This window comes from Podarcis liolepis (genome assembly GCF_965112155.1).
Source record: "Podarcis liolepis genome assembly, chromosome: 10".
NCBI classification, from domain to species: Eukaryota; Metazoa; Chordata; class Lepidosauria; order Squamata; family Lacertidae; genus Podarcis; species Podarcis liolepis.
In genome coordinates this window covers 33,743-162,729 of record NC_139562.1, presented here as the reverse complement: position 1 = coordinate 162,729, position 128,987 = coordinate 33,743, and the positions used below count along the sequence as shown (strand labels likewise).

The window sequence follows — 128,987 nt, the reverse complement described above, 5'->3', positions numbered from 1 at the left end:
TTTCAGACATGACTTTGGTCAAAGGAAGAGAGAGAAGAACAGGAAGCACTTTATGTTCCTTTTAAACAGAGGCTGGATGACCTTCTGCCATGGAGACTTGAGGCAAACAGGAGAACATAAAGAATGTACAGGACTTGTTGGTGTGCGAGAGGCGCTGCAGGAGATAGTGGTGGAGGAGAGGAAAACCGAGACAGACAAAGAAAGCTGTTTTGTTGATGAAAGAAATAAGTGCCTTATGGGTGGAGAAGATGGGGCACGATCATAAATGGTGGGCTTCAAAGGGAGAGAGATGAATGCATAGCAAGAAGCTTCAGGGTCACTAATAACTGATGTGAGGAAGAATTGGGAAAAGTGCAGAAATAAGGGCTATAATATTAAGATCTGATAGAATCCTGGGAAAGAATTGAACTTGATGAGAAATGGACAGTTCTGGACTTCTAAGGAGAATAAAAAATTAAGAACTACTTTTGGACTTTTTGACAGAAAAAGATGAATCTGTGGTGTCTGAGAAGAATTGTGTTTGGCAGACTGCTTAGCAACTCTTTAATGTGATATAGCTAGGTGTTTTCCTGTAGTGTATGCTTCAAATAATTTGAATCATTATAATATATATAATTGGCAGATGGAGAATTAGAAGCCCCTCTTTCTTCTTGGGGGGCCCAAGTGGGAGGGAGGGATAGAAAGGATCTTGGGGGGCAGGATAAGAAACAGAAGCTTCCAGGTGAAAGCAGGGAGGGTCCACCATTCTGTGTATGGATAAAGACAGGATGTAATTGTGACAGATGGCTTTTGTATTCCCTTTCTTGCCTTTCTATCTCTTGATTTTTTCCTCTTATCATTTTAGTTCTTTTCATTTCTTTTCTTCAGATTAGTTTGACTTTTATTGTATTGTTCCAAAAGTCCAGTGCCTGCCCCTCTCCCTGCCAAGTGGTGGCAAGAACCTATGGGCGTCTCAGGCGCCCACACAGGATCTGTGCCCCTTTGGAGAATAGAAGATACAGTGGAGACTGTCGTGCTTGAAGAAATATGGTTTATTCACCTATTTACACCTTCAGTCTGCATGGAGGGAGTCCAGAACTTACAGCATGGCCCACAGCATGGCAGCAGGCAACCTTTCATCTCCCCTGCCAAGATGGATCTCAGCCCCTCTTCCTCCTCCTCCTCCTCCTCCTTCCAAGGAATCCCTGCTTCAAAGCTCACTTTTCCTGTCCCCTCAAACACACCGTTACCCCTTTGTGACATCAGACTCCCCAGGCCAAAGGATCCTTTTTTGACAGCTCATTCACACCTTTTTGGCATGCTAACTGGTTTGCCCACTAAACAGCAACAACAAACAGGTTTGCTCTTCCCACAGCCAGCCAGGCTGGTTTGCATATCCAGCCCAGGAATTCCTTCGCAGCCTGCATTCTCCCTTCATACCACAAATAATCAAAATCCTACCATTTATTAATATCTTGGGTTTGTTGTTGTTTAGTCGTTTAGTCATGTCCGACTCTTTGTGACCCCCTGGACCAGAGCACGCCAGGCACTCCTGCCTTCCACTGCCTCCGCAGTTTGGTCAAACTCATGCTGGTAGCTTCAAGAACACTATCCAACCATCTTGTCCTCTGTCGTCCCCTTCTCCTTGCGCCCTCCATCTTTCCCAACATCAGGGTCTTTTCCAGGGAGTCTTCTCTTCTCATGAGGTGGCCAAAGTCTTGGAGCCTCAGCTTCAGGATCTGTCCTTCCAGTGAGCACTCAGGGCTGATTTCCTTCAGAATGGAGAGGTCTGATCTTCTTGCAGTCCATGGGACTCTCCAGAGTCTCATTCCAGCACCAGAATTCAAAAGCATCAGTTCTTCGGCGATCAGCCTTCTTGATGGTCCAGCTCTCACTTCCATACATCACTACTGGGAAAACCAGAGCTTGAACTATACGGACCTTTGTTGGCAAGGTGATGTCTCTATGTATGTCTGCGGTCCCGGGTGCATTTTTTGAGGGACCCCACGACAGGCTGCGGGACGGCCCGACGCCGAGGCCCCTCTCTCTTGCCCCCCGGCCAGGCGCGACCCAGGGCGCAGCGGGCCCCCCCCCGTGCCCCTCTCCCTTGGGGCAGCCTGTCGGTCTCGCCTGCTCCAGCCCCAGAGCCCGACTTGGCCTGCGGGGAAGAGATAGACAGACAAGTCCCCGAGGAACGCAAACCCTGCTTTAGCCAAGCAGCCCAAGTGGCTCCCCGGATCGGGGTCGCCTGCGGGAGTGCAGGGGGCGCCTCCCCAGAGACTCCATCCAGCCCTTCTTCCCAGGCGGCTGCCCGCTTCTGGCAGAGCCTTTTCCTCTTTCTGGCCAAGGGAGGGAACAGCGCGGAACCCAGTTATTGGTTCTTGTTTTAAATAGTGCTTTATTGAAATTAACACAAAAATCATACAGAAGAATTGTCCAAAAAGGCAAAAAAGAGAGAGAAAATATGTTCTTCTTAAATTTCTATTGACTTCCCGTCACCCCACCATGAATCCACCACTTGATCTATCTAGAGCACTGTATATTTCTGTTTCATTAAATTTCATCAAAATTATGAAATCTTCTAATTATCCATCATACCGTGAAAGCCATTCAAAGGCTGCCACAGACATCCCATTATGACAATAATCCTTTAAATATTTTTTAATACATATCCCATTTCCTAATGAACGTTTGTGAGCCCTCCTTTTTTGTGTGGTTCTTGTTAAGTCTGCTGTGTTTTGCATTTCTTTCATTTTTCAATTCACCTTTACTGGTTTTTACAAATAGAAATAACTTTCTTAACATAAAATCAAAGTTTCCGTTTCTTGCTGCTGCGCCTGTGTTTCCAGATCATAAGAAAGGAAAGCCAAGACAGCTTCTTGCTCCTTCCAATTCCCTCCGCCTTCCCTCCTCGTCGGCCGCCCGGCTTGGCAAGGGTTACAGTGAACGGGGCGGGATTCCTAGAGAGGACGGGAAAGGCAGGCAGGCGGTGCCGGAAGCCCCGCCCTCCGCGTCTCTTCCGGCCTGGCCGGCGACCCTCCGGTGAGTCTCTCTCTCTCTCTCTTCGCCCCGGGAAGGAGGAGGCGGCGGGGGGGCCGGGGGGGGGCGGGGGGAGCCTGGCCGCAGGGAGGCGCCTGCCGAGGGAAGGAGCCGGAAGAGCTTCCCTCAGGTGTCTTCTGAAAGCCAGAGAGTTGCTTCTTTCCTTGGCCTCTGGCGGGAGGCGGGTGGTCAGCAAAAGCTGCCCTTCTTCCCTTCTGGGGGACCCAAGAGCCCACCTAGAGCCCTTAGGTGGGCTCCCTCTTGGTGGGAGAAAAGAGCAGAGGCCAAGCAGAGAACATTGAGGCGCAAAGCGGCTAGTGAGCCGGATCTTGACTGATCTGCTGCAAGAGGGTCCCCCACTCCCCCCACGCAGGAAAGGGAAGGAGAAGGAACCCAGAACAGTGGCGCGCAAGCCCCCCTGTGGATCAAGACCACCCCCAGAAACATCACAGAAAAGGCGGTCTAAAACAGAAAGGTGAATGTTGTTTTTCCTGTTTGCCAGGTTATCTGATTGCCTTTCCTGATTTGTCTTTCCTGATAGTCTGTCACCCATTAAAATGCTGAAATAAAAAAATTCCTTCCAGTAGCACCTTAAAGACCAACTAAGTTAGTTCTTGGTATGAGCTTTCGTGTGCATGTATCTGAAGAAGTGTGCATGCACACGAAAGCTCATACCAAGAACTAATTTAGTTGGTCTTTAAGGTGCTACTGGAAGGAATTTTTTTATTTTGACTATGGCAGACCAACACGGCTACCTATTTGTAATTAAAATGCTGATTACTCAATTCCTGAGACAATGGGAAGGCTCCCTGACCCCCCACTCCCTCCTTGCAGGGAAAACATGTGGTCAGTTTGGGAATCAAAATGGTTCTAGGTTGGTCTTCCTGCGCTGATCTATGTAGGTGCTTGGTTGGTACACTTATGAACATTACCATATAGCTAAGACCTCAAAATTCCTACCACAGGCGTTCCACAGGGCGGGCGCCACCGCCGAGAAGTCCAGCCACTGCCTTAGCAGCCCTGTTTCCTCCGGAGCCTTTTCTTCTGACAAGATCCTGCAAGGCAGTGGAGGTGTAGAAGGAGAGTTCTCCTCCTGGACGGGCTCCCTTTCCTCCACAGCACTTGCAGAAGCCACCTTCTGGGCCTGCTGGTCTTGTCTGCTGAATCTGCTGCAGCCTCTCTTCGTCCACTCGGGAAGTCCCAAACTCACGGAGGGTTCAAGACCCACTGGTTTCCCTCACCTGCCTTAGCTGGCCAGGTGGAGCCATTCCCTGGATTGTGGCCCCTGTCGCATGCTGGCAGCTCCTAGAAGGCATGGGCGCAGGGTAGGGACCAAAGGTGGACCCCAGAAGGAGCATGACGGGTCCCCTGCCAGAGGTTCTGCCCCTCCCCTAATACCCCCTAGAACAAGGATCTTAGGAATAACCGAGGATACAAAGAAGTCTTTGAGTCTCCTGAGTCTTCATGTTATTTGTATATAACAAAAATAGCACAATAAATGTGCAAGAATGTCTTCAGCATGTGGTTTATTACTAGTGGTCAATATATGAGTTCTTGGTTCGTGAATTGGTTTAAACAGAAACAAAAGGGCATGTTGTGGAGGCTTTAGGTGAGATTCCTCCATTGCACGGGGTTGGACTAAATGACCACCAGGGTCCCTTGCAACTCTGATTCTATCAAATGGGAGATAGGATAGAACAGAGTTAACAGATAATGTTCTAGGGCTGGGTGATGTCTAGTTTTCAGCATTGTAATATATCATACGGATATATCACAGTGTCTGAAATAAGCCTGGAACTGTGGAGAAGCAAATGAAAACTAGCAACTGCTACTACTTAGGGGTCTAAAACGGATACATTTTTAATTACCTTTAGCATATTGTTGCAGCAGTTATTTAATAGGACATATAATTATAAAATTAGCACATTTTCTCTAAAGCTGTAGAAGTAATAAGTAGCATAGATATCAAAGGTAAGGTAAGAGAATGTTCCCCCCAAAATTAATGACATTGCTAAACAAGAAAAAAAGAAATTATCTGTCACACTTTTAGATGTTAAAATATTATTCACTATTGAGTCTTAATTGAATTTGTATATACATCCCACAACACCAGTTATTTGATTTTTTGCTAATTTTATTTTATAAACCAGTTCAAACTAGAAAGAATGGACAAAATTTCACCAAACAAAAATGTATTAAATAAGATGCATATATTTTGCCAGGAAAATGTGCATTTTGGTGTTCTCTGGCAACTGAGAGAGACACAGAAGGGGAGAGGGGAGGAAGAGGCTTGAACAACAGGACAAAGTTTATTTTATTTTATTTTATTAACATAAGTAATAGCCTGAGAGGAGGGATGTGGGTGGTGCTGTGGGTTAAACCACAGAGCCTAGGAGTTGCCTATCAGAAGGTTGGCGGTTCGAATCCCCACGACGGGGTGAGTTCCTGTTGCTCGGTCCCTGCTCCTGCCAACCTAGCAGTTCGAAAGCACGTCAAAGTGCAAGTAGATAAATAGGTACCACTCCAGCAGGAAGGTAAACGGTGTTTCTGTGCACTGCTCTGGTTCGCCAGAAGCGGCTTAGTCATGCTGGCCGCATGACCTGGAAGCTGTATGCCGGCTCCCTCAGCCAGTAAAGCGAGATGAGCACCGCAACCCCAGAGTCGGTCACAACTGGACCTAATGGTCAGGGGTCCCTTTACCTTTAATAGCCTGAGAAGCAATAACCGCAGTTTCTTTTTCCATTGGACTAGCTGCTGCTTCCAAGAGAGCTCCGACTGAGGGCAGCAGCCGTTCAAAGGACAGGGCTGGGCAGCAACCAGGAAAGGGCTTGGGGGAGGCAAGGAGGAAAGGGCTTCTGCTCTGGCGAAAGTTGGGGATCAGGAGAGGCCTGCAGGCAGAGAGCCTAGAGAAGGAGCAAGGAAGGGAGCAAGAGGCTCCCAGCAAGAAGCCCAGAGCCGCCTCAGACCAGCATCTCCCTCCGCCACTTACCAGCCTGGCACATGCATTGAAAACAAGAAGCTCATGGGGTGTCTATTCCTGAGGAAAGTTCCTGGATGGCTGCTTTCTTCAGCACCTGCTCTTCTGGTTTGCTTCCCCTTGCAGGAGGCAGGGAAGCGCTGAGGTGGCAGAGCAACAGGGGCGGCAGGAATCACGAAAAGCAATGACCAGCTTCACAGTCTTCCCCACATTGTTACTTTTTACATAGGGCCAGCTCGCATTGTGATTCATGATATATTGCCACGTTGAATGTTATGAAACTGTTACCATGATGTGGACTTCAGGCTGGTTTTGGATGATGTGCCGATATATCACCCAGCCCTAGTCTGGAGCCCTTGTGGTTGTGCTTAGATTAAGTAAGAGGAATGGTGGAACGGATTCCCTCCAGAGGTGCTGGGCCCCTTCCTGGGAAGCTTTGAAGCAGAGGTTGGAGTGCCATGGATGCTTTAATTGAGATTCCTGCATTGCAGAGGGTGGGACACTAATCCTCAGGGTCTCTTCCAAGTCTGTGATTGTATGTCACTAGTACAGTGGTGCCCCGCAAGACGAATGCCTCGCAAGACGGAAAACCCGCAAGACGAAAGGGTTTTCCGTTTGCGAGTTGCTTTGCAAGACGAATTTCCCTATGGGCTTGCTTCGCAAGAAGAAAGCCCATAGGGAAATCTCCGGGGACCTCTTTTAAATGCTGGCGGTGGGGAGCAAAGCCTTTTCCCCCCTCCGGCCTTCAGAAGAGGTCCAGGAAGGCCGGCGGGGGCCGAAAGGCTTTGCTCCCCACCGCCAGCATTTTAAAAGCAGTCCGGGATAGCAGGGAAGCGCTTCCCGCTATCCCGGACGGCTTTTGAAGGCAGGCAGGGGGGAGAGCAAAGACTTTCGCCCCCCGCCCGCCTTCAGAAGAGGTCCAGGACCTCTTCTGAAGGCTGGCGGGGGGCGAAAGTCTTTGTGTCCCCTGCCTGCCTTCCCAGAGGCTTTTAAATCGCCCCGGACAGCGGAGAAGTCCTCCGCTGTCCCGGGGCGATTTTAAAATGCCGCCCGCCAGCATTTTAAGATCACCCCGGACAGCGGAGAAGTCCTCCGCTGTCCTGGGGTTTTTTAAAATTCTGGGGGTGGGAAGAAAAGCCCTTGTCCCCCCCCCCAGCCTTCAGAAGAGTTTGGGGGACAGACTGTCCCCGGACCTGGTCTGAAGGCGGTTTCCATAGGAACGCATTGATTGATTTTCAATGCATTCCTATGGGAAACCGTGCTTCGCAAGACAAAAAACTCGCAAGAAGAAAAAACTTGCGGAACGAATTAATTTCGTCTTGTGAGGCACCACTGTATTATTTATCAGTTGTTGTAGTTTTATTTCAGTATTGATTGTTGAATGCTAAATTGGCTTCTAAGCAGCTGACAAACAATAGTAAACATTGGCCAGGGCGCACCTGATCAGCTCCATCATTTGCACAATGAGGGTCCCCCCCTAAAATAGCGCACAGGGAGAAAAGAACACAACGTGGAGCTCTAGCCAGTTACACAAAGATTTCAATCATTAAAATACACAATAAAATTATTCCATTAAAATGTTAAATAAGCATTTTAAATAATTAAAATGTGCAGCAAAACAATCCCATTAAAACAACGGAGCAAAGAACAGGCAGAAAACAACAGAGCAAAGTATAGTAGATAATCCTTATGCTATCTAAGACGAAGACCTTTTTATTTTATGGTCCAGCGTGTTTTGAAGATGTAGCTACTTGTTTCACGGACGAGGAGTGAGCGTTGCTGGATCCTGACCAGAGAGCTCTGCCTAAGGAAGTCATGGAGGAGACTCGTGGGATCTTGGACTCTCTCGGTAAGGCTCCGTTGGATCATAATATCTGTTTTTAAATTCAAGATGTATATCTATGTGATGAACTTCCCACCTACAGAATCTGGGATTCTAACACCCCACCAGCTTACTGTGAATGGAAGGCTACCTACCACTTTTCTGTGAATATTCTTCCTCTGGTTATGCCTTTTTAATCATGATCAGGCTGAACTTCCTAGGCCTTTTAAAATATAGAGTGCAGAGTTGATGGGGAAGTGGAAGTAGCTTTTGTCAGGTTTTTTCTTTTTGCTTCCATCAGTTTTTGGTTGACCAAAGAGACAATTGACATTGGAGATGGAGTGGATTTCATGAGCCAAACAAAATCCATCCCAGGAACGAGCCAGACTTTTCAAATCTCAGGTTCCTATAAATAGGTCAGTGAATGCCAGTCAAAAAAGGCAGTGAACCCTGGAGTACAGAGCTTTCCAAACTTTTCATGTTGGTGACACATTTTTTAGACATGCATCATTTTGCAACACAGTACATTGGTACATCAGGTTAAGTACTTAATTCGTTCCGGAGGTCCGTTCTTAACCTGAAACTGTGCTTAACCTGAAGCACCACTTTAGCTAATGGGGCCTCCTGCTGCTGCTGCGCCGCCAGAGCACGATTTCTGTTCTCATCCTGAAGCAAAGTTCTTAACCTGAAGCATTATTTCTGGGTTAGCAGAGTCTATAACCTGAAGCGTATGTAACCTGAAGCGTATGTAACCTGAGGTACCACTGTAATTCAGTTTTGCATCATTTCATGACACAGTAATTCAGTTTTACAAGCAACTAACCCCTTTCCAGCCCCAGGAGGAGCGTGGGGTGAGTACACACTGTAGTTGACACGCTAATGTGTCGCAAAACACAGTTTGGAAAGCTCTGTAGTAAGACCTCACGACTAATGCCCTCAGTTCTTCCTCTATCACAAGTGTTCATTAGCATTGTTCAATAATTTGGGGCTCCATTTCTTCCTGAAGCTCTAATCGGTTTCTCTCCTCGTTGCAGAAGGTGATGAATTGGAAATAAAGAAGGGAGGCCACCACAAAATCTGCACAGTGGAGAGGCTGTGTGGAGCGAACTTCAGCCAGAGCTCCCATATCACTTCCCATCGAATAAATCCTACTGGGCAGAAGCCCTATCAGTGCTTGGAATGTGGAAAGAGCTTAAGTAGTAAAGCAAGGCTCTTTTCCCATCAAAGAATTCATACAGGGGAGAAGCCCTATCAGTGCTTGGAGTGTGGAAAGAGCTTTCGTGTGAAGACCCATCTCATGACCCATCAAAGAATTCATACAGGGGAGGAACCATACCAGTGCTTGGAATGTGGAAAGAGCTTTAAAATAAGTGCAAATCTCCATCGACACCAGAAAGTTCACATTGGGGGAAAACCTCACCAGTGCTTGGAATGTGGAAACAGCTTCCGTGAGAGGGCCCATCTCACTTCCCATCAAAGAATTCATACAGGGGAGAAGCCCTATCAGTGCTTGGAGTGTGGAAAGAGCTTGAGTAGTAAAGCAAGGCTCTTTTCCCATCAAAGAATTCATACAGGGGAGAAGCCCTATCAGTGCTTGGAGTGTGGAAAGAGCTTTCGTGAGATTACCAATCTCACTTCCCATCAAAGAATTCATACAGGGGAGGAACCATACCAGTGCTTGGAATGTGGAAAGAGCTTTAAAATTAGCGCAAACCTCCGTGAACACCAGAAAGTTCACACTGGGGAAAAACCATATCAGTGCTTGGAATGTGGAAAGAGCTTCAGTAACAGCAGCTACTTCACTTCCCACCAAAGAATTCATACTGGGGAGAAACCATATCAGTGCTCAGAATGTGGAAAGAGCTTCCGACAGCGGTCCAATCTTACAGCCCACCAGATAATTCACACAGAGGGGAAACCATATCATTGCTTGGAATGTGGGAAGGGCTTCCGTGTGAGGTCCTCTCTCACAGCACATCAAGTAATTCATACAGGGGAGAAACCATATCAGTGCTCAGAATGTGGGAAGAGCTTTAGCAGTAGCGCAAACTTATATCGGCATCAGAAAATTCACCGTGGGGAGAAACCACATCAGTGCTTGGAATGTGGGAAGGGCTTCTGTGAGAGGTCCACTCTCAAGGCCCATCAAACAGTTCATACAGGGGAGAAACCATATCAGTGCTTGGAATGTGGGAAGAGCTTCAGTGTGAAGTCCAATCTCTCAGCCCATCAAAGAATTCATACTGGAGATAAACCATTTCAGTGCTTTGAATGCGGAAAGAGCTTTAATACAAGCACAAACCTCCATAGTCATCAAAGTATTCACCGTGGGGAGAAACCATTTCAGTGCCAAGAGTGTGGAAAGAGCTTTCTGCGGAAGCGTGGTTTCACTTCTCATCAAACGATTCATACAGGGGAGAGACCATTTCAGTGTTTGGAATGTGGAAAGAGCTTTAAGACAAACGCAAACCTCCATAGTCATCAAAGTATTCACCGTGGGGAGAAACCATTTCAGTGCCAAGAGTGTGGAAAGAGCTTTCTGTGGAAGCAGAATTTCACTTCTCATCAAAGAATTCATACAGGGGAGAAACCATTTCAGTGCTTTGAATGCAGAAAGAGCTTTAATACAAGCACAAACCTCCATAGTCATCAAAGTATTCACCGTGGGGAGAAACCATTTCAGTGCCAAGAGTGTGGAAAGAGCTTTCTGCGGAAGCAGAATTTCACTTCTCATCAAAGAATTCATACAGGGGAGAAACCATTTCAGTGCTTGGAATGTGGAAAGAGTTTCAGTCAGAAGGGCAATCTCTTGACCCATCAAAGAATTCATATAGGGGGGGAACTATAGGTTAAGGGTTGTTGTTTTCCATCTTTATTGGTTTTTCTGTTGATTTACAAGCACCCTTTTCATACACGTCAACATTCACTATAAATAATTGAAATCTCTCAACATTCCACCATTGAACATGTATGCATAAACAAAAATAAAATAAATATGTTACTTATCTACTGAACGTTGTTACTTTGTTTGCATTGGACTTCCTTCCACGTCTTACTGGGGTCCATAGAATTCTTTGTTGTATGCCTTTCCAGTTGGATCTAATCTTCTATTTACCGTTTCTACTGGTTATCTTTACAAGAGTCAATCTAGCCCAGTCAAAAAATTTAAATCGCCGCAGTAATCTTTCAGATATTTTAAAAAATTACTCCAATTGCTGTTAACTTTTTGGTACTCTTGGTCTCTTAACTGCCCTGTCAGCTTATCCATCTCCACATATTCCATCAGTTTTGCTTGCCAGTCCCTCTTCGTTGGTATTCTTATTCTTATTCTTATTCTTATTCTTATTCTTATTCTTATTCTTTGGTCTTCTTTCCAGTTTTGTGCTGTCAATACTCTTGCTGCCGTGATGGCGTACATAAATAACTTCTTCAATCTTTGGGGATCTCATCCACAATGATTCCTAGAAGGAAAGCTTCTGGCTTTTTTGGAAATGATAATTTAAACATCTTTTTTAAACTCATTGTAGATTGTATCTCAGAATTCTCCTATTTTTTTACATCACCATACATGATCCATTGCTTCTACTGCTTCGTTACATTTCCAACATAACTACTTCATAATGTGATTATGGAACATTCAGAAAGTATAAAACCCCTAAGGTCAATAGATTCATCAACTTAAAAGGCAAGTATAGAATTCTTCATACTATCAGAAAGATGCTTCCTGAAGATTAGTTGACATATCAGCTTTTCTTCTGTGAATTGCGTCATCAGACAAGCATTTCCATCATTAGCCAACATTTTTTTCACAAACCGCAGGAAGGCTTAATAATCCCCCCCCCACCTATTGTATGTGGTCTTGTCTGTTAAGCAATGAGTTCAGTCACTTTGTAAGATATAATCTGCATCTTATCTGAGACTTTTACTTGTTTATTGAAATATGATTGTTGGTATTCCTGCTTTTCCAAAAGCCTTTCAAAATACACACTGTATTTGTTTGCCAGATTTTCATGTTTTGACAGCAGATGTCTTTATATTGCTCGGGGTTGTCATGAAGGTGTAGTATGAATGTTAGGCCCAAAAGAAAATGGAGAATTCGCAAAGCATGATATGCTGGCAAGTGTAGCGAGAAATTAGTTTGATCAAAGAGGAATGTATGACTGTGGTGTTGTTTACTGAAAGCAAAAAGCCCCAGACAAAAACAGGGAGGAACTGGCAATGGGCCACGGACATGAGATAAAGGCCTCGGACACGCTGTATGTTCTGAGGTGCAGCTGCAGAGGCAACTTGGTGGTGGTCCAGGAGGAGAGCAGAAGAAGAGCGGTGGAGGTTCAATCCCTCTCCAAGCCAGCCCACAGATGGCAATGGGTGAAGAAGGCTATAAAAAGGACTCTCTGCATGCCCTCAGTGTGCCGGGACTACGCCACAGCTCTTGCGTCAGGCATGATCAACCCACGTGAAGGGCCTTGTGAGTATGGGTGAATGAACTGTGAATGTTTGAACCTCTTGGTACCAATGTATTCAAGTATACCTGACTATGTGAAATAAATGTTGCATGAAAGGTGTATAAACCCAAATCTGGTCTCCGACATGTCTTATTGAAAGTCCTATAGCATACGGGATATCACTTGTCTCTCCGGATTTCAAGAAAACCAAGTTACCACGGTTTGGTGACAGGGCCATATTGGAACTGGCAGCATTTCAGAGAAAGCAACCTTGGAGGTCCTGGCTTCCAGTATCTCACACTGAGCATCTCACACTGATCCTGGCCTGACTGCCCTGGCTGTCATTTAGTTTCCAGGCCCAATTCATAGAATCATAGAATCATAGAATCATAGAATCATAGAATCATAGAGTTGGAAGAGACCACAAGGGCCATCGAGTCCAACCCCCTGCCAAGCAGGAAACACCATCAGAGCACTCCTGACATATGGTTGTCAAGCCTCTGCTTAAAGACCTCCAAAGTAGGAGACTCCACCACACTCCTTGGCAGCAAATTCCACTGTCGAACAGCTCTTACTGTCAGGAAGTTCTTCCTAATGTTTAGGTGGAATCTTCTTTCTTGTAGTTTGGATCCATTGCTCCGTGTCCGCTTCTCTGGAGCAGCAGAAAACAACCTTTCTCCCTCCTCTATGTGACATCCTTTTATATATTTGAACATGGCTATCATATCACCCCTTAACCTCCTCTTCTCCAGGCTAAACATGCCCAGCTCCCTTAGCCGTTCCTCATAAGGCATCGTTTCCAGGCCTTTGACCATTTTGGTTGCCCTCCTCTGGACACGTTCCAGTTTGTCAGTGTCCTTCTTGAATTGTGGTGCCCAGAACTGGACACAGTACTCCAGGTGAGGTCTGACCAGAGCAGAATACAGTGGCACTATTACTTCCCTTGATCTAGATGCTATACTCCTATTGATGCAGCCCAGAATTGCATTGGCTTTTTTAGCTGCCGCGTCACACTGTTGGCTCATGTCAAGTTTGTGGTCAACCAAGACTCCTAGATCCTTTTCACATGTACTGCTCTCAAGCCAGGTGTCACCCATCTTGTATTTGTGCCTCTCATTTTTTTTGCCCAAGTGCAATACTTTACATTTCTCCCTGTTAAAATTCATCTTGTTTATTTTTGCCCAGTTCTCTAATCTGTCAAGGTCGTTTTGAAGTGTGATCCTGTCCTCTGGGGTGTTAGCCACCCCTCCCAGTTTGGTGTCGTCTGCAAATTTGATCAGGATGCCCTTGAGTCCATCATCCAAGTCGTTGATAAAGATGTTGAATAAGACCGGGCCCAAGACAGAACCCTGTGGCACCCCACTAGTCACTCTTCTCCAGGATGAAGAGGAACCATTGATGAGCACCCTTTGGGTTCGGTCAGTCAGCCAGTTACAAATCCACTGAGTGGTAGCATAGTCAAGACCACATTTTACCAGCTTCTTTACAAGAATATCATGGGGCACCTTGTCAAATGCCTTGCTGAAATCAAGGTAGGCTACATCCACTGCGTTCCCTTCATCTACCAGGCTTGTAATTCTGTCAAAAAACGAGATCAGGTTAGTCTGACATGACTTATTTTTCAGAAATCCATGCTGACTATTGGTGATCACAGCATTCCTTTCTAGGTGCTCACAGACTGTTTGCTTAATGATCTGCTCCAGTATCTTCCCTGCTATTGATGTCAGACTGACTGGGCGGTAATTATTTGGGTCCTCTCTTTTCCCCTTTTTGAAAATAGGGACAACATTTGCCCTCCTCCAGTCTGCCGGGACTTCGCCTGTTCTCCAGGAATTCTCAAAGATGACTGCCAGTGGTTCTGAGATCACATCTGCCAGTTCTTTTAATACTCTCGGATGCAGTTCATCTGGCCCTGGAGACTTGAATACATCTAAACTAGCCAAATATTCTTGTACTATCTCCTTAGTTATTCTGGGCTGTGTTTCCTTTGCTGAATCATTTGCTCCAAATTCTTCAGGTCGGGCATTGTTTTCTTTATCGGAGAAGACTGAGGCAAAGAAGGCATTGAGTAGTTCAGCCCTTTCTGTGTCCCCTGTTTGCATTTCACCATCTTCTCCTCTGAGTGACCCCATTGTTTCTTTGTTCTTCCTTTTGCTACGAACATACCCATAAAAGCCTTTTTTGTTGCTTTTAACCTCTCTAGCAAGCCTGAGTTCATTCTGTGCTTTAGCTTTTCTGACTTTGTGTCTACACGTGCTGGCTATTTGTTTGAATTCCTCTTTGGTGGTTTCCCCCCTTTTCCATTTTTTGTACACATCCTTTTTTAATCTTAATTCAGTTAAAAGTTCTTTAGATAGCCACCCTGGCTTCTTTAGGCACCTTCCATGTTTCCGTCTCATTGGTATTGCCTGATGTTGTGCTTTTAGTATCTCCCTCTTAACAAACTCCCAGCCATCATGAACTCCCTTTCCTTTTAGTGTTGTTGTCCATGGGATCTCACCCAGCACTTCCCTAAGTTTTATGAAGTTGTCTTTCTTAAAGTCAAGAAATTGAGTCCTAGTATGCTTGGCTGCTCCTTTCCGCTGTATAGTAAACTTCAGAAGAGCATGATCACTCGCGCCTAATGATCCTTCCACTTCTACCCCACTAACCAGGTCATCAACATTGGTTAGGACCAGATCTAAAATGGCTGTTCCTCTTGTTGCTTCTCCCACTTTCTGGACAATGAAGTTGTCTGCAAGGCCAGTGAGGAATCTGTTTGACCTTATGCTCTTGGCTGAGTTTGACGTCCAACAAATATCCGGGTAATTGAAGTCCCCCATTACTACTATCTCCCTTCCTTTTGCATGCTTGGCCATCTGTTCCAGGAAGGCATCATCTATGTCCTCCGTTTGGCTTGGGGATCTATAGTAAACTCCCACAATGAGGTCTCTGTTATTCTTCTCTCCCTTAATTTTGACCCAAATGCTCTCACTTTGGCTTTGAGGATCTAAATCTTGGATCTCTTCACAGGTATACACATCCCTGACATATAACGCCACTCCTCCTCCTTTCTTGTCTGGTCTGTTTCTCTGAAATAGATTGTATCCCCCCATTATTACATTCCAATCGTGGGACTTATCCCACCAGGTTTCAGTGATGCCTATTATGTCATATTTAGTTTGCTGATTCAAAGTGCTGATTTTAACCTATCAAGCCTTAAATGGCTGAGGACCACAATACCTCAAGGACTGCCTCTCTCAATATGAACCGACCTGGATGCTGCCATCATCATCTGAGGCCCTTCTTCATGTGCTTCCTCTGGCAACACAAGAAGAGGCCTTCTCTGCGGTGGCCCTTGGGAAGCTCACCTGACACTATCATTTATATCCTTAGGCATCAGGCAAAACTGTCCTCTATAACCAGGCATTTGGCCTTTAGCCTTGAACTATCTGGGGCCTTTTAGAAGTAAGTGAGATTTTCTCTCTCTTTCCCCTCTTGTTTTAATGTATCTAAGTGTGGGGTTTTGGGTGGTTGTATTTTTTTTGTAACTTTGGGTTGCCTTGGAAAAGATAAAGTGACCAACATGATGATGATGATGTTAGGTTCCAAATGCAGTGGTTTGTTTCATTTTCATCAGTGGAGAACTTAGCATGTGGCCATTGACATCAAGCTGAAGAGCCAAAGGATATGCAGAAAACTGCATAAAAAATTTCTTCCAGTAGCACCTTAAAGACCAACTAAGTTAGTTCTTGGTATGAGCAAGAAGTGTGCATGCACACGAAAGCTCATACCAAGAACTAACTTAGTTGGTCTTTAAGGTGCTACTGGAAGAAATTTTTTTATTTTGACTATGGCAGACCAACACGGCTACCTATCTGTAACAGAAAACTGCAGTTAGTGAATGCCAAATGTACAGCTAAGGGGCAACACCGTGTTGTTGTTTTTTAAGTGTTTTGCTGGAATTTTACTTAAGCTCTGGTGAAAAAAAGAGAGAAGAAATGTTCTGTATATTTCCTGGCCACCAGCAATGGGGAACTGATGTTGTTGTTTAGTCGTTTAGTTGTGTCCGACTCTTCATGACCCCCCTGGACCAGAGCACGCCAGGCACTCCTGCCTTCCACTGCCTCCCGCAGTTTGGTCAAACTCATGCTGGTAGCTTCGAAAACACTATCCAACCATCTCGTCCTCTGTCGTCCCCTTCTCCTTGTGCCCTCCATCTTTCCCAACATCAGGGTCTTTTCCAGGGAGTCTTCTCATGAGGCGGCCAAAGTATTGGAGCCTCAGCTTCAGGATCTGTCCTTCCAGTGAGCACTCAGGGCTGATTTCCTTAGGAATTGAGAGGTTTGATCTTCTTGTAGTCCATGGGACTCTCAAGAGTCTCCTCCAGCACCATAATTCAAAAGCATCAATTTTTGAACTGATAGGGATTGCTTAAACAAAGAGATGTGCACCACCCCAACCGAATAAATCCATACCACCAGAACAAGGTTTGATTAAGTTGAACAGTTTGGAAATAAGGAATATTTCCAATGACGGTTTGCGAAGCTGGAATTTCCCCATTTTTAAAGCTCAAGCACAAAGACATGGGATCAGAAGGGCCCTGGGCTCCTACTTACGTCCTGTTTTAGGTTTCACGTCTGATGTGTCATTCTCTGTCCAAGCACAGTAATTCTGTTCCTAGCCGACTATTATTTCGCTGTAGTACGTGGGCATTTATGACTGCAGTGGGAAATTTATGGCCTCATCCATCATGCCCCTGATCCCCATTGCCCAACCCTGCTTAAACCCAGCAGTTCCCCTGGACTTAAGAGGAGAGATGTGTGTTGCTTGATATGGCTATCTTGACGTTTGAGTTTCTCCCTCAGCTGACAGCTTCAGGAAGGCAGTTCCACCTGATGTAGGGAGAAAGGGTTAGGCACAGCCTCTTCCTCAGCACTGCAGACCCAGTCCATATAAAGGCAGGCCTGGCCATTTGAAGGGATAATAGACTGCCTGGAAAACTTCATAATAGGATGTACCAGAAGTAATAAGCAGGAGAAAGTCAGTCAGGAAATAATGGGAATATTATAGGATGTGTTCCAATTTTAAATTGACTCCAAACTTGGGGCCCATTTTCCAATCTGACATTTGTAAGTCACCCCAGAAATCTGTCACTAGTTATCTGTATAAAGTCATGAGTTTAGACAGAGCTGGGAGCTGAGTGGTGAGAAAGATGGCGAGGAAGCATGAAGGTAGACTGCATGAGACTATGGAGTTGATGATGTGTATGTTTGTGGCAGTGCATTGCTGCTGTCACAGCAAGATCACATGGGGGAGAAGTGATCTTTTCTGGTGTGTGTGCCCATACAGCTCCTTGCCAGGGGTGCACATAGGTCTGCCTCTGCGCCTCCCTTCAAATTATGATGAGACGATGATGCTTGACCTAATTCTGTTCTTTCTATTCACTCATCAAGGAAGAAAAGAGTTTTGTTTATGTTCAATTTATTGAAGATTTTCAAGCAGAGAAGCTTGCAATCCAGAGCAAGATGACTGACCACCCCAGACACATTAAAAAATAATAATCACTTTCCCTCATTCATATAGAAAGGGGGCCATTTCCCTCCACCGTGGGGTGGGGCACAACATACAAATGCCAGCCCAGAAAGAAGCAACTGGATTTTGATTATATGGCAGTAGGTAGATGTTTCATCAAAGGGGATCTCAAGAGAAATGCTGGAATTCATTCAGGACCATGGAACTCAGAGTCTGCAACCTTTTGTCCACTTTGAGAGATTTTTTCCTTTGCAAAATTTCTGCCAAGCATACCTAAAAGTCAGGATGAGAGTAAAAAATGAAGTGAGGGAAGTCACATGACTGTTGCTTCCAAGTAACTACAAGTGAGATGGATCTTCTTTAAAAGCTCCACAACATTTCCAAGTGAGGCATGTGTGTCAGCTACAGAGTATTTCTTCCCGTTCATTGTCCCTGCTGATGATCAGTTTTGGTGGTGAACGGGAAGTCCATCTGTTAACAGCCCATGATGCCCTTCTAGCAAAATTTTGCTTCCCATCCTCCGTGGAACTTTACTGCTCAGTCATGGACAGAGCTGCTGAGCTGCTCACTGCCTCATTCCTTGAGTCAGAATGGCTGAATCTGTCTGTATCTACCACCCACATGCTAGTTCCTGACTAGGGGCTTCTAGATTTCACGGTCTTGCCCACATAAACATTTGCCAACCACTATGGGACTTTTTGGGGTTTGGGTTTGGGATTTTTTTAGAAGATGCCTGTGTGTGAATTTGTTGTATGTGTGTAGATCAGTGCACGCTGATCAACACCCAGTCTTCGCAATAAGGCTCTATTCCGATGGCATGAGTATAACAACGACCGGCAAATTCTTATCTGCTGCAGCCTTCACCCGCCTTCACAGCCACTGTAACATGCCACTTGTTATCTTCCTCCTGTTCTGCTGTTGAGGACTTCTTGGGTCATTCTTTGTCTAGCTCCTTCCCTTTGACCTTACCGCCTTGGGTGACCCTGCTGGGAGTACGCGACTCCCAACAGCTTCGCTCACAAGGGTCATAGGAACATACAAGCCCACTCACCATGACAAGGTCATGATCCAGTGAGTGAGAAGCACATTCAGAGGCACATTGTGCCTAAGAATGGAGGTGGAACAGAGTCATTGTGGCTGCTAAGCATTGATAGCCTTCTGTGAAAGACCTCCAAGCAAGCTTGGGAAGTGAACCATCTGCCCCAGGACTTTGCTCCAGCCCATGACAGAACTCAGGCTGTCTCCTCCTTTCCTGCATTCCAATTTATTTATTACTACATTTATACCCCACCTTTTCTCCAAGGAGCTCAAGGTGGCATACGTGGTTCTTCCCCTTAGAAAAACACTGTAGGCTGGGTTGTGAGACAGTGACTGACTCAGTGTCAACCTGTGAACTTCCTGGCTGAGTCAGGATTTGATCTCTGGGCTCCCAGGTCCTCTCTTACCACTACTCCACATTGGCTCAGTTGCCAAATCATGTCCTTAAATCCCCACCAAGACAGCTCCCAAGTGTTTGCTGCACACAGTGGTGGCTGGCTTTGTGATGCGGGTGGGGCTGCGGTCTTTTCCTGGCTTCCCAGCACTGTCTGATGCTGCCAGTTACTCAGGGGAAGTGGAGAAGGGCAGCAGGGTCCCAGAGCAGTGGGGGCACTACTGGCTGTACATTTAAGGAAGCATCTTTAGCCCCTGTCAGTGCCTATTGGGGAAGGATCTTTAGCTGCCAGCTGTACAACAGTCAAGTGAAACCACCTTCCTCTACATAGTTATGTGAACTGAAAACTTGGCTGGTATTGAATGTTCCAGTCACTGAGATATTAGCACTTACCAGGCGTTCATCCCTTGAGGGTCACGGACAATCCTCTTGGCACAGTTAATATCATTTGTGATGTCATCATTTAAGAATGCTGGCAAAGATTTGTCAGAAAGCAAAGGAGGTTACTGGGGATTCCTAAAATGCAAACCCCAGAATACAAACACCCCCAAGGCTGCAGGGGCTGCCTCTGAACTGTGGAAAACCTTTTCCTAGAGGTCCATCCAACTTTTGGGGAACACTTAAAGCATTTCCCCCTTGAGCTGGCATTCAATCGTTATAGCACCAAGCGGGGGATCCCTTCTAGCCAGCTGCATTCTAGCCAGAGAAAGAAATCAGTTCTTTAGAAATGGCCATCTCATCCTCCATCCAGACAAGCAAGGTCACAGTTCCAGGACACATTGCAACCCGGTAAAAGCAGGAGGATAGTGAGGCAGTGGGACAGCGCATGGCCTAGTGAGAGGTCATGGCCTAGGGCAGGGGTCAGCAACCTTTTTCAGCCGTGGGCCAGTCCACCGTCCCTCAGACCATATATTAAAAAAAAGAACAAATTCCTATGCCCCACAAATAACCCAGAGATGCATTTTAAATAAAAGTACACATTCTACTCATGTAAAAACACGCTGATTCCTGGACCATCCGCGGGCCGGATTGAGAAGGAGATTGGGCCACATCTGGCCCACGGGCCTTAGGTTGCCTACCCCTGGCGTAGGGCAATGTTTCCCAGCCTGTGGGTCTCAACCTGCAAATGGGCAGCCAAACCTGTAGAAGTGGGTCGATTGCTTCAGTGCTTTCTCCCCCTATTGGAAAACTTTGGCAAGGAGTGCTAGGACTTTTGTTCACACAGCTGCCTGCCTTCAGATGTTTACTTGAAATGAAACGTTGGGAAAGGAAGGAAAGAGCTGTGGGGTTCTCCCTGCATGCTCAGGGTGCTGCTGCCTGCCAGCAAGCAGTGAGCGCCTTGTTTGTCCCATGGTAAGTAAGGCTAAATGGAATGGGGTTGGGGTTGGGGAGGAGCAGCAGGGACGTCCCGGCACATTCAGGATTCTGCTATCCACCAACCACCAGCAGGTGCCTCTTTTGCCTTGTGCTGGAGATGTTTTCTTTAAAAAGGGTTGGAAAAGTAAAGGAGAGGCCTAGGTCTCCTCGCAGCCCGCTAGGTGGTGCTGTTGACGGATGGTTCTTTAGCCTTATGAAGATGCTTTTTAGAATTGGGATGCTAGCGCTCAAGTAATGTGTGTGTTACTGCAAGAGAGATGTGCAAGCTGTGTGAGGAAGGTGGGAGAGATGTTATGTGTGATGTGTGTGTGTGTGTGATGGATAGAAGGGAGGGACAGATTTACATGTTGCTTCGTGTAAGTGAGAAAAGGGGTTACATTCTTCTTTGGCGATCACTTGTAGCCAAGTAAGATTGCCTTCCATTGTGCCACCCCCTGGCGCCCGCCCCAAATGCCCTGTCCACCAGGGGAGGGGGGCAGCAACCCACACTACTCTGCTGGTGCAGGCGGAGGGATGCATGCCTGCACATGTGGTGTGTGTGTGTGTGAGAGAGAGAGAGAGAGAGAGGAAGACAAGCACCTGAGCAGAGAGAGAGAGGCATATCTGAGTGATTGTATATCTGTGCAGTATAAGGTAGAGTGAGAGACACAAAACTTCATGTATGTCTGTGATGTTTATGTGCGAGGGCATGTGTGTGCTCTGTGTGTACACAATAGTGTCGTCTGGCTACCTTGTATAGATTTTCCTGGTACAGGGAGTGCTCCCTGGTGTTATTGGACAACAGTGGTACCAGTGTGTACGTTTGCATGTAAAAACAATATTAAGTGAGACAGTCAGGACAAACAGGGCACAGCTGTCTTCCCATGGTAAACATGAAATTTGGGGAGAGGGAAGCAGCAATCACTGTACTGTACTCTCTACAATTTTCCCTATGCTCACCCCAATGGCTTTAACTCAAACAAATAAATGGAACCTATACTATGTGAAACATTTTGAATTTCATTATGTAGTTTTAATTTTTATTATTAACCCTGTCATTAAAAGTTCACCACAAATTCAACAAAGAAGGGGGTACAGGAGGTATAGGAGACACATTTTAAAATTTATTAAGATATTAGTACCAGCATTTCTGGAAGTCCTAAGGTCCAAAATTCATTTGACAATAAATCTGTAGTCACTAGGTCTTTTAAGTTTGGATTTGTGGGTCACCATACCGAAAACATTGGGGACACTGACTAAGGACAGTCCTAAGAGCTGGACAGATACACCTGGGGGTGGAGGTTGTGGATTTCTTTTCTTTTTTAAAAAATCCAGCAGTTATTTTGTGTGAAATTCTCCTGAATGACAGCTTTGTATGCAATTTTCTGTAATCTAATGCACTTACGCCAGCTCCCTCGGCCAATAAAGCGAGATGAGCGCCACAACCCCAGAGTCGGCCACGACTGGACCTAATGGTCAGGGGTCCCTTTACCTTTTTAATGCACTTTTGTATGCAATTTTTTGTAAATATATCTATATTTGTAGGCATACTGTGCCCAATGCAGTTGGCTTGAGAAGTGCATTGCAAGATTAGAAGTGTGAGTTTTGAAGAATGTGCAGTGTGTTTGTCTGTGTATTATTTCAGAAAGTGCAAATTAGGTAGATTTGAACTGAATTAAAGAAGTGGAAGCTAGCATTCCCTGTAGTATCAAGTTGCTTACCGTAGCAGGAGATCCCACAGGCATTGGCTGTTGAGCCATGTCCATTGTCGCACCACCAGCGGCTGCTTATCTGAAAGATTCCATACTCACGATTGCCGCTGGAGGTTTGTGGCCCCACGAGTCTAGTGTTAAATGAGCTTTGATGATAAGCAGTACAGATCCCTGGAACAAAGTGAACAAGAAAAGGCTTACAATTTGGGTACACGCTGGGTGTGCAATCTTTTTTGTCAAAGTTGCAGCATTTTGAAACAGAATAATTTAAAAACATTCTAACAATGTTCACTGTAAAAGCTGTCTAACCCCCCCCCCCCATGGTCTTAAATAGACATTTTCACTTAAGTTTCTTGCATTCCAGCTGACTAGTACTTTTCATAATCTCACAGTAGTAAGGAGGATAAATTTGGTTTGGCCCTATGGATGTGTAGCTTCTTGATCTTTCAAAGATTAATGAAAGTTGGGCCATTCTGATGGGCAGCAGGGTTTGTGTGAACCCTTTCCTGAAAAGAAGTCCCCATTTCAGCTTTGCCCCCAAACACCAGAAATAGCAAAGCTGAAGGGAAAGGAAGAGCAAACTCACAGTTGGCCAGGCTGACGCCACGATAGCCATCCATCCCAGCCCGTTTCAGTCGCGCAGCCAGTTCACATCTCTTATACACTTTGGCTTCATTCCCTGCAAGGAGGAGGCAGAAGAGGGTGAGGGCCAGAGCCTTCATCTCTGCCATTCCCTGGAGAGTGATGCTTAGTTCCCTGGGGTCCCCAGTGGCTTTTGTAGACCAACGTTTTGGGCAGAGTCCAGATGGTAAGCAGAACACTGATGGGGGGAGAAATAAATATTGACAGCAACCCCACCCCCTGCAAAAAAACAGACACATGGTGCAATTCTGGTTTGATATAGGATAACAGTGTGCAATTTAGGAAATATCTCAATATTTACTTATCATTTTCAATGGAAGAGATTAAAGCAGGCAGCATGTATGCTCTTAAATATATAGCATCTGTGTAATAGTAAATAATTACCTAATAGGAAAATAGCAGACTCCTGGGACAGAGGGACATTGTCCTGCCGTGAGTGCTGAAGAGCCCAGACTCAATGGAACAAACTCGGGTTGGGGCAAATGTCAAAAATGCTTTTAAATGCTTTTAAATGCTTTTAAATAGTTTTTAATCTTTGGTGGTTTATTTTTTTCTTTTTCTCTGCTCTGTTGCGGGTGGGATAAACATTTAGTTGGGGCTGGGGATTAGTTTAATTTTAGTATAGCTGTAAATTGTTGTTTTTTTAATTAGTTTCTACTGTTTTATTGGTTTATTGTATAGTTTGTATTCTGTTCTGAAGGGGAGAGGCTCAGGGCTGCTTGGGAGTGGGTCCCAGCCAACAGAATGGCTGGGGCAGGTTCCACCCGGGGGTGGGGGATGCACTGGGACACCTGATTTCAGTGATCATGGGCAGGAGGAGGAGTTACGCTAAGACCAGCCCATGTCATTTTGCAAGGAGGCAGGTTTAGTTGTTGTTAGAAGACTATTCCTGCCTCTGGGTCTGGTCCTGACTGGAAGGACACTGGAATCAACAAGGGAGAGCTACATGACCTGAAGGTGCTGCTGTGCAATGCCAGGTCAATGATTCACAAGACCACTGCCATCCATTATTTTATTGTGGATGGAGGACTTGACCTGGCATGTGTAACAGAGACTTGGTTGGATGAAGCAGATGGGCCTGTTCTTGCTGCTGCTTATCCACCAGATTTCTCTTATGCACAGCAACCCAGGTCATATTTGCAGTGATTTTTAGGAAGTCATTAGCTTGTACCAGGCACCCTGTTGGGAAGACCCAGTTTTCTGAGTGCATGTTCTGAAAGCTGGGCAATAGGGGCAGTTCAGGATTCCTTTTGGTGTACCAACCTCCCATCTGCACCAAGGATTCCCTGCCCGAGCTGCTTCAGGTCTTGGCAGATGTTCTCCTGGAGATATCTGGTTTGGTTGTCCTAGGGGATTTTAACATCCACGCCGACACGACCTTACAAGAGGCCGCTCGGGACTTCGTGGAAAGCATGGCCTCCATGGGGCTGTCCCTGAATAAGTTGGGCCCAACTCATAGTCATGGACATGCCTTAGACCTGGTGTTCACCTCTAGTGACGTGGGTGATCTGACACTAAGTAAAAGTGAAACCAAAGAAGTGCCATGGTCAGATCACTTCCTGGTGCAACTGGACTTCTCTGTGACCCTTCCCCTCTGCAGGGAGGTGGGACCAATTCAGATAGTCTGCCCCCACCACTTAATGGATCCAATTGGCTTCCAGAGAGTGGTAGGGAATGCATTATCCCATGTTGATGGCCTTTCAGCTGATTCCCTGGTGGCCCGCTGGAATGTGGGGTTAACCAGGGCTATTGACTCTGGCTCCGAAGTGCCCTTTCTGATTGCATGGAGCTCGGGCAATCCTGCAGTTTTCCCCAGAGCTGAGGGCAATGAAACAATCGCTGAAACGGCTATAGCAATGGTGGCAGAAAACTCATTCTGAATCAGACCGGATACGGGTTAGAGCTCAACACTGAGCCCACCAAGTGGTGAAAGAGACGGCGAAGAGGACTTTCTTAACTGCCTCTATTGCAGATGCAGAAAATTGCAGCAGGAGACTCTTTCAGGTGGATCATAATTTAATAGAACCACCTTCGCCATCGGGGCCTGGTAAGGACTCCAAGATCTCCTGCTGTGATTTTGCAAAGTTTTTTGCAGATAAAGTTGCTCAAATTTGGAAAGAGGGAGATGCCACTGTGGGAGCAGGGCCAGGGTGGGAGAGTGCTAGAGTCCTGTCTAGTCAAGTTGCATGGGATCAGTTCCAATCTGTTACCTCCAAGGATGTGGACAGGCTGCTTGGATGAGTGAACCACCTGTCTCCTTGATCCTTGCCCATCCTGGCTCATAAAAGAGAGCCGTGAAGGGCTGGCCGATGGGCTCTGCGGGGTGGTGAATGCTTCCCTCTGTGAGGGAGTCTTCCAAGACCCACTGAAAGAGGCAGTCATTAAACTGCTTCTTTAAAAAAAAAAAATTAGACCCGGCCAATATGGCCAAGCACACCCAGGGCAAAGGGTATCTCTGATGTTCCCATATATATTCATGGAAATATCATGCCAAAATGAATTTCACCAAGGGAAATTGCCCTGCCAAAATCTGCAGATCAGGCAAAATTACATACAAACATGTTATCAGGAGAAATCCACGCAGAAATGCTGTTCTCTTGTTTTGTTGTTTAAGGAAACTGAAATGGAACTGTGGAAGACTCAGCTGCAGCTTGGAAGAGGAGACACTGTGAGAAACCAAAATTAACCAAACTGGCCAATGCTATCGTTTTTGCTTCTGTTTTCAGTTTGTTCTTTATTTTAGTGGTTGGATCGATGTTGCTTATAGCCTTTGAACAAATGTCTTGTGGACAGAAAAAAGCAGGGCATTCATTTTAAAAATAGTAATGCATATATTCCCAGTGGCAGGTGGGGGGGGGGATGGTCCCCAGGTGTTTTGGTTAAAAGCAAGCTTATTTAGGGGCACTTCTGAGCATGCTCATCCCAACACCTTAAATTGAACCCTGTAGTTCACTGGCAGCCAGTGCAATACTTTCAGGACCAGTGTCACAAAGTCCCAGTGGCTTGTCCAAGATGTAGTGATGTTGACAAAATTGGATGATTTTAAGAGAGGATTAGACCAATTCCTGGAGGGGAGGGTGAGCCCAGCCCCAAAGCCTTCCCCGATGGTCTCCACCAGTTCCCACCCAAGAAGAGGAAGCAGGGAAATGTCAACTATGGTAGAAATTGAGAACGGCTTTTTTTGAAGTCACTCTCCTGGGAGCCACTGGCAACCTTGGAGAGAGAAGCCCCCTTGCCCAGGAAACTGGCCCACTCTCTTCCCCACCACAAAGCTGAATTTACTGAAATGTGTTATTAAAGATTTTTAAGCAACAGCTTCTTTGGATCAGATTCCATACTTTAGGATTGGGATGGCAATCAGATCCTAAGAGCCTGGCTGCTGGATCAGGCCAAAGGGGACTCATCTAGTCCATCAACCTGGTCTCACAGTGGCCAACCAGATGCCCTATTTGGGACGCTCTCAAGGGGGACCGGGACCGAGGGGCAAGAGAATTCCCTACCCATCCCTTTGGAATTCCCAGCAACTTGTATTCAGAGGCAGGTTTAAAATGAATAAAGCTGAGAGCTGTGGAGCTCAGAGAAGAAGCATCTGAGAAGAAGGCCATACCTGGAGCCACCAGCATCAGGAGGAGGAAGGCGACAGAGAGGAGGCAGAAGATCTTCATGGCTGGAGGTTGGTGGGAATCCTGGAGATGCCCGAAGCCAAGTGGAAGAGCCGTTGTCTGGGGGAGGAGAGGTTCCTCTACTTATGGGTGGATGGAGGACTGTTGAAACCTTGTGGGAAGCCAAATGTCTTTTACAGGATAGATGTCACAAACCCTGCGGGGCAGAAGAACATGAGAAGAGCCGTCTGGATTTGAGTAATTCTCTTGTGCAAAACCACATATGGAAGAATGACCACAAACCAGGCTAGTGTCACTGACTGACAAAGAGAAGCAGAGAGAGTTGTTTCTGAAACTATGGCATTGGAGAATTAATTTCCCAGCAATGCATTGACTTTACCATGAAGTTAATAGAGGAAAAGCACACTCTTGGAGGAGAGGGCTATCAGGGCTCCTGGCCCCCAGGGCTCTGTCTCCCCTCCACTGCTGGAGTCCGTAGGTCTCTGAACTTCAGTTGCTCAGAATCACAAGAGAGGGTGTGGCTGTTTCTCACATGTGTGTTTCTGGTAGACTTCTGGTTACCATTCCCAAAAATGGTTGACTCTTGTAGGCTGCTGGTCTGATCCAGCAGGGATCTCCGTATGCCCTTTGAAGGTTTCTTCAGATAATGCATTTAAAAAAGATCCTTCACAGCACATAGTTAAATAATGGAGTTTGCTCCTACAAGAGATAGTGCCACAAAATTAGATGGTTTTGAAAGGCTCTTTCTTGTGGGTTATCAGTGGCACTGGTACCCCACTGTGTGTGTTTGGGTACCTGTTATGTGACCTGAGAACTGCCTTGGAAAATTCAAAGAAGAGTGAATTTGGAAGGATGATTCTGTTCTGGTTCACATAATATTGTGGAAAGTGCAAATTAGCTGGGCAGACCTTTAAATGTCAGCTGAATTTAATGTCTCCTATTTCCCTGGCAAAAACACAAAGAGGACCCCACTGGCAAGCAATCCATTGAAGAATGACAGTGTGATTTCTTAGCATCCTTTCCTTTTCCATATTTGGAGGACAAATAGCAGGGAAAAGGAAAGACGTGTCTTATTTGACACCTCAAAAAAGGTTATTTATGTATGCCACTATGGCAGCCCTAAAATGGAAAACGAGCGAGGTCCCAACCAAAGAAGAATGGTAACTTAAACTGATGGAATATGTAGCAGCTTGAGGATCTAACTTATAGTATAAAAGAACAAGAAGAATATTTGTTTAAAGATTGGAAAACATTTTTTTTAATATATGGGGGGAAATTGTGTGCACTTGAAAATGTTGGCAGCATTAAGATAAAATCAACTGTGTAAATAAATTTTGATGGAAATAATAATGGAATAGTGAATGGTTTAGTTTAGATAAAATATGCAGGGATTTATGCTATGCAAAATGAACCATAGAAAGAGAAGACGGGAAGTCATTGATATTTTAAGATTGTCTAAATGAATATTCTAAATTGCAAAAGAGAAAATTTTATATTATATTAAATTAATGAAAGGCATATCTTCTCAGAGATTCTTACACTTTGCTTCAACTTTGCATTTCAAAGTTTGATGAGGGCCAAAAAACCAATGGGCTTACAGTATTTGTAAATAAATTCATATCCATATGTCATTCTTCTACTTCCCATTTTTGGTTTATTTTGGATGCTGAAGGTTCTTTGCTATTGCCCCCACAGCAGTGTCAAAGCAATGATTCTTCAACATCAACTTTGTTGGACTGGTCATGTGGTTTAGATGCCCGATTAGCGTCTTCCAAAGCAACTACTCCATTCCCAACTTCAGAATGGAAAGCGTAATGCTGGTGGACAACAAAAGAAATGTCCACTGTGAAAGAGAGTGAGAATGCAAGTCTTGAAGTCCTTGTTGGGATGGAGACCAAAGGGGGATGATGGGAGAGCTGGACACAGGTCACATCACAGCCTTCACCAGCCTGGTGCCCGCCAGATGTTTGGGACTACTACTCCCATCGCCCCATGCAGGACCATGTGAGGCTGAGGCTGATGGGAGTTTTTATATTTCTATGCCGCTTGCTTGTGAAAACAGCCTCTTATTGGTTTACAAAAGAGAGTGTGAGCTTGTGGGAGAGAGCAAGGAATGCTGGACTAGATAGGCTTTTGGGCTGGTCCGTTTCAGGGCTTTTCTCATGCTAGGTCCTTCAGATCCACACCTCACAACATCATTTCTGCCTGGGCTTTCTCTCCACCATCTGCAACTCAATGGCTTGTCTCCAAATTCACAAATTGACCCCTGATTCCTCTCCTCTCTTTGGACAATGGTGGATGTTGCTCTTCAAATTTCAGTGGTGCCTAGTGCAAGGACAAAACTCAGCACCCCTACCCCACACCTCATGTGGGAAAACACTGCCTTAAACCCATCTCTGCCCCAGGAACCGCCACATCTGTTCTGGAGAGTCATTCCAATCTTTAGAGCAGATTTTGAGGTTGCCTGGGAGAGTCTTCAGTGGAGAGGAGGGAAATGTCTTATACCAAGCAGAAATCTCTTGCCTGAACAGGACAGCAGCCTTGGAAACAACCCAGTCATTCCAGCACCAAACTCTTCCATGCCATCCAAAGGAAGGGCAGGTATAATCCTCTCTTTCCCCCGAATGCTCTTTGATCACCAAGCTGCTGCTTTCTGAACTGGTCTGAATGTGTGTGTTGTGCTGTTTGTATTTTACTTGTAGTGCTGAATCAACACTTTGTTTTGATATTGTTGGCAATGGCAGGCATTGGCATAAAATTGTGTGCATTGTTGTGTGTCTGTGGGAGAGAGAGGGGGGCTCAGAAGAGGGGCACTCCAAAGTGAGGATCACACTCTCATATTATTCTGGGGGAGGATTATTAGTGCCGGTTGTGAGCTGTTGGTCTGTGCTGTGTCCTGTCCTGTGAAATTTACAGGGCATTTGCTCATGTTTTGCAACCCACACAGACATGGGATGTCTTCAGCATCCTTTCCTAAGAGACTGAAGTGCACAATGCAGCAGGCAAGGTGGGAAGCCTGTGGTCACACCGCTAAGTTCTGTTTCCTCACCACGTCTGGCTCCAAGTCAGACAAATATTGCTCCATGAGCATCGAATGTCCACAGGCAGCAAAGGTGTGTGAAGTAACAGGCAGCTGCTTCCAAGCAACAGAGTGGAATTGGATATTGGCCCAGATCAGAAGGAGGTGGGGGGGCAGTTGGTGAGAGTGGGGGATAGCAATGCCAGGTCAAAATGGAGCATTTATCATAGAATCCTAGAATTGTAGAGTTGGAAGGGACCCTGAGGGTCTTCTAGTCCAAGCTAAAGAATCCCTGACAGGTGGCCATCCAATCTCTGGTTAAAAACCTCCACTGAAGGTGGAGGGTCCATTCCCCCAAGGGGGTCCATTCCACTGTCAAACAACGCTTACCCTCAGAACGATCTTCCTAGTGTTCAGTCAAAATCTCCATTCATGGAATTAGAATTCATTGGTTTGGGCCCTACCTTCCAGAGCAGGACAAAGCAGGCCTGCTCTATCTTTCATGAGACAGCTCTTGAGATATTTGAAGAGGGCTCTCATATCTCCTCCTTTCCGAGCTAAGCCTGACCTACTACTTTCCTCCATTCCACCATTCCTCATCATTCCTCAGTAAAGCTCTGCTGGATGAAATACAATTGCCTCTGGTCTATTTTTTGGGAATCCTGCAGTGTGTTTCAGTTTTTACTCTGCTAGCTCTACATTGGAATCTACTCTGGATCAATATCGATCAGACAGAATTAAGCCACAGCTTTATTGATTACAGGAAACAGTAGGTTTGGCTATGGCAGCCCACCTGCTACCTGATAAGAACCTTTCAGAAGATAAGCTTTATTTTACTAGTCCAAGGCCATGACAGAACCATACAGACACCATCAAAGAAAGAAATATCTCTATCTATCTATCTATCTATCTATCTATCTATCATCTATCTATCTATCTATCTATCTATCTATCTATCATCTATCTATCTATCTATCTATCTATCTATCTATCTATATCTATCTATCTATCTATCTATCATCTATCTATCTATCTCTATCTATCTATCATCTATCTATCTATCTATCTATCTATCTATCTATCTATCTATCATCTATCTATCATCTATCTATCATCATCTATCATCTATCTATCATCTATCTATCTATCTATCTATCTATCTATCTATCTATCTATCATCTATCTATCATCTATCTATCATCATCTATCATCTATCTATATCTATCTATCTATCTATCTATCTATCTATCTATCTATCTATCATCTAACTCTCTCATTCTCTCTCTCTCTCTCTCTCTCTCTCTCTCTCTCTCTCTCTCAACCTCTGCCATTAGAATCATAAAATGCAAGACTTCCAGTCAGATGGTGACAGCGCCAGCAGCCCCAACTGAGTTTCCGATTTTATAGTTAAGTTTTATTGTTTTATGGACTGGTTTTAGTGTTTTATTGTTTTCTTGCTTAATTTTACTGTTTTACCGCTCTGCCACTGCGTTTGCCTGTTGTTTTGCAGATGTTATTGCCTTCACTGCAACTCAATAGTTTATGACTTAAGGTCTCACTGCCAAGTTATTTGATGACACCTGCAAAACTATTGCAAGACTATTGTGCCTCTACTGCTTATTGACTGCTTGCCTAATTTAACAACAGCAAAGACACCAATTTTAGCTTAGCAGCTAGACAGGACTCCACCGAATCTGGAATTTTGCTGCCCTATATAAGAACAGCGTTTGTTCCCTAATATGATCAAAAGGAGGAAAAGGATTGCTTCATCACAGAGCTTCAGTAATCTGCCCAATTCCAAAAAAAGCAGATTAGATGACTTCATTGTGGGACACCTTCCCTCTGATCTGGGTTACCTATATCCAATAGGTTTATACTAAGTGCTCAAGGGACCATGGGTGGCGCTGTGGGTTAAACCACAGAGCCTAGGACTTGCTGATTGGAAGGTTGGCAGTTCGAATCCCTGCGACGGGGTGAGCTCCCGTTGCTCGGTCCCTGCTCCTGCCAACCTAGCAGTTCGAAAGCACGTCAAAGTGCAAGTAGATAAATAGGTGCCGCTCCATCAGGAAGGTAAACAGCGTTTCTGTGCGCTGCTCTGGTTCGCCATAACCCGGAAGCTGTACGCTGGCTCCCTCGGCCAGTAAAGTGAGATGAGCATGCAACCCCAGAGTCGGTCACGACTGGACCTAATGGTCAGGGGTCCCTTTACCTAAGTGCTCAAGAGATCCAGCACTTAGCCAACACTCATGATGTAGAGAGTTTCTTTAAAGCCACAAAGACCATCTACGGGCCAATAAATCATGGCATATGCCCCCTACACTCAGCAGATGGTACCACACTTCTAAAAGATAAAGAAGCTATTGCACTGCTCTGGAAAGAACACTACCAACATCTCCTTAACTGCATCTCCCCCGTAGCTGCTGAGGTCCTCTCACAAATTCCACAAAAACAAATTAGAGACGAGCTTGCAGTATCTCCAAATCTAGGAGAGTTGTTGTCAGAGCTGCCCAAGGTCCCAGCTCACAAAGGACCAACGCCAGTTCGTTGTTATATACAAAAGTCTTGATTGAAGTTCAGTTTGTCTTTCACATCAGCAGCGCGCAGCTCTACGTCTGAAACTCTAGACCGCCGAAGCTCCGTCTGAGTCTCCTCCTCCCAGACACCAGTTTAAGACTCTAGCCTTGCTCCACCTCTTCCTCCGCTCTTTCCTCCTCTGGGTCCGCCTGTCAGCTGGGGTCTCGCCCTTCCTAGACTCTTCTGACGCTGAGTCCCCTGAGTCTTCCCCCTGCCTCCGGCGGGCTTTAGGACCTGGTTCCCAATCCGGGTTTTCTGCTGTACATTTGAACTTGGCGCGCACGCCCAGCCGTCAACCTTCCTCCTGACCGTTACACTGCTCCTGTCACTGCTTCCCCCTTCGGGGAGGCTAGCTGGACTTGACCTCCCCTCCGTTCCCCCACTCTCCGATAGAGGCGTGGTCAGTCTCGACTCATCTTCTCTCCCTGCTGGAGGAGACGCTGGCCCTGACACATGGGACTCTTCCCCCCCACTACGCTCTGGTGGGGAAGCTGGTCCTGATCTCCCACTGCTGCTTTGTGAGTCCCCGCTGGCCCCTTGTTTCTGGTGTGTCCCCCCTGGGGCCCCCCTTGCCCTGACCATCGGCGCCTCCTTCTGGGAATCTTCTGATCCGCTGGAGAAGCTCATGGAATCTCTTGGGTCACTGCTATACCCCCCTACGCTGCCCTCCGATTCTTCCCCTTCGCTCTCCATTTCCTCTCTCCCCTGTGCCTCTGTTCCTGAGGCCCTGACAGTTGTGTACAGCTATTAACCAAATGAAAAACAACAAAGCCAGCGGACCTGATGGGATACCTGCTGAAATCTTCAAAGTGGGTGGAGTTGAGCTTGCACAACAACTTTACATGCTCATCGAAAAAATCTGGGAAAGAGAAGCGATCCCAGCAGACTTTAGTGATGCCAAAATTATCAATCTTGGGAAACACTGGCCTGCGAGCGCTCCAATTGGAGAACAGCCTTCACCAAAGGTGTCATGGGCTTTGAAGATGCTCGAACTCAGGACGCAAGGGAGAACTGTGCCAAGAGGAAGGCACGCTTGGCAAATCCACACTATGATCAACTCCCGCCCGGAAACCAAGGTCCCCACTGTGGAAGGATGTGTGGATCCAGAACTGGCCTCCACAATCACTTATGGACTCATTGTTAAAACCATGTTTATGGAAGACAATCTTACTCGGCTACGAGGGATCGCCAAAGAAGAAGACTCTTGGCAGAGTAGTGGGCAACTCAAGAGGTGAGGGCAACTCAACAAGAGAGCATTGAAGCCATTATGTTATCACGAAGCCTTGTTGATTCACCTCCCGTGGACAAGCCAATACAGTGGTACCTCGGGTTAAGTACTTAATTCTTTCCGGAGGTCCGTACTTAACCTGAAACTCTTCTTAACCTGAAGACCACTTTAGCTAATGGGGCCTCGTGCTGCTGCCGCGCCTCAGGAGCACGATTTCTGTTCTCATCCTGAAGCAAAGTTCTTAACCTGAAGCACTATTTCTGGGTTAGCGGAGTCTGTAACCTGAAGCGTATGTAACCTGAAGCGTATGTAACCTGAGGTACCACTGTACCTTTTGAACATGAAGCAGATCTACTGTCTGAGTTGTGCCTATTAAGTGTGCCAACGCTACAGTCTATCAGCACTAGACAGGAGACGGTACTGAACTTATCATCCAAACTAGTGTCATGGCCTCAAGGAGAGACATGGATTCCTGACAGGAACCTGGTGGGGTTGAACTTATGCTGGGGAGCCACCCCCCAACATGGACTGGCTGCCCCAACCCTGCAGAGGCTGCCATTGGGAGGGGTGTTTTGCTTCATTGGCCCCCCAGTGGACTCTCGGACAGAGTCACCCCTCCTGGACCCCTCTCACAGGACCCCTGTGATTAAGTATCCAGACCAATGCCTTATTTGCCAAAGTTGTGAAAGCTGATGTGAGGTAGGCAAAAACCTGCAATCTGGCCAGTTTACTTGCAGGAGAAAATTCCCTTGGCCCTGGATATGGTGACTGAATAAACCATAGCAAGGCCCAGAGGCAACGTGCCCACTCCCCCCCCCCCCGCCACATGGGCGGGCCCTTAAAGACTAGGTGGGTGGGTGGAAAAATCCCATCCTCACACCTGGCCGCCCTCTTAAGTAGGGTAGGGGCAGGCTGCTTGCAACCCCCAAGCCCCTGCCTCCGATTGGCTAAGTGGGCACTGCCCACTGTTCCCTGGGGGCCTGATGTGGCCGGAGGTGGACAGCGCCAGCCAGTTAGCTTTGTAACACACATGGGAAACAGAAAGCGTAGATTAAAGGAGGCCCCAGCTGGATATCTGAGAATCTGGAGATTTGGAAGATCTAAGTCAAGTCAATCATTTCAAATCAATTAGAGAAATAAAAATAATCTATCAAACTGGGAAAGTTTAAATTTCTCAGGGGCAGGAAGAAGCTCTTTTATAAAACATAAAGATATTCTGTTTCTAATACTATTATATTAAACAGGAGTGTCAGGTGGTGATGTGGTTGCTCACGAGTAACCAAGCAGGACTCCAAACTGTCTTTTGCAGGTTTTTATTTGTGCAGCTATTTACAGTGCAGAACCCCAAAGTTCATGATTGTCTTAGTCTATTGCAGATTCCGGGAGTGGCCCCTTCTGGTTTCTCCCCCAGCATAAATACTTAGACACCCCAAATCTCTGCCTCCCCTCCTTACACTTCACCCCTCTGCTCAAAGTGGGCGACGGAAAGGGAGTGTCTGTTTCCTGGCTGGCCAGGCTAGGTGAGGCGCTTGGGCTCTCAGTTGGCTTCTCCCTTCCCCCTCTGCTGCACTGGAGGTGTGGCTCCCCCCCCCCCCCCGTTGGACAAGGAGCTGCTTCTGCTCCTCAGAAGCGTTGGAGGCTCTCTGTATCCCCCTGCCTCCCTCCCCTGTCCCAATGGCACTCCCCTGACAATGAGTGACAAATGAATAAAAAATAGGAGTATCTAAGTTTTTTTATGGGCATGCAGGAAACTCAGAATTACATCAAAAACATTCTGTCAAGAAATATCAGGTGGTTTGATATTTCCTAACATATAATGCTATTACAACACAGCCAGGCTCAGAATATAAAAAAAGGTTTGCAAAATTTGCTGTCAACAAAAATAAAACAAAATGGTTCACCTGCTGAAATAAAAAAATCCCTATGCCATAAAAATAGGAGAGAACATACAGTTTTTTAATGAAACTCTGTCACTCCAAACATTTATATGATTTGGAAAAGGTTTCAAATTAAGTCAAGTCCAGAGCTGTCACCGCTTGCTGCAGTTTCCTTCAATTCTGGATGTAGATGGGGGGGGGGACACTTCTAGGGGACATGGATCTCTGGGAGGGAAACTGGTGAACAGAACTGAGAGCTATAATGGAACAGGGCTGGTTAAATGTCATTAACAAAAAAATATGGGTGAAGGACATCATTTTCCCTCGAGTATCTTCAGATCAGACCTATGCTAATAAAAGTAATTGAAAGCTATGGCCTTATCATCATGTTTTGATACTTATTCTTATATTTTCCTTCCAGCCAGTTTCCAAAAGGCACCCTTCACGTCCTTGTTTCTCAGGCTGTAGATCAAAGGGTTGAGCATAGGTGTCAAAGCTCCATAAGCTACAGCTATGAGCTTGTCCTTTTCAGAAACCGATTTCTCTTGTGGCATCAAGTACATGATCATGATTGTGCTATAGAAGACACTGACGACAACAAGGTGAGAGCTGCAGGTGGAAAAGGCTTTCTTGCGACCCTGTGCTGAACGGATGCGCACTACAGCCAGGCCTATGCGCCCATATGTCACAACTATGAAACCAAAGGGTGGTATTAGGAGAAAAAGGCTGGAAATTTGTATAAATAACTCAATGATACGTGTATCTGAGCAAGCCAATTTGAGGAATGACTGTAACTCACATGCAAAGTGGTTGATGATGTGTCGGCCACAGAAGTCAGTAGGCTGCAACAGGGCTGTGACTACGGTGTAGAAGAAGCAAATTGTTACAGAGACAGCCACCAGGGCTATGCAAACTCTCCAGCTCATGATCTGCATGTAGTATAAGGGCTGGCATATAGCCACAAAGCGGTCATATGCCATGATGGCCAGGATGATGCATTCTGTTGCGACAGCTAACAAACCAATGTACATCTGCAGCAGGCATCCGGAGAAGGAAATTGTGGGCATGTAAATGAAGCAGTTGACCAAGATATTTGGAAGTACATTGTTAGTAACGATAAGGTCAAGTGATGAGAGGACACAAAGAAAGAAATACATGGGAGTATGAAGGTCAGGATCCTTTATACTCAGCAGAATAATAAGTCCATTGCCAAGCACACTAATGAGGTAGGCAAGCAAGAGGAACCAGAAGAATGCAGCCTGAGCTCTGGGGTGTTCGGATAATCCAATCAAGATGAACTCAGTCGGCACAGTCTCATTTTCAGCAGCCATAACATTTTCCTGCAGGGTGAAAAGAATGAAGTATTTAGAAATATGTCACAGCGGGAGGTATGCAGTTTTGGTCATCCCTAAAAAACTCCTCTATCCAAGACAGAAGACCTAGCCAAGACAAATGTATGGACCATGGGTGCCTATTTTGCTTTGCTTTGCTGTGTGTTGTTCAAAACCCACATTAATGCACACCTAAGAAATGAAAAAGGTTATCTGGAACACCCAGATAGCCATTCCTTCTTCAGTAGATACCCTGTCAAAAAAAAGAAAGAAAAGAATTCTTGTGGAAGTCATAAACTCATCGACTTTTTTATGTATGCCACAACAGCAGCAAGAATACTCATCGGAAAGTACTGGAAGACACAAGAATTACCCACTTTGGAAGAATGGCAGACGAAAGTGATGGACTATATGGAAGTGGCTGAGATGACCGGCAGAATCCGGGACCAAGGAGAAGAGTCGGTGGAAGAGGATTGGAAAAAATTTAAAGTATATCTTCAAAAATATTGTAAAATTAAGGACTGTTAGAAAGGTGTTGGAAAAAGAAAATTAGGTAGTTTTGGTAGATACGAGATAAAGGATTAAGTAAAAATGAGTTGATGAATGTGATGAAAGAGTTGATGTTAAATTATATTATTTTAAATTAAATTATTTAAATGAAAATAAGGTTGGAAGGATTTGCTGAAAAAACGATTTGAATTAGAATACAAAATTGGGAGGTGTGAGGAGGTCAAGGAAATAAGTAAAGGAAGAAAGCTATGTAAAGGTTTAATCTGTTCTTTTTTCCTTTTTATAAAATCTTTTTTTTATTGAATGTATTTTTATATATTTTTCTTTTTCTCTTTTTCTGTTATTGTTGTATTCTTTTTTATATTATGTATTTTTTTTTCTTTTTGAAACCTTAAACTTTGAATAAATATTATTAAAAAAAGGAAAAAAAAATGGAACACCCAGATAGCCATTCCTTCTTCAGTAGATAGCCTGTCCAAAAAAAAAGGAATTCTTGTGGAAGTCATAAACTCATCGACAAATATCTGAGCATGTGTTTAAAGGACAAAAAACCCAAACAAATCACCCACTGTGGAAATGCTTTGCCTCCACTGTCAGTCAGAAGTTGTAAACTTACAGTCTTACGTATAAGTGGCTCATTTCCCAAAATAAAATTTTAACACAAATTTCTCCCAACCTTTCAGTTCTCTTTAGCCAGGTAATCAAGAAAATAAAGAAAGAAGAATTGAGATAGGATTGCCATCTTAATTGTAGGTAGTCACACAAACCAGCTTGGATAGCTATGTCTCTGATTCTTCATCAGGCCAAGTGTTGGAAACAGTATGAATACTACGGAGAAGTCAAAGCATGCTCATCCCCTTTTCGCTAAAATGCTTACCTGCTGGTACTTCTCCTAATGTTGATCTGAGAGGTTTATAACAATATGCTCTCCGCAATACATCACAGACCCAGAACACAAAGAAGTTGTAGCGGGAAAGTTGGTGTTAAGAGAGTGATGTTTGTTTTTAAGGTCAGTGAAATGAATTGAAATCTAGTTCACTTCCATGTAAACGGAAGAGTCCTGCTTAGTCCTTGAGATAAAGAAGGTAAGTATTTTGCTCTCATTTTCTTTCCCTTTTTCGTAAGCTGCATTTGTATTCTAGGTCCTTGTGGAGTAAGTAAGGTAAGCCCAGAGGTGAATCCCACAAGTAAACGTATGTAATTGAACCCAGGGGGAACATACTGCACATGAACATTTTGGACTTTATTATTTCATAATCTAAATAAGACTATATTGTGAACAGTGTAGGAAGGAGGGAAATTATATGGTAAGCACCACCAACATATTAGCAACATAAATTTACTTTTCTTCTGTCTCACTATTCTTTCTTCCAATCTTTCATTTGATGGAATGTATTCCCCTCACAATGGGATGCGGGTGGCGCTGTAGTCTAAACTACAGAGCCTAGGGCTTGCCAATCAGAAGGTCAGCGGTTCAAATCCCCGCGACGGGATGAGCTCCCGTTGTTCGGTCCCAGCTCCTGCCCACCTAGCAGTTCGAAAGCATGTCCAAGTTCAAGTAGATAAATAGGTACCGCTCCAGTGGGAAGTTAAACGATGTTTCTGTGCACTGCTCTGGTTCACCAGAAGCGGCTTAGTCATGCTGGGCACATGACCCGGAAGCTGTCTGAGGAGAAACGCTGGCTCCCTCGGCCTATAAAGCAAGATGAGCACGCAACCCCAGAGTCGCCCGCGACTGGACCTAATGGTCAGGGGTACCTTTACCTTTACCTATGCCCCTCACAAGCATACAATTCCTTTAAGAATCATTGACAAAATACAGTTTTTTAATGTATGTATAGTTTTATTTTTATTTTCTATCATAAGGTAGATAGAATCATAGAATCATAGAATCCTAGAGTTGGAAGAGACCACAAGGGCCATCGAGTCCAACCCCCTGCCAAGCAGGAAACACCATCAGAGCACTCCTGACATATGGTTGTCAAGCCTCTGCTTAAAGACCTCCAAAGAAGGAGACTCCACCACACTCCTGGGCAGCAAATTCCACGGTCAAACAGCTCTTACTGTCAGGAAGTTCTTCCTAATCTTTAGGTGGAATCTTCTTTCTTGTAGTTTGGATCCATTGCTCCGTGTCCGCTTCTCTGGAGCAGCAGAAAACAACCTTTCTCCCTCCTCCATGTGACATCCTTTTATATATTTGAACATGGCTATCATATCACCCCTTAACCTCCTCTTCTCCAGGCTAAACATGCCCAGCTCCCTTAGCCGTTCCTCATAAGGCATGGTTTCCAGGCCTTGGACCATTTTGGTTGCCCTCCTCTGGACACGTTCCAGTTTGTCAGTGTCCTTCTTGAACTGTGGTGCCCAGAACTGGACACAGTACTCCAGGTGTGGTCTGACCAGAGCAGAATACAGTGGCACTATTACTTCCCTTGATCTAGATGCTATGCTCCTATTGATGCAGCCCAGAATTGCATTGGCTTTTTTAGCTGCCGCGTCACACTGTTGGCTCATGTCAAGTTTCTGGTCAACCAAGACTCCTAGATCCTTTTCACATGTACTGCTCTCAAGCCAGGTGTCACCCATCTTGTATTTGTGCCTCTCATTTTTTTTTTGCCCAAGTGCAATACTTTACATTTCTCCCTGTTAAAATTCATCTTGTTTGTTTTTGCCCAGTTCTCTAATCTGTCAAGGTCATTTTGAAGTGTGATCCTGTCCTCTGGAGTGTTAGCCACCCCTCCCAGTTTGGTGTTATCTGCAAATTTGATCAGGATGCCCTTGAGTCCATCATCCAAGTCGTTGATAAAGATGTTGAATAAGACCGGGCCCAAGACAGAACCCTGTGGCACCCCACTAGTCACTCTTCTCCAGGATGAAGAGGAACCATTGATGAGCACTCTTTGGGTTCGGTCAGTCAGCCAGTTACAAATCCACTGAGTGGTAGCATAGTCAAGACCGCATTTTACCAGCTTCTTTACAAGAATGTCATGGGGCACCTTGTCAAATGCCTTGCTGAAATCAAGGTAGGCTACATCCACTGCGTTCCCTTCATCTACCAGGCTTGTAATTCTGTCAAAAAACGAGATCAGGTTAGTCTGACATGACTTATTTTTCAGAAATCCATGCTGACTATTGGTGATCACAGCATTCCTTTCTAGGTGCTCACAGACTGTTTTCTTAATGATCTGCTCCAGAATCTTCCCTGCTATTGATGTCAGACTGACTGGGCGGTAATTATTTGGGCCCTCTCTTTTCCCCTTTTTGAAAATAGGGACAACATTTGCCCTCCTCCAGTCTGCCGGGACTTCGCCTGTTCTCCAGGAATTCTCAAAGATGACTGCCAGTGGTTCTGAGATCACATCTGCCAGTTCTTTTAATACTCTTGGATGCAGTTCATCTGGCCCTGGAGACTTGAATACATCTAAACTAGCCAAGTATTTTTGTACTATCTCCTTAGTTATCCTGGGCTGTGTTTCCTTTGCTGAATCATTTGCTCCAAATTCTTCAGGTCGGGCATTGTTTTCTTTATCGGAGAAGACTGAGGCAAAGAAGGCATTGAGGAGTTCAGCCCTTTCTGTGTCCCCTGTTTGCATTTCACCATCTTCTCCTCTGAGTGACCCCACTGTTTCTTTGTTCTTCCTTTTGCTACGAACATACCCACAAAAGCCTTTTTTGTTGCTTTTAACCTCTCTAGCATGCCTGAGTTCATTCTGTGCTTTAGCTTTTCTGACTTTGTGTCTACACGTGCTGGCTATTTGTTTGAATTCCTCTTTGGTGGTTTCCCCCCTTTTCCATTTTTTGTACACATCCTTTTTTAATCTTAACTCAGTTAAAAGTTCTTTATATAGCCACCCTGGCTTCTTTAAGCACCTTCCATGTTTCCGTCTCATTGGTATTGCCTGACGTTGTGCTTTTACTATCTCCCTCTTAACAAACTCCCAGCCATCATGAACTCCCTTTCCTTTTAGTATTACTGTCCATGGGATCTCACCCAGCACTTCCCTAAGTTTTGTGAAGTCGGCTTTCTTAAAGTCAAGAAATTGAGTCCTAGTATGCTTGGCTGCTCCTTTCCGCTGTATAGTAAACTTCAGAAGAGCATGATCACTCGCGCCTAATGATCCTTCCACTTCTACCCCACTAACCAGGTCATCAACATTGGTTAGGACCAGATCTAAAATGGCTGTTCCTCTTGTTGCTTCTCCCACTTTCTGGACAATGAAGTTGTCTGCAAGGCCAGTGAGGAATCTGTTTGACCTTATGCTCTTGGCTGAGTTTGACATCCAACAAATATCCGGGTAATTGAAGTCCCCCATTACTACTATCTCCCTTCCTTTTGCATGCTTGGCCATCTGTTCCAGGAAGGCATCATCTATGTCCTCCGTTTGGCTTGGGGATCTATAGTAAACTCCCACAATGAGGTCACTGTTATTCTTCTCTCCCTTAATTTTGACCCAAATGCTCTCACTTTGGCTTTGAGGTTCTAAATCTTGGATCTCTTCACAGGTATACACATCCCTGACATATAACGCCACTCCTCCTCCTTTCTTGTCTGGTCTGTTTCTCTGAAATAGATTGTATCCCCCCATTATTACATTCCAATCATGGGACTTATCCCACCAGGTTTCAGTGATGACTATTATGTCATATTTAGTTTGCTGTACCAAGAGCTCAAGCTCATCTTGTTTATTTCCCATGCTTTGCGCATTAGTGTACAGACATTGAAGTCCATTAATCATTCCCCCGTGTCTCTTATTTAAGGATTTTTTCCTCCCACCACTAGGTCTGCGTACTGTTCGCTCCATTTGGTCTATGACATTTGGATGATCATCTTCATCAATTGATAGACTCCTACCTTCAGGAGCACTGTCTCCCTCCCCCACATTAGTCAGTTTAAAGCTCTCCTGATGAGGTTTCTGAGATTTTTGGCAAAAAGATAATCATAAACAAAAGTAATTATGGCTTCATTAAAAGATTATACAACCAACAAAGGAAATAAGTAAAAGAGAGAAATATACATTATCACATAAGATCTAAGCCTGACCTCTAGGCCCTGTGTCTTTTCACTGGATTATTATGAAGCAGTAGATTGTTCTGAGATTATTACATTCTTAACAAAGTGTTGCAAAATAGCAGCGTTTGGACTGAAAGAAAACTCCATGCAGTGAATGAAGAATAACAAAAGGTTCATTGCTTGGCTAGCCAGCAAGCTGACTCAGAGGAATCAGTTCCAAAGTCTGAGCCCTGAGCAAAGGGAGGGGCTTCTTCATATATACATTTCTGTTATCTCTTAAGGCACTACATATGCATAAAGGTAAAGGTAAAGGGGACCCCTGACCATTAGGTCCAGTCGTGACCGACTCTGGGGTTGCGCGCTCATCTCGCTTTATTGGCCAAGGGAGCCGGCGTACAGCTTCCGGGTCATGTGGCCAGCATGACTAAGCTACTTCTGGCGAACCAGAGCAGCACACGGAAACGCCGTTTACCTTCCCGCCGGAGCAGTACCTATTTATCTACTTGCACTTTGACGTGCTTTCAAACTGCTAGGTTGGCAGGAGCAGGGACCGAGCAACGGGAGCTCACCCCATCGCGGGGATTCGAACCGCCGACCTTCTGATCAGTAAGTCCTAGGCTGTGTGGTTTAACCCACAGTGGCAAAATCCCTCCTATCCTAGGCTACATCGCCCTATTAGCATACCATTTATGGTCTTTCCTTAATTGCATATACATTAAGCAAGCTCACAAAGAACTCTCTCTAAGCAGCACCTCGCTGCATGTAATCCCTTTGCATTTCTTTCCTTATACGGGTTTACCTTGAGGGAGTTTAGGACATGAAGCAAGGCATGTCTCCCTTTCTTATGCAGACACTCCGGAAAGTGAAGGTCTTTATATGTATCAAAAGTAGAGACATTTTAAAAATTCAGTTTTTCTGAAGCCTAATGAACTGATACTCCACACACACACACACACACACACGTGTGTGGGTCTGGGGGTTATCCAGTGGTTGCCTTCTGAAAGCAGGCACTGGGAAGGAAGGTTGGGGCAGCTATCTCTGGCCACCTCTGTGGGCTGAGTAAACATGTTCTGCTCCTAGACATGGAAATAGAGCTGTGGGAGGAGTAAAGGTGCTGGGGAATTCCAATAAGAACAAAAATGAGACTGAAAACTGGTTTGCTTCTGTATATCAAAGCTAAGCATTCCTCAGGACAGACAACATTGGTCACATTGGAATATTTTGTTCAACAAAAGGACAACTTCACACTGTTCCTCCTCAACTGGCTTTCTCTTATACCGAATAAGCATATCTGTCAGGGGTTCAGGAGCAGAGGCAAGGGCAAGGGAGGAAACAGAGAGCGAGGGGGAGGAGTCCGAAGAAAAGATGAGTGATGACGACGACCCGAGATCTCCGAGTCTTTCCAGTGAATCAGAAGATTCACAGAAAGGAGCACCAGTGGCCAGAGCAAGGGGGGAGCCTAGGGGGACACCCCAGGAAGAAGGGGATTCAGAGGGCAGCAGTTGGAATCCCCAGAGGGGACTCAGGGGGGAGCAGCTGGAAATCGGGGCCAGCATCCCCAACAGAGAGCAGTGGAGAGGAAGGGCGCCAGGTATCGAGCGCCGGCGGCTCGCCGCAGGGGGGAGGGCATGAGTCAGGAGTGGCCACACCTCCATCGGGGAGCGAAGAAACGGTCAAGCGGAAAGTGGAAGGTTGGGCGCGCGCGCCAAGTTCAAATGCACAGGAAGGTGGCGCAGTAAGCAGCCCGGAAAGGGAGCCAGGTCCTAAAGCCCGACGCAAGGAGACAGAAGGGTCCGGGGGGTCAGTGTCAGAAGAGTCCAGGAAGGAAGAGACCACGGGGGGCAGAGGGACCCAGAGAAGAACAGTCAGGCGGAAAAGGTGGAGTAAGGCTAGGGTATTAAGTTGGTGTACAGGAGGCGGGGACTCAGACGGAGCTTCGCCGGTCTAGCTTATAAGATGTAGAGCTGCACGCGGCAGCTTGGAAATGGAAACTGTAACTCAATAAAGACTTTTATAAAGTGAACGCTGGCTAGCGTGATCCTCTGTGAGCTAGGATCTGGGAGCAGCTCTGACAATATCTCTTTTTTCATGTGTTCCCAAATTTTGAAGGCATAGTTAAGCTGGGAGGCTTTCCATAGAGCAGCAAAGGTGTCTGCCTGGTTGTCAGACTTGGGAACCTTCACAGTTTTTATCACAGAAATTAGTTAGGCTGAACAGTAAAGGTTAATTTGCTTCAACTCTACAGTGAGGGTGTAATTTGTCCCACTGAGAGAGCCAGTGTGGTGTAGTGGTTAAGAGCGATGGACTGGTAATCTGGCGAGCCGCGTTCGCTTCCCCGCTACTCCACATGCTGCTGCTGGGTGACCTTGGGCCAGTCACACTTCTCTGAGGTCTCTCAGCCTCACTCACCTCACAGAGGGTTTGTTGTGGGGGAGGAACGCAAAGGAGATGGTTAGCCACTTTGAGACTCCTTAAAGGAGTGATGGACTCAAGGGCATCCTGATCAAATTTGCAGATGACACCAAACTGAGAGGGGTGGCTAACACCCCAGAGGACAGGATCACACTTCAAAATGACCTTGACAGATTAGAAAACTGGGCCAAAACAAACAAGATGAATTTTAAGAGGGAGAAATGTAAAGTATTGCACTTGGGCAAAAAAAAAATGAGAGGCACAAATACAAGATGGGGGACACCTGGCTTGAGAGCAGTACATGTGAAAAGGATCTAGGAGTCTTGGTTGACCACAAACTTAACATGAGTCAACAGTGTGACGCGGCAGCTAAAAAAAGCCAATGCAATTCTGGGCTGCATCAATAGGAGTATAGCATCGAGATCAAGGGAAGTAATAGTGCCACTGTATTCTGCTCTGGTCAGACCTCACCTGGAGTACTGTGTCCAGTTCTGGGCACCACAATTCAATAAGGACACTGACAAACTGGAACGTGTCCAGAGGAGGGCAACCAAAATGGTCAAAGGCCTGGAAACGATGCCTTATGAGGAACGGCTAAGGGAGCTGGGCATGTTTAGCCTGGAGAAGAGGAGGTTAAGGGGTGATATGATAGCCATGTTCAAATATATAAAAGGATGTCACATAGGGGAGGGAGAAAGGTTGTTTTCTGCTGCTCCAGAGAAGCGGACACGGAGCAATGGATCCAAACTACAAGAAAGAAGATTCCACCTAAAGATTAGGAAGAACTTCCTGACAGTAAGAGCTGTTCGACAGTGGAATTTGCTGCCAAGGAGTGTGGTGGAGTCTCCTTCTTTGGAGGTCTTTAAGCAGAGGCTTGCCAACCATATGTCAGGAGTGCTCTGATGGTGTTTCCTGCTTGGCAGGGGGTTGGACTCGATGGCCCTTGTGGTCTCTTCCAATTCTATGATTCTATGATTCTAGGTTTATCCCTTAAGGGCGTTGACCTGGGGAACTGCTTGGTTGGCAGCCAGGAGTTCAGTCCAGGAATTTCGCAGGATGAAAAGATGGAAAAGAGGAGAGAGTGGCAGCATGCCTTGGCCTTTGACCAGGTCTGGAAAGGTCACTCCCACCCACTAGTCACATGCAAAAGCAAGGATGCTCCAGGCCAGGAGGAACAGGAAGTTTCGACTGGCTGGGCCAACATCCCCTTGCATGTCCACTCTAGCAGAACAAGTAATGTTGTACTTGACTGCTCCCAGTGGATTACATCCCACAGAAATGTCAAGGAAATAAACAACTATCTGACTTTTAGAAGACATTTGAAAACAGCTTTGTTTAGGGAAGATTTTAATGTTTGATGTTTTATCGTGTTTTTAATATTCTGTTGGGAGCCGCACAAAGTGGGTGGGGTATAAATAAGTTGTTGTTGTTGTTGTTGTTGTTGTTGTTGTTGTTGTTGTTGTTGTTGTTGTTGTTATTGTCATCTCTGTTCCAGGACAGTTCACTCTGTTCTATCGAGAAATTCCTCATCTTTCCCATTAGCCCAAAGTGTGGATAGGTGGGCCTCAAGTTGCTGTACCTTCTCTTCCAGCAAGACAACCAGCTTGCACTTGCTGGAGGAGGAGTTTTGCACGTTCACAGGAAGGAGGACAAACATGGAATGAGCATAGCCAAGGGGTGGGTGGGTGGTGTAATCTATCCTAAAAAGCTCAACAAGAATCCTGGCTATACCCATGAAACATGGCACAGATATTGCAGGTCACTGCATCAGCTCCCTTTTTGTTCCTGTCTCTTGGTCCTATGCACACTGTGAAATAGCACTCCGGGTCTCCCTCTCAAACTCCTGGATTCAAGCTCCCAGAGACTGCAATCAGTTAAAGAGAACTGTGCTGAATTGAAACAAACAGCAATGGGATTTTCTGTGTAATGCTATTTGTTCTGATTTAGAGCTAAAGAGCAGGTTTCCCAGGGGAAAGCAGCAGGGCCAAGGCAAAACCTGTGTCTAGAAAGCACAGGACAAGCAGAAAACTTCCGGACCTGTGATTTCCAGGCATGGGTCAGGCGGAAGTGCTCTGTATCTACACAGTTTATACCTCCCAGAGACTAGCATGGTTATGGAAGTAATCAGCAATTCATCAGCTTGTCCATGCTGGTTATTGGATACTATTGTACAGGTATTGTGGTGCAGCCCAAATTACCTCTCAATTTGCTGCCAACCTAGCAGTTCAAAAACATGTCAGAGCAAGTAAATAAATAGGTACTGCTGAAGTGGGAAGGTAAATGGTGTTTCCATGCGCTCTAGCTTCAGCCACGGTGTTCCGTTGCTCCAGAAGTGGGTTAGTCCTGCTGGCCCCATGACCCGGAAAGCTGTCTGTGGACAAACTCCGGCTCCCTCGGCCTGAAAGCAAGATGAGCACTGCAATCCCATATTCGCCTTTGACTGGACTTTACCGTCCAGGGGTACTTTATCTTTTTTTTTTTTACCTTGCCTCCCAATTATGAAATAATAATAATAATAATAATAATAATAATAATAATAATAATAATAATAATAGTTTCCCCTTAATAATCAATAAGTACTCAGTGGAATCAGGGAACAGAGCAATGTTTGATTGCTTCTTGCTTCTTATCCCTCCCATTCACCCATCAAACAGGAAAAGAGTTCTAACTGGACTCAGTTTATTGAAGTTCTTAAAGCAGAGAAACCCACCATGGCAAGCAAGATCGCTGCCCACTCCATTCTCTCCTTCCTGTAGAAAGGAAGCTATTCTACTGCACCCTGGGAGTTACAGTATGTAAATGCTTGTATAGAAAGAAGCAGCTGGATTTTGCTTGCAGAGATCACTGTCACTAAAGGGAAAATCCAGAGAAATGCTGGATCTCATACAGGACTACGGAGCTCAAAGGCTGCAGCCAGCTGTCCACTCGGAGAGATCCTTTCCTTTGCAATGGTTCTTCCAAGCAACCCTGAGAGAAAGAAAAATGAAAGCAAAAAATGAGGATGGTGGGGAGTAATGTGATGGTTCTTTGGACTGCAATGGGTGAAATGGATTGCTTTTCAGAACCTCAGAAAGCTTCCCAGTGAGGCCTCAGCACCAGCTGCTCAATCCTTCTTCCTGTTCACTGTGTGAACCACAGTGAACCACAGAATCACATAATGTTTTGCCCCCTGGTCCCCCGCCTGCTCCCTTGCAATCTATTTAAAACCCATCCCTGATTTTTTTCTTTTCTTTTCTTTTAACAACAAAGGGACTGGTGCAATTTACAAGGCACATCATGGCTTCTTCAAGAAATAAATCATTCCCAAGTTCATGTTACATACATTAAAGTTGCCAAATGCCTATAACTGCCCTTGTGGTGTATTTTTGTAAGTCTTACAAGATGTATGTGTAACAAGGTTCTTCCAGTGGTGTAAAATGATTATTTTCCTCTTTTCCTTGCATAATCTGCATTTTAAGGGCAATTTTCTTTCTATTGCTAAAATCCAAACTGGTCTGTACTATACTGTTAAGTTTAAGCTACCCAGATTTTCCCCCTGTCAGGTGATGATTTATCTGGCTGCAATTAGAAAATGCAAAATTAAGTTCTTAAACTTGATAAGCTCATTATACCCTGTAAACATAGAAAGCCAAAAACATTCTGGAGTAAATTCAATATTATCACTTGTAATGCTAATCAGTTCCCTTTGGACATTAGACCAGAACCTTCATATTGAGGTGCAATTCCATCAGAAGAATGATCAGTGCTGGTGGTCAATGTAGAGTCTACCTATCCACACCCCAGAATTACTGGATGAAACCTTATTTGTCATGGAACTTTAAGCATGCTAAAAACCAGCTTTCTCATTCCTGGTGCCTTCTGTATATTTTGGACCATAACTCCCATCATCCCTGACCATTGGCCACACTGGCTGAAGGTGATGGAAACTATTGGGAGGCGCCAGACTGGGGAAAGCTGCTCAAGATCCTTGGTTTTGTGTCCCTTCTCCTAGTTTTCCCACAAAGCACATTTTACCCCCAGGGCCAAGAGCAAATGGGAAAGCTGCAGTACATGAGCCTAATAAGAGCCCAGCTGGGTCAGGTGGAAGGACCATCTCTGGCAGCATCCTGAGCCGCTTGCTGTGCTGTGCAATGCCAGGCCTTGTAGTGGCCTTGAATGTAAGAACATGTTCCCCAGCAATTTGCCAGGCATTTCTTAGGACTTTGCTTTGGAAGAAATCAGACTCTCCCACTGGCTCAAGACTGCAATACCTCAAGGACCACCTCAAGTGCTGCCTCAATACTGCTGTGCTCTTCTGTTGCAGGGCTCTCTTGGAAATGGTTTATCCGTGTGAACCAGGAAGTGACCTCTCCAGACAACGGAACAACTCTTCTAATCTCTGCAGCTGCGACCTCCAGCGTGACACCAACACTGTTAGGCAGTGCGCATGTGTACTTCATCTGTTTCCCTCCCTCCCACTGACCCCTCGGCACAGCCAGGGTGCTGGCAACCCATGCTACACCACTGTAAGCTGGGATTTGAACTCAGGCCTCCCAGGTCCATCACTTTTGACCATTGCTTTACAGTGGCTCAGTTGTTAGACTGTTCCCTCAAACTCACACCTGGGTACTTACAGCTCCCAACAGGCAAGAGCCACCAAAAGTCATTGCTGTACGTTTAAGGAAGCATCTTTGAGGCACCACCAGTGCCTAGTGAGGAAGCATCTTTAGCTGCTAGCTGCAACAAAGCCTAGTGAAAGACATGTCTCCATGCAGTCACAACAATTGAAATCTCAGCTGCTTTTGAGTCTTGCCAGCAGTGAGAAGTTAGCAAGACTCACCAGGCATCCATCCCTTGGGGGTCACGAACAACTGTCTTAGCGCACTCAATGTCATCTGTGATGTCGTCATTTGTGAAAGCTGTTGACAGAATTAGCAGAAAGAAAAGGAGGGTGTTTGGTTTTCTAAAGAGCTTTTTTCCAAGCCCATAAAGCACACCCTGCCTTTGCACTCAGGAAGGATACATTGGGTTGCCTCAGAATTGTGGAAGTGCTTTTCCCTTCAGACTCAAAGCCAGGATACTTTGGGGGAGCATTTAGAGCATTTCCCCTTTGAACTGGCCTTCAGATATTGGGGCAGGGCTGGAGAGTATGTTTCAGCCTGAGGGCCACAATTCCTCTTGGGAAGTCTTATGGGGGCCACATGCTAGTGCAGAGGCAAAAGTGGGTGGGTCAAAGGATAGGACTCTTTGTGCAGCCAGCTACAGTAGCCACAGAGCAGTCAGAGTTTTCAACCCCCATCTTGTCTCGTTATCCTCCAGGCAGGCAAGCAAGGGGGTCTCATCACAGTTCAAGGGCACATTCAGGTGAAGCACTTGGGCTGCAGACAGAACAGGGCCTGAGAGAGGGCATGGTCAAGGGAAAGCCATGCGAGGTGGACAGATAGGTCTGGAAGGCCACATTTGCCCTGAAGTTCTCCCTCCCTGTGTGGGGGTTAATTATACTGACTGCAAGTTCAAGAGAAAGGTTTCCCCTCTCCCCTCATCTTATGTGCCCCATGCCCTTGCCAAATCTGCTTCAGAGGGTCAGGGGGACCCTTAGAACAGATTGAGGGGTCGTGCTGGGAGAGGAGAGGGGCATAATGTTCCAATGTGGAAACAGAAATCCTTGGCTTATGGAACATTTATTTAGGGCTGTGTTAGATTCCACCCTGTGCTAGCTACTCAGTAACAGCTGTAGGAATCCTAACAGCGCTACTTATTCACACAATTAATTCACCTTACTCAAAGCATTCTGGCTGTCATTATGGATGGGTGAAAGCCTGAAAATGTATTTTCTTACATTAGAATCATGGGGGGCTAAAGAGTGTGCCTGGGAATAGGTAGTGGGTTTTTTAATTGGGGGGGGGGGCATTCAAGATGCACTGCCTCCCCTTCCATTCTTGGCTGACGCTTGGAGAAAGGGGAGCAGAAGGAGCCACTGTGTTGACGATGCTTTCCCATCTAAGTTCAAGAACTGGATTTGGGGGCAAAGAGGAGCAATTCTTCAGAACTATTCATCAGAGAGGGATAGGTAATGGCTTTTATTTGCTTCTCCAGCAAGACACAGCTGTTGGCAAGGAACAGGGGGTGAACTTATTTGCACTTCCTGAAATAATATGCAATATGCGCAACATCTGGGGGTTAGGGTTAGGGGGCGCAAATTACTTGCCTTGCCCCAGGTGCTGACAACCCACGCTACGCCACTGGGTGGGTGGCAATAGAAATGTAGTGATAAGGTGGGGCATGAGGTTTCTAAGTGAGCGTGTGGATTGCAGAGGGAGAATGGTAACTGAAGGGAGACAAACTGGGTGCTTCCTTCAAAAACACAACCCAGCCTCTCTAGAAAATTGCAGAGGCCTTTTGCTGGCCATCTGCATGGCACCACGTTGCTTACCACTGCAGGAGATTCTGCATCCATTGGCTGTTTCGCCCTGTTGATTGTCACACCAATAGCGACTGTTTATTTGAAAAACCCCGTAGTCCTGGCTGCCATCTGTGTTTGGTGGCCCCACAGCGCTACTTTCGTATTTGCTTTCATGATAAGCTGTGCAGATCCCTGGAACAAAGTGAGAAGGAAAAGGGCCATCGTGTGAGGGGGCAGAGGAGAGAAGGAGATTATTCCCCCCCCTTCAAAGTTGCAATAACTTGAAACAAGGTAACTTTAAAACATTCTGTCAGTTAACTGTAGCAAATGTGTGTGACTTAAAAAAAACCAGCACTGAAAAGAAACGTTTAGGGTTGTGCATCGGATTCAGGCACTGCCTGAACTGAACCCGACTGATCCGGGCTTTTGCCAAGATGAGTGGAGGCAGCCCTGGACTGCTGCATATATGGGGCTATTGGGTGGGGCATCAAGCAGGGAGAGGCAGAGGCAGGTAACCCTAGCACAGGGGTCAGCAACCTTTTTCAACCGTGGGCCGGTCCACTGTCCCTCAGATCTTGTGGGGGGCCGGACTATATTTTGGAGAAAAAATAATGAACGAATTCCTATGCCCCACAAATAACCCAGAGGTGCATTTTAAATAAAAGGACAGATTCTACTCATGTAAAAACACACTGATTCCTGGACCGCCTGTGGGCCGGACTGAGAAGGCGATTGGGCCGCATCCTGTCCCCGTGTCTTAGGTTGCCTACCCATGGCCAAGCACTTGTAAACCAGTACCCAGGAGGAACGAATCCTCCGTTTACCAGCTGATGAGCAAAAGATTTGACCCTACTGTGCTCTGGAGTGATGTGCTTTGCAAAGCAGCCCCCCCCCTTGAATCCTCAGTGAAGGTGGAAGCGGGGAGGAGACACAGCTCTTAGAATCACAGAATGATAGAACTGTGGAGTTGGAAGAGTCATCTAGTCCAACCTCCTGCAGTGCTAAAGTATCCCTGGCCATCCAACCTCTGCTTAAAATCTCCCTGCAAAGGAGAGTCCTCTACCTTCTGAGGGAGACTGTTCCACTGTCAAACAGCTCTTCCCATCAGGAAGCACTTCCTGATGTTTAGTTGGAATCTCCTTCCTTATAACTTGAATCCATTGGTTTGGGTTCTCCTCTCTGGAGCAGGAGAAAACAAGCTTGCTCCCTCTTCCCTGTGACAGCCCTTGAGATATTTGAAGATAGCTATCATATCTCCTCTCAGTCTCCTCTTATCCAGGCCAAACATACCCAACTCCCTCAACCATTCCTCATAAAGCTTGGTTTCCATATCCTTGGTAATCTTGCTCATGAATATCCAGCTTGTGAATATCCTTCTTAACTTGTGCTGCCTAGAGCTGGACACAATGGGGTATACTAGTTGGGTAAGAGAGTGGGGGGGGGGGGAATCGCATCTGGCAAGCAGTGCTTCCCTTTGCTTTCAGATAGTACATGGGTAGATGAATCTAAAAAGCCCAGGACACAATTTTTACGGCCTCAAGCAGCTATGGTGGCCTATTTACCAGAAATAATTTATTTAGCATTAACTCTGGAAATGTATACTCGATTCTGACAAAACTCAGCCTTCTAGAGCAAAATATACACCAGGAGCCTTAGTTAGGTTGGAATCGAGTGTACACTTCCAGAGTTAATGCTAAATACTTCTGCTAATTACTTCTGCTAAGTGAGCCTCCATAGCTGCAAGAGGGCCATGGAAACTTATGTCCCAGGCTTTTTAGGCTCATCTACCCATGTGCTATCTGAAAGCAAAGGGGTGCATTTGTTGCCAGGAGTGAAATATATTGGCTACGTGGGTGGCGCTGTGGTCTAAACCACTGAGCCTCTTGAGCTTGCCGACCAGAAGGTCGATGGTTCGAATCCCTTCAACGAGGTGAGCTCCCGTTGCTCTGTCCCAGCTCCTGCCAACCTAGCAGTTCAAAAGCACACCAGTGAAAGTAGATAAATAGGTACCGCTGTGGCAGGAAAGTAAACAGCATTTCCATCACGGTGTCCTGTTGCGCCAGAAGTGGTTTTGTCATGCTGGCCACATGACTTGGAAAGCTGACTGTGGAGAAACGCTGGCTCCCTCAGCCTGAAGAGAGATGAGCACCACAACCCCAGAGTTGCCTTAGACTGAACTTGACCATCCAGGGGTTCTTTACTTCTTCTTTTTTATATTGGCATTATTTCCCACTCTCCCACCCCACTAGTATGTTTAATCAGGGTTTCAAAAACTCTAGTTAGACATTAGCCTCATACTGAAAATGATTCTGGGCTGGATCCTGGTTGGGCAGGATTTGTCCCCAACACCTAAAAATGCAAAGATGGAGGGAAAGGAAGAGCAAACTCACAGTCGGCCAGGCTAATGCCATGGTATCCATCCAGCCCATGCTGTTTCAGAAGTGCAGCCAGTTCACATTTCTCAAATACTTTGGCTTCATTCACCGTAATGAGGAGGCAGAAGAGAGTGAGGGCCACAACCTTCATCTCTGCAAGTCCCTGGAGAGGGATGTTTGGGTTCCCTTGGATTCCCAGTGGCTTTTATAGTCCAGAGTTCCTGGAGTGTCCAAACGGTAAACAGGATGGTGATTGCGATATGTGCATGTGTGGCAATAGCAAAAAATGTTGCAGTTCTGAGTTGACCTGCACACAAAACAAAATCTCAACATTTACCGGTACTCATCATGGAATAAAATTAAAATAGGCAGAAAAACTAAACACAGAATCACAAGTTTTAAAAGTGCCTTAATCAACAAAACATTTAATCATCCATTGCCACATATTACATGAGAACTGATACAATCTCATATTTATATTCCCAGAGGCTGGAATCCCAGAATACTCCAGCTATAATTTTCCCTCCCAGCAACTACAGTTTAAGGGTTGAACTGTTGTGGCCCCAGAGGTGATATATACAACCAACCAGCTTGGAGGCTTCACACAAGGTTAGATGACTTATCTTAGAACATATGAATAATTATTTTAAAAATAGATACATTACCAGACCCTCCAAGTGTCCCTATTTTCCAGGGATGTCCCTGATTTAGAGAAGCCATCCCGGTTTTTGATTTGACCCCGGAATGTCCCACTTTTCCTTAGGATGTCCCTATTTTCATTGGAGAAATGTTGGAGGGTATGGAGTTATCTGACCCCCCAAGCCGTCTGAAGGCAATCCTGTACAGGGAAGTTTCTTACATTTAATGTTTTATTGTGTTTTTATATATGTTGGAAGCTGCCCAGAGTGACTGGGGCAACCCAGTAAGATTTGTGGGGTATAAATAGCAAAATTATCGTTATGGAATGGGACGTTCCTATTTTCATCAGATAAATGTTGGAGGGTATACTTTGTAGCTGGGCAATTTCTCATTTTCTGCACAGATCTTATGTACTATCTCCCAGGATACTTGGAGGTAAGGACCAACAACATGTATATATTCATCTGTCACGCTCCTCGGCCGCCCAAACATCCTGAGATGCACATTTAGGGGATTTGAGGCTCAGGGGCTGGCAGAAGGGAGTCTGGGGATGGAAATTATTGTGAGGTGACCAATAGACAGAGAAAAAATAGAAGCTTTTGGAGACGAAAAAGGGACCAGTACAGAACTTTAATATCACAGCCATGAACAATGTGTGTATCTGAAGAAGTGTGCATGCACACAAAAGCTTATGCCCAGAACAAACTTAGTTGGTCTCTAAGATGCTACTGGACAAAAAAAAAAAAAAAAAATATATATATATTTCAGCCATGAACAATGTCATTCTTGGCCAGCTGCCTTCTGCTTTTAGGGCTCTGCTCTGTTATTCTGGTGCAGAGGCTCTCAAAGGGTGTGGTGGCAGAGGATGGCATCTGGGGTGGGACAATTCAAGGACAATATTCTATTTGGGGAAGGATTCATGTTCTTATGCAGCTGCATTGTTTTCTACTTTCTGGATGTCCCATCATCATATTGGAGATCCACTGTTCTAGTGACTGAAGGAGACTAGGAGTAGAAGGATTTGTCCATTTTGGTTTCCTCAGTTTCACATTTTTGCAACCTCAAATTCAGTTCATGACACTTCTTCAGCAATTTGCAAAAATAATAATAATAAAAAATTCCTAATGAAAATTCATTAGTATTTTAGTGTGAATTTCTCATAAAAACACATTTTTGTATGCACTTTGAAATTATGTACACATTTTTGAAAGCAATTTCCTCTAATAGCAGGCATTTTTGTATGTTATTTTCACTAATACATTAATCTTTATGCACACTTTCTTTAATATATGCATTTTTGCAAACATTGGTTGGAGACGTGCACCACAACATTCAGGTAAGTGCAGATTTCAAAGGGTACCTGTTTTTCCATTTGTGTACTGTGTCATAAAGTGTGAATAGATTTGTCTTTAAAATGCTAATGGAATTGACAACCTTCCACCATTCCTACTGGAGACCACTAACATCAAACCCTCCAAGTGTCCCTATTTTCCAGGGATGTCCCAGATTTACAGAAGCTGCCCCAGTTTCTGATTTGATCCTAGACTGTCCCGTTTTCCCTTACGATGTCCCTATTTTATCAGAGAAATGTTGAAGGGTATGGAGTTATTCAACTGCTGAGCCATCTGAATAGTATAGGGAATTTTAAAAAAATGTTTAATGTTTTATTATGTTTTTATATGTGTTGGAAGCTGCCCAAAGTGGCAACCCAGTCAGTTGGGTGGGGTATAAATAGTAAAATTATTATTATCATTATTATTATTGAATGGGACATCTCTATTTTCATCAGAGAAATGCTGAAGGGTGTGTAACATTTCCCCGAAGAAAGCTGAAGGCATTTCAAAAGAGGGATCATTTCTTGTAATATGCAACCCCCCCCACACCCAGTTTCACCAGCTTGTGCAGGTTGGTTTGTTCTTTGCATTGTTGCAAAACCTGCAAAACCTGAATGAACAGTCTGTTTCCCGTGTGCCACTTTTGCATGTCTTCATTCATAAACCCTTTCTGCCCTGTTGCGTCATTTGCCTTAAAAAATTCCACAAGCATTCATATTTAAATATATTCTAAACATATTTTGCCCCAAAGGCAAAATGACCTATTTATTGATTATACATCCCAGTGGTTTTGTCTTGTTGTTTTTTTACACAAAATTTGTGAGCAAATTAGATAACATTAACTAGTCACTGAACGTTCATTCTGAATAATTTTGGGGGAGCTTATTCGAGGTTGCATCACACAGTTGCTGCCCTCCCTTTCCCAGTGCACTTCTCTACCACGTTCTGTATTGCAAAACGTCTGGGGTTTTGGTGGTGGGGGGGTGGGGGGCGGGAAGAGGAAATTATTTTTTTGCACAATAATGCCCAATCAACTTTTGCCAAATCAAAAATTGCAAAACCTGAATATGTTGCTATATGTTTGAATTCCACCTGAAAAGAGTGAAAATATGAAAGTATTCCTAACCCAGGTCTGAATCCAACGACTGTTGTGCTTCCCACCTGTTCCTTCACCAGTCCTTTTCTAGACTACTTTTATAGCAAATCTATGCATTTTATTCTGTAGTGCGCAATTGAAAATGCCTTCCTGAGTGGAGACCTGCATTGCAACATTTGGAGAAGGGTGAAATTGGAAGGATTTGCCCATTAGCCCAGGAGCTGCAGGTGGGTCAGAGCCGGTCAGGTCAGTTCATATGGGAAATTGCAAAAGGACAACTTCTCCACCTGTCCTGAACTGAGGAAACAGTGGGGGGGTGTTTCTCGGACGAAGGGTCACATTCCCTTCTGAGGGCCAAACGCCAGTGGTGGGTGAGGCCAGAAGCAAAAGCAAGAGAACAGCGACTATACATTTTACATTTGTACAGATTAGTTTCTACACACACTCACCCCCCTCTATGCCCCATTCAAGGAAGCAAGAGTCATTTTCAGACTTTGAGGACACATTCCAGCCAGGACAAAGCACCCAAGGAGGGTGCAAAGCATGGGCAGTGAGGGGCCTGGCAGAGAGTCCTGGTGTGAAATGAAGCCAGAATACCTCTGAATAAGAGCTAGAGGCACAGGAACAGAGTCCAGTAAAAAGTCCTAGCTGAGCCCCTGGCAACCTTGTGGTGCACAGGTTCTATATCTCTCTAGCACACCATCATTTCCCCCATGCTCTAACGCTGCTTGCAAAGTTCATACTAATATGAGCTCCAGTTTGGTGAATGCACATCCACCCAGAGCTGGGCTTAAATCTGCTCAGAAAAGCATTTCCATTTTTCTGAGAGTTTTCTTTTGGAGGTTCTTGTTGAACTGATGGAAAATTTCAGCCACATGACACCATCATCCTGAGAATGTTTAGCAAAATGGCCCACACCAATTTCCCCTCAAAAGTGGAGAATAGGGATCCTGCGTAAATATTGCTTACTCTTGTTTTTGACAGGAAGAATGGGTTTGGCTCCTATCCCTCCTATTCCTTAGCCCATTGCTTCATTCATCTAACAGCATGAATTCACAAAATAGTAAATAGTACCCCTCCTTATTAACTGTGCTGAAATTTCTTAGAAGATAATTTTCTTTTTTTGCCTCCTCCCCAACCCTTTCAAAATTCCACTGGTCAACAGAGAACATGCACACATACACAGTTTGCTGCTCACAAGCAGGATGGATAATTTTGGAGGCTATTTTTGCTCATGTGCAGAAAAAAATCTTCCACAAGGTGATTGCTCATAGGGGTTATATGAACAGTTACCAAGTGGTGAACACTGGACTGAATCTGGTAAATGAGAGTTTTCCATAGCTGCAAAGTGTTTGTCTGCTGTGTGAAACCTTGCTTCGCCTCTGCTTCACTACTAACACGGGTCATAGCTTGTTTTATATGATAAAGCACAGCAGAGTTATATACTACAGTTATAACTACTGTGGTGCATGAGAGAATATTGCCAAACACAAATTAGTTGGCTTATTTTTTGGGCAGGTTTGGCCTTATTTTTTGATTGTATTCTAATTGGCTGATGTTATAGCTGGCTGTTTTGACTGGGTTTGTGTGTGAGAGAATGTCCTTGGTTTTTCTTCCATAACATGGGTAATTTGTGGTTCTCATGATAGTTTCACAGAATTCTAATGTGCACCTAGGCCCCTCAAAATTGGTGACTCCTGGACTAGAGGGTCAAACCCACAATGACAGTTCAGGTTTACCAATCCTCTTGCATATTTCTGCTAATGGCATTCATAACTGATGTAGGCATATGTCCCTCTGTGTTACTTCCACTACAGCTCAGGGATGGTTCATGATCCTTCTATCAACTGTACCATGGTGACCGAGTTTGTCCTGTTGGGGTTCACTAGTCGCCCAGGCTTGGCCCGACTGCTGTTTGGACTCTTCCTCCTGATGTATGCAGTGACCTTGGCAGGCAATGGGCTGATTATGACTGTGGTGTGGACTGATCCTCTCCTCCATACACCCATGTACCTCTTCCTGGGCAGCCTTTCATGCTCTGAGACAGCCTACACTTTGGTGGTCATACCACAAATGCTTTGTGACCTGCTGGCTCCCCATAAGCCCTTTCCCTTGGCATCGTGTGCTGCTCAGATGTTCTTCTTTGTGGCCTTAGGTGTGGCTGACTGTCTGCTGTTGACAGCCATGGCATGGGACCGCTATGTGGCCATTTGCCTCCCACTACACTATGGGACCTTCATGAGCCAACGGATTTGTTGGGGCCTAGTGATGGGGTCTGTCTGTGGTGGTTTCATTCTTTCTTCCTTCCTCACTGGAGTGATTTTCTCTCTGCCATTTTGTGCGCCCAACCATATCCCCCATTTCTTCTGTGACATCCCTCCTGTGCTGAGCAGGATATGTCCTGGCTATGGAACTATTGAAGTTACTGTTACAGCCTTGGTTGCCATGATCCTCATCATCCCTTTCTCCTTCATCATGCTGTCTTACGGGTGCATCTTGATGGCTTCCCTGAACATGAGCTCGTCTCAGTACTGTCGCAAGGCCTTCTCCACCTGTGGAGCCCACTTGACAGTGGTCTTTCTTCACTATGGCTGTGCCATCTTCTCATATGCCAGACCTAAAGGCAGCTATATTGAAGGCCAGGACCATATCCTTGCGGTGTCTTACACTGTTCTCATTCCCATGCTCAACCCTCTGATCTACACTCTAAGGAACAATGAAGTGAAGGGAGCACTTAGGAAGATGATGTGTCGGGGTTGCCTTCTTCCTAAGGGATAGATGAAACGTTCTACTGAAAATGGACTCCAGGTGGACAGTTCTGCATTTCCCTACCCTGTCTTTTTGTGTTTCAGTTCAGTTCCATTTCTATAATGTACATTGTGAAGTAGTTTCCAAGTGCATTGCTTCGCAGAAATATGTATAATAATTCAGTGTTTCACAGATGGTATTTATAAGAACTAAAGAAAGCCTGGCTGAGACACAGAGCCTGCTCTCCTGTCACAGCCCAACTGGAGAAGAGAAAGATACAACTTGGTTCCAGTGTGAAGATGCTTCTCTGACGATCCTTGGGGATCCAACCACTATTTTATCTTACTCATTCATCTGAAAAATGCATTAACCACTTCATGTTCTTGAAACATATAAAAACAGTATAAAATGCTGTTCTGCTCTTTCACAAAAGGAATAGACAAGGCTAGGATCACCCCTCTGGCTGCTCACCTCAGATGCTTTTACAGAAAGGTGAGCAGGAGTGTGTGGTGCCTAATGTGTGTGGTGAGCATGATGCAGGGATTATATTTCAAGAAAGTTTTGTGTTTTTAATGCATAAACTGAATTTGGATAACTTTAACAAAGTCTGGAGGGAAATGGTTTATTTATTTATCATGATGGCTTGAAAACTTGCTTGAAAGAAATAAGCTGTTACTGTACTGGTGTGGGGTTAAAAGTGTGATTGTGTTTTACTATCTGTTTTTGATAGTTTCTAATGCCTTTGTGAACTGGTCTGATATTTTTCCACAGGAAGCTGCTATCCTGTTGTTTGATAGAGTGTTGGGCTATTACCTGGGAGACCAGGGTTCAAACCAGTGGCGTAGCGTGGGTTGTCAGCACCCGGGGCAAGGCAAGTAATTTGCACCCCCTAACCCATGGATTTTAGGTAGGGGCAGAGAGCTGTGAGTGCGAGCGCCCCCCCAGATGTTGCGCCCGGTGCAGCCGCCCCCCTGCACCCCCCACGCTACACCACTGGTTCGAACCCCCTTCAGCCACGAAGCTCACTGGGCGACCTCAGGCCTTTCACCATCTCGTAGTCCAACCATGTACACCACCTTGAGCTCATGGGGTGTGGGGAGGTGGCATATAAATAAAACAAATAAAAAATACAAATAAAAAGCTTGTCTTAGTGGTGTTCTTGACAACTATCATCATTCATTGCCTGGGTTGGTGCTTGGTTATGTGCTTCCAGGGTGCAAAGCCCTGTGGCCCAGCAAGAAGACGGCAGGAAGATGAGGGCTGAGGAGAGGACTTTTGGAAGAAATACTTGCCAAACACTTCCTGTTAAGTTGTGGGCGAACATATCAGACGACACAGCGATTCTTCCAAAGCAGCTCTTTATTTGTAAGCTGGAACAGAACTGACTGAGGAGCACAGTCAGCCTGCTTATATAGAGCTCCAGAACAATGTAACTGTTGCCATTTTCTAAAACTATCCAACCACTGAACGTCACTTTCGATCCTTCATTTGCATAACTATCTACAGTATCCCCCTGCTGGCCCACAGTGAGAACTTCAGTACACAACACCCCTCCCCACCGAGATAAGGCGTTAGTTACAATCGTAATGGTTTCCTTATATACAGCACTACACGTAATGGTTCAATTAGGCACAAAAGCATATCGGTTACATTTTACATACTTAGACCAACAGTGATACATGTCCAACAACATAGTCCTTTAAATAAGTTGGGCACTTGGAAACTCTCTCAGACTGCCGGGGACTGGTAGCCAAGTCTGGGGGTGACCCAATTCTTGCTGAGGCTGTGGTGCGACCCTAGGTGGCATTGAAACCAAGTCCCCTGGATCCGCTGCTGTGGGTGGAGCCTCCGCAAGTGGAGTGGTCTGAGCCTGTGGTAAGTCTGGCAGACCCTCTGAAGTGGCTTGGTTCGGCTCCACTCTGGCAGTTTGCGAGGGAGGTGTAGGTGGAGCCTCACCATCTGTAAGTGTCTCTTCCGGAGCCACGAGCGCAGTTGGGGGCACCACGGTAGTGTCCAAGTCCCCAACCCTACGCCTAAGCTGGTCTATGTGCCGGCGCCACAAGCGTCCATCTTCGAGTGCCACCTGGTACGAGCGAGGTCCAGTGACTCCCACTACTGTGACTGGCACCCAAGGAATGTCCCCCACATAGTTCCGGGCAAAGACCTGGTTTCCTGGAACAAAGACCGTGGCGCATTGGCACAGCCTGGGGGTTCGGCCACGGCAAAGTCCAGGTGCAGCCGGTCGAGCGGGGACCTGAGGCGGCGGCCCATAAGCAGTTCAGCAGGACTCCACCCTGTGGCCGCATGAGGGGTGATGTGTTGCACAAACAAGTATTCGGTGACCCGCTCGTGTCAGTCTCCCCGGTCCAGGCGCGCCAGTGCCTCTTTTGCCGAGCGCACCATTCTCTCCGCTTGCCCGTTGCTGGATGGATGAAATGGTGCCGTTAGGGCATGGCGGATGCCCAGTCCCAAAAGATACCGCTCAAAAGTGCCTGACCTGAACTGTGGTCCGTTGTCGGAGACAAGGACATCAGGATACCCATGCGTCGCAAAGAGGCCTCGCAGCACCCGGATGATGGCCTCGGTAGTGGTGGAGGGCATCAGGGCCACCTCCAGCCATTTGGAATAGGCGTCCACCACAACCATAAAGGTCTGGCCATGAAAGGGGCCGGCCAGATCGATGTTCACCCTCGACCAGGGTGTCTTTGGCATCTCCCAGGTGTGCCCCTTAGCTGCCGGTGGTGCAGGCCTCAATTCTTGGCACCCTTGACAGGTGGACACCCAGGCAGTGATGGCATCGTCCATGTTAGGCCACCAGACATAACACCGAGCCAACACCTTCATTTTGACGATTCCCGGGTGGCCAACGTGCAGAGCCTTCAGGACACGTTGACGGAGTCTTTGGGGAATCACGACGTGGTCTCCCCACAGCAGACAGCCGCGATGAGCCGTGAGTTCATGTTGTCTGGTTGTGAATGGTTGGAACTCCAATGCAAAAGGCCCTTGTGGCCACCCCCTCCACACCCAGTTGAGCACACGGCTGATGGTGCGATCCTGGGCAGATGCGGAGGCCACCGTGGCAGCCGATACAGGCGCTGCCGGAAGATCCTCAATCAGGAGGAGCGATGAAGCAGGAGCCGGGTCTTCCACAAACACTGGAAGAGGGCAATGGCTGGGGGCGTCAGCATGGCCCATCGATTTCCCCGGGCGATGTACGAGCCGGTAGTGGTAAGCAGCCAGGAAAATAGTCCATTGCAGCATGCGCGGTGAGAGGACTGGTGGAGTTGGACGATCACTGGCGAGGAGGCCCAGGAGCGGCTTGTGGTCAGTGATGAGGTCAAAAGTCCTGCCGTAGAGGTATTCATGGAACCTCTTCACTCCAGCCACAAGTGCCAGTGCCTCCTTGTCAAGCTGACTGTAACTCTGTTCAGTCAGAGATAGCGTCCTGGAAAAGTAGGCGAGCGGTGCTTCTCTTCTGTCTGGAAAACGGTGACTAAGGACAGCGCCGATGCCAAAAGGTGAGGCGTCACAGGCAAGGACCAGCGGCCTGGCTTCACTGTACTGTACCAGCACACTGTCCGATGAAAGGAGAGCCTTGACCGCATTGAAGGCTGCCGTCTCCCGATGACCCCAGGACCAAGGCGTCTTTGTGCTGAGGAGTCGGTGAAGAGGCTCAGCCACCGTGGCTTTGTGGGGCAGGAACATGTTATAAAAGTTCAGCAGCCCCAGGAACGCCTGCAACTCCGTCTTGTTCTTTGGGATGGGGGCCTGCTGGATAGCGCGGATCTTGGATGTGGTCGGGTGAAGGCCAGAGGCGTCGATAAGATAGCCCAGGAACTCCACCTGTGGAATGGCAATCTGGCACTTCTCCCTCTTTACCTTGAGCCCGGCCTCCTGGAACCTGGTCAGCACGGTACGGAGGCGCTCAAACAGCTGCTGGTGTGAGTCTGCGGACACCAAGACGTCATCAAAATATGGTACCACGCCCGGAAGCCCTTGCAGGAGACGCTCCATAAGGCTTTGGAAGATGCCAGGAGCCACACTCACCCTAAACTGCAACCGGTGGCAACGGAATGCCCCTCGGTGGGTAACGATCGTCTGGGCTTCAGCAGTGGCATCATTGATGGGCAGTTGTTGATAGGCTTGGGCAAGGTCCAGCTTAGCGAAGACCTTACCCTCACCCAGGGAATGCAGCAGGTGTTGGACAACAGGAACTGGGTAAGCGTGCTGCTGAAGTGCCTTGTTGATTGTGCACTTGTAGTCAGCGCAGATTCTCACCGACCCATCTGGCTTGACAGGCGTGATGATGGGGGTTTCCCACTTGGCGTGGTCAACCGGCTCCAAAACTCCTTGGGCAATCAGCTTGTCCAGTTGTTCGTCCACCTTAGCCTTGAGAGCAAACGGAACCCGGTGTGGTTTTAGGTTGATGGGGGCGACTTGTGGATCAAGTCTAAAGGAGATGGGCGTACCTGTATATTGCCCCAAAGTGCTGTCAAAAACCTCGGCAAAGTCTTTGACCAGACCCTCAGTCTCTGCGTTAGAGATGCAGTTGATGCCGGTGACTTCCAGGCCGAGGGCATCAAGCTAGTCTAGCCCTAGGAGGCTTGGCCGCTGATCTTCGACCACCACCAGTCGGAGCAGGCCCGAAAAATCCTTGAAGGCGATCCGGAACCGGCCAACGCCTACCACAGGAATGTCATTTCCCTGGTAGTCTCTCAGGTGTACGCGGTGAGAGTCGAGTTCCCTTTTGGACACTCTGGGTACCAGTCTTTTGATGGTGCTCCAAGACATGATGGACAGGGCAGACCCGGTGTCGATCTCCATGTCACATGGAGCTCCTTCGATGTGACGTTCAGCTTGCGTCGCGTAGGCAAGTCGGTTTGGCCAATCGTGGTTCCAGACAGGCAGCGGCAGTTGGTGAGAGCGAAACAGCTTTCCTTGGCAGACTGGAGTGAAGACTTGGACTTGCGAGTCGGTGAAGGGGGGGTGTCAGACGGGGCCGATCGGCAGATCTTAGCGATGTGGCCCCTTCTGGAACACGTCCGACAGATGGCGTCTCTGAATCGACACTTGGCACGGGAATCGTTGCCTCTGCAGCTGGCACATTCCGGTTGGCCCTTGGACTTCTGTTGGAACTTCCTGCGCTCCCGCTTTGTCTGGTGCACGTCATCGTCTTCACTGGAGGATGCCTCATCACTGCTGGCCTCTTCGTGATGCACTGGAACTGGCTTCCTAGCAAGACACGGGCTGCTGGCCTTGCGGATCTCCTGGGCGGAGCGTTCAGCAGCTTCCGAGGCCACAGCCTCCTCAATGGCTTTCTGCAGCATGAGGTCTGGCTTGGCGAGGAGACGCCGTTGCAGATGGATGTCACGGACACCGCAGATGATTCGATCCATCAGGGCATCGTCTAAGTCTCGGAACTCACAGTGCATTGCAGCCTGTCGCAGGGCGGTGGTGTAGTTGTTGATTGACTCCCCCTCTGCCTGGTTCCAGTGGTAAAACGCATGGCGGGCAGCAATCTTGGACGGCTTCGGCACGTAGTGGTTGCGGAGCTTCTATTGGATCGTGTCCCATGGTGTTGCCTGGACTGTTTCAGGCGCAACCAATGCTCAGGCCGTCTCAAACACCTCAGGCCCACAGAGGCTAAGGAATAGGCCCCGCTTCTGTTCCTTTGATACTGCTGTCAGCTCGTTGGCTTGGAGGTAGCAGTCGAACCGAGCTAGGTAGGAGTCCCATGATTCAGAGGCTGGCGCAAACGGCGGTAGAGGCACAAGTGAAGCCATGATTCCGATGCCGGCGTGAAGGGCGATGGATGGAACAGAGTGCTCTAGCCAGAACAGTCAGCTCTGAATTGGTTCTGTTCAGTGATTTCGTTCAGTGATTCAGCTCAGTGATTCAGCTCAGTTCAGAGGATGGTCGCATCTGGCTGTGCTCTGATGTCCATCGATCCCACCTTCGTCGCCAGTGTTAAGTTGTGGGCGAACATATCAGACAACACAGCGATTCTTCCAAAGCAGCTCTTTATTTGTAAGCTGGAACAGAACTGACTGAGGAGCTCAGTCATCCTGCTTATATAGAGCTCCAGAACAATGTAACTGTTGCCATTTTCTAAAACCATCCAACCACTGAACGTCACTTTCGATCCTTCATTTGCATAACTATCTACAGTATCCCCCTGCTGGCCCATGGTGAGAACTTCAGTACATAACACTTCCCACTACCTCCTCTGCCTAGTTTTGTGAGGTGTAAGTGGTTGATACCATCTGCTCCATGAAATCCACAAGGCTCAAGGTAGAGTGAGACACTAGAGGGAACCATAATTAAGATTAAAATGTTTTAAAATGGCCTTCCTCAGCCTGCTGCTCTCCGGCTATTTTGGACTACAACTCCCATCAGCCCCAGCCAGTATGGGTAAGAGTGAGAGCTGGAGGGAGATGTAGTCCAGCCCCAACTGGGAGTGGACATCATGTAGGTGAAAACTCTTTTGGAATGTTTCCAAAGTCCCTCTGTTCTACCATATAAGCCACTTGGAACACTTTTTGTTGAAAAGTAGTTATATGAATATTCTAAACAAATAAATAGGTTACAGTTCTAATGTTTAATCATATACAAATACATGACAGTGCAGGGAAAAAAGTAAAATAGCCATAGAACATGCAAGGTAATTTTTTTAGATGGCATGTTGGACTTAGTCTTAAACTACACTGTAAGTGGAGCAGCATGATTGGGCTTTTAAAATTTTAATTGCTACATGTTGCTTACAGACTTTTAAATGTCAGGTCTCTGCTCAGAGGGGCTCATAATGTATACTTGAATACAATGGGGACAACAGAAGAAGGTGAGAAGGGCAAGTGGGAAGAATATGGGTGGTATTCAACTGTTACTCAGAGTAGACCCACTGAAATTAATGGACCTAACTTAGTGATGTTAAGTCACTTCTCTTTGCTGTTTGCTTTTGTGATTTAAGACTTCTGGGAAATTCTTTTTAATATTAACCAAATACCAACAAAGATGAATTGAAGATGTAACTGTTGGCATGTACAGATGAGCAGAGGAACTCTCACAAAGGATGTGCAGATCAAGGTGAGATCTTAGAGTACAAAAGCAACTTTGCTGGAAGGTGTATTTTATGGGTAAATGGACATAGGTCAGTGACTCTAAAATAATAATTATTGTGATTTATATCCCCCCCCCTTTTCTCTGACAGGGACTCAAGATGGCTTTACAGATAAAATAGAAACAACTAAAAGCATAGTGGGGAAGCAATCATTAAAAGCAATTAAACATTAATAGAATTAAAACTATTGAGATATGTGATCTATAGAGAGCCAGTGTGGTGTAGTGGTTAAGAGCGGTAGTCACGTAATCTGGGAAACCGGGTTCGTGTCTCCGCTCCTCCACCTGCAGCTGCTGGGTGACCTTGGGCCAGTCACCCTTCTCTGAAGTCTCTCAGCCCCACTCACCTCATAGAGTGCTTGTTGTGGGGGAGGAAGGGAAAGGAGAATGTTGTGGGGGAGGAAGGGAAAGGAGAATGTTAGCCGCTTTGAGACTCCTGAAGGGGAGTGAAAGGCGGGATATCAAATCCAAACTACTACTACTACTACTCTTCTTCTTCTTCTTCTTCTTCTTCTTCTTCTTCTTCTTCTTCTTCTTCTTCTTCTTCTAAGTTACAAGTAATTCTAATAAAAAACTTTGACTTTAGGGTTATAACTAGAGTTAGGGAAATCAGATTGTGTTTATGGCTGTTTGTAAGGTAACATGGTTGCCTGAGAGCCCCTTTTGGAGGGCAAGGCCAGAGGATTCCTCCCCAGAGGTGGCAAGGGCCAAAGGAGATCCCTCTCTGGATCTCCATCTAGATGCTCTTAAATGCCTGACAAGCATCCACTGCCATCCAGTGTGTTAGTGTCAGACTCTGCTTAAAGAATAGCCCAGAATTTGACAGGTGGTACTAAGCTGTACTCTCTTCCACAGAATGAATTGCTTAGTTGACTCATGCCTAGGAATTGTCTGGGCATGTGAGGGGCAATCGCTGGGCTTGACTCAAATCTCCCCAAGATAACAATGGTCTTTCATGATTTTCCAGTACAGTGGTACCTCAGGTTACATACGCTTCAGGTTACATATGCCTCAGGTTACAGACTCCGCTAACCCAGAAATAGTGCTTCAGGTTAAGAACTTTGCTTCAGGATGAGGACAGAAATCGTGCTCCAGCGGCGTGGCGGCAGCAGGAGGCCCCATTAGCTAATGTGGTGCTTTAGGTTAAGAACAGTTTCAGGTTAAGAACGGACCTCTGGAACGAATTAAGTACCTGAGGTACCACTGTACAGTATTTTGGTCTCAAGTTACTCAAGGGCTTTAAATGTCATCAACAAAATGACACTTTGCTTTTATTTTTATATGAATTCATATTGACTTTTTCTTTCCTGGTTATGTCTTATGTAAACTGCTTAAAGATTTCTTTTTACATATATGAACTGTTATAATTTTTATAAATATGCCCAATTTCAATGTTATGAGGTGCCATTTTTTGTGTTCTGCTCTATTACTGCTTTGTTGTATGCTGCTTTCAATGCCATATGGACAAAAATATGTCTTTAAAAATCCATTCAAATAAATGAATAACCCATGCTAAGTTTGCTCTTAATTGCCTGTCTAGGATATATTCTCAGAGGTATGAAGTCTGTACAGATAACTTTTGAAATCTCTCAGGGATATAAAGACTCATGATAATGAGTTTTCAAGTTTTAATTATAAAAATTGTTATTTTCTAGTCACACACAGAGATTGGATTTTATTCTGTTCAGATGGCGGCCGAGACTTGATGCTTCCTCAGGCCATGAAGACAAGAATTAACCACTTGTGATCAGAAACTTGGTTGAGAAGATTGATTCAGCTTTCCATTGTTGCCATTTGAATCAGCAGAGATATTCTGGTCCCCCCCCCCCAAATTGTTAACACAGCCTAATTAAGTCAGATGATATAAGAAGCATTTTTTGTTTTTCATGGTTTTATCAAACATTTGCTGTTTCTTAGACTGGTGTCATAACCAGAAAGGTGTTTTATTTATTCTTTAATTTAATCAAAACATTTGAAATCCCCTCGCAATGTTAGTGGATTAGATCTTCTTATGTTCTTTTAGAAGTGTTCTTTTAGAAGTGCTGCAATTATAGGCCCATTTACTTGGGAGGAAGCCGCATGGAGGTTAATGGAACTTAATTTTAAGGAAATGTGTATGAGATTAGGCGGCACAAGGCTATTTGATTCAGATCCATCAGGCAACCTATTTTCCCTTTCAACAAATGTTATCCAACAGGACACCCCATAAGGTAAATATTTCAAGTTTCTTTTGTATGTATTTTACATTTTTTTATCAAAAATTTAAACTGTAATATAGCAAGCTGACTTTAGTAATTGATTCTTTTAGGAGAACACCCATAATTTTTTTCCCATTAGAGATGTTCACCACCCTATTAATACCACACAATATCATACTATAGTCACACCCACAGCATACATTTAAAGTACCTGGCTATACCCCCCAAATTTGCACTTTCTGAATCAATATGAGAACTGAAACACAGCCATCTTCCAGAACTTGCACTTATCCAAATTTTATGGTGCATTTCTCTAAGCAAGCAATGTTCACAAAAATGCATATATTAGGAGAAAAAGTATGTAAAAAGAATATGGAACTGATAATAACATACAAAAATGCATTATATATAGGGAAGGTGCTTGCACAAATGTGAACGTCAGTCAAAACTGCATATAAAATTTATTTTTTAGGAGAAATTCAAACTAAAATGCTGAAGAATTTTCATGAGGATTGTTAAAATAATAATAATGCAAATTGCAGCAGACATGTGGAGAACTGACTTTAAGATGGGGAAAATGAGAACCTGAGAGAACCAAACATGACAATTTCTTCCATCTGTATTTGGATGTGACCCCTATGACTGTAAGAATTTTTGTGGCAGCAAATAAAACTTAGAGAATGGTATGTCCACTGCTACATGTGGAGTACAACATAAAACAGGACAATTAACAAGAACACGTTAGTCAAATATCATGCTTGTTACATCTGATGGTACCAACATGTTTGGAGAGAAAGCAATGAATGCTGCTCTAGGAGAAGGGTAATATAAAACAGCAAAGGAGTGGGAATCCTCCTTCAGATGTTACGTTCTTAGCACTTAACTCCTTTCTGGGTCACTTCAATTTGCAAGGAGCACTGGAAGTATGTTGGCACAGTTTACTTACAGTGGTGGCACAAATGCATGGCCCTCCTGCATATGGTTGGACACCAGCCCTAGCCAGGATGGTCGGGGATGATGGGAGTTGTAGTCCAGCAACATCTGGAGAGTCACAGATTTCCCTAGAACATTTAAATACACTGTATATATGATATTTGCATAGGAGGTGGATTTGTACCACCATTGTATGTAGCAAGATTGGGGTTTCATAGCTCTGCTCCAAGGATACATTTTCCACACAGAGTGTAATTTTCTTCACATAGAAAATGTGTATATTAGGAAAAATTAGAGCCAAGATGCTAATGAAATTTCACAAGGGCTTTTACATCAATCATCAATCAATCAATCAATCAATCAATCAATCAATCACAAACTAATGTTGATATATGGAGAACTGAATTTAAAACTGAAAAGGTTTAGAAACAGTGAGAAATTGAATCTGAAATATTCATCCACCCCTTGTTCAAAGAAACATGAATTATTTGATGACATTATAAAATAAGCATTTCACCGTTATAAAATTATCATTCCACCAACAATAATAGTAATGGGATTGAGTCACACTCCAATTAATATAGTTTGGGGGCATCTTTACTATCCCGGCAGATAATTCCACATCTTCGGAAGGATTTACAACGCCATGGTTCCTGAAGATGATAATGAAACGACACCAGAGATCTTCCTCCTGACTGGGCTCTCCAGCCAGCCACTCATGCGCAGGGTGCTCTTTGTCGCGTTTCTCTTCCTCTATCTAATGACTCTTCTTGGGAATGGCCTTATTGTCCTCTTGATCATAGCAGATCCTCACCTCCACACCCCCATGTATTTCTTTCTAGGCAACCTCTCCCTTCTTGACATCTGTTATACTACCAGCACAGTCCCACAGATGCTGGCCCACAGCTTCACGGAGAGGCCCACTATCTCCAATGCCAGATGTTTTGCCCAGATGTGTATCTCGCTCTTCCTTGGGACGACGGAATGCATTCTGTTGGCTGTCATGGCTTATGACCGCTTTGTGGCGATATGCATGCCACTCCACTATACGCTGATCATGAACAGAAGGCTGTGTGGCTGTCTGGCTGTCTCCTCGTGGGTCTTGGCCTCCCTGTTGACCCTTGTACCATCCTTCACCATGAAGATCAAACTATGTGGGCACAATGTCATCAACCATTTTGCATGTGAAGTTCAGGCTGTTGTGAAACTAGCATGTTCTGATATCTCAGCCAATGCAGGTTTCTCACTAGGCAGCAGTGTTTTCACTCTCTTAGTACCCTTTGCCTTCATTTTGCTGACTTACGTTCGCATTAGTCTGGCAGTGCTGAGGATTCGCTCAGCTCAGCGTTGGAGCAAGGCTCTTTCTACCTGTGGCTCCCATCTTACAGTGGTCGGGATCTTTTATGGCACAGCTATGGCCATGTACCTAAGGTCACCAGGCAGATCTTCAAACCAGGACAAATTTGTTGCTGTCTTCTATGCTGTGGTCACTCCAATGCTGAACCCTCTGATCTATAGTTTGAGGAACAAGGATGTGAAAGGAGCCTTGTGGAGGGTAATGGGCAGGAAAATGGATCCCTAGCCCCCTTTAAATATATCTGAATACACTTCTTGAGTGCCTGAATGCTCTTTTGAATTCCTTTAATGTAATACTTCGTATTTTATAAATAAAATTTGTAGAAATGGTTCGGTTTTTGGAATGCTTATTTCTTTTTTTGTATTTCATCTTTTAAAAATCTTGTCACAGACACTGCTTTTGTAGCCTTAGGCTGTGATGTGGTTTATAAATTTGTAAAATAAGCATAAACAAATCAGCTCCCATCATCTCTCACTAGGGGCCATGCAGAGTGGGGTGGAGGAGGAGCTGCCATTTAAGGACCTAAGAGGGTCAGTAGGGAAGGAGGTGGTCTTTCAGATATTTGGGGCCTAAATCAGTTAGGGCTTTAAAGAATAATGTGAGCACCTTGAATGGGGCCCAGAAACAAACTGGCAGCCAGTACAATGGTTTTAAAACAGTCAATGGAGTATTACCAATCCCCTCTAAGGCAAAGACCAGGTTGAGGGTAAGCCCAGCTACATGTTTTGGACCATCGATGCCCTGAGTCAGCGCCATGGTTGTCATGGAGGCCATGAAGTCCTGAACCAACCCATTTGAGGCATCCTTGACATGGATATTGAAGTCCCCAACAGCACTGTGTGAGACTTATCCAGTATTTCCCGCACAGGTGCATAATGGTCACAGCAGATGAAGGGAGGGCCACAAGAATGCCACAAGGAGACTGTCATTGGGCTGAATTTGTCACTTTGCATTTCTTAGTGCAGAAAGTATTGATCTGATGTGTAGAGATGGTTCTGGAAGCTACTGGAAGCTTCTCTGTGTGAAAGAAGCAAGCAGAAGGTTCATGATGTTTGGGTTATTCCTTCAAAGAAGCTGAGTACAGCTGGGTTAAATTAGTTCTGTTATCTTTCTGTCAAGGTCATGTTGACTATAATAATAAGGCCAGAGAGAGCCCGGGTTTCACTTTCTACCTCTCTTTCCTTCTGGCGTAGTGTTCTGTATATAGCATGCTTAGTGTTAAGGCTTTAGTCTTATTATAAGTTAAGTTGTAAATTTAAGTTAAGTCTGCTGCAACTGGATTTATTATGAACAGGGCCAACTCTGATTGTATTGGATTTGTGACCATGATGCTCATTTGCCTTCAGTAGCAGTAAAGCTCTGCTGGATGAAATACAATTGCCTCTGGTCTATTTTTTGGGAATCCTGCAATGTGTTTAAGTTTTTACTCTGCTAGCTATACATTGGAATCTACTCTGGATCAATATTGATCAGACAGAATTAAGCCACAGCTTTATTGATTACAGGAAACAGTAGGTTTGGCTATGGCAGCCCACCTGCTACCTGATAAGAACCTTTCAGAAGATAAGCTTTATTTTACTAGCCCAAGGCCATGACAGAACCATACAGACACCATCAAAGAAAGAAATATCTCTATCTATCTATCTATATCTATCTATCTATCTATCTATCTATCTATATCTATCATCTATCTATCTATCTATCTATCTATCTATCTATCTATCTATCTAATCTATCTATATCTATCTATATCTATCTATCTATCTATCTATCTATCTATCTATCTATCTATCTATCTATCATCTATCTATCATCTATATCTATCTATCTATCTATCTATCTATCTATCTATCTATCTATCTATCTATCATCTATCTATCATCTATCTATCTATCTATCATCTATCTATCTATCATCTATCTATCATCTATCTCTATCTATCTATCTATCTATCTATCTATCTATCATCTATCTATCTATCTATCTATCTATCTATCTATCTATCTATCATCATCTATCTATCATCATCTATCATCTATCTATCTATCATCATCTATCATCTATCTATCTATCATCTAACTCTCTCATTCTCTCTCTCTCTCTCTCTCTCTCTCTCTCTCTCTCTCTCTCTCTCTCTCAACCTCTGCCATTAGAATCATAAAATGCAAGACTTCCAGTCAGATGGTGACAGCGCCAGCAGCCCCAACTGAGTTTCCGATTTTATAGTTAAGTTTTATTGTTTTATGGACTGGTTTTAGTGTTTTATTGTTTTCTTGCTTAATTTTACTGTTTCACCGCTCTGCCACTGCGTTTGCCTGTTGTTTTGCAGATGTTATTGCCTTCACTGCAACTCAATAGTTTATGACTTAAGGTCTCACTGCCAAGTTATTTGCTGACACCTGCAAAACTATTGCAAGACTATTGTGCCTCTACTGCTTATTGACTGCTTGCCTAATTTAACAACAGCAAAGACACCAATTTTAGCTTAGCAGCTAGACAGGACCCCACAGAATCTGGAATTTTGCTGCCCTATATAAGAACAGCGTTTGTTCCCTAATATGATCAAAAGGAGGAAAAGGATTGCTTCATCACAGAGCTTCAGTAATCTGCCCAATTCCCAAAAAAGCAGATTAGATGACTTCATTGTGGGACACCTTCCCTCTGATCTGGGTTACCTATATCCAATAGGTTTATACTAAGTGCTCAAGGGACCGTGGGTGGCGCTGTGGGTTAAACCACAGAGCCTAGGACTTGCTGATTGGAAGGTTGGCAGTTCAAATCCCTGCGACGGGGTGAGCTCCCGTTGCTCGGTCCCTGCTCCTGCCAACCTAGCAGTTCGAAAGCACATCAAAGTGCAAGTAGATAAATAGGTACCACTCCAGCGGAAAGTAAACGGCGTTTCTGTGCGCTGCTCTGGTTCGCCATGACCCGGAAGCTGTATGCCAGCTCCCTCGGCCAGTAAAGTGAGATGAGCGTGCAACCCCAGAGTCGGCCACGACTGGACCTAATGATCAGGGGTCCCTTTACCTTTACCTAAGTGCTCAAGAGATCCAGCACTTAGCCAACACTCATGATGTACAGAGTTTCTTTAAAGCCACTGTCAGGGGCTGCCTCAGGTCTCAGCTCACAAAAGACCAACGCCAAGCTCTTCTTATATACAAGGATGTTTATTGCAGTTCATTATTGGTTCCACAACCGAGGCGCGCAGCCCCGCGTCTCTAACGTCAGACATTTGAAATCCCCTCTGAGTCGGTCCCGCCTCTACACCAACTTAAGAGGCTTGTGCTAGACCACCTCTTCCTGTCTTTCCTTTTCCGCAGGGTCTTTCTGCCCCCCTGGGTTCCTTCCCTCCTGCTCTCTCCTGAAGCGGATTCCTCAGATGCCTGTTCCCCCCTCCTTCGTGCTTTGGGGCTAGGCTCCTCCTCCGGGCTTTCTCCATTTCCGCGCGCCTCCACATTTGAACTTGGCACGCGTTCGCTACCCCTGACCTTCCTTTTGACACTTACACTACTCCCTGTACTACTCTCCGCCTCTTCCGGCAGGACGTCCTGCCCCGATCTCCTTCCCCTGTCTCTTACCTGCTCCGCTCCGTGTGTCACACTGGGAACTCCCCTCTCTTCCCTTCGTTCCTGCTGGGAAGCCGGCCCCGATCTCCCACTCCCGCTCAGGGTTTCCCTGCTGCTTCCCTGCTCCTGGCAGGTCCCCCCTGTGACCCCCCTTGTCCTGACTAGGGGCGCCCCCTCCTGAGAATCCTCCGATTCACTTGAGAGACTCATGGAAGATCTCAAGTCATTGTCATCCTCTTCCTCACTGTCCTGGGATTCTTCCTCGTCGCTCTCCGTCTCCTCCCTCACCTGTGCCTCTGTCTCTGAACCCCTGACATCCATCCCCCCCTCGAAGCCCCCCCTTCCCCCCTCCCGCTGCTCGGGCGCAGGTTCCGGGGGCTCCGTCGTTGCGGAGGTCGCTGCCGGACACAGGTCGTCGACGTCGATCTCCTCTGCTTCCAGTTCATTGTTTGTGTACTCGAACCCATTGTCCTCTCCCAACATGTTCACGTCCTCCCCTCCCCCTGTTGCCTGGGTGGGGTCTGCTTGCCAAGGACCCACTCACCACCTCATGCGCCAGTCCTCTTCTGGTTGGTCGTCCCACCAGTAAGAAGGGTCGGTGTCCACCCCCGAACACGATCCCCTTGGAGGGCTCGACTCTGGCGTCGTCTCCTCTGCGGAGGAGAACCCTCGGAAGGTGCTGGCGGAAAGTGTGGGCGTAAAAAGCCAATCGTCGAAAAACTGTGCTGGCATGGGCCTGTGTGGGAAAAGGGCATGGAACTCGTCCTTGAGGAGGGGTTCGTCCAAAGCATAGTCCGGCACCCAACTGTTGGTGCTGGCTGGGGCGCCCTCCCTGGCGAGAAAATATTCTACTCCCTCTTCCCCCCATCTCGAGTCCAGAATCTCTGTGACCTCGTTGACTGGTTCGTCCTTAGGTGACCTCCCCCTCTTGGGCTGCATCAATAGGAGCATAGCATCTAGATCAAGGGAAGTAATAGTGCCACTGTATTCTGCTCTGGTCAGACCTCACCTGGAGTACTGTGTCCAGTTCTGGGCACCACAATTCAAGAAGGACACTGACAAACTGGAACGTGTCCAGAGGAGGGCAACCAAAATGGTCAAAGGCCTGGAAACGATGCCTTATGAGGAACGGCTAAGGGAGCTGGGCATGTTTAGCCTGGAGAAGAGGAGGTTAAGGGGTGATATGATAGCCATGTTAAAATATATAAAAGGATGTCACATAGAGGAGGGAGAAAGGTTGTTTTCTGCTGCTCCAGACAAGCGTACACGGAGCAATGGATCCAAACTACAAGAAAGAAGATTCCACCTAAACATTAGGAAGAACTTCCTGACAGTAAGAGCTGTTTGACAGTGGAATTTTCTGCCAAGGAGTGTGGTGGAGTCTCCTACTTTGGAGGTCTTTAAGCAGAGGCTTGACAACCTGTCAGGGGTTTAGGAGCAGAGGCACGGGCAAGGGAGGAAACAGAGAGCGAAGGGGAGGAGGCAGAAGAAAAGATGAGTGATGACGACGACCCGAGATCTCCTAGTCTTTCCAGTGAATCAGAGGATTCACAGAAAGGAGCACCAGTGGCCAGGGCAAGGGGGGAGTCTAGGGGGGCACCCCAGGAAGATAGAGCCAGAGGGGACTCAGGGGAGAGCAGCTGGAAATCGGGACCAGCGTCACCGCCAGGAAGCAGGGAAGAGGAAGGGAGCCAGGGGGGAAGCGCTGGCAGCTCACCACAGGAGGGAGGGCATGAGTCAGGAGTGGCCACACCTCCATCGGGGAGCGAAGAAACGGTTAAGAGGAAAGTGGAAGGTTGGGCGCGCGCGCCAAGTTCAAATGCAGAGGAAGGCGGCGCAGTAAGCAGCCCCGAAAGAGAGCCAGGTCCTAAAGCCCGGCGCAAGGAGACAGGAGGGTCCGGGTCAGCGTCAGAAGAATCCCGGAAGGAAGAAACCCCGGGGGGTAGAGGGACCCAGAGGAGGACAGTCAGGCGGAAAAGGTGGAGCAAGGCTAGGATATTAAGTTGGTGCACACGGGGCGGAGACTCAGACGGAGCTTCGCCGATCTAGCTACTAGACGTAGAGTTGCGCGCAGCAGCGTGAGAATGGAAACTGTAATTCAATAAAGACTTTTACTTAATGATCGCTGGCTAGCGTGATCCTGTGTGAGCTAGGATCTTCAAGCAGCTCTGACAGTAAGCTCCGTCTCCCTCTTGTGGGCATCTACAGCCTCGAGGAGGGGAGAGAAACAGGTGCCTACTAGCGAGCTCACGAACGGCAGACGACATGACGGCTGAGCAGCAGATAGAGGAACTCAGAAACGCAGTGGCACAACTGAACGCCGAGGCTCTCGCATCCAGGAAGAGAGAGGAGGAAGCAGCTGCCGCCTGCAGGGATCTCCAGGTCAGGTTAGACGTGCTGACAAAGCAGACACCCCGGCAGGAGGGAATTGGGTTGGCGAGACGGACAGGCGGGCTGGTCTCTCACTTCGATGGGAACCTGCAACAGTATCCCAACTTTAGAGCCGACGTACTGTGCGCACTGCAACTGCTGCATAAAGACTTCAGAGATGAACAAGAGAGAGTGGGGTTCATCATGTCCCATTTGCATGGGGATGCGAAAGCATGGCTACGCAATTTATGGAGAGATAAGGATCCGGCGCTCCAGAATGCAGATGCCTTTATTAAAGCGATGGATGGGTGTTTTTTATCAAGTATTGACGTGGATCTTGCACGGAAGGAGGTGCATGGGCTGAGACAAGGGAGGGCCAGCGTCAGGCAGTATCATGCCCGCTTTTTCGCCTTGGTCAGTGCCCTGGAATGGGACAGAGATTCGGCTCCTGTAAGACACCTCTTTTGGGAGGGGCTGCACAACTCGATTAAAGATGAGATCGCGAGGGGGGAGAGACCCCGAACCACCCAGGAGGTCGTTCAGAGGGCACTGGCAGTGGGGGTGAGGCTGGAAGGACGAAGGGCGTGAAGGGCGCGAACCAGCCAGGGGCCCCTCCTTCCTTCCCAGAGAAGCAGCGCGGGCGCAATCCACGCCTCCGCCAGGAGGAGGAGCCGAACCTATGGAGGTTGGAGGTGCAAGGGCTCAGTCAGCAACCAGAGCCCTAGCACCGGCAGCAGTGAAAGCGAAGCCTCCTAGAGGGAACAGGAAGTGTTACGTCTGTGAAGAGCCAGGGCATATGGCAAAAGAGTGTCCCCAGAGGCTCCACAAGCTTACTGCAGCCTCGGCAATGGTGACTGCAGCACCGCAGCAAGGGGGACCACAGCAGGGAAACGACGCAGTCTGGCTGGAGGAAGAGGCCCTGGGGCCCAGCCAGACGTGTTAGTGACGCAGTCCCCAGAGGTTTTACAGCCCGTGAACCCCCTCCCGCCCAAACCAGTGGTGAGGCTCACCGCATCTCTCCAGCTGCCCAATGGAATCACCACTGACGTGCCAATCACCATTGACTCAGGCAGCAATGCGGACTTTATAGGGCAGGACTTTGTCGACACACACGCTATACAGTTGCTGCCGGCCACACTGCCCCTGCAGGTTGTCACGGTGGATGGCAGGGAGTTGCTAGGGGGGCAAGTGGTGAAGCAGACGCCGCCCATGGCGATGCGACTTGGAAATCACAAAGAAATCATCAGCTTCAATGTCACTCAACTATCGGATACGCCCATTGTATTGGGAATGAGTTGGCTGGACAAGCACAGCCCAACGCTGGCTTGGTACCAGAGGCAGCTGATCTTCGGCTCTTCCTTTTGTGCTGAACACTGCATCGTGCCCCGGCAGGAAGGAGAGGAAGAGGAGTCACAGCTGCTGCTAGGCACGCTGCAAGCGATTCCCCACAAGTACGCAGAATTTTTGGAAGTTTTCTGCGAGAAGGAGGCGGACAGGCTGCCCCCTCACAGACCATATGACTGCAAGATTGACCTGCTGCCGGGGGTGGCGCTGCCTAAGGGGAAACTGTATTCCATGTCAGAGGACGAGCTGCAGGAACTCAAACAGTTCATAGATCATAATTTGGAGCGCGGTTTCATCCGAGAGTCCAAGGCAGCGGGGGGCAGCCCAGTATTCTTTGTTAAGAAGCGAGACACACCCCAAAAAAGACTGGTCGTGGACTATCGCATTTTAAACAATGGGACCAAGCCGTCGGACTTCCCCATGCCCCGAATCGACGACCTCCTGGCGAAGGTGCGGAAGGGAAAAGTGTTCACCAAGTTAGACCTGCGAGGGGCGTACAACCTCATTCGTATGCGGGAGGGGGATGAGTGGAAGACGGCCATGTTCACGCCACTGGGTACCTACGAATACAGGGTTATGCCCTTTGGATTGCAAAATGGCTCCCACGTTTTTCAAGCTTTCATGCATCACGTGTTGGCGGGACTTCTCTACAAGACGTGCGTCTGTTTCTTAGATGACATCCTGATCTTTTCGGAATCGCAGCAGGAGCATGACAGACACGTCAAGGAAGTGCTGACCAGACTAAAGCAACATAGGCTCTACGCCAAGCTGGAGAAGTGCCAATTTGACGTGACGGAGGTGGATTTTCTGGGCTACAAGTTGTCTGACAAGGGGCTCGCCATGGACAGCGCCAAGGTTCGCGCGGTATTGGATTGGAAGAGTCCACGCAACCGGAAGGAGGTCCAACGGTTTGTCGGCTTTGCGAACTTCTATCGCAAGTTTATCAAGGGCTTCGCGATGCAGACAGCGGCCATCACAGACACGCTTAGCTCCAAGAAAAAGAAGTTCGTTTGGACAGAGGAGGCGGAGCAGTCCTTTCAGGCACTCAAGCGTCTCTTCGCGTCGGAAGAGCAGCTGCTTCACGTCAACCCCAGCAGGCCGATGAGGGTGGAGACAGACGCCTCGGACAGAGCCGTGGGGGCGGTCCTGCTGCAAAAGGACCAGCAGGGGGTGTGGCGACCGGCAGCGTTTTACTCCAGGAAGCTCAGCAAGTCCGAGCAGAACTACACCATCTGGGACAGGGAATTGCTGGCCATTCATGCAGCGTTCAAAGCGTGGAGGCACTTCCTGATCGGCGCCAAGCACACAGTGCAGGTTTGCACGGACCACAAGAATCTGGAGCACTGGCGCACGGCACAGTTCCTAAACCAGAGGCAGATACGTTGGGCGGAGTTTTTTGCGAACTTCGACTTCCGCATAGAGTATGTCCCGGGGGACACTAACATCATGGCGGACGCCCTCTCCCGTAAGCCACAGTATCTGGAGGACGCAACGCCAGCGGCCGCCATGCACATCTTCGCACCAACAGTATGGGCGTGCGCCGCGGCCACTGTGGACCTGGAGGCGGTGCGACGAGCGTTGCAGGATGACTCCTTCGCGCAAGCAAAGATGGCAGAGGTGCAAAGGGGCACGGCTGCGGCCGACGGTTTCCAGCTACGAGATGGTTTGCTCATCCGTAAGGGGGCCATCTACGTGCCGGGAGACGACCTTCGCGCCAAGGTGCTGCAGCAGCTGCACGACGCGCCCACGGCCGGGCACTTTGGCAAGGAGAAGACGGTGGAATTAGTAGCCAGGGATTTCTGGTGGCCGGGAATGAGAGGGGAGGTCGCAGACTACGTGGCGAGGTGTGATACCTGCCAGAGGGCCAAACCAGTGCACAAACCGCCGGCCGGACTGTTGGAACCGCTGCAAACTCCGGTCGAACCTTGGGAGAGGGTGGCCCTGGACTTTGTCACGGATCTGCCCAGCTCGAGGGGCAAGACGGCAGTGCTGGTGGTGGTGGACCTGTTTTCCAAGATGGCGCATTTCATTCCGTGTGCTAAGGTGGCCACGGCGGAGCAAACCGCCAAACTGTTCATAGACCACGTGTTCAAGGTTCACGGTCTGCCACGGTCTATTCTGTCCGACCGGGGGCGGCAGTTCATCTCGAATTTCTGGCAGAAGCTGATGGGCTTCCTGAACGTCAAGATCAACCTGGCGTCGGCGAGACACCCGCAGACCAACGGGCAAGCAGAGCGGGTCAATGCCATCATGCAGCAGTACCTGAGATGTTATGCAAATCAACAGCCTGCGACGTGGGTGGATTACCTGCCGCTTGCCGAGTTCGCCTACAACAACACGAAGCACGTGTCCACGGGGGTCACGCCGTTCTTCGCCAACAACGGGAGGCACCCCAGAACCTTCCCGGGACTGGAAAGAAGGGGGGAGGGGGAGCCGCAGACAGCAGATGCGTTCGCGTCGGAGCTGCAGGAAGTCCACGATCAGCTGAGGCGCCACCTGGAGCTGGCCAAACACGCATACAAGGTACAAGCGGACAAGCACAGAAGGGTTGGCGAAGAACTCCACGTGGGAGACTGGGTTTGGTTAGCAGCCCACGCAGTGCCGGCCAGGTCGTTGGCCCAGAAGAAACTAGGGCATAAACAACTGGGGCCCTACCAAGTCGAAGAGCAGGTCAACCCGGTAGCTTTCAGACTGGCACTTCCGGAGGGTTCCAGAATGCATCCGGTATTCCACAGATCGGTGCTCACTCCCTACAAGGCACCGCACAGGTTCCAGGAACCCGGAACAGCGCCGAGTCCGGTCAGAGACAGAACAGGGCACGCGGGAGTGGCACAGAAGGATCGCATCAACGAAGTCACGGAGATTTTGGACTCCAGATGGGGGGAAGAGGGGGTAGAATACTTTCTCGCCAAGGAGGGCGCCCCGGCCAGTGCGAACAGCTGGGTGCCGGGCTACGCCTTGGACAAACCTCTCCTCAAAGACGAGTTTCATGCCCTCTTTCCCCATAGACCTATGCCAGCAGACTTTTTCGACGACTGGCTTTTCACGCCCACGCTTTCGGCCAGCACTTTCCGGGGGTTCGACTCGGACGAGGACCCGACACAAGACGTCCGTTCCCCGGAGGGGTCACCCTCGGGATCTGCATCAGAACCCTCGTATTGGTGGGACGATAGACCAGAGGAGCAGTTCCGCAGACGGTGGCTGGAAGGCCCAGGACGAGCAACACCGCCAGGAGGAAGTGAGGGAGAGACGGACATGGACGTTTTCGGGGACGACCCTGGTTTCGAGCACGGCGGCACAGAGATGGAAGCGGAGGTGACCGTTGTCGACGAGAGCAGGGAGGAAGACCCGCGAGACTTCAGATGGAGGCCCGCCACGGGAAGCGACCGATATCCGACGTTCGTCCCTTTGCAACAGCAGCCCCCAGCTCCAGCACCGGAAGGAGGGGAGGGGGGAATGGGGGGCTTCGAGGGGGGGATGGATGTCAGGGGTTTAGGAGCAGAGGCACGGGCAAGGGAGGAAACAGAGAGCGAAGGGGAGGAGGCAGAAGAAAAGATGAGTGATGACGACGACCCGAGATCTCCTAGTCTTTCCAGTGAATCAGAGGATTCACAGAAAGGAGCACCAGTGGCCAGGGCAAGGGGGGAGTCTAGGGGGCACCCCAGGAAGATAGAGCCAGAGGGGACTCAGGGGAGAGCAGCTGGAAATCGGGACCAGCGTCACCGCCAGGAAGCAGGGAAGAGGAAGGGAGCCAGGGGGGAAGCGCTGGCAGCTCACCACAGGAGGGAGGGCATGAGTCAGGAGTGGCCACACCTCCATCGGGGAGCGAAGAAACGGTTAAGAGGAAAGTGGAAGGTTGGGCGCGCGCGCCAAGTTCAAATGCAGAGGAAGGCGGCGCAGTAAGCAGCCCCGAAAGAGAGCCAGGTCCTAAAGCCCGGCGCAAGGAGACAGGAGGGTCCGGGTCAGCGTCAGAAGAATCCCGGAAGGAAGAAACCCCGGGGGGTAGAGGGACCCAGAGGAGGACAGTCAGGCGGAAAAGGTGGAGCAAGGCTAGGATATTAAGTTGGTGCACACGGGGCGGAGACTCAGACGGAGCTTCGCCGATCTAGCTACTAGACGTAGAGTTGCGCGCAGCAGCGTGAGAATGGAAACTGTAATTCAATAAAGACTTTTACTTAATGATCGCTGGCTAGCGTGATCCTGTGTGAGCTAGGATCTTCAAGCAGCTCTGACACAACCATATGTCAGGAGTGCTCTGATGGTGTTTCCTGCTTGGCAGGGGGTTGGACTCGATGGCCCTTGTGGTCTCTTCCAACTCTATGATTCTATGATTCTATGATTCTATGATTCTATGATTCTATGATTCTATGATTCTACGATTCTATGACTCCCTGCTTGGTTCTGGTGCCGTCCCTGACTCCTGAAATCTGTGTGGGGCCTTGTAGGGGGTGAGCACCGACCTATGAAAGACCGGGTGCATTCTGGAACCCTCGGGGAGGGCCAATCGAAACGCTACGGGATTGATCCTGGCCTCAACTTGGTACGGCCCTAGTTGCCTGTGTCCTAGCTTCTTTTTAGCTAACGACTTGGCCGGCACCGCTTGGGCCGCTAACCATACCCAGTCTCCCACCTGGATGTCTTCCCCCTCCCTCCTGTGTTTGTCCGCCTGCACCTTATAGGCTTGTTTAGCTAGCTCTAAGTGTCTCCGTAGCTCGTCGTGCACCTCTTGCAATTCTGCTGCGAAATGGTCGGCTTCTTGTGGCGCCCCCTCCCCCGTCGTTACGAGCCCCGGGAAGGTTCTGGGATGCCTTCCATTGTTAGCGAAGAACGGCGTCACCCCCGTCGACGCGTGCTTCGTGTTGTTGTAGGCAAACTCAGCCATCGGCAGGTAATCCACCCAAGCCGCGGGTCGCTGATTGGCGTAACATCTCAGGTACTGCTGCATGATCGCGTTGACCCTCTCTGCTTGGCCGTTGGTCTGCGGATGTCTCGCCGACGACAGGTTGATTTTGACGTGCAGGATCCCTAGGAGCTTCTGCCAGAAGCTGGACACAAACTGGCGCCCCCTGTCGGACAGAATGGACCGTGGCAACCCATGCACCTTGAACACGTGGTCGATGAACAGTTTGGCTGTCTGCTCCGCTGTCGCCACCTTCGCGCAAGGAATGAAATGCGCCATCTTGGTGAACAGGTCTACAACCACAAGCACCGCCATCTTGCCTCGCGAACTGGGCAGATCAGTGACAAAGTCCAGCGCCACCCTCTCCCACGGTTGTAGTGGTGTCTCCAACGGTTCCAGCAGTCCCGCTGGCTTCTGGTGCACTGGCTTGGACCTTTGGCACGTGTCACACCTGGCGACGTACTCCGCGACCTCCCCTCGCATCTGGGGCCACCAAAAGTCTCTGGCCACTAATTCCGTCGTCTTTTCCTTGCCGAAGTGGCCAGCGCTGGGTGCGTCGTGCAACTGCTGCAGAACCTTCGCGCGGAGATCGTCTCCCGGAACGTAGAGAGCACCTTTACGGGTCAGCAGGCCGTCGCGTATCTGGAACTCGTCGTCCTTCGCTGTGCCCCTCCGCACCTCTTCCATCTTGGACTGTGCGAACGGATCCACCTGCAACGCGCGACGCACTGCCTCCAGGTCCACGGTGGCTGAAGCGCACGCCCACGCCTGCGGTGCAAAAATGTGCTTGGCTGCCACCGGTGCCGCTGCCTCGAGATACTGCGGTTTCCTGGAGAGCGCATCTGCTATGACATTGTTGTCGCCTGGGATGTACTCTATCCTGAAATCGAAATCCGCAAAGAACTCCGCCCAGCGTATGTGCCTCTGGCTCTGTAGCTTCGCCGTGCGCCAGTACTCTAGGTTCTTGTGGTCCGTGCGGACCTGCACGGTGTGCTTGGCTCTGATGAGAAAGTGCCTCCACGCCTTGAAAGCTGCGTGGATGGCCAGCAACTCCCTGTCCCAAATGGTGTAGTTCTGCTCTGACTTGCTGAGCTTCCGGGAGTAGAAAGCACAGGGCCTCCAGTTTCCCTGCGGGTCTTCCTGTAAGAGGACGGCCCCCACCGCTCTGTCAGATACGCATCTGACAGATACGCATGAGTCTCAACCCTCATGGGCCTGCCAGGATTCACGTGTAGCAGCTGTTCTTCGGACGCGAAGAGACTCTTAAGTCTCCTGAAGGACTGCTCCGCTTGGTCCGTCCAGGTGAACTTCTTCTTCTTGGAGCTGAGAGTGTCCGTGATAGCTGCCGTCTCCTTGGCGAAACCCCTGATGAACTTGCGGTAAAAGTTGGCGAAGCCGACTGTCAGGGCTGCCACCCAGTCCCAGCTCACATAGGACCAAGTTAGCCAGCGTTCAGTTTCAAAGAGTCTTTATTGGATTACAGGTTCCATTTCCAAACTGCAATGTGCAGCCCTACTTCTTCTAGGTCAGAACGACGAAGACCCGTCTGAGTCTCCGCCTCTAGCGCACCAGCTTAATACCCTAGCCTTGCTCCACCTCCTGCGCCTTTCCTTCCGTCTCTGGGTCCTTCTGCCCCCCTGGGTCTCTCCCTTCCTACTCTCTTCTGACGCGGACCCCCCTGACCCTTCCGCCTCCTTGCGGCGGGCTTTGGGACCCGGCTCACTCTCTGGGCTGCTAACTGCGCCAGCTTCCGCTACATTTGAACTTGGCGCGCGCGCCCAACTCTCCACTTTCCTCTTGATAGTTTCATCGCTCCCCGAGGTGGGCGTGACTACTCCTGACTCATGCCCTCCCTCCTTCTGAAAGTCTCCGGAACCCGATATCTGGTCCCCTTTCTCCCCGCTGCTCCTGGCTGGGCACGTGGGTCCCGATCTCCAACTGCTGCTCTCTGATCCCTCTCTGGACCCTTCTTCCTGGGGTGTCCCCCTGCTCTCCCCCCTTGCTCTGGCTGCTGGCGCTCCCTTCTGGGAATCCTCGGACTCGCTAGACAGGCTCGGTGATCTCGGGTCGTCATCCCCACTCATCCTTCCTTCATATTCCTCCCCCTCGCTCTCTGTCTCCTCCCTTCTCTGCGTCTCTGCTCCTGAACCCCTGACACCGACTGTCAGGGGTTCAGGAGCAGAGGCAAGGGCAAGGGAGGAAACAGAGAGCGAGGGGGAGGAGGCAGAAGAAAAGATGAGTGATGACGATGACCCGAGATCTCCGAGTCTTTCCAGTGAATCAGAAGATTCACAGAAAGGAGCACCAGTGGCCAGGGCAAGGGGGGAGCCTAGGGGGACACCCCAGGAAGATAGAGCCAGAGGGGACTCGGAGGGGAGCAGTTGGAAATCGGGACCAGCGTCACCGCCAGAGAGCAGGGAAAAGGAAGGGCGCCAGGGATGAAGCGCTGGCAGCTCACAACAGGAGGGAGGGCACGAGTCAGGAGTGGCCACACCTCCATCGGGGAGCGAAGAAACGGTCAGACGGAAGGTGGAAGGTTGGGCGCGCGCGCCAAGTTCAAATGCACAGGAAAGTGACGCAGTAGGCAGCCCGGAGAGGGAGCCAGGTCCTAAAGCCCGGCGCAAGGAGACAGGAGGGTCCGGGGGGTCGGCGTCAGAGGAATCCCGGAGGGAAGAGACCCCGGGAGGCAGAGGGACCCAGAGGAGAACAGTCAGGCGGAAAAGGTGGAGCAGGGCTAGGATATTAAGTTGGTGCACAAGGGGCGGAGACTCAGACGGAGCTTCGCCGATCTAACCATAAGACGTAGAGTTGCACGCAGCAGCTTGAGAATGGAAACTGTAACTCAATAAAGACTTTTACTTAATGATCGCTGGCTAGCGTGATCCTCTGTGAGCTAGGATCTGGGAGCAACTCTGACACCGACGAACCTCTGGACCTCTTTCCGATTTCGCGGGCTCTTCCAGTCCAACACCGCGCGGACCTTGGCGCTGTCCATGGCTAGTCCCCTGTCGGACAGCCTATAGCCCAGAAAATCTACCTCCGTCACGTCGAATTGGCACTTCTCCAGCTTGGCATAGAGCCTGTGCTCCCGTAGCCTCTGCAGGACCTCCTTCACGTCGCTCTCGTGAGCCTCCGGCGATTCTGAGAAGATCAGAATATCGTCGAGGAAACATACGCACTTCTTGTAGAGGAGTCCCGCTAGCACGTGATGCATAAAAGCTTGGAAAAAGTGGGAGCCATTTTGGAGACCAAACGGCATAACTCTGTATTCGTAGGTGCCCAACGGCGTGAACATGGCCGTCTTCCACTCATCACCCTCTCGCACGCGTATGAGATTGTAAGCTCCGCGGAGATCCAACTTGGTGAAGATCTTCCCTTTCCACACCGTCGCGAGCAGGTCGTCAATCTTGGGCATGGGAAAGGCCGCGGGCTTTGTCTTAGAGTTTATGAATCTGAAGTCTACGATCAGCCTCTTTTGGGGCATGTCCTTTTTCTTCACAAAAAATACAGGACTGCCCCCTACAGCCTTCGATTCTCGGATGAATCCCCGCTGCAGGTTGTGATCTATGAACTCCCTGAGCTCCTGCAGCTCCTCCTCGGACATGGAATACAGCTTCACAGGCGGCAGCGTCGTCCCTGGCAAGAGGTCAATAGCGCAATCGTAGGGCCGGTGAGGTGGCAACTGGTCAGCCTCCTTTTCGCAGAAAACCTCCAAAAACCCCTTGTACTTGAGGGGTACTGCTTGCGCCATGCTGATACGTAGCTGCTGCCCCTCCTCTTGGCCCTCCTCCTCCTGACCGGTCTGGATGCAATGCTGCGCGCAATAGGACGAGCCGAAGGTGAGCTGCCGCTGGTACCACGCCATGGTCGGGCTGTGCCTATCCAGCCAACTCATGCCTAACACTATAGGCGTGTCTGACAGGCGGGTGACGTTGAAACTGATGACTTCTCGGTGATTGCCAGTCTGCATCACCATGGGCGGCGTCTGTTGTACCACTTGCCCCCCCAGCAGCTTCCTGCCATCCACTGTGACGACGTTCAATGGCAGCGTGGCTGGCAGAAGCTCTATGCGATGCTGCTTGACGAACTGCACCCCCACGAAGTCTGCGTTGCTCCCACTGTCAATTGTGATGGGGACCTCGAGGGTGCGTCCATTAGGTAGCTGGAGGGTTGCAGTGAGCTGCACTACAGGTTTGGGTGGCAGGGGGTCTGTAGGCTGCAAAAGCACTGGGGACTGCTATACTGACTCGCCTGGCTGTGCCCCAACATTGCTGATTCCAGCCAGGCATTGTCGTTTCCCTGAAACTGCTCTTCATGCTGTGCTGCTGCAGTTACTGTTGCCAAGGCTGCAGTGTGCTGCCGGAGCCTCTGGGGACACTCTTTCGCCATGTGCGTTGCACTGTCACAGATGTAACACTTCCTGTTCCCTCTAGGAGGCTTCTTCTCGACTGTTCCGGACGCTGGGGCTCCGGCCACTGACTGAGCCTTTGCACTCCCCAGTTCCATAGGCTCCTCCCCTGGCTGCAGCTGAGGGGAGAGACGCTGACGTCCTGGATCTCTGGGAAACAAAGGAGGCACTCTAGACGGTGCGTGAAGCTGGCTACCCCCCTCATTGCGCCAAGGGCGTTCTTCCTGGCGCACTCCAATGGCAAGCGCTCGCTGCACCACGTCTGCCAGGGTTTTAGGTCTGTCCCCCCTAGCCAGCTCGTCCTTCACAGGGCCAGAGAGCCCCTCCCAAAATAAGTCTCTGACAGCCAAAGAATCTTTCTCCCATCGCAGCACATTCAGCAAGGCGAAAAAGCGAGCATGGTACTGACGTACTGAAGCCTTGCCTTGCCTTAAACCATGGATCTGCTGGCGTGCCACATCCATATCCACGCTAGACTGAAAGCAAGCGTCCATGCATTTGATAAATTCATCAGAGTCCCTTCGAGCAGGGCAATCCTCGCGCCACAGATTGCGCAGCCAAGCCCTCGCTTCCCCATGCAAGTGGGACACAATGAAACCCACCTTCTCCTCCTCATCTTTAAAGTCATCGCGAAGCAAATGCAACGCATATTCTACGTCTGCTTTAAAACTGGGGTATTGCTGCAGGTTCCCATCGAAGTGGGCTACCAAGTTGCCCCCTCTTCTGCCCAGTGCTACTCCAGCAGCTTTGGTCCCCGGGAACCCCACTTGGCATGCATGATCCCACCTGGCTTGCAGATCTTGGCACCGCTTTTCCGCCTCTTCCCCCTTCTTCTGGGAGACCACTACCTCAGTGGTAAGCCGGGAGACTGCGTTGCGTAGCTCAGCTATCTGCTGCTCCATACTCATGGCTGCCAAAATTCGTGAGCTTTGCAAAAAAAATTTTTTTGCGTAGTTTGGGAGGGGACTTACTGTCAGGGGCTGCCTCAGGTCTCAGCTCACAAAAGACCAACGCCAAGCTCTTCTTATATACAAGGATGTTTATTGCAGTTCATTATTGGTTCCACAACCGAGGCGCGCAGCCCCGCGTCTCTAACGTCAGACATTTGAAGTCCCCTCTGAGTCGGTCCCGCCTCTACACCAACTTAAGAGGCTTGTGCTAGACCACCTCTTCCTGTCTTTCCTTTTCCGCAGGGTCTTTCTGCCCCCCTGGGTTCCTTCCCTCCTGCTCTCTCCTGAAGCGGATTCCTCAGATGCCTGTTCCCCCCTCCTTCGTGCTTTGGGGCTAGGCTCCTCCTCCGGGCTTTCTCCATTTCCGCGCGCCTCCACATTTGAACTTGGCGCGCGTTCGCTACCCCTGACCCTCCTTTTGACACTTACACTACTCCCTGTACTACTCTCCGCCTCTTCCGGCAGGACATCCTGCCCCGATCTCCTTCCCCTGTCTCTTACCTGCTCCGCTCCGTGTGTCACACTGTGAACTCCCCTCTCTTCCCTTCGTTCCTGCTGGGAAGCCGGCCCCAATCTCCCACTCCCGCTCGGGGTTTCCCTGCTGCTTCCCTGCTCCTGGCAGGTCCCCCCTGTGACCCCCCTTGTCCTGACTAGGGGCGCCCCCTCCTGAGAATCCTCCGATTCACTTGAGAGACTCATGGAAGATCTCAAGTCATTGTCATCCTCTTCCTCACTGTCCTGGGATTCTTCCTCGTCGCTCTCCGTCTCCTCCCTCACCTGTGCCTCTGTCTCTGAACCCCTGACAGCCACAAAGACCATCTATGGGCCAATAAATCATGGCATATGCCCCCTACACTCAGCAGATAGTACCACACTTCTAAAAGATAAAGAAGCTATTGCACTGCTCTGGAAAGAACACTACCAACATCTCCTTAACTGCATCTCCCCCGTAGCTGCTGAGGTTCTCTCACAAATTCCACAAAAACAAATTAGAGACCAGCTTGCAGTCTCTCCAAATCTAGGAGAGTTGTGTACAGCTATTAACCAAATGAAAAACAACAAAGCCAGCGGACCTGATGGGATACCTGCTAAAATCTTCAAAGTGGGTGGAATCGAACTTGCACAACAACTTCACAAGCTCATCAAAAGAGAAGCGATCCCAGCAGACTTTAGTGATGCCAAAATTATCAGTCTTGGGAAACACTGGCCTGCAAGCACTCCAATTGGAGAACAGCCTTCACCAAAGGTGTCATGGGCTTTGAAGATGCTCGAACTCAGGATGCAAGGGAGAACTGTGCCAAGAGGAAGGCACGCTTGGAAAATCCACACTGTGATCAACTCCCACCTGGAAACCAATGTCCCCACTGTGGAAGGACATGTGGATCCAGACTTGACCTCTACAATCACTTATGGACTCATTGTTAAAACCATGTTTATGGAAGACAATCTTACTCGGCTATGAGGGATCGCCAAAGAAGAAGACTCTTGGCAGGACTTCCGGAGGCGGCGCGAAACGGCAATGGCGGTCCTCTTCAGCTGCTGAAGAGGGGCTCCGCGGAAAAGGGTCGTGCGCTGCGGCACAGCGACGACCCATCCAGAAAAACCACGGGTAGAGTGAGCCCATGGCCGTGGGACTTGGCGGGCACCAGGAGCGACCTCGGAAACGAAGAAGGGACCCCGTAAGGGGCCCCGGAACGTGGAGGGGGTAGTGGTGCTGTGAGTTCATCGCTCTTTCCGCGGAAGTGAAGCCGCGCGGCTGCTGCTGATGAGCGCTGACCTTTCTTCTTTGAACATCTGATTTGAAACAACATACTCGTGAGTAAGAAACCCGAGACTCTTTTTGAACTTAAATTTGTGAATTTCAGCTGAAAGCGGGAGACGCTAAAAAGGAAGTCCGTCTTCCGGCTCTGTTTAAAGTATTGAGCAAAGACTTACTAAAGCGGAAGCGTTGAAAGGGAGTTTAAAAGAAGTTGGAATATACCCTGCAAATTCGGATTTGATTGTGTAAAAGTTAAAGAAAAGTTAAAACTGTGTTATAAGTGGACAGAGACTGTGATTTCTTTCTCTACCTCTTGTGGATTACAAAGTTACGAAACCCAGCTCTCGGGCTGTCTAGATACAAAGAAACATCAGACTGCGGCAACTGTATATAAAAGCATAAAGTTACATCGGGCTACTCTGTAAGTTATAAGAAAGGAACTGTTGCATTCACCATTGTAAAGAACTTTTACTCTCTGCAGTTTAAAGTGAACTTAGAGGGTTCCCCCCTTGTTTTGGATTTTACCTAACTTTCTATTTGGGAACATAATGGTGGAATTTTTTTATCCTTCTCCCTAATTTCTGGGGAGCTCCCCCTGCTGGATTGTGGAATTATTAGTCTCTGAGAACTGCTGGTTGTTTTGGAATTTTTACGCCTGGATGTTTACATTTTGGATTGCTTTTCCCATGGGATTTACAATTTGACCTTGACACTTGGACAGCTGTGGAATGAGTGGTGCAGCAAAAACAAGGGCTGCCAAGAAAGCAAAACAAACTGAACTGTTGCAATCAACTCTGCCTGTGCAGCCACGTAGATCATCTGTTCCAATTGTGACAGGTCTGCAAGAAGGACAACCCAAACAGCCAGCTCTTGGGGATATGGCTGCAGGAGGGCTAGACCCTGTCTCTAAAGAAATATTGGACCAGCTGGCAGCATTAAACAAGAAAGCTGATGAACAAGCGGCTAAATTTGACCAGGTGACAGCTACAATTAATAGACTGACAGACCAAGTCGCTCAAAATACACAGGCAATAGGAAACATTGAAAAGACTACAACAGAAAATCGAAAATTAGCCGAGGAAGCAAATACAAAAGCAGACCAAAATAAAAAGAGGATAGAGGAACTAAGAGGGGAAGTAAGACCACTGAGCAGACAGGTCACTGAACAGCAAGCGTATCTGTCCATGGCGGAATTGAAAAACAGGGAAAGTAATCTCAGGCTTAGAAATATCCCAGAACTAGAAAAAGAAGATCTGATTGGTTTTTTGACAGCAGAAATATCCAAGTTCTGGGGTTTAGCAGAAGAGAAGGACTTTAAAATTGTCACCGCCTTTAGATTGGGAAGAGTGGCCAAGAAGGACAAACCAAGAGACTGCTTGATCATTTTGAGATCTAAGCAAGAAAAAGATAATATACTTGGCCTACATTTTAAAAATTCATTGGTGATTCAGGGAAAGACAGCAGAATCTTCAGAGATATACCAAAACAGTTGTTGGATTTAAGAACTACATACAAAGATCTTGCAAGTCTACTGAGAAACAACACAATCCCCTACAGGTGGGAATTTCCTCAAGGACTATCTTTCAACTTGAAAGGGAAGAAGGTGAGAATCAGAACAGCAGAGGAGCAAGAAAAGTTCCTAAACGATTACGGGGAGGACCTTCGGAAAGGAATAGCAGGTACTTGGCCACCTCCTCCGCCTGGTGCAAAACCAGATCCACTTCCAGACATAGACGACAAGGGAGACAACCCTATTGGTTGACAAATTGATCCAGGATGTCTCTGCAGCTTTTTAGTTGGAACATTCATGGCACAAATTCTCCCGAAAAAAGGAAAAAGATTTTTCATATATTGAGGAAAGAACAATTAGACGTTATTTGCCTTCAAGAAACACATGTGACTAGGCTTCATAGGAGAGTGTTAATCAACAAGAGACTAGGCCAAGAATTTATTTCATCAGACAAGGTTAAAAAAAGAGGAGTAGTGATATATGCAAAGGAGAGCCTAGCACCAAAGTTTGTGTTTAAAGATAAACAAGGAAGAATTTTGGCGATCGAAATACAATCACAAGGAGAAAAATTTTTGATAGTAGGGATATACGCACCAAACGAGGGGAAATCAGAATTTTATAAGAAGCTGCATGAGATAATGCTGGACCATATTGACTATTCTAACATCATTCTGATGGGAGATATGAATGGGGTTGTCTCCACATACATGGATAAGTCACAAAATCAAAACCTGACTAAAGATGGCAGACTACCAAAGACTTTCTTCGAACTAACAGACAATATGGATTTGATTGATATTTGGAGGACAAAGAACCCTCTAGGTAAAGAGGGAACATTCTTTTCTGAGGCCCACCTATCCTGGACAAGAATCGACCAAATCTGGATAACTAGAGGACTGGCACCTAAGATTAAAAAAATAGAGATCTGCCCCAAAACCTGCTCCGACGCCTTGAAAATGGACTTGAGACTTACACCAGCTGGATCCTTCAGATGGAGAATGAATGACACCTTGTTTAGAGATCAGGAGATTGTGAAGAAGGCCCAAAAAATGTTGAAGGACTATTTTGAAATAAATTTGAACACTTCGGTGGAAAAGAAAATAACCTGGGACGCAAGTAAAGCTGTTATGAGAGGGTTCCTGATACAACAGAATACTATCAAGAAAAAACTCTGGAATGGTAAAAAGGACAAGATTTTGGAGAAGATAAGAGACGGAGAGAAAAAGTTGAGACTTAATCCAAAATCAAAAGAAGTTTTAAGAGAAATAAAATTCCATCAAGCACAATATGCGAAATTGATAAACCAAGTAGTTGAATGGAAAATTAAACAGATGAAACAAAGATCATTCGAATCGGCAAATAAATGTGGGAAGCTGCTGGCATGGCAGCTGAAAAAGAGACAAAAATTGAACTTTGTTACCAATCTGGAGGTTGAAGGAGAATGTATTCAGAAACCAGAAGAAATTAGAAAGTGTTTCCAGAGATACTTCAAAAAATTGTTTACTCAAGGACCTCAAGTAGAGACCGAGATAAACAAATTTCTAAAAAGTTACGGCCTGCAAAAACTATCTCAAGATAAACAAACAGCCCTGAATTACAAAATAACACAACAGGAAATTGAAAGTGCCATTCAGAATATGCAACTAGGCAAATCCCCAGGCCCAGATGGACTTACCTCCAAATATTATAAGACATTGAAGGAATATTTGTCCCAGCCACTAATGGAGGTATGTAACCAAATTATGGAAGGGAAGGGGGCACCAGAATCGTGGAAAGAAGCTTTCATCACTTTGATACCAAAATTGGAATCTGAAAAGACTCAACTTAAGAACTACCGTACCATCTCACTCCTAAACGTGGATTACAAAATTTTTGCTGATATTTTGGCAAGTAGATTTAAAAAATTTCTTGTCAGAGTTGCTCCCCGATCCTAGCTCACAGAGGATCACGCTAGCCAGCGATCATTAAGTAAAAGTCTTTATTGAGTTACAGTTTCCATTCTCAAGCTGCTGCGTGCAACTCTACGTCTTATGGTTAGATCGGCGAAGCTCCGTCTGAGTCTCCGCCCCTTGAGCACCAACTTAATATCCTAGCCCTGCTCCACCTTTTCCGCCTGACTGTTCTCCTCTGGGTCCCTCTGCCCCCCGGGGTCTCTTCCCTCCGGGATTCCTCTGACGCCGACCCCCCGGACCCTCCTGTCTCTTTGCGCCGGGCTTTAGGACCTGGCTCCCTCTCCGGGCTGCCTACTGCGTCACTTTCCTGTGCATTTGAACTTGGCGCGCGCGCCCAACCTTCCACCTTCCGTCTGACCGTTTCTTCGCTCCCCGATGGAGGTGTGGCCACTCCTGACTCGTGCCCTCCCTCCTGTTGTGAGCTGCCAGCGCTTGATCCCTGGCGCCCTTCCTCTTCCCTGCTCTCTGGCGGTGACGCTGGTCCCGATTTCCAACTGCTCCCCTCTGAGTCCCCTCTGGCTCTATCTTCCTGGGGTGTCCCCCTAGGCTCCCCCCTTGCCCTGGCCACTGGTGCTCCTTTCTGTGAATCTTCTGATTCACTGGAAAGACTCGGAGATCTCGGGTCGTCGTCATCACTCATCTTTTTTTCTGCCTCCTCCCCCTCGCTCTCTGTTTCCTCCCTTGCCCTTGCCTCTGCTCCTGAACCCCTGACAGTTCTAAACGAAGTAATTCATAAAGACCAAGCAGGCTTTCTCCCTGGTAGGCATTTGTCTGACAACACCAGGAATATTATTGATGTTTTGGAGTTACTACAGACAAATTTGAACACGAAAGCAGTTTTGATCTTCATAGACGCCGAGAAGGCCTTCGATAATATATCTTGGAAATTCATGAAGAAAAATTTGGAAGGGATGGGAGTGGGAAGGGCGTTCCAAAATGGTATTGAAGCAATCTATTCAGAACAAAAAGCTAAACTGATAGTAAACAATGTGGTGACAGAGGAGTTTAAAATTGAAAAAGGGACACGACAGGGGTGCCCCTTATCACCCTTGTTATTTATTTCTGTCCTGGAGGTGTTGCTGAACTTGATTAGGAAGGATCAGCGGGTGGAAGGTATACAGGTCGGAGGAAAACAATATAAACTGAAGGCTTTTGCAGATGATCTGGTTTTAACATTACAGGAGCCAGAACCTAGTACAAAAAGAGCTTTAGAACTAATCTTTGAGTTTGGTCGGGTGGCGGGATTCAAGTTGAACAAACAAAAAACCAAGGTTTTGGCAAAAAACTTGACATCTTCAGAAATAGATGGGTTCCAGAAGGAAACGGAACTAAATGTGGTAAAAAAAGTGAAGTACCTGGGGGTCAATTTGACCGGGAAAAATTTGAATTTGTTCAAAGATAATTATGAAAAATGTTGGTCTGAAATTAAAAAAAGACTTAGAAACTTGGTCAAGATTGAAACTTTCCTTGTTGGGAAGAATTGCAGCTGTTAAGATGAATGTATTGCCAAGGATGTTGTTTCTGTTTCAAACCCTGCAGATCGTGGACAGAGTGGATTGTTTTGGAAAGTGGCAGAAGGACATTATGAAGTTTGTCTGGCAGGGCAAAAAGCCCCGAATAAAATTTAAAATACTAACAGACGCAAAAGAAAGAGGGGGATTTGCCCTGCCGGACCTAAGGTTGTACTATGAAGCTGCATCCTTCTGCTGGATGAAGGATTGGTTTTTTGTTAGAAAACACTGATGTCCTTGACCTGGAAGGGTTTAACAACGCTTTTGGGTGGCATGCATATTTGTGGTACGACAAGGTAAAGTTCCATAAATTGTTTAAAAACCATATTGTCAGGAAAGCTTTATTCATTGTCTGGACTAAATACAAGGACTTACTTGAAAATAAGACCCCGAGGTGGTTATCACCGATGGAGGCTAAGGCCATAAAAATACTTAACATGGAGGGTGGCTGGGCAAAATACTGTGAGATAATAGAAAGAGTTGGTGATACTTGGAGGTTGCAGAGTTTTGAAAAATTGAAAGGAAAGGTGCGAGACTGGTTTCACTATGCCCAAATTCTAGAGATCTTTAAAAAGGACAAAAAAATTGGTTTCCAGGTGGAAAAATCAAAATTAGAGACAGAACTACTTGAACCTAAGACGAAAGTGCTTTCAAGAATGTATAACTTGTTGCTTAAATGGAACACTCAAGATGAGACAGTTAAATCAGCCATGATAAAATGGGCACAAGACATTGGGTACAACATTATGTTTGAAGACTGGGAAAGGTTATGGACCACCGGTATGAAATTCACGGCATGTAGTGCCTTAAAAGAAAACATCATGAAAATGATATACAGGTGGTACATGACCCCAGTCAAACTTGCAAAGATATATCATCTGTCTGACAATAAATGTTGGAAATGTAAGGAGGCTGAAGGAACATTCTTTCACCTCTGGTGGACATGCCCGAGGGTGAAGGCTTTTTGGGAAATGATTTATAATGAGTTGAAAAAGGTATTTAAGTATACCTTTCATAAGAAACCAGAGGCCTTCCTCCTGGGCATTGTGGGCCAGAGAGTGTCAAAGAAAGATAGAACTTTCTTTTTATATGCAATTACAGCAGCAAGAATCCTTATAGCCAAATATTGGAAGGCACAGGAGCTACCCACGCTGGAAGAGTGGCATACGCAACTGATGGACTACATGGAACTAGCCGAAATGACTGGCAGAATCCAAGACCTGGGAGAAGAGGCAGTGGAAGAGGATTGGAAAAAATTTAAGGACTACTTACAAAAACATTATAAGTTATATGAATGTTGAGAATTTGCTAAGTTTTGGGAAAAACATGCTTCAGTATTGAGATTTGAAAATGATGGAAATTAAGTTATGACCGTGAAAAGTTTAAATTTTAGAGTATATAATTAGATAAAAGTACAAAAAGGCATGAAACAAGGTATCAATCTGCTGTTTATTTTTTATTGTAAAGAATGCAGGGGATGGAAGATGTGGGGAAGTTCAGTAGATTATGAAAAAGGATGTGGAAATGTGAATTTTCTTCTTTTTTAATTTCTTTTTTCTTTTTGTAAAATCGCTTTTGCTGTGTTATTGATGATGTATCTGACCTTGGAAAAAAAGCAATAAAAAATATTATTAAAAAAAAAGAAAAAAGAAGACTCTTGGCAGAGTAGTGGGCAACTCAAGAGGTGAGGGCAACTCAACAAGAGAGCATTGAAGCCATTATGTTACCACGAAGCCTTGTTGATTCACCTCCCGTGGACAAGCCAATACAGTGGTACCTCGGGTTAAGTACTTAATTCGTTCCGGAAGTCCGTACTTAACCTGAAACTGTTCTTAACCTGAAGCACCACTTTAGCTAATGGGGCCTCGTGCTGCTGCCGCGCCTCTGGAGCACGATTTCTGTTCTCATCCTGAAGCAAAGTTCTTAACCTGAAGCACTATTTCTGGGTTAGCGGAGTCTGTAACCTGAAGCGTATGTAACCTGAAGCGTATGTAACCTGAGGTACCACTGTACCTTTTGAACATGAAGCAGATCTACTGTCTGAGTTGTGCCTATTAAGTGTGCCAACGCTACAGTCTATCAGCACTAGACAGGAGACGGTACTGAACTTATCATCCAAACTAGTGTCATGGCCTCAAGGAGAGACATGGATTCCTGACAGGAACCTGGTGGGGTTGAACTTATGCTGGGGAGCCACCCCCCAACATGGACTGGCTGCCCCAACCCTGCAGAGGCTGCCATTGGGAGGGGTGTTTTGCTTCATTGGCCCCCCAGTGGACTCTCGGACAGAGTCACCCCTCCTGGACCCCTCTCACAGGACCCCTGTGATTACCGTATTTTTCGCCCTATAGGACGCACTTTTCCCCCTCCAAAAATGAAGGGGAAATGTGTGTGCGTCCTATGGGGCGAATGCAGGCTTTCGCTGAAGCCTGGAGAGCGAGAGGGGTTGGTGCGCACCGACCCCTCTCGCTCTCCAGGCTTCAGGAAGCTATCCGCAAGTCTTGCAAGCCCGGCGGGATGTCCCGTGGGCTCGCAAGGCTTGCGGGCAGCAGCCTGCAGCCCAAAAGCTCGGGGGACAGCGGGGAGGCGGAGCGCCGCCACCCCGCTATTCCCCGACCTGCTCTGCAGGCTGGCAGGGGGGGAGAAGCAAGCTTGTTTCTCCCCCCCCGCCAGCCCCACAAGCTCGCGGGATAGCGGGGTGGCAGAGCGCCGCCACCCCGCTATTCCCCAACCTGATCTGGAGGCTGGGGGGGGAGAAGAAAGCTTGCTTCTCCCCCCACCAGCCCCACAAACCCGGGGGACAGCAGGGCAAGCTGTCCCTGAAGGCAGAAGAGGGAGACGGAGCGCTCCGTCTCCCTCTTCTAGCTTGGGGATGGCTGCGCAAAGCTGGGGGGAAATAAAAAATTTTCCCTTGATTTCCCCCCCAAAAAACTAGGTGCGTCCTATGGGCTGGTGCGTTCTATAGGGCGAAAAATACGGTAAGTACCCAGACCAATGCCTTATTTGCCTAAGTTGTGAAAGCTGATGTGAGGTAGGCAAAAACCTGCAATCTGGCCAGTTTACTTGCAGGAGAAAATTCCCTTGGCCCTGGATATGGTGACTGAATAAACCATAGCAAGGCCCAGAGGCAACGTGCCCACTCCCCCCCCCCCCCGCCACATGGGCGGGCCCTTAAAGACTAGGTGGGTGGGTGGAAAAATCCCATCCTTACACCTGGCCACCCTCTTAAGTAGGGTAGGGGCAGGCTGCTTGCAACCCCCAAGCCCCTGCCTCCGATTGGCTAAGTGGGCACTGCCCACTGTTCCCTGGGGGCCTGATGTGGCTGGAGGTGGACAGCGCCAGCCAGTTAGCTTTGTAACACACATGGGAAACAGAAAGCGTAGATTAAAGGAGACCCCAGCTGGATATCTGAGAATCTGGAGATTTGGAAGATCTAAGTCAATCATTCCAAATCAATTAGAGAAATAAAAATAGATCTATCAAACTGGGAAAGTTTAAATTTCTCAGGGGCAGGAAGAAGCTCTTTTATAAAAAATAAAGATATTCTGTTTCTAATACTATTATATTAAACAGGAGTGTCAGGTGGTGATGTGGTTGCTCACGAGTAACCAGGCAGGACTCCAAACTGTCTTTTGCAGGTTTTTATTTGTGCAGCTATTTACAGTGCAGAACCCCAAAGTTCATGTTTGTCTTAGTCTATTGCAGATTCCGGGAGTGGCCCCTTCTGGTTTCTCCCCCAGCATAAATGTCATTAACAAAAAATATGGGTGAAGGACATCATTTTCCCTCGCGTATCTTCAGATCAGACCTATGCTAATAAAAGTAATTGAAAGCTATGGCCTTATCATCATGTTTTGATACTTATTCTGATATTTTCCTTCCAACCAGTTTCCGAAAGGCACCCTTCACGTCCTTGTTTCTCAGGCTGTAGATCAAAGGGTTGAGCATAGGTGTCAAAGCTCCATACATTAGAGATATGAGCTTGTCCTTTTCAGAAACCGATTTCCCTTGTGGGTTCAAGTACATGATCATGATTGTGCCATAGAAGACACTGACGACAAGAAGGTGAGAGCTGCAGGTGGAAAAGGCTTTCTTGCGACCCTGTGCTGAACGGATGCGCAGTACAGCCAGGCCTATGCGCCCATATGTCACAACTATGAAACCAAAGGGTGGTATTAGGAGAAAAAGGCTGGAAATTTGCATAAATAACTCACTGATATGTGTATCTGAGCAAGCCAGTTTGAGGAATGACTGTAACTCACATGCAAAGTGGTTGATGATGTGTCGGCCACAGAAGTCAGTAGGCCGCAACAGGGCTGTGACTACGGTGTAGAAGAAGCAAATTGTTACAGAGACAGCCACCAGGGCTATGCAAACTCTCCAGCTCATGATCTGCATGTAGTATAAGGGTTGGCATATAGCCACCAAGCGGTCATATGCCATGATGGCCAGGATGATGCATTCTGTTGCGACAACTAACAAACCAATGTACATCTGCAGCAGGCATCCGGAGAAGGAAATTGTGGGCATGTAAATGAAGCAGTTGACCAAGACATTTGGAAGTGCATTGTTAGTAACGATAAGGTCAAGTGATGAGAGGACACAAAGAAAGAAATACATGGGAGTATGAAGGTCAGGATCCTTTATACTCAGCAGGATAATAAGTCCATTGCCAAGCACACTAATGAGGTAGGCAAGCAAGAGGAACCAAAAGAATACAGCCTGAGCTCTGGGGTATTCGGATAATCCAATCAAGATGAACTCAGTCACCACAGTCTCATTTTCAGCAGCCATAACATTTTCCTGCAGGGTGAAAAGAATGAAGTGTTTAGAAATATGTCACAGTGGGAGGTATGCAATTTTGGTCATCCCTAAAAAACTGCTCTATCCAAGACAGAAGACCTAGCTTGTGCTGTTTTTATGGTATATTGCTCTGAGAAACTTTCGTAGAAGGCAAGATGATAACAATGACTGCTACGACTACTACTAAATAAAAAATTTCTGAAATTCAAAACCCACATTAATGCACATCTAAGAAATCAAAAAGGTTATCTGGAACACGCAGATATCCATTCCTTCTTCAGTAGATACCCTGTCCAAAAAAAAGAAGAATTATTGTGGAAGTCATAAACTCATTGACAAATATCTGAGCATGTGTTTAAAGGACAAAAAAACCCACCCACTGTGGAAATGCTTTGCCTCCACTGTTAGTCAGAAGTTGTAAACTTATAGTCTTACGTAGAAGTGGCTCATTTCCCAAAATAAAATTTTAACACAAATTTCTCCCAACCTTTCAGTTCTCTTTAGTCAGTTAATCAAGAAAATAAAGAAAGAAGAATTGAGATAGGATTGCCATCTCAATTGTAGGTATTCGCACAAACCAGCTTGACTTGCTGGGGCTGATGGGAATTGTAGTTTAGCGGCATCTGGAGGGCCAATGTTCCCTGTCCCTGCTATAGAGCTACTGAATCTGAACTACAGATGTAGCATTTACATGCAGATAATAAGCTCACTTACTCCCAAAGCCCTGAATAGCTATGCCTCTGATTCTTCATCAGGCCAAGTGTTGGAAACAGTATGAATACTACGGAGAAGTCAAAGCATGCTGTCACCCCCTTTTCACTAAAATGCTTACCTGCTGGTACTTCTCCTAATGTTGATCTGAGGGGTTTATAACAATATGCTCTCCGCAATACATCACAGACCCAGAACACAAAGAAGTTGTAGCGGGAAAGTTGGTGTTAAGAGAGTGATGTTTGTTTTTAAGGTCAGTGAAATGAATTGAAATCTAGTTCACTTCCATGTAAACGGAAGAGTCCTGCTTAGTCCTTGAGATAAAGAAGGTAAGTATTTTGCTCTCATTTTCTTTCCCTTTTTCGTAAGCTGCATTTGTATTCTAGGTCCTTCTGGAGTAAGTAAGGTAAGCCCAGAGGTGAATCCCACAAGTAATGGTATGTAATTGAACCCAGGGGGAACATACTTCACATTAACATTTTGGACTTTATTATTTCATAATCTAAATAAGACTATATTATGAACAGTGTAGTGATACGGAAGGGGGGGCATGCCTTCCTTCACCCTTCCGCCGGTCACCAGAGGGTCCGAGGCGATGACCTCAAGGGCACCCAGCCCCACGTGAACCCCTCAGCCCCCACACCGTTACACAAGCACCACACTCTACCCCAAGCCCCATGAATAAAATGCCTTTTTACTTTTCCTACGCCGATCCACTATTACGGGCGAAAAATGCCCAAATTCTTATGCCTCTTTCCCTCTCTATCTGTATTATGGGTTGACCGTACGAAGCTGTAATTCCCTATTCCTTTCAATGGCTGCTGTCAGAGCTGCTTCCAGATCCTAGCTCACAGAGGATCACGCTAGCCAGCGATCATTTGTACAAGTCTTTATTGAGTTACAGTTTCCATTCTCAAGCTGCTGCGTGCAACTCTACGTCTTATGGGTTAGACCGGCGAAGCTCCGTCTGAGTCTCCGCCCCCTGTACACCAGCTAAATGCCCTAGCCTTACTCCACCTTTTCCGCCTGACCGTTCTTCTCTGGGTCCCTCTGCTCCCCGTGGTCTCTTCCTTCCGGGACGCTTCTGACGCTGACCCCCCGGACCCTTCTGTCTCCTTGCGTCGGGCTTTAGGACCTGGCTCCCTTTCCGGGCTGCTTACTGTGCCACCTTCCTGTGCATTTGAACTTGGCGCGCGCGCCCAACCTTCCACTCTCCGCCTGACCATTTCTTCGCTCCCCGATGGAGGTGTGGCCACTCCTGACTCATGCCCTCTCTCCTGCTGCGAGCTGCCAGAGCTCGGTACCTGGCGCCCTTCCTCTCCACTGCGTTCTGTTGGTGATGCTGGTCCCGATTTCCAACTGCTGCTCTCTGAGCCCCCTCTGGACCCTTCTTCCTGGGGTGTCCCCCTAGGCTCCCCCCTTGCTCTGGCCACTGGCGCCCCTTCCTGTGAATCTTCTGATTCACTGGAAAGACTTGGAGATCTCGGGTCGTCGTCATCACTCATCTTTTCTTCTGCCTCCTCCCCTTCACTCTCTGTTTCCTCCCTTGCCCTCGCCTCTGCTCCTGACCTCCTGACAGCTGCGTTCTACCCAATCAGAACCATGCATTCGACTTGCAGAGCTAGCTCAGCGAGCTCCTGCACACCTCATTTAACCTCTTGACAAGCTACTGATGGCTCCCCGCTGGGAGAACAATGGAACCGAAACTTGTGAACTCATAAAAGTGTCAAATCTTGTTACAATGTATCTATTTTGTTTCCGACATACTTCACATTAACGTTTTGGACTTTATTATTTAGGCTGGCTCCCTCGGCCTCGGCTTATAAAGCGAGATGACAACCCCAGAGTTGCGCAACCCCAGAGTCGTCCGCGACTGGACCTAATGGTCAGGGGTACCTTTACCTTTACCTATGCCCCTCACAAGCATACAATTCCTTTAAGAATCATTGACAAAATTCAATTCTTTATATATGTATAGTTTTATTTTTATATTCTATCATAAGGTAGATAATCATAAACAAAAAGTAATTATGGCTTCATTATAAGGATTATACAACCAACAAAGGAAGTGAGAAATATACTGTCAGGGGTTCAGGAGCAGAGACGCAGAGAAGGGAGGAGACAGAGAGCGAGGGGGAGGAATACGAAGGAAGGATGAGTGGGGATGACGACCCGAGATCACCGAGCCTGTCTAGCGAGTCCGAGGATTCCCAGAAGGGAGCGCCAGCAGCCAGAGCAAGGGGGGAGAGCAGGGGGACACCCCAGGAAGAAGGGTCCAGAGAGGGATCAGAGAGCAGCAGTTGGAGATCGGGACCCACGTGCCCAGCCGGGAGCAGCGGGGAGAAAGGGGACCAGATATCGGGCTCCGGAGACTTTCAGAAGGAGGGAGGGCATGAGTCAGGAGTAGTCACGCCCACCTCGGGGAGCGATGAAACTATCAAGAGGAAAGTGGAGAGTTGGGCGCGCGCGCCAAGTTCAAATGTAGCGGAAGCTGGCGCAGTTAGCAGCCCAGAGAGTGAGCCGGGTCCCAAAGCCCGCCGCAAGGAGGCGGAAGGGTCAGGGGGGTCCGCGTCAGAAGAGAGTAGGAAGGGAGAGACCCAGGGGGGCAGAAGGACCCAGAGACGGAAGGAAAGGCGCAGGAGGTGGAGCAAGGCTAGGGTATTAAGCTGGTGCGCTAGAGGCGGAGACTCAGACGGGTCTTCGTCGTTCTGACCTAGAAGAAGTAGGGCTGCACATTGCAGTTTGGAAATGGAACCTGTAATCCAATAAAGACTCTTTGAAACTGAACGCTGGCTAACTTGGTCCTATGTGAGCTGGGACTGGGTGGCAGCCCTGACATATACATTATCACATAAGATCTAAGTCTGACCTCTAGGCCCTGTGTCTTTTCACTGGATTATTATTGTTACGGAAAAATCCCGGGTGCGGAGTTGCCCTGCCACCCAGCTCGTCGGACTAAGTCTGCGGGTCCTAGCGGAAGAAATAAGTTCAGCCGGACACAGGAGCAAGATACGGAGATCCAAGGTTTATTGCGCAACAGGTTCAAGACGAGATTGAACCCCGAGAATGGGACGACATAGACTTTTAAAAGTTCCCTCCAAGTCCCAGAATACAGTGCAAGAAACGTCATGAATACATTATGGGAAGGTTGGGTTTCACGGATTACATCATGAATATATTACAAGAGGGTGGGATTACACAGATTAGCATTTCAGGGAAGGGAGGGGGGAATATGCAGAGTGAGGGATATGCAAAGATAAACTCTCCTGAGTACCGGTGGTGACAGAACAATAGTTCAGATATGCATCGTCTGTCGCCTGGCATCGCCCGGAGGAAGGGCTTGGCAGAACGATCGGACAGGATTAGGGTCTTCCTGAGTACGTGACCTGCCGCTTCGGGGATTATGGAGGTAGGGGTAGTGTCAGGGGCTCAGGAACAGAGGCACAGGGGAGAGAGGAAATGGAGAGCGAAGGGGAAGAATCTGAGGGCAGCGTAGGGGAGTATGACAGTGACCCGAGAGATTCCATGAGCTTCTCCAGCGAATCGGAAGATTCCCAGAAGGAGGCGCCGATGGTCAGGGCAAGGGGGGTCCCAGGGGGGACGCACCAGAAACAAGGGGCCAGCGGGGACTCCCAAAGCAGCAGCGGGAGATCAGGACCAGCTTCCCCACCAGAGCGTAGTGGGGGGGAAGAGTCCCATGTGTCAGGGCCAGCGTCTCCTCCAGCAGGGAGAGAAGATGAGTCAGGGCTGACCACGCCTCTATCAGAGAGTGGGGGAACGGAGGGGAGGTCAGGTCCAGCTAGCCTCCCCGAAGGGGGAAGCAGTGACAGGAGCAGTGTAACGGTCAGGAGGAAGGTTGCCGGCTGGGCGCGCGCGCCAAGTTCGAATGTACAGGCGCGTGGGACAGCAGAAAACCCGGATTGGGAACCAGGTCCTAAAGCCCGCCAGAGGCAGGGGGAAGACTCAGGGGACTCAGCGTCAGAAGAGTCTAGGAAGGGCAAGACCCCAGCGGACAGGTGGAACCAGAGGAGGAAAGAGCAAAGGAAGAGGTGGAGCAAGGCTAGAGTCTTAAACTGGTGTCTGGGGGGAGGAGATTCAGACGGAGCTTCAGCGGTCTAGAGTTTCAGACGTAGAGCTGCGCGCTGCGGCTGTGAAAGCGAAACTGAACTTCAATAAAGACTTTTGTATATAACAACGAACTGGCGTTGGTCCTTTGTGAGCTGGGACCTCGGGCAGCTCTGACAGATGTACTCAAAGATTTAGAAATATTTCAAGGGTTTGTATTTACATTGGCCTCGGCATCCACAGACTGTTCTTAAATGCACATAGTTTTAAATTGCAAGCTTGCTTCAAAAATTTTAAATCTAAGGAAGCCATGTTGGGCCTTATCAATCTTAAACAAGACAAAATGGAGAATGTAGTGTGCAAATGTTTGTTATTTGAGAGAGGCTCCAAAAGAGAGTTTTCCTCCCAAGTGGTAAAATCCTGTATACGTGCTAATTGTGTTCTGAAAGGAGGATTACCCCACCTCCTTCCTCTAGTTTAAGTGAGGAGGGTGATTTTAAGTCTAATGGTAAATGATGTTTTGTTGTAACTTTTGAGTTTGTGAGTACACCTGTGTTCCAGTCTATTTTGGAATGTGAAGTTAACCTAATGTTTCTGCTGCAAAAGCCTAGTTGAGCACAATTGCTCTCTCAAGCTAAAATGCAGTGTATGTATTTCATTAAGCATATGCCTATGAAAGTATGGTGTTCATTCTAAGAAAAATATGTGAGTCCAGTTTTAACTTTGATTTGGTTGGACAGAAGAGTTATTGTAAGGCTCCTGATATCAGTCTCTTATAGACTTCCTGGCCTATTTTCTTAGAAAATGCCCCCCCCCCTTGTTTCTGTCTCTTTCAGGTTTTGTTCTCCCTTCTTACTTCTGTGCCAGGTAAATCTACTCCCGAGTAAGCTTCCTTTAAAGGAAACTGCAAAGGGGGGGGCAATCTTTCCTAAGGCACCCTGCATCTCACTTTCCTATTTGTAGTTATTAAAATAATAATAATAATAATAATAATAATAATAATAATAATAATAATAATAATAATAATAATAATAAAATCTAAATTAGGCTTACTATTCCTCTGCAAATTCAGGAAAAAATTGTTCACTTTTGTATTCCCTTTAAATCAAATCTATGGCTGTTTTAACTATGCTTAATAAAAGATCCTCTCCCTATCTTAGAAAAAAACTGTTCACTTCAATCTTCCTTTAAATATCATTTCACTAGGAACTTGCATTCTTTAGTCTAAGGAAGCAAACTCACTCAAACTATCTCAAGATCTGCTAAAAGGGTTCTGTGTAAAGTTGGGTACTTTTATTTTCCTCTTCCTTAGTACATGATAGGAGCATAGATGTTTCCTTTCCCAGTTGTAAATCTGTACTTAAATGTGTATGTCTCTTTGATAGTACAAATCTTGCTGTGAACCCTATATTTTGGAGGGTTGGACTAGATGACCCCAGGGTCTCTTTCAACTCTCCCAATTTGTGGCTGTGTGGAAGGGACATGTGTCTGCAAGCATTGGAGGGTAATTCTTAAATTATGGTGTGGTGATGGAGTTGAAATTCAGCCTAGCTTTGCTCTTTAGTTTTAAAAGGTGAGAGGTGAAGCCTTGATGTTTTTGAAGCACAACTGGTAATATCAAGCATTTGAGTGATTACAGTGTTTATCATTTGTCTACTATTTAAAAATCAGACTTCAAAGTCAATTCAAAGTTTAAGCACATAAAAATACATATGCGCCTTGACCAATCCTGTAAATAAAGGGCAGGGGGAAAAAATTATGTCTGCAAATGGTAAGGCTGAAATGACTGAGAATGTTAAAAAAATCCTATTAATTCTGATTCTCTGGCCATTTCCCCCCATATATAAGGGCGTGGCATTGTTCCGCGAATGGCTAGAGGGATATTAGCCCTTTTCTGGACATAAAGGAAGCAGTCCCTTTGCTTGGGCTGCAATTGCTAGCTTTGGTGAATACTTGAATTGCTGAAACAAAAAAGAATTCCTTCCAGTAGCACCTTAAAGACCAACTAAGTTAGTTCTTGGTATGAGCTTTCGTGTGCATGCACACTTCTTCAGATACACTGAAACAGTGAATTGCTGAGTTTCTCTTTTTTGTTTTAAAATCTAACCCTATTTTTAAAATCTACTCCTTACCCTTCCCTTCCCTTATTCAAATGGTAATTTAGCCAAAAGATTCAACATTTTCAATAGTATAAAACGTTTGCTGAGACATGAACTCTGCACATGCACAGAGGCTAGATCAGCTTTAAAAAAGAGAGAGAGAAAGAGAGGAAGAAGGGGGGAACTGTAAGGGGGGAGAGGAGGTTTCGAGAGCTTGGGCTGCTGCAGGGAGAAACTTATCCAAATTTCCTTATGTAAAACTTGGAACCATTGAGGGAAATCATCCTTAATGTGTCCTTTGCTCCAGGGGCTACATAAGACAAAAGGGTTAAAAACTAGCCCATCAAAAGTCAAGAGCTTTCCAGGTTCCAAATCTTAACATGTCAAATTCTTTTCACAGGTAAATATCAAAGCACTCCCACTATGAGTTCAACTCCTGACTAGTCCTCCCCCCCCCATGGGATTTAACTTTTATAACAGGCTTTGTGTGCATTATAGGAACAGCATTCCTGACAGAGATTTTCAAAGGAAATAAAAAAAATTTCCCTTTAAAACAGGATACGTGAACTCGGACCCACATAAGCAAAATGTTTAATAACTTGCCAATTGTGTTCAAATTAACAAAGGTTTTGTCCCTTCGTTTCTTCCACAGCCAAACTAAGTGAAGGAAAGCAAACAAACTTGACAGATAATAACAGTAATTATATGGAAATGTGATAATAATATTGGAATGAATGAAATGCTTAATCCGCTAAGATTTTTATTATTTGCAGCTTCCCATGTAAATTGAAGGACATCCTTTTTGCCTTTTGCCCCTTCCCTTTTCTAACTCTGTCTTTTAAGTCCCCCAAACCCCACCCCTTACAGGATATCACTTCTACAGATGTGTTACTACAGGTCCAATGAAAAGCTTCGCCACCACAAGACTATTACCTGCAGCAACAACAACAGACACCAAAGTTTTCAAAGTGGCCACAGCAATTTCTTTCAAAGGGGAAGTGAGGCTGACAAAGGGAGGTGGAGTTGAATTGTAAGGACATCTTCTCACTTTTGAACCTCAAGACTGTGCTCCAGGATTCAAAAGATACATACATAAAATATCACAATTTGTCTCAAGATATGCAACTGATATTTGATTACTTTGTTTTATATTATGTGTTATTACCTAGGAATGTTGAAATGTGTCTGACAGTGTGTTATTTCCACAAAAGGGGGGGGGACTATTTTTGTGTGTAATTGTTTTTATGTTTAATGTCTTATTCCTTACACCCCAGTGGAGGATTCTCATACATCTTATGCTTTTTAACAGATCAGGCTATTATGTAGTCCAATGTTTATAATTAGATAAATTTATAACCATATTTCGTTGTTCCACCTGGCACTCTGCCAACTTCCCTACCCATTTTAAAATGTGCTATAACTCGCTTTACCAAAGAGAAGCTGATAAGATACATAAAGGTGCATATGCTTTGGTTTAGCAGGAATGATCCCTTATAGAGTTAAATTGACTTATTTGGACACGTGCCTTTTAAGAACGGTTTTCTTTTAACAGACTTGTTTGAAAAGTTGAGAACCATGGGCATATAAATTCAAATTGGACTCAGTTTGAATTGGGCAAGTGTATCCAGGCTGCAATTAGCTTTTTGGTCCTTAAAGTGCAAGTGAGCAACTTCCCATGACTGCAAGACCAGAGCCTATAATAATAAAATCCCATAGAATGGCCAAGGCAAAGACATTTCTCTCATGACGTGCCCAAACCTGTGCCAGCTGTGGTGAGTGCCAGGCAACATGGTTAATATGAAAGCCCTAAGTGGATTCACCAGGGATTGCCACTACTGTGACACCATGCCGGTGTGAGACCACAGAAGAGCTACCTTGACACCTGAGAACACAAAAATGGCGGGGGACAAAGCAAACTGCATTTTTCAGTCATTAGCGGAACTTCCTGCTAAATGTAAAGCATACACCACTATTGAGAAAATATTTCTTCCAAGGTGCTAGAATACCACAAGTAACCGAGCAACAAAATATTAATTTTACGTGATATCCTATGTTCAACTATGTGCACTGTTACACCATTATATTTCTATGCAAATATCCTTAAGAAGCATGACATCCAAGTCCCTTTCAGGTTCACATGGACACACACATCTGGGACGGAGAATAGCAGGTTAATATTTACCACCTTAAATTGTGCGGAGAAAAGGATCGCAAAGTAGCCATCTTTGAAATCTTATCTCCGAAGGGGGGAAATGTAGCAGGAACCCCCCCCAATCATTCTGTTTGTACAAACTTCACACACACTCACACTCACACACTACATACGCCACACTTCTGTTATAAATTCATAGAAAAATCAACCATACATTGGATTTGCACTGTTCCATTTTTATTTTACTCCATATGACAAGGACTATCAAAAGGGGGTGGCTTGGTCTCTGGTCAGCCATAATCCCTTCACCATCCCAGCACATCCACAGGAGCCCTGCCCAGTTGCTATGCCAACCCTGATGATCCCAGACAGAAGACCATCAAGATCACAAAGAACTTGCATATGGGAGTGGATTCAGCATGGACTGAAACAAAGGACAATGATCAGATCTTCCCTCTGGGGGCAGGAAACTGCAAACTCCCCTTTGTCTCCTGGAAGTGACTCATAGGGAGGGGGGAAAGGAGGAACCAGCCAGGTGACAGGACACTCAGTTTACCACCACAACTCCTCCCTCAACCCCTCCTTTCTGTAATGTGTGCATGATGTTTCTGGGGGTGGGCTTGACCTAGAGGAGGGGAATTTCAAAAGTTTTTATAAGACCTTGCACACTATTTTTCTTTGTCTTTCCTCTCTCCTGCAAGTGAGGGGAACACCCTGTTGCAACAGTTCAATAAAGGCCAAGCCTACAGGCTGCTGTTTTGCTCCAAGTTATCCTGGTTGGTGTCTTTGTTTTGTCCAAGGGAACCCTCAGATTTTTCCGGTAACAGGCAGGATATCAAGTCCAAACTCCTCCTCCTCCTCCTCCTCTTCTTTACCACGACTTCCTCTTGTCATCAGAAATTGCCCACTATCAAATGCAATCCATTTGATACTGTCAGAGCTGCTTGAAGATCCTAGCTCACAGAGGATCACGCTAGCCAGCGATCATTAAGTAAAAGTCTTTATTGAATTACAGTTTCCATTCTCACGCTGCTGCGCGCAACTCTACGTCTAGTAGCTAGATCGGCGAAGCTCCGTCTGAGTCTCCGCCCCGTGTGCACCAACTTAATATCCTAGCCTTGCTCCACCTTTTCCGCCTGACTGTCCTCCTCTGGGTCCCTCTACCCCCCCGGGGCTTCTTCCTTCCGGGATTCTTCTGACGCTGACCCGGACCCTCCTGCCTCCTTGCGCCGGGCTTTAGGACCTGGTTCCCTTTCGGGGCTGCTTACTGCGCCGCCTTCCTCTGCATTTGAACTTGGCGCGCGCGCCCAACCTTCCACTTTCCTCTTAACCGTTTCTTCGCTCCCCGATGGAGGTGTGGCCACTCCTGACTCATGCCCTCCCTCCTGTGGTGAGCTGCCAGCGCTTCCCCCCTGGCTCCCTTCCTCTTCCCTGCTTCCTGGCGGTGACGCTGGTCCCGATTTCCAGCTGCTCCCCCCTGAGTCCCCTCTGGCTCTATCTTCCTGGGGTGCCCCCCTAGACTCCCCCCTTGCCCTGGCCACTGGTGCTCCTTTCTGTGAATCCTCTGATTCACTGGAAAGACTAGGAGATCTCGGGTCGTCGTCATCACTCATCTTTTCTTCTGCCTCCTCCCCTTCGCTCTCTGTTTCCTCCCTTGCCCGTGCCTCTGCTCCTAAACCCCTGACAGATACTTATTCTGATATTTTCCTTCCAGCCAGTTTCCAAAAGGCACCCTTCACATCCCTGTTTCTTAGGCTGTAGATCAAAGGGTTGAGCATAGGTGTCAAAGCTCCATATGCTACAGATATGAGCTTGTCCTTTTCAGAAACTGACTTTCCTTGTGGCCTCAAGTACATGATCATGATTGTGCCATAGAAGACACTGACGACAGCAAGGTGAGAGCTGCAGGTGGAAAAGGCTTTCTTGCGACCCTGTGCTGAACGGATGCGCAGTACAGCCAGGCCTATGCGCCCATATGTCACAACTATGAAACCAAAGGGAGGTATTAAAATTGAGATGCTGGCAGCTTGCATAAAGAGCTCACTAGCATGAATGTCAGAGCAAGCCAGTTTGAGGAACGACTCCAGCTCACATGCAAAATGATTGATGACATTTTGTCCACAGAAGTCAGTAGGCCGCAACAGTGCATTGATCAGAGTTATCAGGAAAGGAAAGCCTACAGATGCAGTCACGAGGCAGAGGCAACATTTCCAGCTCATGATCTTCATGTAGTGCAAGGGCTGGCATATAGCCACAAAGCGGTCATACGCCATGAGCGCAAGCAGGACACACTCAGTGGAGACAAGTAATAGACCAATGTACATCTGGGACAGGCATCTGTAGAAGGAAATTGTAGGCCTGTAAATGAAGCAGTTGACCAAGACCTCTGGAACTGTATTGCTGATGAGGGCGATGTCTATAAAAGACAGAGCACACAGAAAGAAATACATGGGAGTATGAAGCCTGGGGTCCACAATGATTAGCATGATAATGAGGCCATTACCAAGAAAGCTAGTGAGGTAGACTACCAAGAGGAAGAAGAAGAAGATGGTTTGAGCTCTGGGGTATTCGGATAATCCAATCAAGATGAACTCTGTCACCATTGTCTCATTTGCAAGTCCCATGGCATTCTGTGACTGGTATCTCCTGCAGGGAAGAAAGGTCAATGTGTTTAGAAGCACAGACAGAGGTTTCTCCAAGAAGCATCCACCCCCCTTGTAATCCAGCCTAGAGCCAGGCATGTCCAAGCTCACGGGCTGCTTTCCAACTCATTTATGCACAATTAGATCCCACTGAAATCAGTCAGTGCTGCTGTTAGTTAGATAGCTTATATTTCAATAAATATGTCACAAAAAGTTCTTGAGATTTTTTTAGGGCCATAGCCCGATAGCCCCCCCCCCCCACCGCCAAGCCAGAGCCAGAGCCTGGGTCACCTGTGCCTGCACCAAAGCCTGAACCAGAGCACACACACCCCACACATTTTTTTTAACCCCAGATCCAGGACATTTACTGTAAAATGTGAAATTTCCCCCTGGATGGGCATGTAGGACCCCGAAAAGAGGACATGTCCAGGAATTCCTAGACAGATGGGAACCCTATATTATAACTACCTGACTTCCCAGCAGCACAGTTCCCACAGTTCCCATTTCTGGGAGGGCAAAGCAGTGGGGAGGTCTGCAAACACTAGGTTTGCCATATTTCAAAAACTTCTGAAATGGGATGCCCTATGTCTGGATTTCGCTGGCCATTGCAGATTTCCGCCCGGATGCTGTTTATGAGGGCCGAATGCCAGTTATGTCCAGGAAATTCCAGACGTATGGCAACTCTAGCAAACACAATGAGTGAGCCAATCCTGCACTCCCAGTGCTGCGTTTGCCTTGCACTGACTGCCCTTGCCACCTCTCCCTCTCGCTCCTGGTAAGCACCAGTAACTCCACTGCCAGGAGGTCAGCCAAGATCCCCTTGAACAGCCCTGCCATCTGCTATGGAGAATGAACCCTGGAAAGCCATTTTATTGCGGCAGATTGGTCAATGGTCTGACTCAGTACAGTAAAGCAGCTTTCTATGTACCTAAGGAACACTGAGAGTCATGGAAAGGGGAGTCATTGTTAAACAGAAGCTGCTAGCTTTACACAGAATTGGGCAAGAGCAAAAATTGTATATAAAGTGTTGATAAAATGGCTACAAAACAACAACATTTAATCCCACAGAAAACATCAACATACAATTGAAATGTGAATAAAATTATTGAAACATAGTGATGTATATCTGTCTAGAATGATGGCCATATATCAACCCGATGGGGCAAACAATGACTAGAGACCAATTGTGTTTTTGACACACACCCCAGGGGTCTTCCTCAGTGGTGAAGGCCACTTGTATTTATTCCAGGTCAGCACCCCTTGTAGATTGGCCAAGTGGCTAACTATTGATGACCAATTGCATTACAAATTCAATACATTGTTTTAATAATTTCTAATGAGACTGAGAACCTTATTCTGATAAACTAAGATTTAAAACTCACCAAATATATCCATAAGGCTACTACACACACACACACACACTGAACATGCAGATATATATGAGCTGATATAAAAAGATAGTCCATTAATTTCCATTAAGTTAGTGATTTTATTAATAATAATAAAAAAGTTGTAGCATCAGCTTTCTGGATTATCTGGTGGTGTTATTCCACAATTCCTTCTGCGTATTTTTTGCTTTGTTGTGTTGTGTTGTGTTGTTTATTCGTTTAGTCATGACTGACTCTTCATGACCCCCTGGACCAGAGCATGCCAGGCACTACTGTCTTCCACTGCCTCCCGCAGTTTGATCAAACTCATGCTGGTAGCTTCGAGAACACTGTCCAACAATCTCGTCTTCTGTCATCCCCTTCTCCTTGTGCCCTCCATCTTTCCCAACATCAGGATCTTTTCCAGGGAGTCTTCTCTTCTCATGAGGTTGCCAAAGTCTTAGAGCCTCAGCTTCAGGATCTGTCCTTCCCATGAGCACTCAGGGCTGATTTCCTTCAGAATGGATAGGTTTGACCTTCTTGCAGTCCATGGGACTCTCAAGAGTCTCCTCCAGCACCAGAATTCAAAAGCATCAATTCTTTGGCAATCAGCCTTCTTTATGGTCCAGCATGATTTTGCATGATTTGTTGCTATCTGTCTTCTTTTTTATAGTATGCTGTTTTATGGTTTACTGATTATTATTTTGTCACTGTATTTATTTTTTTTGACTATGCAATCCTTAGGGTACAGGGCTAGCAAGAAATTCCATAGAAAAGCAATTAAACGTGTGGATTGTTAACTCAGGTCATGACTCAGTGGCAGAGTATCTGCTGGGAGAGACCCCTGTCTGCAGTCCTGGAGAGCCACTGTCAATTACTGTAGACAACACTGAGCTACATGGACCAATTTAATATAAAGCAACCTCCTGCGCTCATTAGTATTTGAAAATGGAATTCCCAGTTTTATGCTGTTGCAGCCCAGTTCAACCATGGTGTCCACACATGCGGATTTATGTGCCAAAGGTAGAAAAATAGGGGCATTTAGAAAGAAAAAACAGCTTAGAATTAACTGGTTAGATCAGAAGAAAGACAGCAATGCAACCCTAAAAGTACATTAAGACTGCAATCATAACCACTTACTTGGGAGTAAGCCCCATTGGATTTCAATGAAGCTTATTTCTGAGCTGGAATAGATTGCAAAGGCATAGGTTATATCAATTGCAAACATTATATTGCTTACCTAAATTTAGATATCCGAATTTGACAAAAGACTGAGATCCTCTGTAATGTGTACAATCCTAAGTGCAGTCTAAAGAAGTGTCGAAGAGGAAGAGGAAGCTGTAAGAATCCCATTTAACTTCAAAATTATTGAAATTCCATCAAATCCAGTCAATTCGATCTTCATATAGTGACATTTTGGAGTTTGCTATGATAAATAGTGTTCACATTAAACATTTCCACCACTAAAGGTTGTTGATTTGAAACTTGTATTTGAGAAAGGAAAATACTAGGATGTGTGGGTGGGTTGCGGAGATATTTACATTCCTTTTCAAAGAACCTCAGGAGCCCAATAGCTTTGTGGAGAACGCTTATGTGGGTCATGCAGGAAGATCCATTCTTCATTCCTGCAGCTCTGCTCATTAGACGAAAGGTAATTATTTTGTTCACACCTGTTTCCTAGTGATTAATGAGCCACATTGGGGTGGCGCGGGTGATGTTGTGGAGCCTCTTGGGCTCTCTGATCAGAAGGGCGGCATAGCCAGTTGGTCACAGTGGATCTTTGAGAGCTCCAGAATCAGTAACCTCTGGACTATCTGAGATAACTGCTGGCCTCAACTAGAGGACGCAATGTGAGTTGCAAAATGAGCCTTTCTTCACAGCCCCGACTGCCACATGGTAGATGCATATTTATATGTTCTTACTGAAGAAAGTAGGTGTCAGGGAACTGACATTGGAGCAGAGAGGAGAGGCAAGGCTGCCGGAGAGGGGACAAGTAAGGGAAGAGCGAGAACGTCCTCTGGGGAAAGAAATTCAGGTGACACCAGGAAGAAGGGAGAGGTAGAGAGCACTTCGGAGGGGAGGCTCCGAGACTCTTCCAGTGAAGTCAGTGAGCAGAGTGGAGGACCACCACTGGGCACGCCCACTCTGCGCAGGAGGCTTCCGCGCAGGGAGGCGCGCAGGAGGTTGTCCGTGAAGGAACTTTTATGTTGGAGGAAATTTAAGCGCCGCCCACTGACGGATTCTAGCAGTGACTGAGCCAGCCGCGCAAGAGGCTCAGCCAGGGGAAAAACGCAACCACCCCAATCAGTTGGGAACAGCTGGAGGTTTACACACAAGCAACCCCAAATCCCATGATAGTAGGAAAAACCACTGGGCCGGTAAGATACAATCTAAATCAAATCCCTTATGAATACACAGTGGAAGTGAGGAACAGGATTAAGGATTTACAATTGGTGGACAAAGTGCCTGAAGAACTATGGATGGAGGCTCGTAACATTATACAGGAGGCAGCAACAAAAACCATCCCAATGAAAAGGAAATGCAGGAAAGCAAAGTGGCTGTCCAACAAATAGCAGGGGGGAGAAGGCAAGCAAAATGCGAGGGAGATAGTGAAAGATACAGGAAATTGAATGCAGATTTCCAAAAAATAGCAAGGAAAGACAAGAAGCCCTTCTTAAATGAGTAATGCAAAGAAATAGAGGAAAACAATAGAATGGGAAGAACCAGAGATCTGTTCAAGAAAATTGGAGATATGAAAGGAACATTTCGTACAAAGATTACCATAATAAAGGACAAAAGTGGAAAGGACCTAACAGAAGCAGAAGACATCAAGAAGAGGTGGCAAGAATACACAGAGGAATTATACCAGAAAGATATGGATGTCTCGTACACCCCACGTAGTGTTGTTGCTGACCTTGAGCCAGACATCCTGGTGAATGAAGTCAAAAGGGCCTTAGAAAGCACTGCTAATAACAAGGCCAGTGGAAGTGATGATATTCCACCTGAACTATTTAAAATTTTAAAAGATGATGCTGTTAAGGTGCTACACTCAATATGCCAACAAATTTGGAAAGCTCAGCAGTAGCCAGAGGATTGGAGAAGATCGGTCTACATCCCAATCCCAAAGAAGGGCAGTGCTAAAGAATGCTCCAACTACCGCACAATTGCACTTATTTCACATGCTAGCAAGGCTATGCTTAAAATTCTACAAGGCAGGCTTAAGTAGTATGTGGACCGAGAACTCCCAGAAGTGCAAGCTGGATTTAGAAGAGGCAGAGGAACCAGAGACCAAATTGCAAACATGCGCTGGATTATGGAGAAAGCTAGAGAGTTCCAGAAAGACATCTACTTCTGCATCATTGACTATGCATAAGCCTTTGACTGTGTTGACCACAGCAAGCTATGGCAAGTTCTTAAAGAAATGGGAGTGCCTGATCACCTCATCTGTCTCCTGAGAAATCTCTATGTGGGACAAGAAGCTACAGTTAGAACTGGATATGGATATTGGTTCAAAATTGGGAAAGGAGTACGACAAGGCTGTATATTGTCTCCCTGCTTATTTAACATAGATGCAGAATTCATCATGCGAAAGGCTGGGCTGGATGAATCCCAAGCCGGAATTAAGATCACCAGAAGAAATATCAACAACCTCAGAAATGCAGATGACACAACCTTGATGGCAGAAGTGAGGAGGAATTAAAGAACCTTTTAATGAGGGTGGAAGAGAAGAGCACAAAATATGGTCTGAAGCTCAACATCAAAAAAACAAAGATCATGGCCACTGGTCCCATCACCTCCTGACAAATAGAAGGAGAAGAAATGGAAGCAGTGAGAGATTTTACTTTCTTGGGCTCCATGATCACTGCAGATGGTGACAGCAGTCATGAAATTGTTGGGAGAAAAGCAATGACAAACCTAGACAGCATCTTAAAAAGCAGAGACATCACCTTGACAACAAAGGTCCGTATAGTTAAAGCCATGGTCTTCCCAGTAGTGATGTATGGAAGTGAGAGCTGGACCATAAAGAAGGCTCATTGCCGAAGAATTGATGCTTTTGAATTATGGTGCTGGAGGAGACTCTTGAGAGTCCCGTGGACTGCAAGAAGAGCAAACCTATCCATTCTGAAGGAAATCAGCCCTGAGTGCTCACTGGAAGGACAGATCCTGAAGCTGAGGCTCCAAGACTTTGGCCACCTCATGAGAAGAGAAGACTCCCTGGAAAAGACCTTGATGTTGGGAAAGATGGAGGGCACAAGGAGAAGGGGATGACAGAGGACGAGATGGTTGGACAGTGTTCTCGAAGCTACCAGCATGAGTTGGACCAAACTGCGGGAGGCAGTGGAAGACAGAAGTGCCTGGCATGATCTGGTCCATGGGGTCACAAAGAGTCGGACACGACTAAACGACTAAACAACAACAACAACTCAAGGCTTTTTTCCCAGCTGGAACTCACCAGAACTCAGTTCTGGCACTTCTAAGGTGGGCAACATTGCCATTATAAGTGAACAAGGGAGGCATTCACAGTGAGTTCTGGCAAATATTTTTCTGGAGAAATAGCATTGTTCTTACTAATGTTCTGTCAGCTTCAGAGAGAGACTTGTGCCATCTGTACCCTAGTCTTCCTGAGGCCTGTTTCATCATCTGGAGCTCCTCAGAGCACCCGGAAGCTGCTTGAGCTCCAAAATGCCGGAGATGACATCCAGGAGAAATCATGTCAATTGCTTGTTTCATCTCACCATTCAATAGCGAGACAGGAGCAGCAAGACCAGCTTTCGCCAATGGAAAATGCCCCAGAGCATTCAGGAACACATCAGGTTCCATCAGTCACCAAGGGAGGGCCATTCAAACAGGCTCACCATTCTTATGTTGGGGAACTGCCGCCGTCAGTCCAAACTTAACCAGAAAATGGTCTGACCATGACAAGGAAGTGTGTTGAACTCACCCCTATCTTTAGTCCATCCCTCATATCACTTAGGGCGAATATCACATCAAGAGTGTGCCCTGTCTGGTATGTTGAACCAATGACCATCTGTGAGAGACCCATGGTTGTCGTGGAGGCCATGAAGTCTCAAGCTGACTGGACAGCAGCCTCTGTGTTGATACTGAAGTCACTAAGGATCAACATTTTAGGTTCCTCCAACAGTAACCCAGAACCTACCTCGGCCTGCCTGATCAAGGATGTTGCCTGACAGATAAAGTCGCTCAGATTCGGGAAGAGGTAGACGCCACCGTGGGAGCAGGGCCGGGGCAGGAGAGTGCTAGAGTCCTGTCTAGTCAAATTGTGTGGGATCAATACCAATCTGTTACCTCCGAGGATGTGGACAGGCTGCTTGGACGAGTGAAACCAACCACCTGTCTCCTTGATCCTTGCCCATCCTGGCTTATAAAAGCTAGCCGGGAAGGGCTGGGCGATGGGCTTCGTGGGGTGGTGAATGCTTCCCTCCGTGAGGGAGCCTTCCCAGACCCGCTGAAAGAGGCGGTTATTAAACCGCTTCTTAAAAAACCATCTTTAGATGTGGCCACGATGGCCAACTATCGCCCAGTCTCAAATCTTCCATTCTTGGGCAAGGTGATTGAGCGAGTGGTTGCTGAACAACTCCAGGCACGCCTGGAAGAAGCGGACCATTTGGATCCCTTCCAGTCGGGATTCAGGCCTCATCACAGGACTGAAACTGCCTTGGTCGCACTGGTTGATGATCTCCGGCGGGCTAGGGACAAAGGTGAGAGCTGTTTCCTAGTTCTGCTGGATCTCTCAGCGGCGTTTGATACCATCGACCATAACATCCTTCTGGACCGTCTTGAGGGGCTGGGAGCTGGGGGCACTGTCATACAGTGGTTCCGCTCCTTCCTCCTGGGCCGTGTTCAGAAAGTGGTGGTGGGGGATGAGTGTTCAGACCCTTGGGCTCTCACTTGTGGGGTGCCTCAGGGTTCTGTCCTCTCCCCCATGCTTTTTAATATCTATATGAAGCCGCTGGGAGAGATCATCAGGGGGTTTGGACTGGGTGTTCATCAGTATGCAGATGACACCCAGCTCTACCTCTCCTTTAAATCAGAACCAGTGAAGGCGGTGAAGGTCCTGTGTGAGCGTCTGGAGGCGGTTGGAGGATGGATGGCGGCAAACAGATTGAGGTTGAATCCTGACAAGACAGAAGTACTGTTTCTGGGGGACAGGAGGCGGGCAGGTGTGGGGGATTCCCTGGTCCTGAATGGGGTAACCGTGCCCCTGAAGGACCAGGTGCGCAGCCTGGGAGTCATTTTGGACTCACAGCTGTCCATGGAGGCACAGGTTAAATCCGTGTCCAGGGCAGCTGTGTACCAGCTCCATCTGGTACGTAGGTTGAGACCCTATCTGCCTGCGGACTGCCTCGCCAGAGTGGTGCATGCTCTGGTTATCTCCCGCTTGGACTACTGCAATGCGCTCTACGTGGGGCTACCTTTGAAGGTGACCCGGAAACTACAACTAATCCAGAATGCAGCAGCCAGACTGGTGACTGGGAACGGCCGCCGAGACCATATAACACCGGTCTTGAAAGACCTACATTGGCTCCCAGTACGTTTCCGAGCACAATTCAAAGTGTTGGTGCTGACCTTTAAAGCCCTAAACGGCCTCGGTCCAGTATACCTGAAGGAGCGTCTCCACCTCCATCGTTCTACCCGGACACTGAGGTCCAGCACCGAGGGCCTTCTGGCGGTTCCCTCACTGCAAGAAGCCAAGTTACAGGGAACCAGGCAGAGGGCCTTCTCGGTAGTGGCGCCCTCCCTGTGGAACGCCCTCCTACCAGATGTCAAAGAGAACAACAACTACCAGACTTTTAGAAGACATCTGAAGGCAGCCCTGTTTAGGGAAGCTTTTAATGTTTGATGTATCATAGTATTTTAATATTCTTTTGGAAGCCGCCCAGAGTGGCTGGGGAAACCCAGCCAGATGGGCGGGGTATAAATAATAAATTATTATTATTATTATTTATTAACAGGGTGGTCAATAGACCAGCAGCATCCCTGATTTGCCTCTCTGGCCCAACACCAGTCTGACCCTCTAAGCCCAAGGTCAAGAGGCTTCCTGGTCAAAGAGATGGTGTCCCCATAGATAATAGTAACACCCTTACCTCAACCCTCTAGTCTAGCCTGGTGCAATACTGAAAACACAGGTGGGCACAGCTGAGTAAGGCCAGGCCCACCCAGCTCACTCACTCAAGTGTCAGCCTGCTCATCCGCAATCAAATGGTTTTATTATGGACTGATCTGGCATTCAGCAACAGTATCACCAGACTAGACAGCTCAGTGGATATGCTACCAGTAACATCTGATGGTGTGAGAGGGCTGGAACAAGGAGCCTGCCTCTCACTTGGGGAACTCCAACAAACCAAACTTCCCATCAACCAGAGTCACCCTGGTTGAAAGTCACAGGTCAACCTCACACAGTGCATGGTCCACACTTCTATAGCCAGACTGACAGCATATAGTGCCTGCACCCAGTGGCATAGCATGGGGGGCTGTAGCCCTGGGCACATTTTTTTTGAGGTGGAGCATCCAGGTGCACCCACAACAAGTTCCCTCATTGAGGGAAGCCACTCCTGGCTATTGGGGCTGGGGCAGCAGCGGCAACTGCTCCTTAGGGCTGCCCCTGGCTCAGCCAAGAGGGAGGGGAGGGTGCAGGGACCGGCCAGCCGCTGCTCCACTCCCAGGTCACGCCTGACCCAGTGGTAGAAGTGGCGGGCTCTGGTGTGTGAGTGTGCCACCCGGCAGCATGCCCCATCCCCAGCATGGCCCAGCCCAGCTCACTGGCGTTCCCCCCCCCCAGTGAGTGCCTGCCCTGGGCAGTAGTAGGAGATGCTAATCCACCTGCCTGCACCCCTGTCTGAGCTTCGTCTCCCTGAAGTGATGACCCAAAGTGACAAACACCTTTGTTGTTGCCCCCATCAGTCCACCACAGTTTCGTCTTCTTTGTCAATCCCTTGTAGCCGAGTAAGATTGTCTTCCATAAACATGGTTTGAACAATGACTGTAATTGACTGTGGAGGCAATTCTGGATCCATGCATCCTTCCACAGTGGGGGCATTGGTTTCCAGGTGGGAGTTGATCACAGTGTGAATTTGCCTTCCTCTTAGCATGTTTCTCCCTTGCGTCCTGAGTTTGAGTGTATTCGAAGCCCATGACACCTTTGGTCAAGGCTGTTCTTCAATTGGAGCACTTGCAGGACGCAGGTGGCGCTGTGGGTTAAACCACAGAGCCTAGGACTTGCTGATCAGAAGGTCGGCGGTTCGAATCCCCGCGAAGGGGTTATCTATATTCCATATCTTCCATATCTATATTATCTATATTCCATATCTTCCATATCTATATTATCTATCTTCCATATCTATATTCCATATCTTCCATATCTATGTTCCATATCTTCCATATCTATATTATGACCAATATCTATTGCCCAGTGTATCATTGAGAATTTTACTTGCTCATCCTTTGTCTCTCAATCCAATAATAATTTGGACATTTTAGACAACACTTTTACATTAATCTCCAACAGGTCACTCTCCAGTTGTGATATTTCCCCCCAAACCCTCATACCCTATCCTTCTTACATATTTCATACAAATGATGATATTGCACTCAAGTTGTTAGTTTCCCTGACAATTCCTTAAATTCTTTTAATTTATACTCGCCTCCTTCTTGTTTTAATAAGTTTCTATACGTTCTATACGTTCTATACGTTCTAAGATATTTTCTTTCTTTACCACTATTGCATCCAATGGTGAGAGCCATAGAGGTGTTTTTACCTCTAATAGATTCTTATATTTATCCCATACTCTATACATTTCCCCCCTAATTATATGATTTGTAAATCCTTTATGAACTTTAACTTTTTCATACCATAAATAAGCAAGCCAATCAAAAATATTATCATGACCTTTTAATCTAGAATATGTGAATTCTCTGTCGTCCATTCCTTCAACCAGCAAAGACAAGGTGCCTCATAATATAATCCCATATCTGGCAGGGAAAAACCTCTTTCTTTTGCATGTATCAATATTTTATATTTTATTCTCAGGTTTTTCCCCTTGCCAAGTATATTTAGAAATAGCCCAAACCCTCCTTTCATCTCTTTCCCTTCCGTTGCTCTCAGAGTCTCTCTAAACGTTTTGTTTCAGGACTGAAGAGCTGAGCTACCTCTTCCTCAGAATACTCAGCCTCTGACAGTGTCTTATCTGATGGTTGCCTGGCAACGCCTTGGCCAGAGTCCAACTCTTCCTCTCCTTGTGAACTACCAGTAACTGCTTCTTCTCTGGAAAGGAGGGGCCCCGTGCCACTCTCTCTAAAATCAGACAGACAGCTCTCACCTACAAAGTCAGTCTCTTCCTCACTCAGCTCAGTTTCCAAAGTTGACTCTCCCTGAGTGCTGGGGGGGGGGGCAGCACGTTCCTGACATCTAGCCTCTAGACAGCTGTCCACAGGTCTGGGCCCTATGGAGCAGTTGCAGAAACAGGAAGACCGTGCCACTTGCCAGCTTATGTACCGTCCTCTGATAGGTTGCACAGACATAACCTGAGACTTCTCCTACACAGAAGTTGCTCTCAATGGCAGAGTCTCAATGGGCTTTTATGCTGCTGGTTTATAGGGCTGGAAAGGAACTTTCCTCCTAATCGAGCTGGCTCCTGGTTGTGAGGGGAGTCACCTTTCCCACTGTGAATTAAGGCTGACTTATTTCAGGCATACAATAGAACTTGCATGCATGGAGCATGACCTGCATAGTCAAAGGGGCTTGAGGGGAGGACTGGTGAAACAGTAACAATCCAGATGCTGTTAGTTTACAACTCTTAGCAGCACCAGGAGTCATGGCCAATGGTCAAGAGCGATATGAGTTGTAATCCAGCAATATTTGGAGGGCCACAGGTGCACCACTCCTGCCAGTGTGGTGACATCCAGATGTTTTGGACCACAAGTCCCACCAGTCCCTGGCACTGTGGCTATTGCCTGGAGGGCAATATTCAGCCACAACTCTTCAAAAAGTACCAACAGAAAGCAGACAGTGGAGAAAGGAAGTTTGCGGCACAAAAATAATTGTTTATCAAGGGTATTGCTGTTTGCAAAGTTTACTAATGAGAAGTTGTTATAAAAGGTACAACGAGAGGGACCTTATTAAAAGTCTTCAAAAGTTTTTTAAATGCAGTGGGGATAGGGAGGAACCTATTAGTCACTGTTCGTACAGCAAAAGCTCAAGAGAGAGATATGTGTATTGGAAATAGGAAGCCACAAAGGATGAAATAACGCAGGCTGAATTAAGATAATGAGCTGGAGGAAGAGGCTAAATCCATTAAAAATTTTCTTTTAAGTAATAAGGATCTCACATTTGCATTGACAAGACTTTAAAAAAAAGGTTGTGTGTCTGGGTCAGGGGACAGGGGTTTTTGGTTTCAGGTTCAGCTATCACTACAAAGAAATATACATCCTATCTTTGCTCTACAGAATGCACACAGATAAACCATGAAAAGACATTATTAGCCTATTTATACATACAGGTGTACTTCAGAAGTTTGTTACAATCTGTTCTGGAAGTCTGTTCAACTTCCTAAACATTGAAATCCCAAAGCGCAGCATCTGATTTGCTGCAGGAAGCTCCTGCAGGGTCAGGGGTCAGGGTCAGGTGTCAAGGGTTAGGGTTAGGGTTAGGAGTTAGGGTTAGGGGTCCGGGTCCAGGGGTCAGGGGTTAGGGTTTTAGGGTTAGGGTTTTAGGGTTAGGGTTTTAGTGTTAGGGTTAGTGTTAGTGTTAGGGGTTAGGGGTAAGGGGTTAGGGTTAGGGTTCCAGTAATTCCAGTAATGGCCACACGAGGTCACTGTTTATTTTCCTATTGAGGTCTATTCCAATAATGGCCACACGAGGTCATTACTGGAATAGACCTCAATAAGAAAATTAACAGTGGCCCCGTGTGGCCAATACTGGAATAGACATAAATAGGAAAATAAACAGCGACCCCGTGTGGCCATTACTGGAATAGACCGCAAAAGGAAAATAAACAGTGACCCCGTGTGGCCATTACTGGAATAGACCTCAATAGGAAAATAAACAGTGACCCCGTGTGGCCATTACTGGAATAGAATAGAATAGAATAGAATAGAATAGAATAGATTCTTTATTGTCATTACACAAGTGCAACATTGCACAAAGTGCAACAAAATTGGATGCCATCCCTTAAAACAACAAAAGCGAAACAACAACAACAACCAAACAAACCACATTCCAGCCACACCCACACCACACCCATCAAACTCCCAGGTCACACTATCGAGTTACAGCATTCAAAAAGGCCACAGCTCTTGGATAGAAACTGTTTTTCAGTCTATTTGTCTTTGACTTGATGTTTCTATATCTCCTGCCAGAAGGCAGTAGTGCAAACAGACCGTGTCCCGGGTGAGATGAATCCTGCAGGATGTTATTTGCTTTCCTAAGACAACGGGAACCGTACAGTTCTTCCAAAGATGGGAGAGGATGACCAATAATCCTTTGGGCTGTGGTTATGACCTTCTGGAGCACCTTCCTCTCCCTAGCTGTACAACTGGAGAACCAAGCACAAATACAGTATGTAAGAATGCTCTCTATGGAGCCTCGGTAGAAGGACACCAGCAGTCTCTCACTCAGATTGTTCTTCTTTAAAAGTCTGAGGAAATAAATTCTCTGCTGGGCCTTCTTCACCAGAGCAGTGGTATGTGCGCTCCAAGTCATGCCCTGATCGATAGCTACTCCCAAAAACCTGAATTCCGCCACCCTCTCCACCCGTTCCCCGTTGATATACAAGGGCTGAATGTCCGCCTTTTTTTTCCTGTAATCCACCACCAATTCCTTGGTCTTAGCCGTATTAAGAGCCAGATTGTTCTCTCCACACCAAACACAGAGCCGCTCCACCTCGTCCCGATAGGCGGACTCGTCCCCTCCTGAAATGAGCCCTACCACCGTAGTGTCATCAGCAAACTTTATGATTTTGTTGCTGGAATAGATGGCTGTACAGTCATACGTATAGAGAGTGTAGAGCAGGGGACTCAACACACAACCCTGTGGTGAGCCGGTGTTAAGGCTAAGGGCTGTGGACATGTGTGACCCTACTCTAACCCTCTGGGAACGTTCTGACAAAAAATCCAAAACCCAGAGACAGGTGGAGTTGGAGAGTCCAATCGCCTCTAGCTTGGACACCAGTCTATGGGGGAGGATAGTGTTAAAAGCAGAGCTAAAATCCACAAACAGCAGCCTCACATAACTCCCCGGCTGCTCCAGATGGGACAGAGCAGCATGGAGAGTGGTATTGATGGCGTCTTCTGTGGATCTATTTGCTCTGTATGCAAACTGGTAGTTGTCAAAAGTTGATGGAAGACAGGAAATAATGTGACGGCGCACCAGTTTTTCAAAACACTTCATGATGATTGGAGTCAGTGCAACTGGTCTATAGTCATTCAAACTACTGATTGTGGATTTTTTAGGCAGAGGGACAATAGTTGACGACTTCAGGCAGGGTGGGACAATCGACTGGTGTAAGGACTTATTGAAGATCTTAGTAAAGACCCTCGCCAGCTGATCCGCACAGCCCTTCAACACCTTTCCAATGATGCCATCAGGTCCAGCCGCCTTCCTCGGATTCGCCATCCTCAAAACCTGTCTCACCTCATGTTCCTCTACCGTGAATGAGGGGCCCCTATGGGCTGGTGGCTGTAATACCGGCGTCTCAGGTGGCTCCTTCTCGAAGCGAGCAAAGAAGAGGTTAAGCTCCTCTGCCAGCAAGGGGTCACCGTCGACAGCACCAAGGTTAGGTTTGTAGTTGGTAATATGCTGAATCCCCTGCCACATCTGTCTTGTGTTGTTGCTCCTTAAATTATCCTCAATCCTCAGCCTATAATCCAATTTTGCCCGTCGAATACCCCTCCTCAAGTTTGCTCTTGCTACACTGTAAAGCTGCACCTCGCCTGACCTGAAAGCCCTGTTCCTTTCCCGCAACAGGCACTGGACCTCTCTATTCATCCAGGGTTTCTGATTGGGGTAAAACCGGATGGATTTATTTACTGTGACAGTGTCTGTGCAGTGATTGATATAGCACAGAACTGCCGCCGTGTGCTCCTCCAGGTCTGAACTATCGAAAATATCCCAATTGGTTCTCTCAAAACAGTCCTGCAGCTGGTGAATAGCACCTTCAGGCCAGATTTTAACAGATTTTAATATTGTGGGAGCCCGTTTCCTGAGTGGGATATATGCTGGTACCAGGAACAGAGACATATGGTCGGACTGGCCAAGTGTGGCAGCTGTAAAGCCCTATAGCTGTGATTTACATTCGAATAAACTTTATCCAGTGTCTTGTCCCCTCTTGTGGGACATTTCACATGCTGATAGAGCGTTGGGAGCACTGTTTTAAGTTCAACATGGTTGAAGTCTCCCGCAATGATGTGCACAGCTTCAGGATACTTGTCTTGCTGGCTGCTGATAAGGTCCTGCAGGCATCCCAAAGCCAAGTTGGCATTGGCATCTGGTGGCACGTACACACCAGTTAACATAACAGCTGTGAACTCCCTAGGGAGATAGGCTGGTCTACATTTAACAGCCACATATTCCAAATCCGGTGAACAGTGACTGCCCACAGTCTTCGAATTATTGGACCAGCATTTGTTCACATATACACACAGCCCCCCTCCTTTGGTTTTTCCGAAGTCCATGCCTCGGTCATGACGATGTACCGCACAGCCTTCCAACTGAATAGCTGTGTCTGGTATGGACGGTTGAAGCCATGTCTCAATGACAAATAAAACGCAGCAATCTTTTACAAGGCTGTTCTTTGCTGCCTGCAGCCTCAATTCGTCCATCTTGTTGGTAAGAGATCTCACATTAGCAAGAAATATGCTAGGGAGCGGTGGTTTAGATGGACTCCTCTGCAATCTTACCAGGACGCCAGCCCGACAACCCCGCTTTTGCCTCCTGTCTCTACGCCGCCTTCGCCTCCTCCCTGGAGGCATAGTAATCCATGGAGAGCCCGGTGGCCTGGCTACTCCCACAGGAACGTTATCTGGGCGAAAATAATCAGCTCTTACAGCTTGTTCACACTGTAACCCGACCTTCAGAAGTTCCTGCCTGCTGTAAATCTTTCTTGCCCGGCCAGACATACTCAGACCAAGTAAAAATAATAAAAACGCTGAGGGAGAGCACTAAGCCACAGCGTCTATGCACGCTGCCATCTTGTATATCTTGTATCTGGTTACTGGCTATTAGATTCCCATTAAACCACTCCTTTCCTTATTCGCTTGTTCAAGGCTGAATTAATTTTCGGTCCTCTTCACAATCAGGAAGGTGCAAATCCCGTGTAGACAAATGGCATCCCAAAGCCAGCGCCCTACAGCAGCTGAACTGTCAGTTGGACTTTAACTGCCAGTTGGACTTTACCTGGCTACTCCCACAGGAACGTTATCTGGGCGAAAATAATCAGCTCTTACAGCTTGTTCACACTGTAACCTGACCTTCAGAAGTTCCTGCCTGCTGTAAATCTTTCTTGCCCGGCCAGACATACTCAGACCAAGTAAAAATAATAAAAACAAAACAAACAAAACAAAACGCTAAGGGAGAGCACTAAGCCGCAGCGTCTATGCGCGCCGCCATCTTGGAATCTTGGAATAGACCTCAATAGGAAAATAAGCAGTGACCCCGTATCAATAATGTCTATTATTTTCACAAGAAGGGAAAGAGGGGTCCCCGTCCAAGCAGACATCGAATATGTCCAGCCCAGAATGCAGTGGAAGAAAGAATCAAGTGGGAAATGAGCCAGCAGAGGACGAACTGGAAGAAATGTGCTTTCCCCCCTGTTTCTTCTTTCTGAAGCCCTTTCCTAAGAATCATATATTATTATTATTATTATTATTATTATTATTATTATTATTATTGTGCATTTAGCTGGAAGGGACCCCAAGGGTTATTCAGTCTATCCCGCTGTAAGGCAGGAATCCGTGAAGGAATCACAAGGGTTCATTTCATAATAAAAATAATAATAAGAATAAGAATAAGAATAATAATAGTGGTGGAATTGGGATCTGGAGGAATTAGCTGGTTGAAGAAACACTGGTTAAAGCATTGGCTCATCTGAACAATACATTGTTCAGGTACAGTTTCCAATACATTTAAGACAGCCTGAGAGGGAAAGCAATGGAGATTTGAACTTTTATTGTATATAAATAATAAATAATAATTAGAACTATTATTATCACAGCTCTTTCTTCTGGAGTTGCTTCTCCCCCCAATTCTAATAAATAAAAATACTATGCTATTAAGGCTTGGGGTGACACACTTGGGAGGGTGTGTTTAAAAATAATAATGATTTTGCATTTATGAAATAATAATTTATTATTATTTTCAAGCCACCAACAGAGTGTGATTTTTTTAAAAAAAAAACCCCACAATATACTACCAACTTCCCTCACCTATTTAGCAGTATAACCATTGTAATTACAATGATAACAATTTAAAATTGAAGGATAATCCTCCTTTATTCCCCTTACCCAGCTGCTCCCAGCATAATACTGAAAAAGGGAGAAAACATTCTGTACTTCCAAATTCACCACGCCTTTCCTAATAATAAAAATAAAAATAATTTAAAAAGGACTGCTAATAATCCTTTAGTGTAATAAAAACGCGCCAAAACTTACTTGGCGTCCAGGGCGTGGGAAACCGCTGAGGAGAATCGGCTGTGAAACACCTGCTGCGAGGAGTAAAAGCGGGAAAGTGCTGGCCCCGCCCAAAACGGCCGAAAAAACGCGCGCAGGGCATGGCCCCGCCCACCGCCCGACCTGGGATTGGCCCAAAGGCCGACCTAGCGTCCACAGGTTTACTGCTGAAGCAAATGCTGCACGCGTGCAGTGAGAGAGGGGCTTCCTAGGGCGGCCATGTTGGAACAGGGAAACAGGACGGGGAAGAAGGGGGAAAGAAAGGGCAGAAGCGTCGCCTTCGTCGCCATGTTGGTTGAGGGCATTCGACGGCGATAGGTGGGCCTTTGGGCCAATCCCAGGCCGGGCTGTGGGCGGGGCCATGCCTTGGGCGCGCTTTTCTCTTCAGCGTCTCGTCTCCTTCGCCATTTCCTCCAAGGGAGCGCGTGAGTTTCGTCGAGTCTGGAAGACTCTCTTTTGTTGGGAGAGGGCGGGAAATGATAATAATGGGTTCTCATCATTCCTTTTTAAATGATT

The 128,987-nt window shown here is 46.9% G+C and overlaps 8 protein-coding genes across 9 annotated transcripts; 3 read left to right on the top strand and 5 right to left on the bottom strand.

The window, feature by feature from the left end:
• Positions 1-7,355: 7,355 nt before the first annotated feature.
• LOC310686868 (uncharacterized protein) lies at positions 7,356-12,394 on the top strand. Of its 2 annotated transcripts, none has more exons than XM_083461320.1 (2): positions 7,356-7,844; positions 8,855-12,394. In XM_083461320.1, exons 1-2 carry the CDS (start codon positions 7,811-7,813, stop codon positions 10,663-10,665), a joined length of 1,845 nt encoding a protein of 614 aa, XP_083317446.1. In that variant the 5' UTR covers positions 7,356-7,810; the 3' UTR covers positions 10,666-12,394. The 2 variants fall into 2 exon arrangements, with proteins under 2 accessions (XP_083317446.1, XP_083317445.1); XM_083461319.1 differs by having other exon boundaries at positions 7,357-7,844; positions 8,852-12,394.
• Positions 12,395-17,708: 5,314 nt separating this feature from the next.
• On the bottom strand, positions 17,709-23,033 carry LOC310687436 (lysozyme C, milk isozyme-like). Its single transcript, XM_083462486.1, has 4 exons — positions 22,863-23,033; positions 22,286-22,447; positions 19,602-19,680; positions 17,709-18,049 (listed from the first exon to the last, which is right to left on the bottom strand). The coding sequence occupies exons 1-4, from the start codon at positions 23,005-23,007 to the stop codon at positions 17,983-17,985; spliced, it is 453 nt and encodes a 150-aa protein (XP_083318612.1). The 5' UTR covers positions 23,008-23,033; the 3' UTR covers positions 17,709-17,982.
• A 12,171-nt stretch (positions 23,034-35,204) lies between these two features.
• Positions 35,205-37,967, bottom strand: LOC310687434 (olfactory receptor 13H1-like). The gene is made up of 2 exons (XM_083462482.1): positions 37,958-37,967; positions 35,205-36,579 (listed from the first exon to the last, which is right to left on the bottom strand). Exon 2 carries the CDS (start codon positions 36,568-36,570, stop codon positions 35,644-35,646), a length of 927 nt encoding a protein of 308 aa, XP_083318608.1. The 5' UTR covers positions 36,571-36,579; positions 37,958-37,967; the 3' UTR covers positions 35,205-35,643.
• Positions 37,968-47,246: 9,279 nt separating this feature from the next.
• LOC310687437 (lysozyme C, milk isozyme-like) lies at positions 47,247-53,480 on the bottom strand. Its single transcript, XM_083462487.1, has 4 exons — positions 53,276-53,480; positions 50,916-51,077; positions 49,323-49,401; positions 47,247-47,470 (listed from the first exon to the last, which is right to left on the bottom strand). Exons 1-4 carry the CDS (start codon positions 53,409-53,411, stop codon positions 47,404-47,406), a joined length of 444 nt encoding a protein of 147 aa, XP_083318613.1. The 5' UTR covers positions 53,412-53,480; the 3' UTR covers positions 47,247-47,403.
• Positions 53,481-58,183: 4,703 nt separating this feature from the next.
• Positions 58,184-59,107, top strand: LOC310687439 (olfactory receptor 10R2-like; the record flags this gene model as incomplete). Its single annotated transcript, XM_083462491.1, has 1 exon — positions 58,184-59,107. The coding sequence occupies one exon, from the start codon at positions 58,184-58,186 to the stop codon at positions 59,105-59,107; it is 924 nt and encodes a 307-aa protein (XP_083318617.1).
• Positions 59,108-69,970: 10,863 nt separating this feature from the next.
• On the top strand, positions 69,971-70,906 carry LOC310688152 (olfactory receptor 13H1-like; the record flags this gene model as incomplete). Its single annotated transcript, XM_083464275.1, has 1 exon — positions 69,971-70,906. One exon carries the CDS (start codon positions 69,971-69,973, stop codon positions 70,904-70,906), a length of 936 nt encoding a protein of 311 aa, XP_083320401.1.
• A 27,854-nt stretch (positions 70,907-98,760) lies between these two features.
• LOC310687445 (olfactory receptor 13H1-like) lies at positions 98,761-100,688 on the bottom strand. Its single transcript, XM_083462493.1, has 2 exons — positions 100,587-100,688; positions 98,761-99,754 (listed from the first exon to the last, which is right to left on the bottom strand). Exon 2 carries the CDS (start codon positions 99,743-99,745, stop codon positions 98,813-98,815), a length of 933 nt encoding a protein of 310 aa, XP_083318619.1. The 5' UTR covers positions 99,746-99,754; positions 100,587-100,688; the 3' UTR covers positions 98,761-98,812.
• Positions 100,689-110,472: 9,784 nt separating this feature from the next.
• On the bottom strand, positions 110,473-111,447 carry LOC310687407 (olfactory receptor 13H1-like; the record flags this gene model as incomplete). Its single annotated transcript, XM_083462461.1, has 1 exon — positions 110,473-111,447. Exon 1 carries the CDS (start codon positions 111,403-111,405, stop codon positions 110,473-110,475), a length of 933 nt encoding a protein of 310 aa, XP_083318587.1. The 5' UTR covers positions 111,406-111,447.
• Positions 111,448-128,987: the final 17,540 nt, after the last annotated feature.

Excerpts from the sequence above, each read along its gene's own strand:
- LOC310687437 (XM_083462487.1), bottom strand. The coding sequence starts at position 53,411 with ATGAAGGTTGTGGCCCTCACTCTCTTCTGCCTCCTCATTACGGTGAAT. Across the intron at positions 51,078-53,275 it reads TGGCATTAGCCTGGCCGACT|GGATCTGCACAGCTTATCAT; the intron begins GTGAGTTTGCTC and ends ACTTTGTTCCAG. Across the intron at positions 47,471-49,322 it reads CCCCAAGGGATGGATGCCTG|GGTTGCTTGGAAGAACCATT; the intron begins GTGAGTCTTGCT and ends TCTTTCTCTCAG.
- LOC310687445 (XM_083462493.1), bottom strand. The coding sequence starts at position 99,745 with ATGGCTGCTGAAAATGAGACTGTGGTGACTGAGTTCATCTTGATTGGA.
- LOC310687436 (XM_083462486.1), bottom strand. The coding sequence starts at position 23,007 with ATGGCAGAGATGAAGGCTCTGGCCCTCACCCTCTTCTGCCTCCTCCTT. Across the intron at positions 22,448-22,862 it reads TGGCGTCAGCCTGGCCAACT|GGATCTGTACTGCTTATCAT; the intron begins GTGAGTTTGCTC and ends ACTTTGTTCCAG. Across the intron at positions 18,050-19,601 it reads CCTCAAGGGATGAACGCCTG|GTATGCTTGGCAGAAATTTT; the intron begins GTAAGTGCTAAT and ends CCTGACTTTTAG.
- LOC310687434 (XM_083462482.1), bottom strand. The coding sequence starts at position 36,570 with ATGGCTGCTGAAAATGAGACTGTGCCGACTGAGTTCATCTTGATTGGA.
- LOC310686868 (XM_083461319.1), top strand. The coding sequence starts at position 7,811 with ATGGAGGAGACTCGTGGGATCTTGGACTCTCTCG. Across the intron at positions 7,845-8,851 it reads TGGGATCTTGGACTCTCTCG|AAGGTGATGAATTGGAAATA; the intron begins GTAAGGCTCCGT and ends TCCTCGTTGCAG.